The 139,537-nt window shown below is 40.6% G+C and overlaps 11 protein-coding genes across 28 annotated transcripts; 6 read left to right on the plus strand and 5 right to left on the minus strand.

Moving 5' to 3' along the window:
* The first annotated feature begins 387 nt into the window (after positions 1 to 387).
* On the plus strand, positions 388 to 12,601 carry LOC113006902 (sodium/potassium/calcium exchanger 3-like). Of its 2 annotated transcripts, none has more exons than XM_026143152.1 (17): positions 388 to 925; positions 1,146 to 1,244; positions 2,778 to 2,854; positions 2,966 to 3,040; positions 3,452 to 3,536; positions 5,066 to 5,169; positions 5,245 to 5,319; positions 6,884 to 6,909; positions 7,005 to 7,058; positions 7,154 to 7,290; positions 7,567 to 7,655; positions 8,773 to 9,040; positions 9,976 to 10,142; positions 10,230 to 10,344; positions 10,422 to 10,534; positions 11,555 to 11,620; positions 11,801 to 12,601. In XM_026143152.1, exons 1-17 carry the CDS (start codon positions 817 to 819, stop codon positions 11,909 to 11,911), a joined length of 1,770 nt encoding a protein of 589 aa, XP_025998937.1. In that variant the 5' UTR covers positions 388 to 816; the 3' UTR covers positions 11,912 to 12,601. The 2 variants fall into 2 exon arrangements, with proteins under 2 accessions (XP_025998937.1, XP_025998944.1); XM_026143159.1 differs by having other exon boundaries at positions 5,165 to 5,169.
* A 1,489-nt stretch (positions 12,602 to 14,090) lies between these two features.
* Positions 14,091 to 23,732, minus strand: LOC113006944 (zinc finger protein ubi-d4-like). 5 transcript variants are annotated; one of them, XM_026143239.1, is made up of 11 exons: positions 23,629 to 23,732; positions 21,888 to 22,048; positions 21,470 to 21,577; positions 21,129 to 21,319; positions 20,925 to 21,017; positions 20,025 to 20,109; positions 19,398 to 19,532; positions 18,637 to 18,768; positions 18,296 to 18,408; positions 15,507 to 15,588; positions 14,091 to 15,333 (listed from the first exon to the last, which is right to left on the minus strand). In XM_026143239.1, exons 1-11 carry the CDS (start codon positions 23,658 to 23,660, stop codon positions 15,248 to 15,250), a joined length of 1,218 nt encoding a protein of 405 aa, XP_025999024.1. In that variant the 5' UTR covers positions 23,661 to 23,732; the 3' UTR covers positions 14,091 to 15,247. The 5 variants fall into 5 exon arrangements, with proteins under 5 accessions (XP_025999024.1, XP_025999015.1, XP_025999006.1 ...); XM_026143230.1 differs by having other exon boundaries at positions 21,129 to 21,322; XM_026143221.1 differs by lacking the exon at positions 23,629 to 23,732 and adding an exon at positions 23,150 to 23,622.
* A 5-nt stretch (positions 23,733 to 23,737) lies between these two features.
* On the plus strand, positions 23,738 to 44,323 carry LOC113006914 (high-affinity choline transporter 1-like). 5 transcript variants are annotated; one of them, XM_026143172.1, is made up of 11 exons: positions 23,739 to 23,807; positions 36,145 to 36,288; positions 37,002 to 37,032; positions 38,621 to 38,841; positions 39,512 to 39,625; positions 40,228 to 40,383; positions 40,665 to 40,813; positions 41,889 to 42,032; positions 42,983 to 43,136; positions 43,218 to 43,435; positions 43,529 to 44,323. In XM_026143172.1, the coding sequence occupies exons 4-11, from the start codon at positions 38,658 to 38,660 to the stop codon at positions 44,084 to 44,086; spliced, it is 1,677 nt and encodes a 558-aa protein (XP_025998957.1). In that variant the 5' UTR covers positions 23,739 to 23,807; positions 36,145 to 36,288; positions 37,002 to 37,032; positions 38,621 to 38,657; the 3' UTR covers positions 44,087 to 44,323. The 5 variants fall into 5 exon arrangements, with proteins under 5 accessions (XP_025998967.1, XP_025998957.1, XP_025998981.1 ...); XM_026143196.1 differs by having other exon boundaries at positions 36,145 to 36,253; XM_026143203.1 differs by lacking the exon at positions 40,228 to 40,383.
* Positions 44,324 to 51,430: 7,107 nt separating this feature from the next.
* On the plus strand, positions 51,431 to 53,742 carry LOC113006967 (high-affinity choline transporter 1-like). 2 transcript variants are annotated; one of them, XM_026143249.1, is made up of 4 exons: positions 51,431 to 51,602; positions 52,476 to 52,613; positions 52,698 to 52,915; positions 53,008 to 53,742. In XM_026143249.1, exons 3-4 carry the CDS (start codon positions 52,706 to 52,708, stop codon positions 53,347 to 53,349), a joined length of 552 nt encoding a protein of 183 aa, XP_025999034.1. In that variant the 5' UTR covers positions 51,431 to 51,602; positions 52,476 to 52,613; positions 52,698 to 52,705; the 3' UTR covers positions 53,350 to 53,742. The 2 variants fall into 2 exon arrangements, with proteins under 2 accessions (XP_025999034.1, XP_025999039.1); XM_026143254.1 differs by lacking the exon at positions 51,431 to 51,602 and having other exon boundaries at positions 52,325 to 52,613.
* A 552-nt stretch (positions 53,743 to 54,294) lies between these two features.
* Positions 54,295 to 57,963, plus strand: ttc9c (tetratricopeptide repeat domain 9C). 2 transcript variants are annotated; one of them, XM_026143283.1, is made up of 4 exons: positions 54,295 to 54,432; positions 55,519 to 55,876; positions 56,012 to 56,194; positions 57,416 to 57,963. In XM_026143283.1, the coding sequence occupies exons 2-4, from the start codon at positions 55,540 to 55,542 to the stop codon at positions 57,571 to 57,573; spliced, it is 678 nt and encodes a 225-aa protein (XP_025999068.1). In that variant the 5' UTR covers positions 54,295 to 54,432; positions 55,519 to 55,539; the 3' UTR covers positions 57,574 to 57,963. The 2 variants fall into 2 exon arrangements, with proteins under 2 accessions (XP_025999068.1, XP_025999059.1); XM_026143274.1 differs by having other exon boundaries at positions 54,295 to 54,427.
* A 73-nt stretch (positions 57,964 to 58,036) lies between these two features.
* On the minus strand, positions 58,037 to 75,918 carry LOC113006981 (uncharacterized). Its single transcript, XM_026143261.1, has 4 exons — positions 73,610 to 75,918; positions 63,901 to 64,111; positions 61,925 to 62,158; positions 58,037 to 61,793 (listed from the first exon to the last, which is right to left on the minus strand). The coding sequence occupies exons 1-4, from the start codon at positions 73,886 to 73,888 to the stop codon at positions 59,263 to 59,265; spliced, it is 3,255 nt and encodes a 1,084-aa protein (XP_025999046.1). The 5' UTR covers positions 73,889 to 75,918; the 3' UTR covers positions 58,037 to 59,262.
* Positions 75,919 to 78,358: 2,440 nt separating this feature from the next.
* On the plus strand, positions 78,359 to 79,836 carry map1lc3cl (microtubule-associated protein 1 light chain 3 gamma, like). Its single transcript, XM_026143307.1, has 4 exons — positions 78,359 to 78,505; positions 78,603 to 78,658; positions 78,748 to 78,854; positions 79,026 to 79,836. The coding sequence occupies exons 1-4, from the start codon at positions 78,448 to 78,450 to the stop codon at positions 79,213 to 79,215; spliced, it is 411 nt and encodes a 136-aa protein (XP_025999092.1). The 5' UTR covers positions 78,359 to 78,447; the 3' UTR covers positions 79,216 to 79,836.
* Positions 79,837 to 83,777: 3,941 nt separating this feature from the next.
* On the minus strand, positions 83,778 to 97,802 carry ehd1a (EH-domain containing 1a). Its single transcript, XM_026143294.1, has 6 exons — positions 97,013 to 97,802; positions 92,478 to 92,575; positions 87,687 to 87,928; positions 86,799 to 86,969; positions 85,304 to 85,468; positions 83,778 to 84,949 (listed from the first exon to the last, which is right to left on the minus strand). Exons 1-6 carry the CDS (start codon positions 97,399 to 97,401, stop codon positions 84,419 to 84,421), a joined length of 1,596 nt encoding a protein of 531 aa, XP_025999079.1. The 5' UTR covers positions 97,402 to 97,802; the 3' UTR covers positions 83,778 to 84,418.
* A 4,225-nt stretch (positions 97,803 to 102,027) lies between these two features.
* ubxn1 (UBX domain protein 1) lies at positions 102,028 to 108,523 on the plus strand. 4 transcript variants are annotated; one of them, XM_026143320.1, is made up of 10 exons: positions 102,028 to 102,145; positions 102,814 to 102,878; positions 103,000 to 103,053; positions 103,865 to 104,004; positions 104,688 to 104,778; positions 104,872 to 105,063; positions 107,078 to 107,129; positions 107,214 to 107,336; positions 107,611 to 107,794; positions 107,931 to 108,523. In XM_026143320.1, exons 2-10 carry the CDS (start codon positions 102,820 to 102,822, stop codon positions 107,969 to 107,971), a joined length of 936 nt encoding a protein of 311 aa, XP_025999105.1. In that variant the 5' UTR covers positions 102,028 to 102,145; positions 102,814 to 102,819; the 3' UTR covers positions 107,972 to 108,523. The 4 variants fall into 4 exon arrangements, with proteins under 4 accessions (XP_025999105.1, XP_025999098.1, XP_025999113.1 ...); XM_026143313.1 differs by lacking the exon at positions 102,028 to 102,145 and adding an exon at positions 102,217 to 102,288; XM_026143328.1 differs by lacking the exon at positions 102,028 to 102,145 and adding an exon at positions 102,263 to 102,319.
* A 1,472-nt stretch (positions 108,524 to 109,995) lies between these two features.
* LOC113007029 (pre-mRNA-processing factor 39) lies at positions 109,996 to 121,213 on the minus strand. Of its 2 annotated transcripts, none has more exons than XM_026143357.1 (15): positions 121,114 to 121,213; positions 119,667 to 119,908; positions 119,422 to 119,547; positions 119,183 to 119,301; positions 118,725 to 118,892; positions 118,298 to 118,478; positions 117,936 to 118,040; positions 115,108 to 115,225; positions 114,121 to 114,275; positions 113,185 to 113,311; positions 112,800 to 113,071; positions 112,189 to 112,373; positions 112,024 to 112,098; positions 111,594 to 111,759; positions 109,996 to 110,514 (listed from the first exon to the last, which is right to left on the minus strand). In XM_026143357.1, exons 1-15 carry the CDS (start codon positions 121,172 to 121,174, stop codon positions 110,443 to 110,445), a joined length of 2,172 nt encoding a protein of 723 aa, XP_025999142.1. In that variant the 5' UTR covers positions 121,175 to 121,213; the 3' UTR covers positions 109,996 to 110,442. The 2 variants fall into 2 exon arrangements, with proteins under 2 accessions (XP_025999142.1, XP_025999135.1); XM_026143350.1 differs by having other exon boundaries at positions 115,096 to 115,225.
* Positions 121,214 to 124,381: 3,168 nt separating this feature from the next.
* On the minus strand, positions 124,382 to 139,444 carry ganabb (glucosidase II alpha subunit b). 3 transcript variants are annotated; one of them, XM_026143370.1, is made up of 25 exons: positions 139,176 to 139,444; positions 138,314 to 138,415; positions 138,109 to 138,217; positions 137,643 to 137,770; positions 136,866 to 137,045; positions 136,635 to 136,700; positions 134,190 to 134,247; positions 133,988 to 134,069; positions 133,742 to 133,838; positions 133,471 to 133,651; positions 133,163 to 133,316; positions 132,216 to 132,451; positions 131,978 to 132,104; positions 131,794 to 131,873; positions 131,358 to 131,498; positions 131,024 to 131,120; positions 130,643 to 130,744; positions 129,566 to 129,809; positions 128,939 to 129,003; positions 127,226 to 127,302; positions 127,057 to 127,131; positions 126,843 to 126,956; positions 126,632 to 126,741; positions 126,303 to 126,403; positions 124,382 to 125,583 (listed from the first exon to the last, which is right to left on the minus strand). In XM_026143370.1, the coding sequence occupies exons 1-25, from the start codon at positions 139,193 to 139,195 to the stop codon at positions 125,474 to 125,476; spliced, it is 2,856 nt and encodes a 951-aa protein (XP_025999155.1). In that variant the 5' UTR covers positions 139,196 to 139,444; the 3' UTR covers positions 124,382 to 125,473. The 3 variants fall into 3 exon arrangements, with proteins under 3 accessions (XP_025999155.1, XP_025999165.1, XP_025999173.1); XM_026143380.1 differs by lacking the exon at positions 139,176 to 139,444 and adding an exon at positions 138,649 to 139,169; XM_026143388.1 differs by lacking the exon at positions 136,635 to 136,700 and having other exon boundaries at positions 139,176 to 139,440.
* Positions 139,445 to 139,537: the final 93 nt, after the last annotated feature.

Raw genomic sequence — 139,537 nt, forward strand, 5'->3', positions numbered from 1 at the left:
TCTCCATTCTGACGTTTTTCTGAGAATTCTGAGATTAAAGTCAGAATTCTTTAATCTCAGAATTCTGATTCCCAAAAACGAATAAACTATGGATGTTATGGCTCTCTTTGCAGTTTGCATCTTTTTTACTTTCACTTTTTTTGTTTTTATCTCATTTCATTGTCTTATCATCTATGTTAAGTTGCATTGCGCATATGTCTTTATTCAACATCTTTCTGATCTTATCTTATTTTTGGACCTTACTTCACACAGAGGCTTTACTCCCTTTAACCTTTTGAATTTTCTTTTTTAATCGATGAAAAAAATATATATACTTTTGGAAAATATTCTCATGCACCCCACAGAATCCCGGTGCCGCGCGCTTCACGTGACACTTGAATCATTGCTTCGTGTTATCAGTATTTCACTCGCGTCGCCCCACCCAGCTGAAGGCGCTCTAGTCTGTAGGTCCAGGAAAAAAACCCTCCTCCCCGACGGGAAAATCATAAACAGCAGATCAGATTTAGATCAGGAGGAAAGACGGGATATTATCAAATAGGCGCTGGCTGATGATTCATTGTGTGCAAGTATCCGCTGGATGTATGTGAAGCGTGTGGATGCTGCACGGTTAGTCCTGACTGACTCCCGGAGATGCTGTGGACAGGCCGAACCTGTTTAACATCCGCTTGCTTATTGGATGGAGCAAAGAAAGATAGACAATAAATCAGAATAAGAGATCAACAGGCCAGTTGTATTCGGTCTGAGAGCAGGAGTCCGAGGAAGAGGGGCAGCGGCATGTTCTGAGCGGAGAGCCGACGAGCGGCGGCAGCAGGCGGGATGAAGGCTCCGAGAAGACCGAGGCAGACGCGCCTCCTCCGGCGTTTCTGCGTCTGTGGAGTCGGTCTGTTCGCAGCCGCCTGGATCTTTCACTTCTGTGATGTTACAGGTGCGTATAAAGACTCTGATTTAAAGTTGTCTTAACCACTCCTATACTTTCATTATTTGCTATAACAAATCAAATTGCAGTATTAAGGCAAATGTCACGTTGTACAGATTATTTTAGCGGGATACTAGTAAAGAAACACATTAAAGTTACATAAAAGGTTATGTTGAATTTATATCCTCAAATAGCTTAACTGTATTCATATGTGAATTACTCTTTTTAGACTACCATAGACCAACTGTGGATCACAGCAGCTCCTTATTCAAGAGGGAGCTCATCCAGCAAAAAGAAGACAACCAGACTGGGGGTGCTTCTAGATCTGGTGAGGTGCTTTACCACGTGTTTGTGTCTTTCACATACACTCTATTTATAGACGTGCATGATGCGCCAACAGGAACATTATCTTTACAAAACTTTAAAAGTCTAATTGCATCAGTGTGTTGAGCTAGAATGAGCTCAGGTTTGGATAACCTGTGTACAGTCACCGTGACCTTCTGAGCCCTTGTGTGTTTATGGCAGTCAAAGTGTGCAATCTTCGTTTATCTCCTTAAATCAAGAACTATTTCCTCTTGTGCATTCCTTTACTCCTCTGGTCCACCTTTCATTTCTTTAAATTTAGTACATATATATGTTTTAAAAACAGTTAGGTCTTTGATGGTTGCTAGGAAACTGAGTTTGTGGTTTGATATAGTGTGCATCTGGAGCTGTTCAAAGTGCCCGCTTGTGGTATTGACCCGCTGATTAGTAACCTCTCATCAGCCGCTCTACCATTGCTTATGCATGCTTGAATCTGTGTGGCTGCTTGAGATTTTTACAGAACACACTGAGCTGTATTCAGTCAGAATGAAGTTCCTGCCTCACGGAAATATAGTGCAGATCAACTTAAAAGCTTTGTTCAAACTATCATATTTCTATTTTTAAGAGCATCATGTGGTTTCTGATGCTAAAAATATACAGTTTGATCATGATCTGAATTAAACCAACATCACGCCATTTCTGCCTCTTAGGTGTGATTTGTGTTTGCCTCTAACTGCACATTGATATCTCTTTCACTTTTAAAAGCGGTTTAAAAAATCTGACGTACAGTTAAATCAGAAAACCTTGAGGGGAAGTCACTTGGGAGGCTGCTTTTCAGATTATTGTTGCGTCTGTATCATGAAAAAAAGCTTTTTAAATGTTGCAGTGAGCTGTGGTATTTATGAGCTTATGTGCAAGACAGTGCAGCCAAGCAAAGCAATCGCTTTCTGCTGGGAGGAGAAAGGCTGTGACGCATGGTGACGCTCAGCCAAATTAGATGCCTCTGAACTTCAATATAATTGGAATTGCTTTTAGAAGAACTGACAAAGAAAGTCAATAAAACACTTGTTTTTGGATGGCGTGAGGGATAGTGTGAAGTCATAAGAGGAGCATGGAAAATACAGCTGTAATGCAATTGGACTCCTGGTTGTGTGACTTTAAACTCAAGCTGTGTCTAGACAAGATACAGGATACATTCAATAAACTGAGATACACCAATTCTAGATCTGACGCATGCAAGGATAAATGCCCGCAGGTTCAGGGTGGAGCTGAGTTATAATTCTAATCACAGCCTTCATTTAACCACCTACCTGCGGCTCTTCTCTGAACTCCAAGGGAACAAATCCTCCTTTAAAGAAAGTGTGTTAAAGTCACTGTGAGTTAATTTTGAGACATGACAGAAAATAATCTTCAGATATCAGAAGATAAAAGTGCAGGTTTTAGGGAGTCGTGTTTAAAATGTAATGTATTAGAATACTTGGTAACTGGTTTTTGTTGTCCAACACTGTTTCCTAATTCCACATGTCATTAGATTACACTCTATCCATCTTTTCCCAAGCTATCAGTGAGTTTCCTGAAGACGTCTTTACTGTGGATCAAAGGAGACAGGGTGCAGTCCTCCTTCATGTTCTCTGTGTGAGTATCACATCTGTCTGAAAGCCTGCGTTTGACATAATAAAATGCTGTATTTTCTCTTATTTTCATCTTAAACCAAATCTTCAGTAATGCGTTTGCTGTATTTCTCAGGCTATCTACATGTTTCACGCACTGGCCATTGTCTGTGATGTTTACTTTGTGCCATCACTGGAAAAAGTGTCAGAGGTACGATGCAGAAATCTATAATGGCTGAAAGTAAAGTAATACTTGATAGTTTCCCATTCTACTCTAAATATTAAGTAAAAAAAAAACCTTTAAAGGGTAAGAAGCGAGTGTATTTTCTTTACTGGCTGTAATTCATCTCTAAAGACATGAAACAATAGTGTGTTAGTCTATCAGAACTCTCTGTTTAAGCCTTGTGGTATTAAATTATAAACTAGTGTTCATGTTCATTGGACAAATGTAACCTTAGTTGATGTTTTTCTAGTAGTTTTTGGACAGCAGTAGAGGTCTTTGGCTACGGCAGGCTCTGGATAAACACACCGTATTTATTAGGATCAATCCTGTGACAGAAGAATACCAAATATGACCATCCTCATCCTTAAGCCTGTTTAATCTCCCCTCTCCATCCACTAGAACCTTCAGCTCAGTCAGGATGTTGCCGGGGCAACCTTCATGGCAGCTGGGAGCTCCGCCCCTGAGCTCTTCACTTCTTTGATTGGTCAGTATCCCAGTCAGTCATTCCCTCCAGCTGGTTAGATCAATATTTCTGCCATCAGTGCTCCAATTAGAGGCAATCGGAGAGACAATGTCTAATCAGGACAGAGAAAAGTGCACATAGGGAGCTAGCAGTGATTAATTTTAGGCATTTATCATTAATCATAGATGTCAAGAAGACAACATTTATTTTTGCTTGATGGTTTATCATGTCACTGTGGGGCAGGTTTTTTTTTTAATCATTAACAGTGTTTCAGTAAATAAACTTTCACTTTTTTTAAATAAGATAAAAAAAAATTAAATAAAATTAAATAAAACCTTTATTTTATATTTTGGAGTTTATGTTCTGATTTTTCCTGCTATTCCAGAGTCTATAGTTCTATGTTTACTTAACTGTTTTCCTAGTGGAGGGTTGTGTTTGTCCGTGTATTTTGTTTTCAGCTCATTATTCCAGCCTCCCCCTGTGTTGTGTTTTTATTTTTTAGTGTGAGCTTTCATATCTCTGTGTTTAGTTGGGTGCTGTTGTTATTTTTACTTTGTTAGTTAGTTGTCTCTTGTGTCTTGTTTTGAGTTTCACTCACTCCCTCTTTGAGTAAACAGTCCTGTCTCCATTGTAGCCTCTGTCAGATACTCTGTGTGTTCACTGAGTTAGTCTCTGTGTTTTTAAGCTGTGCTTGTCATCCCCAGCTCTGTTTCTTTGTTGCCTTTTTCTGGGACTTTCACTCTAAGCTTATTGATAAGTACGTTAATCTGAGGCCAGGTCGGTGCATTAAGCTCAGACATGTCAAAAATTCAACCAGTTCAAAGGAATAAACGTTTCCAAGGTGAATATATTATAAGATAAGATGTACGTTATTTATCCCAGATATGGGAAATTCTTTTGTTACAGTTAAAAAATTACGTTAAACACAAACAAGCATATACAGCAGGTCAGTAAGTGTAACTGCTTATATAATAATGTTGCCCATACACTGTGACACTACAGTACAATAATTAAATACATCACTTCTACATTTTGCCTTTTAGCATTATTTTCTTCTTCTTTTGCACAGATAAAACATATCAGATATAACTGTCTTGTATCAGGTATTGCAGCATCACTGTAGCACGAGCCATTGTTATTGTTAGCAGTATATTGTGATATTATTGTATTGTGACTCTGATCCTTTATTGAGACTAACTACTAACTACTTTTTTCTGCTTTTTCTGAAACAAATGTTGACCTACAGTTTATAAAAATGAAAGCCTTACTTCTAAATCAATGTTGCCTTTGGAAATGTCCTCAAAAACGGCCTCTGATACAATATATTTTAATCTTGAAAGAAAAAAGTCTTGCTTTGACTTTAGTTGACTTTAGGCAATAAGTCGGTAAATATTACAAAACATGAAAGACATCAGGCCAGCCCCTCTGGGTGTCAACTGACAGATGAATTACTGTGTTTATCTTCTGTTGAGAAACTCTTAATTTGTACACTGTTGCAGATAAAACACGTGTGCATGATTTCAGTTTGATCTTTCTTCTTCTGGACTTAGCCGTGTTTATCACAAAGGGTGACGTGGGCGTGGGAACTATTGTGGGATCAGCTGTCTTTAACATCCTGGTTATCATCGGCATCTGTGGCATCTTTGCAGGACAGGTACGCACACTACAGAGCACCCCTTGCTGCCTGACGGAGTCTTCACAGTGTTTCATGTTTCCTTTCTCTCTGCAGCCCATTGCTCTGAGCTGGTGGCCTCTGTTCCGTGATGCTGTTTTCTACATCCTCTCCATAGTGGTGCTTATTCTGGTGAGAAATCTCTACAGTACAAAACTCAGTACTGATGTAAAGTCCTGAAATCCTTTTGAACTGCCTTGAAGATATCAAAGCTTGGATGGCTTTGAACTTTTTGAGTTTCAATGAGAGTAAAACGGAGGTGATTGTATTTAGACCTAATAATATTTCATGCAGCCCGCTTGTAAATTTTGGTTTTCTAGGGTCTTATATCAAGCAGCGTGTGACAAACCTGGGAGTCATTATGGACTCAGATTTTAAATTGGACAAACATATTAGTTTGGTGTTGCGAAAAAGCTTTTTCCAGCTGAGGCAAATAGCTAAGCTGAAGCCAGTTTTGTCAAGACGTGACATGGAGAAGGTAATACGTGCCTTTATTTCAACACGGCTTGACTACTGTGATGAACTGTTTTTTGGAGTCAGCCAACGATCTCTTGCTCGTCTTCAGCTCATTCAAAATGCTGCTGCCCGCCTCTTAACTGGTACCCACAGCTATGAACATGTAACACCTATCCTGTCTTCTCTTCATTGGCTTCCTGTTCATCACAGAATTAATTTCAAAGTCCTAACACTGGTTTTTAAATGCCTTAATGGTCTTGCTCCCCCATACCTTTCCGAGTTACTTCAGCCTTATATTCCTTCACGGACCCTCAGATCAGCTGACCAGCTGCTGTTGGTTGTCCCAAAATCAAGGCTTAAACGTAGAGGAGAACGAGCCTTTTCAGTTATGGCCCCAAAACTTTGGAATACGCTGCCTTTAAATATTAGACAGGCATCTTCGTTTCCTATTTTTAAAATGCTTTTGAAAACACACCTTTTTTCGATAGCGTTCAGACTGGCTTGAGTTGATATGGTTTTTATGTGTTTTATTATGTTTTATGTGAGTGTCAGTGGTTGTACCTTGTGTTTTACCCTGTGTTTCTGTGCAGCACTTTGGGCAAACGTTTTGTTTTTAAACGTGCTATATAAATAAACTGGATTTGGATTTTGAAATACTCACCGTTATATGTAACATTATTCCTACAATTGAAAGGAAGCACCTTTTAGTGCAAGAATAAAAGCAAATGAAAGATGACTTTAATGTTAAACTGGTGCATCTAAAGTATATATTTTAATTGATAAATCAAGTAGGATACAAAGTCACGGCTCATACTCTGGTACACTGGTAATTCTCCATATAACGTGTGTTTTTATCGGTACTTTAGCAGCCCTACATTTGCTGCACATCTGCAAGCCCTTTTGCAACCCGCCTCTACTCCAGCTCCACCTTTCAAAATCTGTAGATCAGATTTTCATGTGTGCACAGTGAAGGGCGCCAAATAATTTTTTTTTTTAGTTGTCTGATTTAACTACTATATAAAGTATAGGGCTAACAGTATAGGAAAAACTACACACCTCCTGTATTATTACAGGACATTAATATTGGGGTTTTTTGGCCAGTTTTTATTATTTCTCATTCTTTATAAAACAATCTTTTGCATGCCTATACTGCAACTTCTCGCAGTGAGTTATGGTTTAAATATATTTCTAAAAAACTAATTGAAGTTGGCATTAAAGTTTCCTTCTTTTTTTTTTGCAGGTGATCTATGATGAAAAAGTCCTGTGGTAAGACTGTGGTAAACATTTTTTGCAGCCAGTGTGCGTTGGATGATTGTGTGGGTATTTGTGAATCTGTGGTGGTATTTGTGTGCATGTTTCAGGTGGGAGACCATCATCCTGATCTCTATGTATGGACTCTATATAATCATCATGAAGTGAGTCTTTGCTTCTGCTCATATTTCCAACCTAAAGCCACAACATGTTTTATACGTACCACAGGCAGCATCTTCATGTGTTGTGCTTTGTGAAGGTTTAACAGATCTCTGTGCTGCTTGGTGGAGAGACACTGCAGCAGGGCAGGTCAGCCGTGTCTGAGCGGTCTGCGACGGACGACTGCTGTCGGAAACGCCGGAGACGGCGACAATGACATGGTGCCGCTGAAACCAGGTGAAAAGGGTCGTGTTTGTACATGTGCTTGTACATCCAAAACAGGAAAAAGTTTGCCAAGCCTCTGAGCAGCATCCAGCAGACCTAGTGACACAGTTTAAGCTGTCAGTATAAGGTTCTTGTGTTCCCCTGGGGATTTCCAACAGGCTGAAATAGAACTAGACCATTTTGACGAACAAAAGTTATTCTCTACGTAACACTGTGTCCTTTTTGTCCTCCCCTCTTCTTTTATCTCCCACTAAACATTTTTCTGCTTTTCTTCCTTCTGTCTCCAAGACTCATGTGTGGTGGCCGGTCAGGATTCAGGGGTCGTGATGGTGGATGAGCTACTGAACTCGCACCCCCATCAACTCACTCTGTCAGAGGCAAGCCTCCGTCTTCTCATCACCCCGCATTTCCCCCCCTTCACCTGCCTGCGCATGGCAGGACGCATGGTCATCAGCGAGGTACACTGCACATGCTCACACTCATTGCATAACATCAAGCTGCCCTGGCTTTTTCGGCCGGCTTGGTGGTATTTTGGTGGGCGATCGTGGCTCAAGAGTTGGGAGTTCGCCTTGTAATCGGAAGGTTCCCGGTTCGAGCCCCGGCTTGGACAGTCTCGGTCGTTGTGTCCTTGGGCAAGACACTTCACCCGTTGCCTACTGATGGTGGTCAGAGGGCCCGGTGGCGCCAGTGTCCGGCAGCCTCGCCTCTGTCAGTGTGCCCCAGGGTGGCTGTGGCTACAATGTAGCTGCCATCACCAGTGTGTGAATGGGTGGATGACTGGATATGTAAAGCGCTTTGGGGTCCTTAGCGACTAGTGTTATACCATCTATGCAAATACAGACCATTTACCATTTTAATTTAGATTTAAATATAAACACTTCAATTCAGTGGTTTTCTTTTCTTTTTCTTGAAACCTAGAACTAGTTAGGGAGAAGTACACAGCATCAGCAGGAACCCAAAGCTGTGGTACTGGAATAAGAAGACACTAAATTGGTGCATCTATAGCAGACAAACTGGCAAACGGGGAGATGTGTACTAGCATATCAAACAACATCCTGTTTGCCATTGTTACACAGATGCCATCTAATAAGCCCACAAAGAAATCACACCAACACAGAGTGCAGCCTAATGCATAATATTAGCCCAGACACAAAAGCAGACAAGACCCCAATCTCCCAATCTGCTTCCTCACTCTCTCAGCTTTCTCTCTGTGATTGCCATTTCCAGCATCAAATTAAAGCACACCTGCCAATGCTATGCCTGCTCTCTCCATGCCACCCCCCCCCCCACCAAAATAAAGCTTTCTAAATCCCCTCTGGTGAATGTGAAGACTTGTCTAGCTGCATAATCACTCTTCCTGCCAGTTCAAATAATCTTAACTACCTTCATTTCCATAACCCTGCTGCAGTGTTTCTCATGTGTTTCTGTTTTTTCCTGAATAAAGTTCTTTCTTTTTTTAAATTTCTCCTGACTTCCCTCACCAATCACCCACAGAGGCAAAGGCTGATTCGGGCTCGGGTTGGCCCAGAGGAAGGGGCAGCTTCAGGGGAGGAAGGTTCGGGAGCCAGTGGGCCTTGGGGGAGAGAGAATGGGACGGCACCTGAGGGAGAGAGACAGCCACCAGAGGGAGAGTTGGAAAGGGGTAAAGAGACAGTAGGGGAGACATGTGGGGGAGGACAGCCCAAGGAGCAAGAGGAAGAGGAGGAGGAGCAAGAGGACCAAGATGAAGAGAATGTTCCTTTCAAACCGTTTGTCCTGCCAGGTAAGAGCCGGCCTCACAGAAAGGCCGACTGGGATTTTGTTTTAATACTTGGATGTGTTTCACATCATTATGCTATAAAGGAAATCATTTTAGATGTGAGTTTATCCGCCTAACGTTAGATTGAATCTCAGGTATTGCATATGTTCAATACACAGTCAAATATATGCACCACCACCACACACCATCTTCACGGCAATTCACATCCAGCCGCAAAACAAGATTCCTCTTAAAAGTTCAATATATCTAAAAATTTAGGCCAAACTTGGTCCTGACACAGAAGTCAACTTTTTTGCTAAAAAAAAACATGTCTATAGGGTAGGACTGAACTACGACACTTGAGCTAGTCAGTCTTATCAAACATGTCTTTTGGAAAAGCAAGAGACAAAACTTACTCTCAAAGTATCTGAAATGCACATGTAGGCCATACTGCGTCAAAGAAATACTAAAAAACACACACTTTTTGCTTTTCGCAATAACTAGAGTTTTACCCACTATGATGTTAATATTCATTACATATTTAAAACTCAGGAAACACAGAAAAAGATTAATCCTGAAGCTCGATCATGTACCTGGCCACAGGATGCCATTTTTTGCCATCCACAGCCAATTAAATCTTCCTCTCCACAGAAAATGCAGAGATGAGAGACTGTGTCGATCTTCTAAAAGGCTTTTTCTGTCGTTGGAATCAGCCAGAACTTCCTGCTTTGATAAATAATAATATAATTATTCATCAAGGCACTGTAGAGATAATCCTTTACAGTATTTGATAGCTGATGGAGTTAGTTAAAAGGAGAAGTCGCGGACACATCCAGGCTGTGCCAGTGAATAATTTAAGGGTTCAGATTAAACTGTAAGGACGCCTCTGGGCAAACTGGTGGGCGTGTGTGTGTTTCACCTTGTTTGTGCATTTCTGAGTGTTTTCATCATGTTCTCAGATGGGTGGTGTGTGCGTCTGAAGTGGCTGCTCTCCTGGCCTGTGAGCGTCCTGCTTTACTGCACCATCCCTGACTGTAACCTGCCGCGGTGGGAGCGCTGGTACCTGCTCACCTTCCTGTCCTCCACACTCTGGATAGCCTTCTTCTCCTACCTCATGGTCTGGATGGTATGATGCACATTCACACACACACACACATTTGGTTTAAACACACACGTACACACACAGGCGCATGACCATTTTTCCTCTCTTAAGGTGACAATAATCAGCTATACATTTGGAATCCCAGATGTGATCATGGGCATCACTTTCCTGGCTGCTGGCACGAGTGTCCCTGACTGCATGGCCAGTCTCATTGTCGCCCGACAAGGTGTGTATTTGTGTGTTTAATATTTAATGAAGGAAAGGAAAATGAAGATGTGAACATATGATGTTGTTATGCTGCAGGGATGGGCGACATGGCTGTGTCCAACTCCATTGGCAGTAATATCTTTGATGTGCTGCTGGGTCTGGGCTTTCCCTGGGCGCTGAGGACTCTTATAGTCAGCTATGGATCAGTGGTAACACCAGCTGTTCTCTGTACCTCAGTTTCAGTTTTACTTTTGATATGTAAGCTAGCATAGCTTCAATATTACCATGAAATGTGTTTGACGAGACAAAAAAAAAGTCGCTCGGCACCTGAAGAAAACTTTTGTAAGTACCTTACATGATATTCAAGGCACCTTTAAAACTTACATTTGTAATTGGACAATATTTATAGAACTACTGAATTACTCTTTCATTGTTAACTACCATTTCTTTTGATTTGTAACTGATTTGTAATGAAGAAGTAATTCAAAGCTGCTATAACTAGTATTTGGAGGTTACATCAGTGTTAAAATGTGAAGATTATGCTCATCCAGATCACAGTTCAGCTCTGCAGTCTTATTGTTTTGATTCACTGTTACTTCTCTCAAAACACTGTCTTTAGCGGTGAAAGCAGCTGTCGCTACAGCCCTCTGTAAACTGTTTGTTGAGGACCAGTAGCAGACACACACAGCTAATGTGTGTGTAAGGCAATGCACCAGAACCAGATATTTATTCAAGGAGTTGCAAGAGACCAAAAACTTTTTTCTGAGGTCATGGGCTCTCTTCATCCTTTCTTTAAGCTTTGTTCTGATTGGATGCTCCTCACAAACAAAAGGTTTGAACAGCAGGTAGGCGGGGTTCCTGTGCTTGTGCTTGTGCCAGAGTTCTCTGAAACTACCAATTGTAAAGGATCTCTCGTGGCATCATACATTGTGTTTTTGTTTTATTTAATTGCAGTCTGAAGCCTGAGTGTTTAGCTCACAGGGATTACCTGTACAGGTGCTGATCTCTTTATTTGAAATGCTGTCCACTGGAATGGTAAATAAATGACAGGGAGAAAGAAAAATCATACAAAATCCCTTTTAAACAGTGTGAGTTTTTTTCATTTAAAAATGAAAAAAAAAAAAGCCCCAAAATTAAAAATCATTGGCCAAAACCAAAATTTGACTGTGAACATGTTGCAAGTGTTTTAAAACAGCGCGTTACACACTTCACATTGTGTGTCCTGTCAGGTGACGATAAACAGCAAAGGCCTGGTGTACTCAGTGATTCTGCTTCTGGCCTCAGTCACGCTTACTGTGAGTAGCTCCTGATGTTATAAAGCACAGATCAAATAGTGAGATTGTGTACAAAAACAAACAGACCACCCATCACTGTCTGAGACCATTTTCACTAACATATTTCGTGATTACACAACAAAACAAAAAGCACTTATTTAATTTTTCCCCGTGTGCCTCTTTCTGTCCGTAACTCCTCAGGTCCTCTGTGTCCATATGAACCACTGGAGGCTGGACCGCAGGCTGGGAGTCTGCCTCCTGCTGCTGTACGCTGTCTTCCTGCTCTGCTCCGTCGGTTTCGAACAGCTTTAGACGACACTCCCGTTACACGCAAACAAACGGCCCTCCTCCCCTGCTGCCATTATTAATGAAAAACGTACGGAGAGATGATTTATGGTTTCATTTCAAAGTGGCTTTCCACAATAGATAGTCGTTACTATGACACCGGCTGCCTACAAGCGAAATTGTTTACCTTTGATAAATGAGTCTTTTACAGAGTTTTGTACTGTAGCACTTCCAACCCGATGATAATGCACTGTCTCACAAGAAATTTATAAAATATGGAATTTGTATTCTGAAACCTAAAATATTATATAAGAACCCCAAAGTGTGTTAGTTTACTTATTATTACTGCCACAAGTAACCTCAACGAGCAGATGATTTCACATGTAAGTGTATATGGTTGCTTCTCGGTTTGTCCACTTATTTCATGTAAAGTTTTGTGTTTTCATCACGCCTTTGTATCTGTAGCTGTAAAAATAGCATAGCATGGCTAATCACGCTCCAGATATTTGCACTAAGCCACTGTTGTCTTGGCTTTGTATACAATGTAGGCCCCCCCCCCCCCTGCTAAAAGCTTCTCAACACAAAGGTTGTTTTAATTTTTCCTGAAACAACAATGAATATATTCTGCAAGATATTTATAAATGTCTGTCTGGAGAGAGTCCTGAAGTGTATGTCTTTGAGTTACGAGTGCAATAAAAATCTTTGTTCTGTGATGTTTGTCTTCTGAGGCTCGAAATTCTTAATCACACTTTTAATATTTAACGGCACTGTGACATTTGTTGCGAAAAAGATTAAAACATCTCAGAAGAGTTAAACCAAAGAGGACTAAATTTAAACTTGTTTTGAATGGACCCGAAGAAGCGGGAAAACCTACAGTAGTTCTCAGACATTTTCTGGCATTTCTCCACACCTTAATTTTTACAAATCATTCATTTCTATTAATTTACCCAGCTCTTGATCGGTGCAACATCATCAGCAAACTTTGGTTGTTTATTTTTCCTAATACTTTTATTCACCAAGATGGCAAACAGGCCAGATGGGCCACAGCCATGGTCAAAGGTGGAGGCTGAAATTGGTTTTTGGGACATGGAAACTAATTTAACTTTGTCCTGTCAGCAGTTTACCTGCTAAAGCAGATGACAGAAGTGATGTATGTAAACGCTGTTGCTACTTTAACAAAGTGGCGCTCTCGTTTTAGAATGGATACCGAAGCTAGGTTAAAAACAGTCAGGGGTGTTTACCTGCTGCAGTTCAGCACCATGGACAGTTCCACAACCGTCGGCTAATTTTAATGATAGGGAAAATGCTAATTATATGCAATATGATTTCAATAAAGAAAAAGGTAAAGAAGCAGTGTTATGGAGGTTTGTGACAGCATGCATAAGCTCAAATGCACTGAACAGGCAAACATCCAGTCTGACTTTGCTACTTCAGATTTGTCACCTGCAAATCCATGATGTTATTCTCCCGTTTGATAACATCTAAAAGGTGCTCTACTGGATTGCGATTGTAATGAGTGGTTGAGTTATTGCTGGCTTCCTATCACATTGAAGCAGTCTCCTCTGACCTCAGACATCAACAAGGCATTTTCTCCAGAGAATATGCTCAGCCTGGTCTTTTTGCAGTGCTTTTTAAGATTATTCTTTGGAAACCCAAGAGATGGTTGTGTGGGAAAATCCCAGTACATTTGGTGCCACATTCACAATCACTGGAATTGTCTTTTCCAAGTGGCACTGACCTGTCTAAATTCAGTGAGTTGCTGCCATTTGGTTAAGTAAGCAGATCATTTTGTTAACAAGCAGTTGAATAGTCGTCCATAATCATAATTAAGGAAGGAATAATTCAGGAAAAGACAAAAATGAAATAACAATGAACACATTATTAAAGGTGATATTTTTCATTCAGGCTAAATTGGCTTCAATACCAAAGAAATGTAAAAATAAAAATAGTACAACAAAGTACATCATTATACAAATACTCATAATGGAGGTTTGACATATCAGAATAATCAAATAAATCCAAACATGTCACAGTCATAAAAAAAATAGAAAAAGGCAAATACAGTACAGAGAATGCATTAGGAGCTAGATATTGAAGTGTTTGCTATGCTGTAGAGTTTACAAAATTCTACTAGAAAACTCCCAATACCAATGGAATATCAGATAATACAAAATGAAAAAATAAAATAAAATACAAACAATACAATGTCAACAACAACAAAAAAAATAAAGAGTGTGACATGAGAGTGTGTGTGCGTTCATACGGGTGCAATTTGCATGCAAATCTGCCTCAGTGTGACAAATGATGAAAGCAGCTACAGTTTGTGAATGAGTGTGTGCCACTGAATCAACAGAAATGGAGTGTGAAAGGATGATGTCACTGCTAGATGAAGTTTACAAAGCAAGCAAAATAACAGCTGTGAGAACAGGATGCTACTTTATCCTAATTAGTTTCATGTTTCTGACGTCCCGGCAAAATCAGGTTTTCTGTCTGATGGAGAAAGATGAAAAAAAAAGGGGAAAAAGGGCTTTTGTTTGATGAGCTCAGCCTACAGCATATGGTCTTTATGTAGTGTTTGGTTGAAGTAATGGAGTGGAGGTGAAAGGTAGCAAATACAAAAACTTTTGTGCAGACTCAAATGAGCGAGTGATGAGCTGCTGTCGTGTGATGGCGGACCTTGGCACTGACCGGGTCCCTCTCTGGAAACTTCCTCAAAGGATAAATACTCCGATGGATCAGACAAAAGCACACATGCCACTACAAAAGCCAACTAGTAACCAGAACAATAACAATAATGATAATAATAACAATAAGAAGAAGAAGAACAAGAAGAATACTCAACCGTTTACTGTATGTTGTGACATTTTCCTTTTGCTCCTTTCGGGGAATAAAAACAGATCATTCAGCAGAAGAAGAACTGTGGTGGGTCGACACTGCACACTGTGTCTTTGAGTGTGAGGGGTGCAGGTTGTTAGCTGTGGTGCTAATCCGTTTTCTCCTAGGAGCTCCCATGGAGACAGCAGCTACTATGGTTACTGTATGCGCTGTGTCTCTGGTATCTGGTGTGTAACAGTCCAGGAGAAAGTGTGTGTCCATGCTGTTTGACGGCAGCCCTCGGGGACTCTGCAGGCAGGTTGGTAGTGACGGTTTGATCCCCGTGGTTGCTGATCTGAGGTCTGTTTTGGCTCTGTTCCCCCCTCCCCCTTTGGCCGCTGAAGATATGAAAGACTTCTAAAGCTGATCTGCAATCCGGCTCAGCTACATCAGGACCGAGCCTCGAGCTCCGGACTGAGAGGAGGTCTGACGTTTCAATTCGGGGTGGGATCCTGGTGCCTGAAGGGGGTGGAGTCCACCACTGTGTTGTCACTCAGGGGCGGAGCTCTGGTTTTGCTGGTATATGGAGGCTTTGTCCTTCAGCAGAGCCAGGCACAGGTGGCAGCTCCAGCTCCCTGGAAAACAGAAGCAAAGTGAGACAAGGCTCGAAGTGATGGAATCTCGGAGTAACTTGGCAGATACCAGAAGGCCACTAGCTGTTGTATTAGTCACATTTTTACAGCTCTCTCAGTTGTATCTAACAACTTCCTCTGAGTTTGCTACCCTCTGCTGTAAAGTGTCTGCTTACCCTCTGGTGGTTCAGTCATGGGTGGAGTTAGACAGTACATGTGGTAGCCTCGATCACAGTCATCACAGAACAGCAGCTGGTCCTACAAATACACAAAATTTCAATTTACTGATGAAATGCTCACCGCTCACGCTTTTCACTCCCCTAACCCTCGGCATTTAATAATTAGTTATTATTATTCATCTCTGGCTCTTCCACCGTGTGTCTTTTATCCCATGTTCCTCCCCTCACACCCAAATAAGCGATGGCTGCCCCTTCTGAGCCTGGTTCCGCAGGAGATTTCTTTCTATTAACCCTTTACAGCCGATCGGAGCGGGCACGCTCTGTTTTGCGTAACTATTTTTAAATCCCGGTAGCTCTGCAACCACTTAAGCTAGCACAATAATTTTTTTTGCATATGAAACTGGAGGAGTTGTACTTACATCTTATGCCATCAGCTTGTCCTAAGTCACAGTTTCCTTCCACATATAGCTTTGCAAAAACTGCATAAAAATCACTTGCAGCAACAAAAACATGATATTCCAGAAACACGCTTCGCCGATCCATCAGCTGTTTGTAACACTTCCTACGTCCATCAGCGCGAACTATCACATGACCGCATGACCTGCCCGAAACCGGAAGTGACGTCATTTTGCGGAAATGTAGTTTTTTACGATCGGGCCCTTATGAGCTTGTGTTTTACTTGTTATGTGTTTTAAAAAGTTATGTTTGAGTTTATGACTTTCTGTGTCGTTTCTGGGATGCTTAGGACTCATATTGCACTGCTGGAAATAGTTTATTTTGATGCATATGCTGTTATTTTGCAAATTTGCACTATAATATTTATTTTCGTTTTTCCTGCAGTATATAAAAATTGGTGTATTTCAAAAATAAAACTATGAAGACACTCAAAATAAATTTCCTGTGGTGGGAAACTAGTTTGTGTAACTTTTTTGTATTTACAGTTTTGAGGGATAAGCCTCTTAAATTTCTCTAACTAGAAATATATGTTAAAAAAACAAAAACGATTTTCAATTTTTTTGTAGTTTATTGCACTTTTTTGCAATTTATGTAATTACTATGCACCTAATGCAGACATATTATTAAAGTTTGGGCTATAATGGTTGTATTGATGTATAGCAACTTGAAATGCTCCCAAAAATGGCTCCACAGCATGTAAAAATATAATATAAGCTCTGGCGAACTTGGTTCTATGGTAGGTCTTAAAGGGTTAAAAGGAAGTTTCTCCTACCTACTATCACCAAAGTGCTTGCTCATAGGGGGCTGTCTGATTGTTGGGGTATTTCCTATAGTACTGATGGTCTTTACCTTACATTGTAAGGAAGAGACACTGTATGAAAACTGAATTGAAGTAAGGAGGAGCAAAAGGACAGTTACTCTCAGAAACAGTCTCAATTTCTGTTTGTCAAAATAAGCTAAAAATTAATTAATTAATTAATTAATTAATTAACAGACTTAAAAAATACTGGTGACCACCAGTGCTACCACTCAGAGGGTTAGGGTACCCCTTCCTAGTAGATAAACCTATGGTATCAATTTTAAAATCCTGCATTACATTGTTCTTGCTTTCACATTGACAAGATTTTCAGGAAACTTGACCTCACCAGGATTTCAACTGATCCGAGATTTTTAATAGCCAGCCCTAAGGTATCAGTTCGAAGCTCGTACATCACCTTGTTGAGTTATCGCATTCACAAGAAGAATATCCGATATCATTTTTATATGATTTTCTCTTTAATTGAACTATGAAATTCCCCACTCGTAGGACTAATAAAGGTATCTTATCTTATCCAATTTTTTAAAATCTGATATCCAAAGATACTGTTTATTTGGCCCAGTATGTTATGCTGGTGTCAAGACAGCAGTTCATCAATAAAGAAAATAAAGTTAATCACACCTACATGAGCCACTATAACAACTAATATGCCTTTGTTGTCCCTCTCAAACTCATTAAACACACTAAAAACAGAGTCGGGGGGACTGCAAGTCAACAAGCTGAAACTGAGAAGTGATGTTGCACTGTGTCTGTCCCACAGCTGTGACGCACAGAGTGGATGTTTGCTCATTAAAACAAAACGATTTTTAAAAATAGAAAGTTTAAGTCAAATAATATACCTTTACAATTTTCTACCATATTCTTAGTAAATCTTGCAGTGCATAGTAAATAAATATTTTTTTACAATTCTGGTAAAAGCAGCCAAAAAGGCAGTCAAGAGATGCTGGCTCCTTCCCGTGCCTCCCACTATATCAGAGTAGAAAGACATTGTGAATGAGATTTATGTAATGGAAGCTATTATGTTTTCAATAAGTCTTTAAAAAAAAAAAAAAAAAAAAAAAAGAGCATTTTTGTCAAATTATGGAGCAAGTGGGTCAGTTTTATTAAGCCTCTGCACCCAGACTTTGTTGAAATTTCTCCTGTTTAGAAACTTAGAGTGCCTGTGAGTGCCTTATCCCCCTTTAAACCCTGTGACGGATGTTTTTCCTTTGCTCCCCACTTGTTCTTTGTTCTCAAAACGTAAAAAGATAAAAGTGGTTTATATTTGGACATCCTGTTATTGACACACTATGTTGTACTCCACTTCTTGAAAATAAAGAATTTCAAAAAAAATAGACAGTCTTATGTGGATATGGTCAAAAAGAGAAGAAAGGGGTCACAGGCAGTTTTTTTAAACTTGTAACCACTACAGATTAAGGTTTTGGGGAACATTAAAAAAATAAAAAAATAAATAAAAATAAATAAATAAATAAATAAAAAATAAATAAATAATTTTTTTTTTTAAAAAGCTCACATCATTCTCGGAGGTGCCACAAACATTGCAGCATTTGCACTCGATGCACTGCCAGCGATAGGTCTTCACCGCAGCCATCATCACTGGTGTGAACTGCAGGCACGTTGGGTGGCCTACGCAAAGGAGACAAAAAACCCCAAAAACACACACACAAAACAGGTCAACAACAATGAAAACTGTGAGGAAGTAGTGTGGAAAGACCTGCAGGCATCATGATACAGAACATTTTAAGGTTTAAATGGTTGTCTCAAGAAAGACCAATTACACCAAACAGCAGATAAATATCTGCTTTTAACTATATGTGTGATAACCAAGCCTAAAGGGACACAATGCGTTCATACCTGAGCGACCGCAGTCTGAACAGGATACCAACTCTTCTGATTGGCCGGTCTTCTGGTTTAGGGTGGAATCTCCCAGACAGAAGTCACAGTAATCGTTGGGCAGTGCCAGCCCATTGGGACCCTTCTTAGTAGCTGTGCAGGAAATAAGTGAAGAAACTATAAGAATCTGAACGTATGAAGGAAAGAGAACACTGCACTCTTCTCCCAGGAAAGCAGATCAGCATATACAGCTTAAAAATGAAAGTTCCACATTTTCCAAGTACAAACCTGTTTGTAGCAGGCCTTCCAAAAATAACATTCATAATGATGATGCATTGAATTATGATTGAAACTTAAGTATGAGTGACAACTCACAAAACGCACTTCTTTTTATGTATATGATAACACGATTTCGCGTGCACAAAGGAATTTTTTTTTTTTTTTTTTTTTAAAGCAAGACCATGGATATGTTTGGGGGTTTAAAAACAGCAGACAAAGGAAAAAATAAATATGGATGATATGCTTTAAAAAAAAAAAAAAAAAAAAAAACTGCTTGCACAGTCCCAACTGTGCAAGCATGTTTCAATCAGGAATGCCTCCAAATTTGGGATCTGAAATAATGAAAATCAAAAAATGAAAAGAGCAAGAAAAATTAAAAAAAAAAAAGAATGAGAGAGAGACTTCCCTTGAACAAACACACACATGCTACACAGCATGCAACCAAACCTCCCTCCCCTCTTTCTCTCCATCTCTCTCTCTCTCAGCACTAGAGAGTGACTCACTCTTCTGCTCCTCAGGCTGGCGAGGAGTGGGTGGTGCCTCGATCTCCTCGCGGTCCTCGCCCTCCTCCTCTGCCAGGTGAGAGTGTGTATAGTGGTAGCTCAGGCCAGGACGGTTCTTGTAGCGCTTCCCACAAACTGACACACACACACACGTTCATACAAAAGTGTTATAGTTGTGGCAGCGAATTTTAACTACCGTCCAAAAAGGCCCAAGTTGGAAACAAGGTGGGCGTGCACCTTTCACCACCTCAAAACCAAGTAAAAGAAAAAACATTAAAAAAAACTAACTTCATTTCATATGATTAATTGTTGACGGACACGCTAGTAGCAGACTCATACAGCGAAGGAGAGCATTTGCACAGTGAGCTGGGGCCAACAGGAAGTTACAGAGCACACGAAGCAGCATCTCAGGGATAAGAGAGAGAAAAGAAAAAAAAGACAACGCATCCAGGCGAGCAACTTTTTCAACTTCTGCGTCGTCAAACTTTAGTTCCAGGTGGGATCTTTCAGATGACTCCATGCATGGCACAAGGCTCATCTTTGTCTTTTAAGAGGGGAAAAGCAAAAGCCTCTCTTGCTGACATGCATGGCGCACACAAACACGTTACACAGAAAGCTAATACTCACTGTCGCAGGCGTAAGGTTTATCCCTTTCCTCCAGCGCTGCAGCTGCGGCCTCCGTTTTCTTCTTGCCATTCTTGTCACTGCGGCCCTGAACAACAAATTGCACAGTTGAGACCAACAAACAGACCAACTTAAACAACACAACTTACTTTGCATACATCACCTTTAACGGTTTTGAAAAACAATGAGAAGTAAGTGCATTTCTGACAATTGGTACAGATCAAAATGTTTTGGGAAATGAAAATGAATTGAACATTTTGTGAAATTGGTTCACTGGAGAAATCAAAATTACAAAAATAAACTCTGACACAGGAGAACCAGCTGAACAAGAAAAGCCCCTTTCAGATAAATATGCCTTTCGATAAGAGTGTCAGCTTCATGTATCAAAAGCACAATGGCCAACCGTATCTGTGTCTGAATGACAGAACAGTGTCAGTCAATCAGACTAAAGAAGCCAGTGATGTTTCATATTGTATCTCTGAAGAGATCAAACAATATCCATGGAAAAGAAGTGCGTTTAAGAAAAACGTTAGATTGAGAACTATAAGCATTGCAACTTAAGTAGTAACTGTAAGCACTGTTGTTGTAAGTTGTTTTAATTCAGTTATCTATCAACTATCACTGTTTTAATTATGTAAGACAAATGATGAGCTGATTAATCAAATTAACTGTATTATTAAAAATGACAACATTGAAAACACATTACGCTGACTGCAAATAAGACAAAGGATGACTTGAATTATCAGCAGCTCATCTGGTCACGTTTTTCTTTTTGTTATTGTAAAGATTTCTTTATTTCCTGTCAGAAAGATGTAACATCAAATGTCGGCCAAGTTAATATTTTAAACATATCAGTTTAGACTCACAGTTGGCAATCCATCAGTGAAGAAACAGAACACTAACCTTGGACTTGCTCTTCCCTCGCCTCTTGGGGGTCTCATCCTCAAAGTCTTCGTCATCCAGATCATCCAGGTAGTCATCATGGTCCAGCACTCTCTACCATAAAAATAACAGTCTAATTGCTTCTGCTTGTTAAAAAAAAAAAAAAAAATCATTTGTGCCATTTTTGACAAAAAGCATCAGCATCGAGTCAGCTTTGGGTCTGACCTTACGGATGCGCCCAGAGGATGTGGTGGTCGTTGATGTCACAGGAGGCTCCACGGTAGCCGGATCATCCTCAGGGCCTCGAACATCTGCCACACCGCTCCTCCTGTCAAGGGGCTCTCCTTTCAGCAGGGCCTCCAAACTGCTGCCATCCACTGCTCCCAAGGCATCGCGCTTCAGACCCAGCTCCAAGTCTGCTACACAAACAAAGCAGAACAAAAATGCATACAACCACTACAAGTGTAACAGATAAACCAGTGTATAGAAGAAAGAAAAAAAAAGAAAATAATTAAACTTATGGAATGTTTATTTAAATGGAAAAGTTGTTTCATCAGAGGTGGTACCTGGTTTGATTGGGGGAAAGGCCAGACGGGGATCCTCAGGGGGATGAGAACGCCGTTTCTTTCTCCAGCGACGGGCTGGGTAGGTGTAGAGCTGCCCTGGAGCTACGCCTGATGTGACAGAGAAACACCAAAAGCTGAAGTATATTTTAGTGAGATGACATGCTACACCCTGTATATCAGTTACAGAGATCATCTAAGGAGCTTGGAAAGAAAAGTGACTGGACTTCATCAACCTCTAATCCAAGAAGCTTCTTCAGTTCTTTGGTTCTTCAGAAGCTTCTCGGATAAGAGGTGAAATGTCTTCAAGAAACGTAAGGTCGTCCAGTCGCTTTGCTTTCCAAGCTCCTTGGATTACTATGACCTAGATGACTGAGAACCTACAAATACTTAAAGAAATCATCCAACACTACTTCGATACCTGCACTTCGGTGTCTCTTCTCCATCCAGATGTAACAGTTTGACTGGGCTACACCAGTCTGAGAGTCCAGGAAAGGCATAAGGATGCTGCGCTCGGCACACAGACGAGCATTATAATTATGACACTGCTCCATGGCATCTCTGTAATACTGCTCTCCAAGCCTGAAAAGTGGAAGTTGGACACTAACAGGTCAAATAACACAAATCAGAACAGACTATTAATAATCAACACTGAAGAGATAAGTAAAAATGTATCAGCAGCACCAGCAGTCCTTAAAATGTCTATGTTTAACTGTCTCCTTACATTTGTTGTCACAAATGCTTTCGTGGTTTCCCTCCTTGGCTTGCTTTAGCTCAGATATCCCTGCACAGTCAATGGGTGTATCTCTAGCTAAAACTATCCAGAGCTCAGAGCCAGGCACAAGCTAGCAGCCTCAGTATGAGCAAAAGATCAATGCAGTTATGTGAAAAATTATGCAAGCAAGTGAAAAAGATATAAGAGTTATCTGGTTACGTTATTAACATACTGCAAACAACACACAGCAGAGCATTTTATTTTCAGTAATTTAAGTGAGAGAAAATCCTCTAATTAACTTCAACCTGGGGGACATTTTCAAGTTTAATCATCTCTTTATTATGAAAATAATTTGCATTGAAAAAAAAGGTTCAGTTTGATTAATATATCCTGAGTTATAGTTCTTAGAAAAAAAAGGAAATGGTATTGGCAGGTCGCAGTTAAGGGAAAAATCAGCCAAGAAAATTGCAATCAGTGCTTCTCTAGTACTAAACCTTTTTTTCAGCTGCTATTTTTGTTACTTATCTGCCAAGCAAATTTTAGCTGGGTTTAACAGCATGACTATGCTCTGTAAAGAGTCGAGATAAAGTGAATTAAGACACATAAAAGCTTATTTTCACTTTAAAACAGTCTTTTTTGAATGACATGCAGCTGATACATGACTGTGCTATCACACAAACCGGCCTTGCTTGAGCTGCACAACAAAGGAGCTGTGAAATTACTGCAAACGGCACTACCGAACAACCTACTGCGACTTTGCTCGCATATTTCACCACAAACGTCTCTTCTACTGCTTTGCAATTACATCACAATTTAACTATTTTAACAGTAGTCAATGTCGATGTATCTAAAATGAATAATTAAGGGTTACTGCTCTCCTCATAAATCCACTATTAATTATGTTGAATCACAACAGTAAAACGATGATATTTTCTGTCTGGGGTCAATGTATTTAATTATTTACTTACGGGCGACACCAAACCAAGCCTAGTTTCATTTGAGCACTCAGCATTATCAGTAACGGTGGAGGGTGTCAGAACAAAAGGTTGATTGTTAGCGACTCTCGTCACAACAAAGCGCCCGCCAACCTGACAGGTTAAAGGAAAATTAACCCTCTTTCATCTGCGTGCGACTGGCTACAAACAGTTTAAAGCTTTTACACGTAAAACCACTTTAAGTACAATTAAGACTTGCTGAATTAGGCTTAAACTGAGGCTGAAATGCAGCTCCATAGCAGGGTTGATTCCCTTATGTTTCCCCAAAGCTAACAAGCTAACAGTAGCACGGAGGATAACGTTATCCTCTTGGGACAATTATCGTATTCAATACTGAAGATGCGATGTGCAATTTTTCTGCGCCCTGCCTTTGAAACGATGAATAATTAACTAAAAAAGCGCCTCTGTGCGGCTGCTAGTTTAACTCTCACAATAAATAAAGGTAAACTTACACTTTAACAACACTGTCGACGGCCGCCGCCATATTTGCTTATTGCGGTTGTGTGATGTGCCACTGCGCCTGCGCACAGATTCTGGAAACCGTTATTGCCTCCACCTGGTGAAAAACACGAAATGCGCATTTTACAACAAACTTCTCCGCACTTCGGTTCCGCTACACAACCATATTCGGGTAAGAGGAGTCATTTGTACTTAAGGTGACTTATAGACGAAAGAATATGAAACATGAGCAAAAATCTGATGCATAAAATACTAATAAGTTTAGAAAATGTGCCATGTGTTGAAATTGTGTGTCTCTCGACGTTTGTTTGGTTTGGGGGGGGGGTTGGTTTTAGTTTTGTTTTTTTGTTTTTTTTACTACAACCAAAGTTCAAATTTGTCAACAGAACAAGCATTTATATTTACTGTGAGACAGGGTTGTCTACATCATTTATTTTCAAAAGCTTCTATGCCAAAGGGCAAGCCAACATAACAATGCACACCTGAGTTAATGTGTGCTCAAAATAACTCTTGCATCATAAAATCACTGGTCATTTTAATGGCATTTTTCGACATTTGTAGCATCTGATTATAGCCCGCCCCCTGCCCCCCTATATTTTTTTCTTTTTCTAAGAGAGTCCATGGACTGTTTGATAAGGCCCTAGACCGTTTGTTGCAACAAACGGTTGTGGAAAATTTAACAATAACCTGCAACACATCCAGCGAGCTTGATTTGAAGTGGGTTTAATAAACACATCGCAATGTGTAGAGAGCACCCCAGTGAAACACTAGGACCATCTCTGAATTGTGGCCACCGCCCTTACATCTTATATACAGGGACACAGACAAAGAACATTCTACAAACTCTTACACGTTGATAAGCAGAAGGAATCCCACTATCTGTTTAACGTCTCCCATTACAATGGCCTCACTGTGTTAACTGTTACGGATTCAAATATTGGGGATGGATACAAGAGGAAAAACCACAATAACAACACTGGTCCGGCCGGGTTGAGTCAAATGATGATTTTAATGATCACACGCGTGGGAGATGGACACCGTACCCAGACAGCATCAGATCTCAAAATGGTGGAGCATTGATCAAACTCTTATAGCCTCTAATGGCCCCCACCTTATCATAAAAGCCTAAATATTCACATGCTTTCTCTCACACAGCGCCTAAGCTACAACCTTGGCTCCCTGTTTATCTGCTCCTGCTGAGATGGGGCAGAAAACTCCACTATGTTCTATTCTCTTCTAATCAGACAAATAAGGCGATGACTTTCTGCGAACAGTATTTCTTATAACTCAGCAGTATAATGCATCATAAAACAATATCATTCATTCACAATAAATCAGCAGTCTAATGTAATGCAAATCAGTTTAACAAATGCAATAGTTACCACCTTCTTCTAATTCAGGAGAATAATGCAAACTAAAACTACATAATAATTCACAAACTTTAATTAGGGGTCTAACATGGCATAAAATAATATTATAATCCCACACTCCCCCTGATGAGCTCTTTAGAATAAAGAGCTCACCTACACCCTGTAATCCAGTGTGGCCGGGTTCATTTCTTCTCACTCCTGAGGCCCTTTGTCCCCCTGTTGGGCGAATCATATTTGAGATGACCTCTGTGTTTGCGCAGTTCAGATGAAAGGAAAAACTATTATTACAACAATAGCAGGTACAGATGACACTCCCCAGTCCTCCCACAGTATTATTTTGGTGCTACCTTATACCCTTCAGACGTACTCAGACTAGAACCTCTGTCCAAGGAGCTTTTAGCCTTTATTTTATTGCTGCAGCTACCAGTGCCTTCCAGTTGGGTGATCCTCTGCTCTGTCTAACCCTCAGGGGTTAGACAACCCTTCAGTTGTTGCACAGATCAGGGGATTATTCTGCCCCGATTTCAAACAACAATCTGTGTGTCCTCGGGTCCTCTGTGTCCTGTGTATCCCCCAGAAAAAGGAACAGGAACGTGTCCCCCTTTGCCCAAGAGCCTCTCGAACCTCGTTGGTCTGGTGTTCCTGGATTTCCGCCAACCCCTTCATGGTTATTGCTGTGTTTATGGGATCCATCCTTTTGAGGTGACTAATCGGAGCCCAAACGCCATGACACTTGGACCCAGTTGGTGTCTCGGCAGTCACCGTGTCTGTCTCTGCTGCGAAGGATCCCCGTATATCTGTGACCTCGTCTGGTGTCTGTTCCTTTCTCTGTAAGAGACAGAAAACCAAAACACCTCTCTTCCTAGCTCTAATAATCTAATGTTGTTATCTACTGATCTTCTGGTGATTCAGAATTGGTTTAAAATATTCAGAATGTCCCAGGGACTTATTCTAATCATATCCTATGTGTGTGTAAGCGTGTTTGCATTTAGCCCTCTGCACTCAAGGCATTTCCTACACTTTATCAGTCCGGACCATCACGCCGAACGAAGCTTATGACCTTCAAATGACCGAGTGCCAACTCATTATAAGCACATTTGCAAGGTGTGTCTGAAAATTATTAAAACCACTAATTTTAACAAAAGACATCAAAAACAAATTAGCCATTTTTAATCCTAACATTTGCTCCCCAAAAATCATGTGTTTGCTTCCGCCTACTGTCCCACAGTTTCCTCTCCAGTGTGGTAGTCAGCTTCTCATGAACACAGGCCTTTTATCTTCTAAACGCTATTCAGTTCATTTCAATAATTAATGCTTAAACATGGAAATAATGATTTATGCTTCTCACTGATTCTCTAAAAAAGTCCGGAAACCTTTTGGGACATTACTAGCCTATGTTTTACCATACCTAAGTTATTAAAAACACAAATGAAGTCATAAAAATGTTCATATAATCCTTGTTTGATGTTAAAACTCAACTTCCCCCCCCTTTTTTGACACATTCCCATGTGTCAAATCAACGGAGCTAGAAAATTAAAAGAAAAGGTTAGTGACCTCGTATCTTAGAAAGTATGAGACCTTCTCCTATCCAGTGTCGTTGCTCCAGTCCTGTCATCCTGTGCCAGGGAATGAAATCAATTTAATTGTCATGTTAGATCTGTTCAACTCCTGGCTCCGCCCAGAGCCTGCGTCCGCAGAATTGCCATGAAACAAAACCTGTATTAATATGAACTTCACTTGAATATGAACTTGTTGACACAGCAAAGGAACATGCTCTCCTTCTCGAGGACAGGCACTGACTCCCACTTATCTCCTGGAGCCAACTGTCCCTTATGGAGACACAACATTGCAGCTACAAGGTTTTGCAGATTGTTAAGTTGATCTGTGTGTAATGCTCTGAATCAAGTATGAAATATTAAATGAATGTTGTTTAATCAACTGCCACTACTTAAAAGTTAGCAAAAGACATAACTGAATAAAAGATCACAAAGAATAGCATGATATCAGTGTTATGTAAGCGCGTGCGGCCTTCCATGCCCAAAGTCACTCCAGTCCATAGATCAGCCAAACATCGCGTTGACCGTAGCCTTTAACCCTTATTAACTTGAGCACAACTCTATAATGAGCAACAAACTGAAATATGTATAAAAATGATCATGGTTACACCTGCAATGAAAGATCATATGATTATCCAGACACCTGTAAATAGAAGATTAACCTGAGGTTATAACAATCACCGTAATACAAATGTTAATGTAATGTCAAAAGCTTCAATAAATGATCAATGCAATGCTTGTTATATGATTCTGATGTAACAATAATGCTGATGCTAAAATAACAGTAAAACACCCCCTTTTTATCCCGTTTATAACCTTCACACATAAACGTTTATCCATGCCTCTTTTAATTTCACTTCCCCCTGTTTTCCCCTCACTGACCACAGCAGGGGAATCTATGTTTTGATTCAGCCATGAATGCAGCTCACCTGATTCATCACTGAGCCCCACCGTCACTGGTGTCTGACAGGGTGGCGCTGCATATTCTTCCTTTAATGTCACTATTTTCAATCTGTTAATTAGAGTGCTTAAACATGAAGTAGACTACATCCACAACAAGTCAATACAGCTGTAAATGTGGCCAATTATCAATCTATTACCAATCAATAACAAAAAATAGCTTTTATTTTATGCATGCTTTTAGTCAACCACTCACCCAGAGGATCTCCAATCCCAGAAAATTTCTTCTCCTCATTTAATGAGTCTGTCCTCCTTCCATGCCCTGGTAACTGGTCCATCCAGAGCCATATCATCTCGAAATATACATACAACAAGCCAAACCACACGTTGGTCACACCAACCCTTTTCCGCCCTGAAGATGTCCAACATGGCGTCGGACATCTTAGTCTGGACTGTCAAAGGTGCCTTTAACGCTGACTGTTCCGACAATCCATTTTATAACATTTCCTGGTCAGATTTGACAATCTCTGCACCAGGGTTTTAATAGTTTTGCAATTTTCATTAGTTTGTATTTTTATTCAGCTTCGACTTCAGATTTTCAATTTTATATCAGTTGTAATTAGTTTTTACCAATTGTTTGCTAGTTTAGTCTAGTTTTTATTTTCTGAAAATCCTTAGTTTCAGTTATAGTTTTAGTTGTTGACAAATTTAAGTTAACGGGTCCAACCGAAGAAAGTCCAACTTTTTTGTGATCAATTAACCAGTATCAGCCTCTAACTGTATCTGGCCCAATCCCTAAAGTCCCTAACTCAATTTAACAGTGTCCAAAAAAGCGCAGATACCGTTCCAAACGGTAAAGTGGTGAAACCACTAGTTATTCTGGAGTGCCCCAAGCTCCACAGTGACCAACTGACTATCCCTCAAAGAGGACAAGGCCTAGACGTCCCCGACCTTGGCAAGCGTTACCTCTGAGCACTGCGCTTCTTAGCAGCCTCTAACTGCCGTCCTATAATAATTTATAACACTTTGAAACAGCAGTCAACTCCTCGAAACAAGAGTATGACTGAGGCAGGTGCAACTTAGTGTTCAATGGAGCCTCTAACTCACAAAATGACCAATTCCCTACCAAACTACTTGAGCCTCTAACTGCGTTAAACACTTAGCAGCCTCTAACTGCATTAAACTCATGAGATTTTTTCATCAAAATCAAAACAGGCCTTCTCCAGTAACTTCAGTGAGTAGACTTTAATTTAATCATGTCCAATTTGGCACACTTTGGAAATAGATTCAACAGGTAGTGCCTTACCTTTGTATAAGCCGGCTTATGCCCACTCACGTCAGACCACTGGCTCGTGCCTGTCCGTTCGACAACCTCGGACCGTCCAAACCTCCAACTTCCACCCCAATACCACAGGACGTGCCCCCAAACTGTTACGGATTCAAATATTGGGGATGGATACAAGAGGAAAAACCACAATAACAACACTGGTCCGGCCGGGTTGAGTCAAACGATGATTTTAATGATCACACGCGTGGGAGATGGACACCGTACGCAGACAGCATCAGATCTCAAAATGGTGGAGCATTGATCAAACTCTTATAGCCTCTAGTGGCCCCCACCTTATCATAAAAGCCTAAACATTCACATGCTTTCTCTCACACAGCGCCTAAGCTACGACCTTGGCTCCCTGTTTATCTGCTCCTGCTGAGATGGGGCAGAAAACTCCACTATGTTCTATTCTCTTCTAATCAGACAAATAAGGCGATGACTTTCTGCGAACAGTATTTCTTATAACTCAGCAGTATAATGCATCATAAAACAATATCATTCATTCACAATAAATCAGCAATCTAATGTAATGCAAATCAGTTTAACAAATGCAATAGTTACCACCTTCTTCTAATTCAGGAGAATAATGCAAACTAAAACTACATAATAATTCACAAACTTTAATTAGGGGTCTAACATGGCATAAAATAATATTATAATTCCACATAATGTTCCACATGCATGTAAACTAGTGACAGGAGTGCTCTTACTATAGTAAAGTGAGAAAGTGATATTACTATAACTAATGTGATATGATTAAATATGTGATTAATAGATGAGAAAAGAAATCTGCCACCACATTCCACCCTTTGTGATACCACAATTAAGAATTAAAAATAATTAAGTATCGCATAAAAACACATGGAAATTTCTTTTTTGTACATCAACACCATTGTGTACTCAAAGAATTCACAATGTGCATCTTCCCTATAGTCAGAAGGAAACAACAAATTCACATTTTATGGTCATCTTCTCTCCATCTAAGTCTCCACCCTTTGTTCGAAGGATGGAAGTTATATCATAAAAGAAAACACAATATGAGATGATATTGATCATCATTATCTGCAAAGAAAACTTCAACCTTAGTTACATCAAGCTGCTCTCTCATAAAAACCCATTGTTAAGATAAGGAAGTTTTTCAGTGTGTGATATATCTTCCCACTTTATAATTAAATCTCCCAATTTATTAACTGTTTCTGTAAAAGACCCTCATCCCCCATGTTATTAGGGATTGAGGCACACATGCCTCGCCAAACATCACACACAATCCTTTGTGCCATTTGCTTTGCCCTGTCCAGATGTTTGCCATCAAGGACAGTGAATATGTCTGAATCTGTAGGTACCACAAACATATACTAACACTGATGTTAGTGCTTCTCGAGTTTTAAAGTAAAACCCAAAAGTAGCCATGAATTTCCACACAGCCAACATATATCAAACACTTCTGAGCTACATTTTACAACAGAATTATAGCTCTTTCCTCTCTGTCTATGCAGTGTACTGTACTCTTTACTATTGTAGAGCCATCAGCCCATTTAAAAGGTGTAAACCTTCTCAAGGGCATTTACAATTATCTTTACTGTTCCTACACCAGTGATTGGGGAAACCAAAACAACCACATTTAACTCTCTAAACCTCCTCGTTTAGGTGCTTCCAGCATGTTTGAGGTCTATCAAAATCCCTCAATGAAATGTGATGAACCAAAAATCCTATCTTTATGGTGTCAAATGTGTCAAAATTGAGTACACATGTCAAAAGAACTCACAACTGTTGTTACTATGTTTACTCAGACAATGAGGGCCTAATGCACTTACGCATCAGGAACTGACATGTGTTGCGAAATCAGTTTCACCCCGGTTCGTTTTATTCCTCGAAACTTCCAGAGACGGCACCGGAACTCAGTAGTTATTTCACAAAACCTTTATTCATGTTCATTTAAGCATGCACTTCTAGAAGGGAAGACGAGGCCGATGTCCCTCTGCAAAATCTTCACCCCTTTGTTAGTTACAGCCAGCTTTATAGAGGCGACCCTATCATAAAACCCCCATGGTGTGCTCCAAACTCTGTCTGTGTGTATGCACGAGCACATGAGTGCCTGTGTGTGCGCGTACCTGTATGTATGTGTGAGTGCACGTGAGTGACTGTGGGTGCGTAACAGTTAAAGCACTGTGGGTGTGTGTCTCTATGTACGTGACTCCCTGCCGGTCATAAAAGTCCATCTCCCTTCCAGACCACAGTTATCCAGTTACAAATGTTGAGACCCCCACCCAGGTATCCTCTGGGGAATTTCCACTCAGCATTAACTCCTCTTTGTCTTACTTTCACAGTTCAACTGGGGGAGGGTCTCCTAAAATCTACTCCTAAGTTCATGACACAGTCAGGCCTTTATTTATATCCAGGGCAGTGTCACTGTCTCACAATTCTATATCCTATCTAACACATTCCTAAACTCTAAAATAAGCTAAACATTCCTACACATGCTAGATAATCAATCTACCTACCCTACAAAATGCGCACAAGTTGCTGTAAAACTTGCATGCTATAACTACTCCAATCACTTTTACTCATGCTCAGAACTCTAACAGAGTTTGTGATGTTCGGAGAGTCATGTAAATGCATGTCATTTATAAAATGATTATTAACGTCACACCAACGACCACCTTAACTTAAAAACACACTAAGCTTTCCAGGGAAACTGATTGGCTGTTTAAGCAGGTGTTATCTGCATTCATTCGCTGATCCCTCTTAGGTGCCACAGAGTCTCACTCTTCAGTCGCTGAGTTGGAGCTTGGCACTCCCTTGTTGGAGGAGGGCGCTCTTTTCACCCCTCACCCTCTCGTTCCAACGCAGCTTTATGGTTATTGCTGTGGTTCTGGAATCTTCTCATGATGACTAGTAGGGCCCCAAACCGCACGACCTTTGACCTCAACCACTGCCTGGGCTGTCAGCTCTGCTATGAATGGTCCCTGCTTCTTGCTGGGTCTCTGAAGACTTCTGATCAGCACCCAGTCTCAGTCAGGAGATTCCACCCTTGGGATGATTTCTTCCAGCAATACTCTGGCTGCTGCACCTGTATCTCTTTACTAGGAGGAAAAACTTCTAACCATTTGGAAAACATGTCAACCATCATCAAACCACATTTTCCTTTCAGTTCAGTGAAGTTTACTTATAGATCATCAAAGCCTTATCTGAACATGGACTTAACCCCCCTGTAGAGGTTTAATACCTGTACATGAACTGTTAATCCCACAAATCACAGTAAAAAGCCATGGACAACATCAGGGCTTCTCCTCCGGAGTAATTTCACTTCAGCCCTGTAACCCTGTGTTAAAGAATAAAATCAGCATTAATGTCATGTTAAGTGGGCTCTAACTCTTGGCTCTTCCTGGAGCCTGCATCCACACCACAGTTACCTAGAAACCAAAATCGGTGAGTAAATACAAACTTCACACTTACAAACAACTGTAGGGTCATAAGAGTAATAAGGCATCCAACACCACTTACAAAAGTGCGCCATATGCAGTTTATTTCCCCCAAATCATTAAAACACTACTGTTACCATAATTTGCCCAAATCATGGATCATCCCATGTGTTTAATTAAAACTACTGTAACCAGTAACTTTTCTTAAGTAATGTCACTCACTTGTTTTCACACTTTGAGCTCAACACCTTAAAATGAATAAAGATATGATAATGAGCCCCACACTAAGATGTTCTGTAATCACTACACAACCTGCTTCATTTCACTCATGTCTGCCTGTGTGATGCCAGAACCCTTAGAGAGGAAAAAACAAAACAAAAACCATTAGCCAGTGGTGTGTCCTCGCAGGTCGGGCCTGGATCAACAGATTCCAGAGGTGTTGCTGTAAATCATGTGGTCAACCTTCCTAGTCTGTGAAAGGAGTGATACTGATTTTAACACAGTATGTGTTTCACATTGAATACACATTTTCCCCCTGTAACATTTAACATTTGATTGATTGATAATACTTTATTTATCCCGAGGGAAATTGGGTTAAGGCTGCCAGCCGTGCCAGCGCCATCTTACCCTTCCAACCATACATACATTACACAAAACATCACATGGGGAAGACAGGTCAGAGAGGTATAACAATGGAAAATGCACCACATGAGGAAAGATAAGGAGAAAAAAATAACTCTCCCCAGACTGAGCTCCAACATTGAGATCAGTTTGAGAACAGGAAAAAAAACACCTCTGCACATAGGGTGGGTAAAGGGTGCAGCATCGGAAGGGAATAAGCATAGAAGGCGTTTGGAAAGGTGTGTGTGTGTGTGTGTGTGTGTGTGTGTGTGTGTGTGTGTGTGTGTGTGTGTGTGCGCGTGCGCGCGCGCGCTAGTAGGCAGGTTTAATGGCTGTGTGTGCAGTGGAGCTGCAGATTCAGTAGAGCATGTCCTTAAACCTGCCTTTCCTTCACATTTCTCTGTTTATGTGTGACATATTTAATATCATTTTCATCACTACTTATTAACACTTTCCCTCTCTTATTCTTCAATCCACATTTTAACACATCTCTTTCCATCACTCTTGGTTATACACACACACACTTCTCTTTACTGCATTCCTCAGTTTCTACACACTTTATACTGCATGTATTCTTTCCCATATTTCTGAAAGAGAAAAGAAAATCATGCAACCAAAACCTGGATTTGATCCTGCACTTACCACTGCAACAAGAATACCCACTTGAATATCCAAACTGAGTTTCTAGGAACCTGCACCCAATAATTGCAGCTGTAAGGAAGCGAGGATTTCCCCGTCGGTCCGATAGAAAAAGTCCTCCCAAATCAAAACAGCTCACCGTTGCAGATCCTTTGCAGTGCCTCTCTTGGTTCTTTTAAAAATTCCTGCATGTGTGATTCGGTGAAGCATACCCCCCGGTTCTCCCTTTTTGAAAACAACGGTGGGACTGAGGCAATTTTACCTCAGGATGGCCAGTCACCGCGTGCCCGTGATTCAGCAAAACTCACCGGAGGAATCCTGCCCGACAACGCCAAATTGTTGTGGAAAATTGAACAATAACCTCCAACACACCCAGCGAGCTTGATTTGAAGTGGGTTTGATAAACACATTGCAATGTGGAGAGAGCATCCCAGTGAAACACTAGGACCATCTCTGAATTGTGGCCACCGTCCTTACATCTTATATACAGAGACGCAGACAAAGAACATTCCACAAACTCACACGTTGGCCCCTCTCACGGGGGAGCTATACCTTCTCCCTCAGAGAGAATTATGACCTTGTTTTCTGCTTGGCCGTCACCTAAGGATTTACATCCCTGATACGCAGAAGGAGTCCCACTATCTGTTTAATGTCTCCCATTACAATGGCCTCACTGTGTTAACGTTCCACATGCATGTAAACTAGTGACAGGAGTGCTCTTACTATAGTAAAGTGATATTACTATAACTAATGTGATATGATTAAATATGTGATTAATAGATGAGAAAATAAATCTGCCACCACACGGTCTAGGTGCATCTGGTTCAGATATAGCGCTTTCTCAATGAAAGAAGCCAAGTTTTTTCAAAGGTTATTAGGTGTGCCAGTGGCAGTTTAGGGTCTGACCAGTTTTATTTGGTCTGAGGTCTGTTTACACCCTGAGTAAGGCTCAAGTTGTCTTCCTGAAAGGGCTATAACTGAGTTCAAGGATGCAATTCCACGGTTATCTCCTTCGATGTCATGTGCCAGCACAATGCAGAGCACTGTTTACGAACCTGGATACAGTGGCTCCCCTGAAAAAAGCCTGAAATCTTTGCTTGACTCCCTGGTATAACTGTGCCTGGCAAACCTGCGCCTTAAAGCAGATAAAACGTAAGCTTGAGAGGAAATGGCATCTCATTAAGTTAGAGCTTCATTTAGCCTGGAAAAAGAGTTTGCTGCCCTTGCAAAAAGTCCTGGTTGAAGAAAACAAGAACAACCCCAGGTTTCTTTTCAGTACTTTATCCAGGCTGACAAAGAGTCAGAGCTCTGTTGAGCCAAAAATTAATTAAACGTTAGCTTGCTCAGTGCAATGTTCAATACTGTTGATCACAACATTTTATAACAGATTATAGCATGCTGTAAGAATAGTAAAATAATAAATGTACTGTGCTGCAGTGGGTTGAATCATATTTATCTATTAGACTCTAATTTGTTCATGTAAATGGAGAGTGGAATCTTGGAGTCATTTTTTTGACCAGGGTATCTCCTTTATTTTGTATAATTTAAAAAATGTGTTTAATTATTTCTAAAATTAGAAACATCCTGTCTCAAAACTAGTTAATGAATTTATTACTTCTAGGCTGGACTACTGTAATTCATTAGTATGTGAAATTAAAATATTTTATCACAGTAATGCTGACTTAAAAAAAAATAGTGACGGTTTATTTCAGCATGTTGGCATCACAAGTGAATAATCTGATAACAAAAATATCATCACAGCCAAATCAACATACCCAGTGTACTTTACCACTCAGGCTTTGAGCCATCAGGCAAGTTTTTATGTTGAACCCTGCCCAATAAATGCCCCTGACATAGACTTAACTCCAACTCTGACCCTCAAACTGGCTTTTGAAAGAGTATAAAATATTAGGGTCAGCTAAAAAGTTGTAAGTTTGGAAGATTTATTGTACATCATGGGTCTAAATAAATTCTGACACCAAATATGCTGACAAGAGAACTTTTTGTTTATGTGTATTTTATCTTTAGTTTATAGTGCCAGTTGACGTCAGTCACACATGTAGCCTAGACAAGCAGTTCGTGAAAAAGCGGGAACAAGGTCATAACTGTTCTTATTTCAAAACAATATTTTTACATATTTATAATATTTATACATAAACATTAAGTGAATAGGGAGTCTGTAATCTGTAGATATAACAAGGGTTACCGTGTCCACAAACGGGTTATCATAGATACAGTATGTAAAGTAATCATATTTATACTCTTAAATAGACTTCTTCACTGATGAATTAAAAATTCTGAGCGAATTACGTGATTTTGAAATCATGTGACATTCTGAAGAATGAGTGCTGCTCTTTTATGTTTTTTGCTAAAGCATAGGATTTTGATTGCACTGTAACAATGTCTATATTTTAGATTGCATCGCAACTTTTGCAGAAGTCAAGACTCTAAATACTCCTTCAGCCACAAATCCATTAGCTAAAAGTTGAAATTCAGTAAAACCTTTATCTGTCTCATTTATTAAATCTAATTATTTCCTCTGGTATCGCTATTCCTAAACAGGCACTTTTTTCTGCCTGGAAATGATCGTAAATTGCTGGTTCCTTTGAGGTATGTGAGGAATGAGAAAACCTGTCCAGCCGTAGATTTTTTTGTGTCTTATCTACAATAGGCTCAGCCCCCTGTGCCACAAGGAGACTTAGACTGGTTATGAGACAAACAGAAAACAAAACAGTCAGGCAGAGACAATAGGAACGCAGTCCTGGAAAGGATTCAGAAAGGTACCAGAATACCCACACTGCCACCAGCTAAGCAGGTAATTAGTGTTTGACTTTGATTTTCATTGCTTAAACCTATCACAGTTAGCAAAAGCTTCTGTCTATATTTGCTGCAGCTGTTGACTGTAAATCAACTAAGCTGGTCTGATAAAGCAAGCGTGTGTTTTAGTTTGGCACTTACTGGTGACTAAGATTTAAAACAAAGTAAAAGTGTAAAAGTTTACAAATAATTGTCACTGTATCACTTTTTAATCTACACAGAAAGGTCACTCAGATCAGGTTTTACTGCTGCATTATCACATCTATATTATGCCAAAATGCCTTGATATGGATTTTATAAAATTATTTTTAATAGCTTTCATGACAGTTTGTAACAAGTTTTTGTAACAAGGTGAAGGTAATGCTTTACATGTTTACTGTTCCCAATGCTTTTCCTTGAACGCAATGTTGGAGAATAATTAGATATATCCTTATGAAATAACTACTTCCCACCTAACCAGTACTCTAGATCAGTTAGGTGTTTTTCAGTTGCCAAGGCTTTTTGTAAATTATGCGGTGTTCACTCTGTTTTCTTTTTTTGTTGCCTCTATGATGGTGTGATAAAGAGAGGGAAATCAAACAGGCAGACTTTACACTGTTAAAACTTCCTCTGAAATAAAACAAGATTTTAGAGCTGTGAACTTTGTTCAAAGATGTACCTCTTAATGACTCCTTTTATTAATAAATGCAAATTGTGTTATTTTTGTTCTAGCTGTTACTGTGAGCAGGCTCTAATGTGATAGGTGAGTGAATCTTTTAAGGTTAACAGAGTTGAAAGAAAAAATGCACCCAAATTGCTACAGGCAGGCTATGGCTAATGTGTCAAAGTGTCTAACATGTAGCAACAACCGTCAAAATCATTTTTAGCTGGGAGCTCCTCCTATCAGTAAGGTCTAGCAGCAGAGCCAAGCCAGTGGATATTTCTCCGGAGCTTTCTAGAACGTATAGAAAAATCCTCACATAGGAAACCGGTTTCCTATCCTCACATAGGAAACTCTCAGTAAGAGAGCTAAGGGCTGTAAGGTGGCCTTGACATGCAACAGTGTTTGTGGTGGTTGTGTGAGTTTGACTGTGGGAGTATGTTGTGTGGGTAAGCTGCAAACAAATTTCCCTTTTTTTGGGATTGATAAAGTTGGACTGAATCTGAATAATAAACTATGTGACACCGTTTTCAAGTTCACAAGACAAATAATTAGAAGCAAAGCAACGCCCACATGGTTCGTGTGTGTGTGTGTGTGTGTGTGTGTGTGTGTGTGTGTGTGTGTGTGTGTGTGTGTGTGTGTGTGTGTGTGTGTGTGTGAGAGATATACCTCCTGCTGACCAAAGGGTCATAAAAGCAGGAGCAACATCACAAGAAGCAGATCTTCCAGATAGGATGTATCTGCAATAAAACATTACAGCCCCCCCACCCACAACCTCGAGAATCTGGGGGGGGGGGGAAGGACAGTGGAATTCCTTTCATCAGAGTTGGCAAGCGTAAAATGACATGAATGATTTAACAATTCACTCTAACAAGTTCTGATGAAGGTTTTCTTTTACCTGCCATAAACTGTCACCTAAATAGCACTCCCAAAATCACAAATAAACGAATAAATGTCCCTTTCCAATCGTTTCGAGTATCAATCATTGAAAAACTAGTGAAAATATAAGAAGATTTAATGGAACCCCCTGATCTCAATCACACTCCGTCTTTAACCAAGTGAGGCCACTCCTCTGTCTCTCTAACTGATCCTATTTCTTGATTTGAATTAATTCTGCTTTCTTGATGATATTTTAGGATAGAAGATGATTCTGTACTGACTGAATACATTTTTAACCGCTTTCACTAACTTAATAACTAGTAAACAGTAAAAATAAATGTAACTAACATATGGTCTAGTATTTAGAATTCTGCTACATTGGTTGTGACTGTCCTGACAGCTTATTCATCTACAGATATCAGTTTATAGAGCTGTAAGTATAATTACAGTTTCTTTTTTCCATTTCCAGCCTTGGTTTTCTGCACACAGTTTTGGAGACATGCCAATATAAAACTAAACTATAGCTGAGTAATTCAACCAAGAGGGAAAAGTCTTAAAAACAAACCTTACATTGTGAAGGAAAATTCCAACCCCAATCAAGAGCTATTCCGGGAGTTGTGAGAAACTGTCAAACATTTACTAAAATCTAATCAAACAGTAGCACCCCAGACTGCCCTTGACTGCCCCACCCGTATCACATTACAACTGATAGTTCATAGTTGGAAGCACAGTTTGTAGGAAATGTTAGGATTGAACTAAACATTTTGCATTTGAAAAACAACTTATTAATTTATTTATTTATTTTCATCAGTGGATCCACGTTTTGCCAGTCATCAAGGCAGCACACAATGGCTCTGAACATCCCAGGGCTGGTGGTAATGGTGGTCTTCTACCTGATGGTGCTGGGCACTGGTCTGTGGGCCTCGATGAAGTCCAAACGGGTGCAGAAAAGCAGCCAAGCAGCCCGGACAGAGGTCACTTTGCTGGGAAACAGAGGGATCAGTATGGTAGTAGGAGTCTTCACAATGACCGGTGAGAGTGCATGTTTGTAGATATTTGGCTGTTATTGTAGCCACTTTCATTGAGTGAAACTGTGTAAGAACATTGTGAAGCACAAAATGAGTATGTTGTTGCATGAGCTCATCACAGTGCAGCTTTTGTAATAGAACAAGTTAAATTCTCTTCTAACTCCACCAAAGTAAATAGTTAGTAAAGTAGCTGGTGAACAACAACCTGTCTCTCTTTAACAGGGAGTCCCCCGTTTGACATTCTTTCAACAAAAACATGTGCAGCTATTAAGATAAAGGGGCTAGCCTGTTCGTATGTAAAAGACAACAAACCTTTCTTAATACGGTTATTTTAAAAAATGTGTTGTTGTGCCTAATTTATTACATATTACAGTGAAGTGGAACCATTAAGCTTAAGTCGGGCTTTTTTTTTTTTGGTTTTTTTTAAATTAATATTCCTTGCTTAAGTCAATTTTTTTTTTTTTTGTGCAATTGAATTCCTACATTTTGAGTTACACTAAGACACAGTTAAAAGAGAAAACAGATGTTTTTAAAACTTCATCTCATGTGCAAAAGTGTTCACACCATCAATTAACTGCTTATCAGTAGGCAATATTAATTTAGAAGCCTCTTTACCTGAGCCTGAAGGTCACGGTGTAATTCCTCTATGTGTGTTTGTGCTGTGCTCTCTGCAGCTACTTTTGTTGGCGGGGGCTTTATCGTTGGTCTGACAGAAGCAGTGTACACACCAACTATGGGGCTGGCCTGGGCAGTCATGCCATTAACAGCAGCCCTGTCTTTTATTGTTGGTAAGAGTTTTAATAATAACACCATTACCTGTATAATTTCTGCATTTGCACATGATTTCCCATTTTCTGACGAAAGCGGCTCATGTGTGCGTAAGGTACTACACTACAGACTTTAATCATTATGATTTCCTTGTCACATACTTGGTTACGCCTACAAATATCATATTCATCTGAACTATTAAGTAACATCTACAAAAACGACCTTTTTCAAAGCAAGGTTTTTATTTCTAGATATTACTTTTAATGTCTAAATCAGGAATGATGTGTTTTATAAGACAAAGGCGTATATCTGTGTGGAAAAATATGATTTCTATATGATTACTTTAAATGTGTTTTACATAGGAACGCCACAAATTTTCACAAACACTTTTTATGCCTCTAGAGGAAGCTGTGCAAAATCATAAGGAAAAATCTAAAAACCTACCTTTTCTAAATTAGGCTTTGAAAAATACAGGCCAAGCATGTCTTATAAGGAAGTGGGGACACATCTGTGCAAATTAGCGTAAAATGTGATTCGCATAAGACTATGAATGAATCTTAAAGAGGAAGTCCACTGATTTTCAGTAGTGGATGTGAAGAAATGTGTTCTACCTGTCGTTAAGGTGGACTTTTCTTTGCCAAACCAATGAGAGAAAGAAAATATGTGACAATGATGGACCCATTCCAGATCAAGTATGGAAAGTCAATAAGTGGAGCTCTGTCCGTGGCTCTGTTAATTTCTGATCTAATCTGGGTGACAGGAACTCTTATCGGCTTAGGTGAGTGATACCCACATAACTTTTGTTTTCCTTCTCTAGTAATAAGACCTGCAACTGAATAATTTCCAGGATAGAGACAAGTGTTTTAAGTTTGGCTGCTATAATAGTTTTAACTGCATCCAAAACACCTATACAACAAACTAGTATGATAGTATTACTGTAAGTCATACTGACACATGCTGTTGGTGTCATCCTAAAGTGACTGAACTCATTTTCCTAAACTGAATGAAGGTAATTCTGATACATGTGATTCTGTATCATTTACTGTGTTACTTTTATAGGAGCAACAATAAGCGTGGTCCTGGATTTATCCTACGCTGTTTCCATTTGGATCTCTGCTGCTGTAGCCATCATATACACATTAATGGGAGGTCTCTACTCTGTAGCCTACACAGACATAATACAGCTAACACTCATTTTCTTCAGTATGGTGAGTTCACTTGCATGGGAAACCACATCCCTCCTTAATAAAATATAGGGAAACTGTGTTTAATATAAATAAAAGAGCACAATTAATGTAAATACTTTAATAAAGCCTGTATGGATTTGAAAATACATGAAAACTTAGTTGTTGTTGTTTTTATGGTTTTTTTGTTTTTTTTAATTTGATGGCACTTCACTTTAAAAAAAAAAGTAATATATGCATTAATGTCTCCAAACTCATCAGATTGTGTTTATAGCAAGTTGGATGTTCCCTCTGCTCCTTGGCCATGAGAAATACAAGATCTGTGGCTTTGAAAAAAAAATATATCAAACTTTTATTTATGCACCACAGGAGAGGTTTTCTTTCTATCCCCTTAAATTATATTAAACATCAGTTTTGTCTTTGTGAGTTTTGATCTGTGACTGATGGTGCTCACTGGACACAGTTTTCAGACTTGAGGGCCTGAAGGTCTTTAATCGTTTGTTTTCTGGCTCCTCTAGATTCTCCAGATTGTCTGAATCTTCATGCACATTATGTACTAAAGATGATGAAACTGGCAATTATTTGAGCCGTTTCCCTAATTATACATTTCTCCCTTAACTGTAGTTGCCCTCGTCCCACCCCTTTTTTTTTTTTTTTTAAGCGTGTTGTAGCCATTAAATTCTAAATCAGCCTATATTTTTTGAAAAACAGTAGATTTTAATCTGAGGTTGAAAGGTTAATCTTTATGATAAATGGTTCTTTACCTTCTGGAGCATGTGTGCTGTGATTATGCACCTTTTCCTCAGCAGCTTTGATTTATCCCAATGTCAAAAAATACACAGCGTTAACAATGCCCGTCTGGGCCATAAACAGTTCGCAGAAGAGACTCCTAACCACAACAGTTTCAACTTACTGCTTATAATACAGGATTGGAATGGTTTCCAATATATTGCATTGTATTTGTATTACAATTTTACAGTGTTTTTACATTTTGCATCCCAAACTTTTTGGGAACAGGGTTTTAATATAGGCAAATCTAATGTGATTGTGAACATTGTAACTTAGTCTTTATGTCATTGGATCTTCTTCTGTTCTGCAGTGGCTCTGTGTCCCCTTCACCTTAATGAACCCCCACTCTATGGACATTACTAAGACTGCTTTCAACTTTACCTACCAAGCCCCCTGGATTGGTTCTGTAGATAAAGAAAGGCTATGGAGATGGATTGATAATTTCTTATTATTGGTAAGGCCTGCATTTATTTTTATTTAGGACTGAATTTATAAAAGCAACAAACACAGAAAAACATTAGCAGTTGCAGAGACCAAGACAGATTTCTAGCACTAGTCTCTTGATGGGTATTAAAATATCTAAATGTTTTTAAAATAAAGGTCACTAAGTACAAACAATCATCCAAAATAAACTATGTGAATGACATTAACATGCTTTGCAGCATTCTTTATTAGCACACACACGGTTGCTGTTCAATCTGCTTTAAAGTGATTATTTAAGTAATTTACAAAGTTATCAAAACTCAAACCAAGCAGTGACTCGCCTATAAATGGATCCAGGTCAGAGATGGATCAATGAGGTTCATAAACAAAATAAAGAACAGGGTCTCCCTTTAAAACCAGAAAAAACTAAGGATATCAATGTGGACCACGATATTCATCTTAGAAAACATGAGTGGAGAAATTGTGGTTAACAAGTGAACTCGATCAAGTTACATTCAACAATATTCAGTCATTCAGCATTAGGCCTTCATGGGTATGAAATTGTTTGCATGATGTAAGCCTAATGATGTAATGAGGGGGGGGGTAAAGGACATAGTTTTCATTGAATTTAATGATTATTAATACTAAAACTATAATTAATACTAGAAATGTTCATTTACATTCAAGAGACCTCCGAACAAGCACTGAAACTCCAAATAGACATAAACAATTAGTCTGACGAGAAACAAATGAGCAAATGTTTCAACCTATAATGTGTACTCCATGTGAACATTATAAACCTAAAGCACACAAGTTAACTCAAGATGAAATAAACAGTTTGTCATTTGCTGAGTGCTAATAAAATACACATAATTAGAGATACAACTAAAGTTGAGAGATTATAAACTAAAACAACATTACCCTAATAAATGACTAACTAACAAAATGAACGGCTAACTGTCACACTGTCATTTGTTTAAGGCTTTAGGTAACCTTGGATATCAGGACTTCCACCAGAGGACTCTGTCAGCCTCCTCATCAAATACAGCCAGGATCACCTGCTTTATTGCAGCTCCACTTATTTTTGTACTTGGAATCCCATCTGTGTTGATTGGAGCAGTCGCAGCATCAACAGGTACAACAACAGAGAAATATATTTAATAAAATTGTTAAAATATATTTTCATTTATTTGTACTTTTTATGTTTTTATGCCAGATTGGAACATGACCTTATATGGCTCCCCATCCCCCTTCAAGCGAGGAGACGCTGGTCAGGTTCTGCCAATTGCTCTGCAGTACCTCACTCCAAACTACATCTCCATCATTGGTATTGGAGCTGTAGCTGCTGCTGTGATGTCCTCAACAGACTCTGCACTATTATCTGCCGCCTCCATCTTCTCATCCAACATATATAAGAGCATCCTAAGGACCACAGTAAGAGACCTGAAAGAAGAAGATTCGAGTTGTGGTTATGTCTTTTCTGGTTCAGTTTCCAGATTTTATTTTATTTTGGGGTTTTTTTTGCAGGCATCAGACAGGGAGCTCCAGTGGGTGATCCGTGTCACTGTGGTCCTGGTGGGCGTGGCTGGCACATCGCTCACCTTCCTAAACAACAGCATCATGGTTTTTTGGATCCTGGGCTCAGACATAACCTACACCATCATGTTCCCTCAACTAGTCTGCGTCCTCTTTTTTAACATCTCCAATGGTTATGGCTCTATCATGGGCTTGCTAGCTGGAGTGTTGCTGAGATTGCTCAGTGGTGAACCATCCATAGGGTTACCTGTTGTCCTTCACTTCCCAGGTTGCACTCTTGAACATGGCATTTATGTCCAGCGCTCTCCGGTCAAGACTATCTGCATGTTATCCGCTATCTTTGTTACTTTGTTGTTCTCCTACCTGTCATCACTGCTCTTCAACAGAGGATTGATTTCTGAGAGGTGGGACGTATTCAAAGTGAAGGCCAACAAACGATCACAAAAATTAACATTAATGAGCAATGGCATCATCGAAACAGACAAGGAGGAGAAGCCTGATGGTCAGAGTGAAACTGAACTAATACTAACCCCCAGTCAGTTGGAGTGACAAACTAAATGATTTAGTGGGATGCAGATGTGTTTTTAGAATAGAATAGCTTTTTATTGTCACTGTTACAAGAACAATGAAAGGCAGTTTGGCATTTCTCCATGTGTGTGAAGTACACAATAGCGTAAGTATTTACACAATAACAGAAAAAATTTACATTTACGCAAGAAAGATATGTAGAAGTTATACATACACGCACATACATACATATATGCATCCGTACATACATACACACATATATTTCCACATACACGTCTACATTTATATACATACACATACATGCCATCTAACTAGTAGGTGCATTGAGAGGTGCAGTGTGATCAGTGATATTGCACATTGAGAGTGTGTGTGTGGGGGGGGGTGCTGTTGGAACTATATTAGCTAAGGTTATAATAAATATAGTTTAAAGAGGTAGGGGTGTTGGTTGCATTGAAGTATAAATAGAAATACGATTTACAAATAAGGTGTAATGTCCATGAGTGTTGGCAGTGCAGTTATCCTCCAATCAGGGTCAGAAGGCTCTCGATGGTGGAGCAGTAGATGTTTACGAGCAGTCTTTGGGGTAATTGGGCCTGACGTAGTTTCCTGAGGAAGTACAGCCTTTGTTGTGCTTTCCCTACCTGGTGGGAAATGTTTGTGGACCAGGTAAGGTCGGCCGAGATGTGGACTCCGAGGAACTTAAAGCTTTATACCCTTTCTACCTCCTCCCCATCAGTGTAGAGGGTAGAGTGCTCAGATCGCTTTGTTCTTCTGAAGTCGATTACCATCTCCTTGGTCTTGGCTGTGTTTAGATGCAGGTTGTTGTCGTCACACCATTGCTTCAGATGCTGAACCTCCTCTCTGTAGGCTGAATCATCATTGTTGTCTATCAGTCCTATGACGGTGGTGTCATCAGCAAATTTTATAATGGTGTTACTGGTGTGGATTGGTGAACAGTCATGGGTGAAAAGTGAGTATAAGAGGGGACTGAGGACACACCCCTGTGGGACACCCACATTCAGAATGAGGGTGGTGGAGGTGTGCTCTCCCATTCTGACGTTCTGGGGTCTGTTGCTCAGGAAGTCCAATATCCAGCTGCACAGTGAGCTGCTGAGTCCTAAGTTGCTTAGTTTATTAACCAGTTTGTGGGGTTGAACTGTATTGAAGGCAGAGCTGAAGTTATTGTGATTTATTATCACACCTTCTGTTTTTATGCCAGATATTTTGTGAAATGATCATGTTTGCCACAGGGCCTTGGAAGAATTCATGGATTCTTCCAAAGTCATCCATTGTTTATAATCAGTGCATGCTTTCTGCATGCAGTATATACATTTCTTAAAATTACATTGGAGTAATTTCTTTAAATACATTTTACTAGCATTTGTTTAACCGATTGTTACTAATGGTGAATGATACTAATATAGTGTTACTTCAATAAAATTCCTAAAGTTAGTGGGAGGTAATACATGAATCACATAATGAATATGAGTCCATTCATATGTATGAATCTTATGTAGCATTCATGCCACTGGACTTCATTTTGCTAGATGGAAGTATGAAATGGAAGATGGATGCTCGCAGTAAAGTGCTTCCTTACCCAACAAATTATGATTTGGGAAAACAATTAAAAATATTTTTGGACTTGCACTTGTGCTACAATCAGCTGATTTCAGTACGTGTGGAACTGAAGAGGAAGATGGGGGGCAAAAGTGTGGATATGGACATTATTTTTTATTTTTATTGCACAAAGGAGAAGAGCACAGTGGGGAAAGTGCAAACTACACTAACAGTAACTGCATTATCCTGCCAACACAACTTCGGCTCTTTGCCAGCTCCTGCTAGGACAGCATGCTAACACTAAGCTAACCAAGAACCCAGAGTGACTTAAAGCTGAGTGAATCCTGACCCCGCCCAGCAGCCAGACCCTGAACTTCAGCAGGTAACATCTGTGACGAGCAGTCAAGCTGTACCTGTTTCTACCTGTTCATGTTACTAAAGTAGAATCACTGTGGAAATTACTGTGAAGTTTCTTTGCTTTGTTTTGTTGGCTTTGTGTTCACATGTAAATGCTTTGAGAAAGATCATATGTGTGTCCTTATTAGGATTGGGATATGTGTTGGTGTGTGGGGCTGTAGTCAGTAGATTTATATTGATAAATGGTAATTATGAGACTATGCGTTCCATGTAATTTTACGGAAAAATGCTGATATAATGTAAAAAGTAACAAATTACTGTCTTCTGGGCGCAATTACTTTTAGTATCAACACCAAGAGTGGAAATACTATCAATATGCACAAACGTTTCTCATCCACTCGTCTTCCATATGGTGCTTAGTGATGATGGTGACTCTCAAAGTGGAGGCAATGAGAGTTGATAATGGAATCAGAATCGCTAAATTCTTATGAATTCTAGTCGTACTACAGGACAATTTTTCACTGTGCCAGAGTCTATGTTAAAAAGCTCAGGTACAGTATGGCCTGTAGCATTGTATGGTAGATTTTTTTTTATGATTTTTTATTATTTTATTTTTTTTTACCTGCTTTGTGGTGGCAGGGCACTGGGTTTACTGTCAGTGGTTTCATTCACAGTCATGTTGGACCTGTAGTAACAAACACATGGTTTACTGGGATGTAGATTTGTGTTATAATGTTAGAATGAACAGAGAATTGACATTTAAAGTACCTTTAACTGTTAATTCTGAATTTAAAGCCATATGAACGTTATGTAAAATCTATATCTCGGGCATGCATTCTGCAGTATTTAAGTGTTGGTGTTAGCATGCCCACATACCACTTATTTAAATAGGTTTGTTGTGCACTGATATAGGGTACTCATGTCACCACGTTCCTCACATCTCCCAGTGTTAGTATGGGCAAGGGTAAGAATCTGCTTCTTTATATGCCTTGATTTCTTTGTGCCACACTTACACATGTGACCACATGTGTCCTATTCATGACATAAAAATTCACACTAACATTTCTGCTCTTTCTTACACGTCATGAGATGTTTGAACATGCTGATATGGTAGATTATGCAAGATTTCTCTTATGCTTTTATATTATCTAATATATTATCAGAGGACCTCAACATCCTCTGGAGTGGAGGATGTTGAGGTCATTAACTCTGCAACTGAAGTGAGTTTTGTAACACAATCACACTCATTTTCAAATGTGTAAAAATTACACAATGTTAGACATTTTATAGGCAGTCACCACAAGAGATATAATTGGAAAGATACACAAATACAAGATTATAGAACTTCTAGCATTGGTATTTAATGAAAACTGTTTTCTTCTTTTTTTTTTTTCAGTTTAGCTAGTATTTATATAGGTTCTCATTGTAAGGTAAAGATCCTACAATCACACAATTCTTATTCAAGCACTTGGCAACAGTGGGAAGGAAAAACTCCCTATTAAAAAAGAGGAAGCCGCCAGCAGAACCAGGCTCAGGGAGGCAGCCTTCCACCATTGTCTCATACATGAAGCTGTATAGCCAATATTCAGAACACGTGACACAAGTGTAGAAAAATGGCAAGCCTTTAATTCCTGCTCATCGAAAACTAAAAAGTAATCGCAGATCGCAAAACCAATTCAACTCCAATTGCTCCACAAAAGTTGTAATAAAACTCATCCAACAGAAGTCATGAAACAAAGACTGAAGAATAACATGTAAAAAGCAAACTAAGACGTGAAGGAATAATAAGTAGATATAGAAAGTCCACAAATGAAAAACATTGGGTTAGAGAACCCAGGACCATGAAATACCTGAAAATTCAAAGGGAAAAAAAGAACAGAACTCAGACAGGAAGCATACTTAAACCAAAAAGCAACTAAGAAAACTCTAACGTGATCATGACAGGTGAGATAAAAGACAATCTATAGGAGATTATTCCTGTGTTTAAATTTTTTTCTTTTCTTTTTTTAATGCTCTGGTATTTTGTTGTGAAGCACTTTGTGATCTTTCTCTCAAAAGTTGATATAGAAATTACATTTTCTATCAGTCTGAAAAAACTGCTATACATACACGACTAGAATCATCCGTGACGTTACATGCCAATACTGCTGGTTGTATAACATCATTGCATAATGAATAATTGGTTGACTGGCATTCAAGCACTCAGCTGATCCTGATGGTATACATTTATAAATGGTTACAATTTAAAAAATCTTTCAATTTCATGTTGCAATATGTTTGATACACGTCCTAGGTTTAAATTCGCCAGCTGGGATTTCTGTATGTTGCTTGCACACTGTAACATCAGTAATAGCTGAATTTCTTATGTAAACGCTCATTATTTTCATATAGTTATCAAATAATATTGAATATTACTTTTAATTTGTTTGTATATATTAAGTTTAGCAGCAGTAAACGCATGCTGGTTCCGTATCAAAGTAACAAACTTTGAGACCGCACTAGTACTTGGAACTGGATGAAAGATTCCAGGTGCAAGTACAGGCTTGGTTGTTTGCGACATCACTCATGTAGTTTCGTCACTTTGAAATGAATCCTTGCCCAGTGTACAATGAAATCTTTGTTCCGCTCATGCACAAGCCACACCACCACCAGTGTTTTGGCCAATTTATGGCATATCCAGCATTCTTTTTGAATTTTGTATCCTCATGCCTATATTCAGTGTTGGGAAGGTTACTTTTAAAATGTATTCCATTACAGATTACATGTCCCAAAATGTATTTTGTAACATATTCCGTTACGTTACTCAATAAAAGTAACATATTCTGAATACTTTGGATTATGTAATTTATTATCATGCTTTTATACAACTACGTGAATGTACTATTGCTGTGTGATTTATTAGGCTACTATTATTGAAGGCTACTCGGCATACCAATACCAACTAGATTTTTGAATCTTAATATAAAATGAGTAACAGTAGGGTGTATATCAGGTAAGGCTGCACTTCTTTGTGTGCGTGCGTGCGTGCGTGCGTGCGTGCGTGCGTGCGTGCGTGCGTGTGTGTGTACTAGGCCACCTAAATATTTAACCTACAGTGATACATTGAAGCAATGTTTGTGCTGATGTTAAAGCCAAAGGAGATTTGGAGCTCTACAGTTATTAAGTCAGCAGAGTGTTGGTGACTCATCATTCAGTAACCCTGATTTATAACTTTATGTGGTCTGACACTTTGTGGCTGAGTTCATGTGGTTCCGCAACACTTTCACTTTGCAGTAATACAATCTGAAGGTCGTTGAATGCTTAGCTTTGCGAATTTTGTTTCACTCCTAACTTGTTGCAATGGCTGTATCTTCTTACAGAACCATGCTGGAATCCAGTGAGCTCTTTAGAGCTACAGATTTGTTCACAAATGTTTGTAAAGACAGACTGCATGGCTAGGTGCTTGAATTTTTCATTTAGTGCTTCCATGTTAAATAGTCTTACTACCCACATAGCAACTGGAACTTCTTTGGGCAGGCAAACCTGTTTAAACCTGTTTTCCCCCTAAAAAAGTTAGGGCATTGTACAATTTAAATAAAAGAAAAAAATATATGCTTCATTCTATGGGTACTCACCAATAGATTTCATTTTAATAGATTTTTGGATTTATATTTACAGGAAAAAATATATGACAAAGATTATAATGAGAAGTGGAATGTTTTAATGTATCTATAACACACAGTGACAGAGCTTCCTTTATCAGACACTGTGAATGCCGTTTCTTAGTAGTAAGGTAACGCCTAGATTCATACAAGACTTTATAACAAGACTTGTATGGACTTGCTGGCAAGCCCATAAAAACGTTAAAGGATGCTATTTCATTCTCCTTAATGTTAGATGACCTGATTGGCGACAGAGGACAGCTAGCGGTAGCATCCTGGTGTAGCTCCTGTTTTTTCTGTTTTTTAAAATGGGCTCTTTCTTGGCATTGTGGAGTAATTGCCAAATGCAATTGTCTATTAGTTATCAATCTGAGTAGACAGAGGAATAACAAAGTGCATCAGGTAGAGCAATTTATTCAAGCAAGTCCCACATAACCGACTTTTTGTTTCCTCTCTCTCTCTCTCTCTCTCTCACACACACACTCACACACTCACACACACACACACACACACACACACACACACACACACACACACGAGGCATGGCCAAAAAGTGTTGTGAGTCGAAAAAACCCCTATGAAAAACACTTATTTTCCCCGATATCCGATCCAGTAATTTAGGTCAGGATGGGACCGATACTGTATATCGAATCGGGCCATCCCCAATTAATACTCATGAATAATGTAGTTACCATCGTTGTGCCATGTGTGGAAAAACATACTACAAGTCATTTGATAATTAGTAATGCACATTTCTTGCAAACCTGGAATTGTTACCATTTTTTTTTAGTCTGGTCTATTACTAGTGCTCTATCACTCTTGCCAACCTTCAGTCCAGCTCAACAATCCTAAAGTTGTAATTTTCCACTTGTAAGCCAGTTTTCAAAGAGGTGTGGCTTCAGCCTCATGGACGCAGCGGTATTTATTGGTATGAAGGATATGAAGTTTACACACTTTTATGGATGACAAAATTTTGTGAGAAACTTTATATGGATCACGCTGAGCAGAGAAATAAAGTAAGCGAGTACATGTCGCTGCCACTGCTTCTTTGCAGAGGTTTCAGTCTTCATTAACGGGTTTGCAGTTTGATTTGGAAAAAGAAAATGCCTTTAAATTGAGCATTTCAAAAATGACTGCTGACAGTGCTTTGCAGCTACTACGAGCCAGTGTTTTTAATTTTCATTGTACTAAAACTAGCAAACAAATTTAGACAGTTTTTACAACAAAAGATACATAAAACTAATCTTTATGCTGTTTTTTAAAATGAAAGTAACAACAGATGCAGCATCTAAAAAATAAAATGATGTTGCAGGGGGTGACCACAGACACCTTTTGATCCCCTCTTGATTTATTTTTTCTCCAGTTTAAGTGGTGTTAGCAGTACTTTTATTGTGAGTCAGTACCTGCAGCCCATCAAGGTTCCACAGGTAGTGCATCTCCTTCAGGAGCTGTGAAGGTTTGCTGCGTCTCCCAGCACAGTTTTGGGAGTGTGGAGATATCAGGAGAGGGGCTGTTAGATGAAAGGGCTAATATCTGCGCTTACAAATGATCTCCATTAAGCGTGTGTGTGTGTGTGTGTGTGTGTGTGTGTGTGTCTTTAGAGAGCATTAATTTGTGAAGTGAACCTACCTACACTTTTCAGATTATCTGAACAGGGATGTGCTCTGATCTGAACTATTTATTTTTCCTTTGTGTTCTGTTTGTGAGCTTTGTAATTGAGCAACACCACTCCAGCTCTACATCAGGAGGCAGGTCATGTAGGTATTTGAGAGAGCTAGTGGGAACCATTGTCTGTCTGTCTCTGAGGTAGTGAATGGTGACCCTTAACATCCCGGGCATGGTGGTGATGGTACTGGGCACCAGACTGTGGGCCTCAAGGAAGTCCAAGGGGTTAGAGGAAAACAGCAAAGCAGACCGGAGAGAGATCACGCTGTTGGGCAACAGAGGGATCAGTCTGGCGGTTGGAGTCTTCACTATGACAGGTTAGTGTGCAGTGTGTAGGGAAAATGGTGAATATGGGTGAAATTTTAATGACTATTGTTGCAGTGAGATGCATTCAGGCACTTTTATTTCCACTGAGATTTTTAAAATCTATGAATTTATGGTCACTTAATAGTCATGTTGTAACCAACTATGGAAAACTCTACAGTTTTAGTAATTTAAACATACTAATAATTAGTGTCACTGTCACTTTATCAATGCTGGTCATCATTCCCTTTTGCTATTAAAGTATTTATTTATACCTATGTTTATACCTACACTCTATACCCATACTCCATACTGGTACTCAGGTTGTTGCACTCCACTTATTGTATTATTTATTGTAGTGTTTTATTACTTATTATTCTGTTTGTTAAAAAACCAAAAAACAACTATTTATTTATTACTTAAAAAAAAAATTGTTTCTTCATTACTTGGTTTCTTTTTCGCTCCGGGACCGTGTGCACATATTTTCGTTCCACCTCATGTTAACATGCAATGCGAATGACAATAAAGCCCCTTGAATCCTTGTGTGAAAAGCCCTCTGATTTCACACGAATAACCCACTAAAGCCAAATGCATCTTCTTTTTTTATTTGTACTGAAAAACAATTATGAATCAAAGCTTGGTTGGTCTTTCTATGGCACAGGAACCATGTCGATAGATATTTTTTAAAATTGTATTTTGTTCATTTCTGAAGAAATGCTCCTTAAAACAGTTAAAAATGGCTCCTACAAGCTGGCCTGAGGCTGTTGGGTAGGCTGTTGCTTTAGATTTGATCTGTCCCAGCCTGCATCTGAGTTTTGCTATTAAAAATAAATTAATGGCATCAGATTTTAAGTACTGTAGTCCTTAATTGTAATTTCTTTTTAAAGGGTTTAGGTAACCTTGGATATCAGGACTTCCACCAGAGGACTCTGTCAGCCTCCTCATCAAATACAGCCAGGATCACCTGCTAGTCTTCATACTTTGAATCCCATCTGTGCTGACTGGAGCAGTCACAGCATCAACAGGTACCACAACAGAGTCAACAGCAAGTGTAAAAATATGAATGAATTAATATGACTTTATATAACATTTTTATGTTTTTATGCCAGATTGGAACATGACCTTATATGGCTCCCCATCCCCCTTCAAGCGAGGAGACGCTGGTCAGGTTCTGCCAATTGCTCTGCAGTACCTCACTCCAAACTACATCTCCATCATTGGTATTGGAGCTGTAGCTGCTGCTGTGATGTCCTCAACAGACTCTGCTCTATTATCTGCCGCCTCCATCTTCTCATCCAACATATATAAGAGCATCCTAAGGACCACAGTAAGAGACCTGAAAGGAGAAGATTCGAGTTGTGGTTATGTCTTTTCTGGTTCAGTTTCCAGATTTTATTTTATTTTGGGGTTTTTTTGCAGGCATCAGACAGGGAGCTCCAGTGGGTGATCCGTGTCACTGTGGTCCTGGTGGGCGTGGCTGGCACATCGCTCACCTTCCTAAACAACAGCATCATGGTTTTTTGGATCCTGGGCTCAGACATAACCTACACCATCATGTTCCCTCAACTAGTCTGCGTCCTCTTTTTTAACATCTCCAATGGTTATGGCTCTATCATGGGCTTGCTAGTTGGAGTGTTGCTGAGATTGCTCAGTGGTGAACCATCCATAGGGTTACCTGTTGTCCTTCACTTCCCAGGTTGCACTCTTGAACATGGCATTTATGTCCAGCGCTCTCCGGTCAGGACTATCTGCATGTTGTGATTTCTGAGAGGTGGGACGTACCCAAAGTGAAGGCCAACAAAGAATCACAAAAATTAACATTAATGATCAATGGCATCATCAAAACACACAAGGAGGAGAAGGTGGTCAGAATGAAACTGAACTAATACTAACCCCCAGTCAGTTGGAGTGACAAACTAAATGATTTAGTGGGATGCAGATGTGTTTTTATGGTGATTTATTACCACACCTTCTGTTTTTCTGGCAGAAAAACAGAAATGAAGGACTTTGGAGGAATTCATTGTTTATAATCAGTGCATGGTTTGTTCCTGTTTATGTTAAGAATCTGTCACTGACTTACTTTAAAAAAAATACTTGAACCTTCTCTTTTTAGCACTTATATACCATTGCTTAGAAAAGGTTGTAGCTATGCAGCTTACAGCTGTTGCACACAAATACTTCATAAATTACAATCTTTCTTTTGTAGAATTCAGTAAAATTGTAAAATTTTACAGTTGCTTTGTGATAAATGTGTTTTGTTTTGTTTTGTTTTTTTAATCGGAATAATTATATTAGGGCATTTGCAGTTTTATCAATGAGTCATTATACAATTATGAAAGATTTTGAAATTGTAAAAAAAACAAAGATCAGATAATTATATTTATCAATTTCTAGTATCAAATGTAAATTTTTCATGAGCTATTTTACTTGCTGTGTGGTATGCTTGGCATAGCTCTGTTATCAGGACTCTGGAACCTGAAAAGTAGATTTTAAAAACATTGTTTAATAAATTAATTGTTGTAAATAATGTTTTGGAACAACTTTTTCAGTAACTGCGTTTACATTTTGTTCCAGAATAAGTGTAATTTACACCAAAAAAGTTTGTTTTGGTATTTTGTGCATGGATTACTTTCAAAATTATATTTAATAAAAACGAAGAGGGTGTATTTTGTGTTAATTTGCTGGCAATTCCTGCTTCGACCTTATGGTGGCAGTAGCACTCCACACAGTTTGTGGGCGAGTCCATAGAAAGGCAAGCAAGGAAGCGCACGTGTGGCAGCAACAACTAAGATGACTACCAGCTGAAAAGTAGCTATCCGTGGATTGTCGCTTCACTGGCGTAAGGCGAGAGAATGCAGAACAATACAGCTTTCATGTAGCGAACCTCATAAAATGCGCGAACATACGGGAAATAATGAGTTAGCTAGTTTTCGAGGACCCGGGCTAGCTTGGCAGCCTGCTAGCTCGGTTAGCGGTAGCTACAAACCCTGGACGTTTTGCCGCAAAACGTCGGTTTACGTTTGGACCTGAGTGACGTGCTTTCTATTTGATTCGTAAAATAATGTAACGTTGGCATGTACCAATACTTCAAATAAAAAGCTGTAGATTTGCCGTTTGTCATATTAAATATGGTAGGAAAACTACTGCTCTTGCGGTTTGTCTACCTTCTTATTAAAAGCAGTGTGGCTCACTGTGTGACTGCCAGGTCATATGTGAGGTATTACAAGTGAAGGAGTGAAGTAGCAGAGGTGTGACAAACCGTTTTCTTACACATAAGTGCTTTCTACTATTATACGCAGAGCATCTTTTTACACTGGAACAGGTGGTGTCGAGCCTTACTAATGTCGATCAGACTCAGGTGGACTGTTGCGTGTAAACAGTGCTCGGTTGGTAATAAGGGGCACAAACTGTATCCTTCAACACCCCTCAAACTGAAAATGTACCCCCACATTATTAAACCACCACCATCAGCACCCTAACAAGGGTGGGCTCCATGTTTTCATGTTGTTGTCTTGACTCTATTCTTGCCGTGTGATTGGCTGATTACATGTTTGTAGTATACAAGCAGTGGACCCTGTGCACCTAACAAGGTGGCCAGTGAGTGATTATGTGTGTAAGCGCTTTTGAAACGTTTATTTGATCAATACCACTGTAAGAAAAAGTGTTAAACTTTATTTCACATAACTATAAGTTTTTCAATTTGAGTTCAGCCCTACACTTGGAGAAAAGTATTCATTTATATTGATTTTGATTAGCAGATTAGATTTTTGGTTTTAATTAATGAGCAGTTAATGAACAGGTGTACCTAATATAGTGGCCTGAACCTATATGTTTCATAAGTCCTTACATCTTTTTCTCTACATCTCACCACTTTATGTTTTAGGCTTTCTGTTTAAGAATAAACTAAAATGTGCTTTCTCACCCCAACAGCTGATTAGCTTCACTGCAGACATGGAGGGTGCTGGTGGGGAGGCTAGCCTAGATGTACAGGGGGCGGCGGCGGCAGCAGCACCGAGCCTCTTTGGACACAAACCAAATTCTGCTAAGCCGGTTTCAGCTTTGCTAGAGGAAGCAGCCCAGCTGAAAACAGAAGGAAATGCTTTCTACAAGGATAAGAACATTCGCTCAGCCATTGGTCGTTATCACCGCGCTCTTCTGCTCCTGCGAAGCATTGACTCAGATGTGACAACATCAGTGAAAGGGTTTGGGCCTGAGACACCTGTGCTCACACCTGAACAGGAGGCTTTATTGAGAAATACTCAAGTGGACTGCTACAACAACCTTGCTGGTAGGTAAATATCCTTCTGAGATAATGTCATATTCTTTCAAAGCTGTTGAAGTAGTAACTCTTTGAAAAACTGCTCTCTAGTCACTAGTTTGATACAAGTGCCTCAGTATAATCATTTCTTTATATCTCTTCCAGCCTGTTTGCTGCAGAGAAAGACTGTTGATTATACTCGTGTGCAGGAGTACAGTCTGCGAGTGCTAAAGTGGCGACCAGGCAATGCCAAAGCGCTGTACAGGGCCGGGGTAGCCACTCTGGAGATGGGAGATGCAGAGACAGCCAAAGAGTACCTCATCCAGGCCTCTAAAGAGCAGCCTAATGGTAAAGACCCAGACCATCATGATCTTCAAGAGCAAGTTGACGTAATAGTTATTTAGACATATATAGCCAGGTTTTTCTTCCCGCATATTACATTTTTAAGGACCACCAAAGAGGTTATAACCTTCTCCCAAAAGAAAAATCTCTAGGGCTCTGATTGAAAGTATGTTAGGTTTAATGTACTAAAGTTTTAAAAACATTTTGGTCCATCAAATTGCATAAAATAAACAGAAAATGTTGAGAGTTCTGTTAACTCGGATGATGCCAAATTTTGGTCATAACTACATGTGGATCGCAAAAATGGAAGATAAAGTTTAAATAAATGAAGATAAACAATTCCTGATAACAAGTCAGGAATTGATGGGTTCTGTTGAAACTATTTATAACATAGTTATATGGACCTTGTACTCAGAGCTTGTTTCTGTGCTGCCATTATTAGTGCCTCTGTGCTGTCTTTCTGGATGTCAGCCACTTCCTCTATCTGCCAGTTGCACATACTGTTTTAAATGCTACCGAAATATGCAGCACATTCATCATAGTAGTTATCATATTGTGACTAGCACTGCTAGCACCAATAGCTCTCACAGAGGCTGTGTCATAATCTTTGGGCCAAGAGATATTTCTGGTGGCGACTTTCAAGAGCGAAAACATTAAACATTAATTCAGCTAGTTGCACTAGCTGAAAGCAGGAAAAAATAGCAATAAAAAGAATCTGTGTCTTTGATGAATAAGTTGTGATTTGTAGATGATTAACACAGAGCATGTCGAAACAGCAGTTCTTTGGTGGGAGCCGTGGACGCCTGTGCTCTCCAAATGTATTTATTTTTCAGTCTACATTTGCAATTAGTCCACCACCATAACCAAAAATTGTTCTTTTGTTACACTGCTATCCATTCGGAAATGGTAATTAATATTAACACTCATCTTTAAAGTAAACAGTCAGCTCAGCTTGAGAAAAGCTTACTGACCTTGTTTAACTTTGTGATCAATTAAACCCATGAGTTAGAAGCGTCACCATTTCCCATGTTAAAGGTGTTTAATTAAAGCACGCTAGAAGACTCATGTATGAGTCATTTCATTTTATCAAGACCAGGTGGGTAGCTTGTGCAGTTTGTTTTTTTTTTTCTGAAGGATATAGATTTGCTCATAGTAATTTAAGCATAGTTTAAATTACTGATCTTTTCTCTGGAGACCAGCGAGTTAAAGTATACGTTTCTGTCACAGATGCCAATGTGAGGAAGTACCTGCAGAGGGCTGAGGAGAAACTCAGTCGGGACTTACAAAAAGAGAAAGCCATGTATCGAGGCATGTTTTCCTCCAACCAGAATGATCGCTCCGAGGGTGGGATTAACCAAACCAGAAGAGCTGGCGACGGCGTTTAGCCCACAAGCTGAATGTGCCAAATAAAACCTCAGCCTGAGAGACTGCTCCAACCTCAGACCACACCACAAAGGGGTTAAAGAATGTTTACATGTCTTGAACGACTCTTGCTGTGTCTCCATGGGAGAGGATTGACGTAAGCATAACAGACATTATACAGACTTGAGGAAAGCAGTCAGTTGGAAAGCAAAGATGTCACTGCTGAAAATAGAAAAGACAGAAAAGTTGGTTTCCTAGCAACACAGTCTAATATAGTTCACAAAATGCTTCTGAAAGCTAAAGAGGCTCTTCATGCACTACTCAATTGCCTCTGTGATTGCAGTTGTTTGGTCAGTGATATGAATGTTAATTTTGTGACTTTTCAATAAAAATATTTGTTAAAAAAATGCTAATTTTCATTAATTTTTTAGCAAAGCCCTTTGCTGACACGTATCTTTAATGCACTTACAGTAGGAAGAGCACACGTTCAGTTATAAGTTTCCTTTATTAGTCATAAGCCATAAGAGGACACATATGTATCTTGGATAACTCATCAATACTTTAATTCAATGTTCATTTCAAAATCCTGAGCAAAATATCAAGTTAAAGAGTATTTGCTTAATTTTGGTCATAATCTGGCCAATGTGATTGTACTTCAGTGGCAATACTGCCCATGATCAAAGAGGAATATCACACTCTCACAATAGCTATAATCACTGAACAAGTCACAGAGCAGCATGCAGAAGGGGATTGTGCACGTACACATTCATACGCATGATTATGCACTGAAGCTTCTTACAGTTGTTATTACTACAGTATTTTCAAATGGCTACTCTCCTGTCACAATAGGATCCCAGAAGTGTTCCTCTTCAGGATGGCATTCGCACTGATAAAAATTAGGGTTTATAAGGGTTGCAGCCCTTTACAGAGCCTAAAAAGAATCATTCACCCCTAAATAACAGGTCACTCATGTTCCCTTCAATGATGCCTCCTTTCCACTGATGTGGTGCCTAATTTAGAAGGACTGCCACACATAGAGTATTCCTGGTACCAATAGCTAGCAGTGCACAGTAGCATAAAGTTGTTGGAGTCAAAGTTGAAATTATTTAGTGGCTATCAGAGAAATTCACATAAGTTAGGTCAGTCATGGTCTCTTTCCTGTGGAAGTTACTTCAAATGCATAAACCTGTAGACTGCTACTCAAAAGGTACCAAAGCAGAACTAGCTGCAGACCGGTACCACATCAATGGACAAGCAGTATTACAATTCTCTGTGGGCCATGTTGCATCTTACACCTCTTTCTTGCTGCTGCGGTGTGCACAATTTACATTACATGGTTTTCTAATACAAAAACTTCTGAGCTTTAAAGTGCTCCATATATACTAAATATCGTGTTTGGGGAAGGTTCGCATTTATTTTATACTTTTTGAGAAGGTTCTAAAAACGTATATGCCTAGTTTTACAAAAGAAACATTACTAGAATGAATGAAGTGACCCAAGACTAAAACTTCACAGACCTGATGTGCCTGAGAGGAACTTCAACACACTGGAGATGAGTGAAAGGACCAGTGGATATCTCATAGCCAGTGTATCAGATCAGTCATAAAAATCCAAATATTGGCACTTTATTTTAAACATCAAATATTACTAATCGTCACTGGTATTTTTGAATGTACAACGCAAACGATGAAGTTCACTTTTTTGTACAGCAGTCACTTCCTGGATGATTTCTGTTTGAGACTAAGCGACCTCATTGAACCAAACACTTTCCTTCCCAAATCCCTCAGTGATCGGGAGCGCTGAAGGGGCAGCCGTGGAGGTGGAGAAGGAGAAAATGAAGGGGAGGAGAGAGGAGAGAGTGAATGGCAGCTGCCTTCTAGGCTCTGAGAACGAGAGAGGTTAAAGAGGCTGGCGGTGGAAGACAGCCGTTTGTCCTCCTCCTTCGCTCTCAGTAGTCTGACCCCTTCGTCTTTTCTGATTCCCATGCCACCATGCCCCACGTCCAAGGAGGAGACCCAGTGTGGCCGCTTTGTGGGCTCTTCGCTGTGGTTCCGAGGTACCAGCAAGCCCTGGGATTCACTCCTGAACAGAGCCCGCCTGGAAAGCTTGAGGCTTGAGCTGCGTCTCTCCCCATCATCTTTACCTCTCTTCTTTGAGAAGACAGGAGAGTTGTCTACTTTAGGCCTTTTGTCACCGCTGCTAGAAGCTTTAACCCTTCTGTGCTCTCTTCTCCAGCTTCCCACGCTGTTCGTTCTCCAGCCATAGCCATACTCTGCCCTGTCTATCTCCTCTCTTTCACTTTCAGACTCTTTGCTCCAGAGGCGTCCGTCAAAGCCCTTCCAGAGTTTGCTGGAGGACTTGTTGGATGTGTGAGCGGCTGCTCGCAACTTCTCCTCCTCCTCACGCCAAACTGAGCTGTAGTCCTCTCTCTTTGCATAACTGCTAACTGTTGCTGCCCTGATCAGCTTATGGGAGGCATGTTTTCCTCTGTAGAGCCCATCACCCTCCGCCCTCTTCTGCCTGCTGTTGCCCTCGCCTCCTCCACTGCTCTGCCGAAGTGATCCTCCTCTTGGTTGGATCCCGCCATGCTCAAAAGGAGAGGTCCTGGTATTGGTGCGGGGCAGGGAGCACTGGAATGGTGCATCTCGTCTGAAAACAGAGAGGGGAGTCGCACCCAGGGGGGATGGTTGGAGAGGGCGTGGAGGTGAGCGACCTCTTGGGGTAGGACGGGAGGCAGGTGAGGAGGCTGTGGAGGAAGGAAGGTCAGGTGTCTGTTGGTAGTGGGAGTGTGAGGAGTAGTGGGAGGAGGGAATGTGCATGGATTGGTAGGGGTGTATGGGGCTGCTGGAGTGTGAGAGAGGAGGGGTGAGGCTGGACTGAGACTGTGGAGAATGAGTGACACTGAGAGACAGCTGTATTGGTCTCTGGGGATTCAAGTCTGTCAGTCTAGTATAGTCATGTGACTGATCTGTTTGAGCTGTCAGGTGAGTTTTAGTGTGGCTTCTCATCTCACCTGCAGTATCTGTTGGGAAGCAGTCAATATCTAGCTCCACGCCTTGTTCCATGAGTCCAACTACAACAGCTCGAGACAGGCCAGAGAGGCGGGAGATCTCCTCCACCATGGGCGAGTCTTCACTTAACTTTGGACTGGAGTTGGACTCCTGGATCAAGCTGCTGCGCTGAGATCCGGGAGCTGATCCTGCATTTGTGCCAAACACTGGCTGTCCAGCCTCAGGTGGAGCACCACTGCTCCAGTCTAATGAGCGACAGAAAGCTGATGAGCCAAACCCAGAGCTGGCTCCAGACCCCAGTGGGACCTCAAGGGAGCTGCGGTGGCTCAGGCTGCTTGGACAAGTTGAAATGCGAGGACGAGGTCTCATTGCTGGGGTGGGTGTAGCAGAAGAATGTGATGAGGCAGAAGCGGTGGAATTGGCCGCAAAGTCTCTCCTCAGAGCTCCGTTTCTGGGATTGTCCACTAGCCCATGACCAGAATTTAAACCGGGAGTCAGGTTCAAGTTGAGGTTTAGATGCAGATTTATGTTTAAGTCTTCTCCGGTGGCTGAAGGAAGATTTCCCAGGTTGATTGAATTCCTGGTGCCCTTTTTTCCGGTGGTGCTAAGGCTGACTCTGGCTGAGTTCCCTAGCAGTGACTTAGAGGGTGTGATGTTGACGCCTGGCTGGGTGGAGGGTGTGCTGCGGCTCTCGAAGGCAGAAAGAGACTGGGTGGATCCGTGAGTTTTGCCAGGGGTGCAAAGGCCTCTGTGTGTTACTGGCCCAGGGGTGGCAGGTGAGGTGAGATCAGAGGTGGACTTTGCCCGACTGTGGTACTGGCGAGCCAGACGAGAGATGTACTGCTCCAACTGGGTGAAGGAGGGTGGAGTGGGAGGTTGCTGAGGCTGGAGAGGCAGAGCTGTGTCAGCATTTGACTCTGTGGGTTCATCATGCTGGGGTCCCTCAGGGCTCACAGAGGCTGACTGTTCTTGATTCTGGGTGGTGAAGAGGGGGCTTTGGAGGGCAACAGCATGCAGTGGGCTTGGGTATGAGTAAACCTCTTTGGTCCGACGGGACATCAGGTCTGTGCAGTAGCGGGAGTCAAGCTGGAGTTTTGAATTTTGGGAGCAGGAGGTGGAGGAGGAGGATGAAGGGTTGAGGAGCGGGAGGATGAAAGAAATCAGGGAATCGCCAAGTCCTGAACAAAGTTCAGACAGAAAGGTCAGACCAGTTGCTTCAAGGTCATTTGGGACTGTAAGAGACAGAGAGAAAAAAAACTTTAGACTTCAGTGGACATTTCGAGGTATTTTCACTTACAGTTGAAACCTCATATCTACATGGACTGATTTACAAGATAGGGATCTATTGTTTGCACCAACTCACCAGAAACGGGCGTCTCTTCTGTTGGTTCAGCGTCCTCCTGGCTGTCCTGGAGTACAGGTTGCTGCAGCTGCACTGCAACTTCTGGCCACAGGAGGTCAGTGTTGTCAGCACACGCAGGAACCTGCTCCCACAGCTTCAGGGGCCTGGCAGGGGCCACCGGTCCTCCATGGGCTGCGTCGCTGGACACAGAGTAGCAAGAGTCTGACAGGGAGCTGCCGCTCACTGAATAGAAACCTTGAAAAAAAGACACGGACATTTGTAAAAGAGGCATTTCTTTGTGGATTTTGAATGTTCTCCTCTCCTCCTTCTAGGTTCAGCTTCCTTCCACCATGCAAGGATGTACATTCAGGTTAATTATCAATTCTAAACTGGCCTTAGGTGAATTGCACCTCTCGGATAGACTCCATATAGAGAAAATAACTCGACTAAACCGATAACACACAAACTGTAGTTATCTTCCTTTTATTAAACACACAGAGGTATCTAACAGTGACTGACAGGAAAAGTAAACAAACCTGTAGATTTATTAACTAAATCCACCTCTTAATGAACTCTATTAGATATTTTCCTGGGCTGTAACTGCTCAAGAAATCACTTTAATTCAATGTTCCTTCACTGAATGTGTGTCTCAAAGCTGTGAAACTCCTCCATCCTGCTTTACATTTAGGATGAAGTTATAATCATGGTGTGTGGTAACAATTTTCCTCCAAACAACCAGATTTTGCCCCATCTGTCCACAGAGCATAGCCTCAAAAAACGCCGTGGCAAACAATAGCGGCTTTTGCATAGTGGTGGTTTCCCTCATGATTCCCACTACTTCCATGAACACTCATTAACCTGTAGTGATTTCTGCATACTGCCTCTCTTTTGCTCTTCTGTTACTCTTGGATTCTTTTTCACCTCGTTCAGGCTTGTACGTTGTGCTCTTACTGTGACGTTTACAGGACGCCCACTCCTTTGAAAAGTAGCAGCGGCCTTGAATTGTATCCATTTTTAGGTAGTCGTGTTATAGATTAATGAACACCCAGATCTTCAGAACACCTTTTGCAATCTTTTAAAGCTCCCTGCGTTTCTAAAACATTTCTGCTAAAGCCCCATGGAGGTATATGATTGCAGTATGCTTCCCAGCGATCAATCTTTCTTAAGATGAGCAGACTTTGATATTTATGGCCTTCTTTAAAAAGAGAATCACCCCTACAGTCCACATTTCCAATCTCATCACCTTAACTGGAACAGCTGATTCAAAGGTTCGATTGCTTTTGTCAGCCTGCACTGTTAGCAGTCAAATACTCTTTGTCTCTTACTGTGACTTAGATGAAGCTCAGGCCACGGTTTATGAGTCAGAGCAGAGACATCAGTGCTTCCACAAGATTCACAATCCCTTCTGCATTCGGATAAATAGGTGAGTCAGTAAAAACAAGCTACCATCACCTATAGAAACTCAAACCTCGTAAAAATTCCAAAAGAAAAGCGTCACAGTGCAGAAACCACTGTTAGACATGCAGTGTGAGCCATGAACACTTAGACTTATCCTGAAATTACATTTTTACTGACTAAAGAATGGACAAATAAAAATCATTTTGATTTTAAAAGAAAATCTCTCTATATATTATCATGTCTTTAGGTTTGATAGATTTTCCAGAGCATAAATAATAGTGGATTGAAAAGTGGGTGAGAGTCTATACCTGGCCAAGAAAAGCTTTCAGAGGAAGCAGAGAACGGATAAGAGTTTGAGGAGAGGCTAAAAAATGTTGACAGCAAGAGACAAACTGAGTGAGTCAGTGCCGAGTCACACAGAGTGCAAGCAAACAAAAGTAAAAAAGAGACGTGGTTAATGTTTCATGGAAATTCTCTCAAGGTGAGCTGTAGTTCTATCAGGAGGTGAGAAACTGTTGGATCATTGGACAGCTCAGCGCCGTTGTCTCAGCCGTCTGACATTTAAACCGCCCGAAAGAGGTGTTCAGGTGTGTAATTACCTGAACTAGGTCTGGAGTCGCTGTCCAGGGGGATCATACCATTAAGATCCGGGGTTGGAGGAGAAAGCAAGTCAGAGGGGGCATCCCAGGAAAGAGTGGACCAACGTGAGCTACTCCCTCTGCCCGATGAGAGGTGAGCTGTCCCGTCCCCTGAATTACCCCCGCATTCCTCTGGGCTGCTCTGACAGGCGGTGTCAGAGGGAGAAGGATCCTAAAAAGAAAAGAAGAACAGTAGGTGACGATGGATGATTCATTCACACAGATAAAATGGAAGTAAGGGTTAAAACCACAATAAAAAATCAAAATGACACATGATCGTCATCAAAATGTTTGTCAGTGGACAACTGGAAAAAAACATGACTCATATTAAACATACTGGCTGTTGAGATTTTTTTACTAAACTGCTCTTTGCAGGCCTAAAACTTAGCAAGCATAAAATAACGTTACTTTTTATGCATTTGTTCTTCAGTTGCAGGTTAGATACTGAAAATGCATAGCATACAGCAGGAGTGTGCAAATCTGACAAGAGTGATCGAATAACAACACGATTTTACCAGAAGTCGGGTATATTGATTTACTGTCACTTAAGATATGAATGCAGCAAACATGAAGTAAATGGATGGCCTGCTATCTAAATAAATTGCTTTACTGTTATTGGCTTCCCAAAACACAACAAGCTACACTTCACACTCACACACACATTCATACAGAAATGGATGCTTTGGGAGGCAAGTTAAAGTTCTTCCCAAGCATATTCCAGCATCCAACTGGAGGACTCAGGTATTGAACCACCAACCATCAATAAGAAACAGTGGAAGGAAAACTAGAGATTAAAGATCAGCTCTCATGGGTATATATTTGGCTAATATTTAGCCATGGAAACTGCATTAGGTGCATCCATTCAGCTACTTGTTAACACAAATATCTAATCAGCCAACTGCATGGCAGCAGCTCAGTGCATTTAGACATGCAGACGTGGTTAATACAACCTGTTGAACCTCAAACTGAGCATCAGAATAATGGAAGAAAGGTGATTTAGGGAACTCTGAACGTGGCACGGTTTTTGATTCCATACAGGCTGGTCTCATTATTTCAGAAACTGCTGACCTACTGGGATTATCCAGCACTTTCGTCTCCAGGGTTTAGAGAGAAGAGTTTGAAAAAGAGAAAATATGCAGCGAACAGTAGTTCCCTGGGAGAAAATGCTGCGATGATGTAAAAGATCAGAGGAGAATGGTCAGACTGCTTCAAGCTGACAAGAAGGTAACGGTAACTCAAATATCCACTCCTTACAACCAAAGTATGCGGAAGAGCATCTCCGAACACAAAACACATCCAGTGTGTTCTGCAGCTGCAGCAGAAGACCACACTGGGCGCTACTGCTGTCAGCCGAGAACGGGAAACTGTGGCTCTAAGTTGGACCAATTCACGAAATAGAACAGCAATCGATTGGAAAAACACTGTCTGGTCAAAAGATTTCTGCCTCTGCTCTGTTTGGATAGTAGGGTCCAAATTTCGCACAATGAGTGAGAGCACGGATTCACCCTGCCTTGTATCGTTTAGGCTTCTAGTGGTGGTGTGATGGTGTGGAGGATATCTTCTTGGCACTTTTTGTGCATCATTTTAACACCGCAGCCTACCTGACCATGTTCATGGGTGATGGTGCACTGTCTCATCTTTATGAGACAGTGCACCATCACCCATAAATTCACTCAAACGTCCTCCACACTTACCAGATCTCAATCCAATAGAGCACCTTCGGGGAAAGGGGTAGAGTAGAAAAGCACTATATAGGAGCCAGCTCATTTACCATAAAGCTTCATAAAGAATAATTTAATTAGATTAATACTCAAGTTTACCTAGTTGATAGATGCGTGGGGGAGAATAAAAAGCATGCAGAGGTCAAAACTTTCTGAATATGAAAAAAAAGAAAACCCTGAAAAAGGTTGGATAAAAACAGTGTTGTTACAAAAAAACTACAATATATTCCTTGGAAACCTAGTAAGTTAGAAGAAGAAAGTATTCTAGATGTTATTAAGCATTCAAGTATACTTTCCACCAGTGACAATAAGGATACTGCTTTAAAAACACAGCTTAACCCTCTGCATGTTTTGGTCCAGACCCACGTGAAAGGGCTGTGCATTCACAATATCATTTACCAGCCACATGCTCCAGCAACGTCACACCACACTTACTGGAACAGTCAGAAATGAGGCCTTGTGCACAACAAGAACAAGAATAACAATCAGCCCATCAAGTTAGCAAAGTGCCTCCATTTTCCAGATTAGTAAGAGGGCAGAAGAGTAACCCCCCCTTCACCCTCTTCCAAATCCCCAACCCATCCCTTTAGGACTGCAGCCAAAAGCCCCTGCATTAGTGTGATCAGGCCCAAACAACAGAAACACTGTGAGTGGTGCTGCTGATCAATCCTGTGGTTACTGAGGAAACAATACAGGTAGTGACTCACTGGGGTGACAGGAGAGGAGGGGGATTCAGAGGATAATGGGAGAAGACAGATGACGTAACAAAGAGCTGCCAGAGCGGCAGAAGGTAAAAAGGGGGATGGACTGTGGAGGAAAGAGAGAAGGAAGGAAACTGTGTGAGAGTTTCAGACTTTGACCAGTCTTCGGCTTATCTCTCCCTCTCAGGTCAGTGAGATCCTGTCCCCCTCCTCACTATTTTTTATTTTTTTTGTTTCCCTGTGAATCTACAGCGAGTCGTGGCTGAGTGGGTGACCAAAACTAAGTGCGAGGGACAAAAAAAGAGACAGAGAAATAGCGGAGTGAGTCACTGAGTGAGTGAAGGCGGTGAAGGGAGAGTGAGGTGAGGTGAAGGGGGGGGGGGGGCGGTTGCCGGGCGAGAGAGAGGGGCATCTTGAAGGACCCCCACCTCCCCCACAGGCCCCTTAACAAATAACCCTCCTCCTTCTGCTATAATATCCTTCGAGCCAGCCACCCTCTACTCACCATAGCTACAGCTGCTCGCTCTCTAACTCGCGTTCGCTTCTCCTCCCACACAGACCCACAACAGCACAACAGGCCTGGCGAAATATTTAACTCAATCCTCAGCCTGAACACACACACATACAAACATGCAGTCCAATAGTGACGCGACTTCCTCTCACATGTATGATCTGAAAAATTCGACATTTTTAAAAGACCATTAACTTATTCTGCCTGTGCAACGATGTGAAACGCGTTTTTTAAAAGTCTCCTGAAAGGGTAAATATCTGCAACAAATCCGTGCCAGCAACACAAGGCCTTGCACGCTACGGGATATATTGTTACACAGTGACTAGCACATGATCAAATCATTGGAGAGACGGGTGATGGTTCGCTCAGAGCTCTGTAATATGATAGTCCTGCATGTGAGGGAGGGGTGCACATAGAAAATGTATGGGTCGATGGGATAATAATGCTGCAGCGACTGCACAAGCCATACACTTCTTCTTAATAGGTGCATTATGTCATCAGCGAGAACGAATTGCAGCGGTTGGCTTGTCGAGACAGAATAATTTGGTCAAATAGTGTGGGACGGCGCGAGCGATCGGTGTGAAGAACTCGCACGGTGGTCTATTTATTGTTTCATACATTATTAATATGGTATTGAAATGTAAAGACAGCCCACACTGTGAATCTTCATCTTCACTCAGCTTTCAGGATCATCCTGAAAAAATTATCAATGTTACACACTTTTGTTGTTTTACTTGGAGATACCCCGAGGCACAAAAAGGGGGGAGATGAAAGCTGTCACTCCACAAGTGAGGGGGGCTAATGACTCACCATGTAAGATGATGCTTCCCAAACCTAATTTCAAGACAGCCTTCCTTCAATGAGCGCGCACACGGCAATGTAAACACTTCTCATTAGGACCTTATCTGAATATTATTCCCATCAGTTATCGATTTATCGACTCATGATTGAGCAGGTCGTCTACTAATAAGGAGGTCGGTGGTTCAATCCAACATGAGCATTACTGGGCAAGATACTGAACGCTGACTAACCCCTGATGTGTCCATCGGAGTGTGAGTGTGTAAACGTTAGGTTAAAAGTGCTTATCATTGAAAGCAGGGGTCTCGAACTCCAGTCCTGGAGGGCCGGTGTCCTGAAACTTTTCCATGTGTCCCTGTTGCAACACACCTGAATACAATTAGTAGGTCATTAGCAAGAGTATAGAACTGGACTGCATGCTGAAGTGGCAACCTCTAACCCTACTCAAGTAAATGTAAGTAAATGTAAGTGTTTTACTTCTAACAGTACTTTTATTGCACCATGTTCATTCACTCATGAGCTGCTGTAACATGAATCAAATGGCTGAATTGTCACTTCAGCATGCAGTCACGTTCTACAGGGTCTTGCTATTGACCTACTAATTGTATTCAGGTGTGTTGCAACAGGGACACATGGAAAAGTTTCAGGACACCAGCCCTCGAGGACTGGAGTTCGAGACCCCTGATTTAAAGAAACGTGAATATGTGACTGAGGCTTGTAGCAGTGCTGTTCAATACTGCCAAGTAAAGACAGGTCCAGTATGACTGATATCAGTACCCATACCTATAGTTTAAACTTATAAAGGCAGGCTAAATTATTAACTTAAAGTAATTTAGAGGATAGAAACAAAGTATCGATTCTGTCGCGCTAGTATCGATATGATACCGGTATCATTGGTATCGATACTACTGATATTTGGATCAACCTGCTCGTCTCTAGCTTGTAGTAAGAAAGCACTCTGTGTGTTTAATGTGAGTAGAAAAGCGTTATATGAGTATCACCGGCTGTTTGCGCTTAATCATGAAGCTCAAAGATATTCAGCTTTCTGCAAGAAACGACAGCTGATTTCCACATTTGACAAGCTTTAATCAGTCCTAAAAGATTTCCTTATTACAGTAGCTGCTGATTAATTTCCTGTCTATTAATTAATCGTTGCAGTTCTGCTGTGCGTGTGAATTAATTAAAGCTCTGCAGCATATTCCCTCCTTCTCCCACTCCTGTTCTCGATGTGTTATGTTCAGCGAGGAGATTTTTATTTTTAAACTCTGAACGGCAATGAGCCGGAATCCGCCATCGTGGCCTTGATGCTCATTTCGAAAGCAAAAAGTTATGTTTCTTCTAGTTTCCAGATTAGATGTCGTTTCAGTAACTCAAAGCTTGTTCTCTCCATACAACAGATTGCGCAGATCTGAATTATTCATAGTATTAATGCAAATTAAATGTGTTTTCTGTCCATTCTACAGAACGACTGCTCTGTTTTTTTTAAAACATTTGTTCAAAAGCCGACATTCTTTAAAATACTCCCTCATTTTAAACTGCATTTTTCAGCACGGATGACACCACGGCCGTAACAGTCAGCCATAACCCTGATGTGCGCAGTTGTGGCTTCTATCCTCCTCTTTCTGCTGCTAGAGAGAAAAAATGTGAATCATATTTCAAGAGTTTATTAAAAAAGAAAGAAAGAAAGAAAAAAAAATCTAGTGTTGCGGTAGAGCACATTATGCTATGAGTCACCAAATCCTTGGCTTACAAAAAAGGCTGAACAACCAATGATTTCCAAAGTAATGAGTAGTGTATACAGGGAAAATGAATATAATGGGTTTACATATAAAACTGTATGTTGATTCTAGTAAACAAAGCAGTAGGTAACCGTCAACTTTCCCTTCCTCGTTCCCTCTCCATCTGCAGCTACATGTCGCAACAAGACAGAAATTTGTTTCCCTTTTATGCAAATGTTGTTTTGTGTGTGCGTACCATGTTTACATATCTTTGTTTTGACCAAAAATTGGAACGTTACTACACTTGTGGGGACCAAGAACCCTTATGGGGACAAAATGCATGTCCCCACGAGTTTGTAGGCATTTTTGAGGCTCAAAATGTGGTTTTAGTGTCAGGGTTACATTTAGGTTATGCTTGTGGTTATGGTTATGGCTGGGAAAGCATTATGTCAATTAGATGTCCCCATAAGGATATGAAAACACAACTGTGTGTGTGTGTGTGTGTGTGTGTTGGTGAAGGCCAGCCAGGGCAAAGGGCAGCGTGCCAGCCTGCTTGCTCTGCTACATCGGCAGCTCCCTTCAGAGGTGAGAATGAGCAATGCTGCTCGGCCTCTCCACAGGATTTCTCAGCACCACGGGAGGAACTACAGATGAGATGTTGGTGGGTGGGTGGTGAGGAAGGCGGCACGTTATGAGAAGCGCTTCCATGCGGATGCCCTCTCTCAGATGGGACTGCAAAAAAGCTCTCTCCCATCACTTTTTATTTCAAGTGTTTTCCGCTTCTCCTCTGCAGACTATTTGTGGGGATACAATTTCATTTCACTCTGTCAAAAATAAATAAATACAATATTCTGCAGATGTGACCTCAGCTGTAGCCTGGCTTAAACAGAACATGTATTAATATGCTGCAGGCTGCTGACTAATACCGCTCACTGGTATCAGGAACACATATTCACAGTGTAATAACAGGTTGTGTAAAGCCACCATGATGAAGCATTTGTTACTTTCTCAGAACGAGTGTTATTCCTGTAGCTGTCGACGGCATTGTTTCATATCACAGCAGACCATGGAAACAATCCGGAGATAACATACAGTGGAGCAAAAAAGTATTTAGTCAGCCACCGATTGTGCAAGTTCCCCCACTTAAAATGATGACAGAGGTCAGTAATTTGCACCAGAGGTACACTTCAACTGTGAGAGACAGAATGTGAAAAAAAAATCCATGAATCCACATGGTAGGATTTGTAAAGAATTTATTCATGAATCAGGGTGGAAAATAAGTATTTGGTCAATAACAAAAATACAACTCAATACTTTGTAACATAACCTTTGTTGGCAATAACAGAGGTCAAACGTTTACTATAGGTCTTTACCAGGTTTGCACACACAGCAGCTGGTATTTTGGCCCATTCCTCCATGCAGATCTTCTCGAGAGCAGTGATGTTTTGGGGCTGTCGCCGAGCAACACGGACTTTCAACTCCCGCCACAGATTTTCTATGGGGTTGAGGTCTGGAGACTGGCTAGGCCACTCCAGGACTTTCAAATGCTTCTTACGGAGCCACTCCTTTGTTGCCCGGGCGGTGTGTTTTGGATCATTGTCATGTTGGAAGACCCAGCCTCGTTTCATCTTCAAAGTTCTCACTGATGGAAGGAGGTTTTGGCTCAAAATCTCACGATACATGGCCCCATTCATTCTGTCCTTAACACGGATCAGTCGTCCTGTCCCCTTGGCAGAAAAACAGCCCCATAGCATGATGTTTCCACCCCCATGCTTCACAGTAGGTATGGTGTTCTTGGGATGCAACTCAGTATTCTTCTTCCTCCAAACACGACGAGTTGAGTTTATACCAAAAAGTTCTACTTTGGTTTCATCTGACCACATGACATTCTCCCAATCCTCTGCTGTATCATCCATGTGCTCTCTGGCAAACTTCAGACGGGCCTGGACATGCACTGGCTTCAGCAGCGGAACACGTCTGGCACTGCGGGATTTGATTCCCTGCCGTTGTAGTGTGTTACTGATGGTGACCTTTGTTACTTTGGTCCCAGCTCTCTGCAGGTCATTCACCAGGTCCCCCCGTGTGGTTCTGGGATCTTTGCTCACCGTTCTCATGATCATTTTGACCCCACGGGATGAGATCTTGCGTGGAGCCCCAGATCGAGGGAGATTATCAGTGGTCTTGTATGTCTTCCATTTTCTGATGATTGCTCCCACAGTTGATTTTTTCACACCAAGCTGCTTGCCTATTGTAGATTCACTCTTCCCAGTCTGGTGCAGGTCTACAATACTTTTCCTGGTGTCCTTCGAAAGCTCTTTGGTCTTGGCCATGGCGGAGTTTGGAGTCTGACTGTTTGAGGCTGTGGACAGGTGTCTTTTATACAGATGATGAGTTCAAACAGGTGCCATTCATACAGGTAACGAGTGGGGGACAGAAAAGCTTCTTACAGAAGACGTTACAGGTCTGTGAGAGCCAGAGATTTTCCTTGTTTGAGGTGACCAAATACTTATTTTCCACCCTAATTTATGAATAAATTCTTTACAAATCCTACCATGTGGATTCATGGATTTTTTTTTCACATTCTGTCTCTCACAGTTGAAGTGTACCTCTGGTGCAAATTACTGACCTCTGTCATCATTTTAAGTGGGGGAACTTGCACAATCGGTGGCTGACTAAATACTTTTTTGCCCCACTGTATTTGGTGAAAAGTAGCAAGCACTGCTGGGCAGTTTGTTTAGTTCTGAGGAAAACAGGTCTGCACATAGTATCTACAACAAAATCCCTTCTGTAAAGAATCTGTTTTTGTGAAACTGGGCATCTGTGCAGTGGAGGTTACTGTGATGCTTCAGACTTGTGGGTTGTGGTGCTGCCTGGCTCTGAAACTATTTATCATTTTCATTAAAATGTAACGTAAATTTGGCATTTGCTCAAATTCCAGCCTGAACCCATCACCTGTTTGTCAAGTCTGGAAATGTTCCAGGTATAATCCACATTGTACAAAGTAACACACCACTTCATGTGCAATGCAGTGAAGTTTCAGATTACTTTTGCTTATTTTTGGTATTAAAGTTGCTGGAAAAATGTTTGTTTTATTTATTTATTTTTTAGATGGCTGTGAATACCATAAAAAAGGTGTTTAAACTTGAAGCCAGTCATTGCAATCAATGTCCATCCATCAATGTTTTCTAGCATATAATGCCTGATGTTCATGTTGCATGTCTCCTTTAACCAACAATCAAAAACCAGAAAATATTTGTTTAATATCAAAAGACAAATTTAACAAGTTGAAACAGTGGTCATGTCTAATATTTTCAACATTATATTTCTGTTTATAACACTGGTCATCCTCTTCCTGTGCCCTCTTGCCCATTGCCATTTTACATTTATTATGTTTTGTTAAAAACACACACACACACACACTGATGGATGCACCCACAGTCATCTTAATCATCTCATTTTTGGCCGATTTTACATCTTGATGACTCCTCAGCTTTAAATGTAGATCACCAATAACGGAGCAGACCAGCTACGGCCCCGGGGCCCATGCCTCAGGATGAGACCTGTTCTCATCCTGTCCTCCTGTATCAGCCTACATGTCAACCCACATTCTCCACACAAAAGACCTGCATATCCATTTCAGGGCAGGTTTGGGGAAATGGGGTTAAATGGGTGTTTAGAGACAGCCTAACCCTCTTCAGGTTGGTCACACTCCACTGAACATACACACTTTAAAAAAAAAAAAATAGGCAGCGCACTTTTTAGACAAAAAGTGGAGGGGCTGGTATTTAGAATGTGATCAGAGTAATTGTAAATGCAAACGGAGAGCCAAAGTGACCTTTGGAGAGCTTATGGTCCTGAGCCAAAAAATGCAGCGCTGGCTTGTGTATTAATACCTGCACCTGATTTGAGCGCCACATGTTTCTTTCTAACCATGAGGCAGGGCACAGAGCCAGAGCTGGTCCCGGTTTCCTGACCTCAGTGACATTTGCTCCATGTCACACACACACACGCACACACTGCATGCCTGGCTTGATCTCTGGCACCATCACATTCAATTGAGTATTCAGCTCTCGGCACAGCCGTGCGCTCGAGGCAGCGATAAAATCTGTCTAGTGAGTCGCAGAGGGACTGGCTTTTTGGCAGATCACCATCAGCCCTTCATTCATATTTAATCATCTGTCTGTGGATCCGACCTGTGAGCTGACAGACGTACTGACTGACCTGTTGCCGGCGGGATGTCGCAGAGCCATGCTCGGCATCCATTGCGCCGCTTTCCGAGGTCTCTCTCCCCTCCTCCTCCTCCTCCGCCGCCCGTGGATCCTCAGCGTTGGCGGCAACGGGCGGTCGATCCTCCAGAGCGGCGTCCACCATCTCCAGGTGTTTGCACCTGAGCACCTCCAGCTCCATCACTCCGGCCAGCGTCGCTTTGAGGCGCTCTCCGATGCGGACGCGCTCGGTGCCCGACCAGAGCGAGTTCACGCATCCGCGGCGGGCGGCCATCCTCCTCAGGGCGCACCGCTGACCACCGCTCAGTTACCGCACACCGGGATAAGGGAAGGAACGGACTAGGGTCCAGCACCAGGTAGAGCCACACAGGTCCGAATGAGGGATTTCAACATAGCAGCTGCTTGGTTTAACGCAACATCAAGGATAGCGGCTCATTCTAACGTGCAGTGTAGCCTCGCGGCTTCAGGCAGCCCCGCTGACTGACTGACACAGGGCTGGAATTAATGAATCCACCGGCAGACTGAAGACACCTCAACGAGCCATGACTCATACTATCCCAGGTTTTCATTTCCGCTCGACATTGTCCATTTTTCCTTCCCCTGTCACTTTAAAGCTCGCAGGTCCGCCGGAGTTGTCCGCAGCGCTGGACTCCGTGCGCTGCGTCCCCAATGAGACAATGCAACAGAGAGGCAGCGATAGCGTTACATGTGGGAGCAGGCAGAGGGAGAGGGGAAGGAGGAGCCAGTGTGCAGGAGCTGCACACGGATTGGACGACCAAGTTTTTTCGAACGGACGCAAGAAAATTCCCAGAGTGTCCAACTTCAGCGCGCAGGATCGCAGAGGACAGATGCACTGTTTCCTCAAGTGTTCATCCAACTATAGCAGTAGAAAACACCCCAGCACCCACGCTCCGAGCAGCACACTGTGCACATAATCAGCAGGGTCGTTTTTCTGCTCCACTTTTTAGCCCATGTTTTGACCCCTAAACTGATTTTTTTTTTTTTTATGTAGAAAAGTTGAATTTTTAATGCGCTGCAAGTGTTTTTTTCCATCGGCTATAACTTGAAACTTGCACGTATTTCATCTTAAAAGCTGCAGCTATGCAAGATTTTATCATCTCTGCAAGATGGGGAGTAGAGCTGCGATAAGAAGCCACGTGACCCAGTATGAACAGCTTTATTTGCCTGCGTTGACGTTTCTGTAAGAAAAGTAGAATTTTAACTCCATTACATTTAAAACTAAGAGTCTTTGTTCTACTTCAGAAGCTCACTAGATAAACACCTTTTGTGTAAAATGCTGTCTTGTCATGTGACTTCAAACAATATTAGATATTGAGGGAATGTGTGACTAATTTAATAAGAAGATATTGCAGCAGTAATCTGATTACTTTGAGGAGTGCTTTTCTTTGAGATATAATGTGTATAATGTTAATGTGGCTATTTTCTTCACTGATACATTGCATAGAGTTGAATACTATAATCCGATGCCTGCATTAGTGAAATCTATACTCTATAGTCTTATTGAATGCACATATCAAAGGACGATCTTTGTATTCCAAGCGAAGTCTTTAAGCATTTATCCCTTCTATCGCATGTAACTCTATAGCTAAACAGCACACATGAGAGATGCTGCTCACCCACACAGAAGCCTGCATTTGCTCTGTCTGATTACGCCTCCTGTCATTTGGAGTGTTGCTGACATTTACCTACCTATTTCCACTAAACATTATGCTTTAGAATAATTGCAGGGTAAATAAATGAAAGCAGCTGTGTTTGCCATCCATCCAGTTTCTTTCTCCCTGGATTCTTATCCGTCTAATTCAGGGTTTGAGGTGGGTGGAAGGCGGGGATGAGAGTGGAACATATCCTAGTTGTCACATGTGATACGCTAATAGTCAAATAGCTTCAAGTTTTAAAAGCTGCTTATACTTTCTTATATGTATAGTAATAAATCATTATAGTTTACGACCTTCTGCTAACATAAGGAAGAGACTGAGCACAGGAATTGTGCTGAAGCAGCTTCACAAAAATAAAGTTCCTACGTGTGGTGAATGAGGGTTACCAATGGTTACCAGTCAAGGTGAATCAGGCCCCCTCTCTGGGGGCAAAGTTTGACCTTATATGGGGAAAAAATCACAACAAAGTTTTTATCCTCTTCTTTTCTTGGGAAAAAAATGCACAGCTAACACAAAAGTGCTTTAGTTTCAGCATCGTTGACACCGTCGTGATATCTACTAGTAAAAGTATGCACTCTGCAAAAAGGGTCTTTCCCTATTGTTTGTTTGCTTGCCTGTTTTTTGTACTCTAGGGTCTTTATTTTACAATATGAAGTTCCTTGAGGTGACTGTTGTTGCAAATTTGTGTTAAACAGATACAACTGAACTGACTTGTTTGTCACTTTTGTGGTTTTCTTGCAACTAAACAGTTTGGATCTTTTAAAATCTTCATTTATTTTGTGATGACAAATAGCATAATCCTAAATTACCTTGTGCTGAGTGACATTCAGTGACCTCTGAGCACTATTTGCTCTCAGAGTGAGCTACCCTGGCCAGTCTGCTGTGTTTACTGTATGTGACATGTGGGCAGCTTGGAGTTGGCAGGCATGGGAGGAGAGGATGCCAGAACGGAGCAACACTGGATCCACCCACAAGTTTCAGTTGTCTTACTACAGAAGAAGGTTAAAGCCTCAGAAAAAATAATGTTGTGTCATGAATCAATTTTTTTTTAAATCTGAAAGAAATCTGAGATTAAATCAGAATTCACAGGAAACAGTCAGAATTATGACTTTATTCTCATCAATCGGATTTTTTTCTTTCATTTCTGACTTTTTCTCTAAAATCTGACTTTCCTCTGAAGTCTGACTTCTCAGAATCCAGATTTAAACTCAACATTTCAACTTTAATCTCAGAATTATGATTTTCTTTTCTCACTTTATTCTAAAAATATTGAGAATAGCCTAGTGATATAATAAATGAGAGTAAAGTCAGAAATCATCTCTCAAAATGAGAATTTTGACTGTTTCTCAGCATTACATTTATTTATTTATTTTTTTAAATTCTGACTCTGTTAGTTGGATTTATATTCTTTTAAATGTACTTCATAAAAATTTTAAAAAGCATAAAGTCATCAGTTTGGGGGGACAAACTGACAAGAGTTTTTATCACTCCACTAAGAATGAAGCCACTGGGGAAAATGTCATGATAGGCATAGGTGAGCGTCTCCTCTGCAGTGCAGGGGACTTTTGGGCTACCTTCCATCCAGCAGAGGGCAATCTTTATCCAGAGTAGAGCAGCTGTCCATTGCTGCATGAGCTCCTTAAAGAGAAATGCATTGTTCATAACTCAGCTGACAGTTTATTCACAATGGTTTCCACAAAATCTGAACTCACATTTTTGTAAAACTAAATATAGTTAAATTACAGTCTTTGTGGAACCAACATAAATAGCTGTCACTGTGATGATACTTGCTGAACTCTTGTTGCAAAATACTAGTTTTAGCTCCATAACAAACTGACAACTCCAGTAAATTCAGGAGGGAAGCAGCTTTCATGCAGATTTTAGAGCTTCCAAAAGAAAGAGAAGTGTAAAGAGACTGAATAAATCAAAATAATACAGCCCCAGTTAATATAATGATAATAATAACACTAATAATAATATTAAAGTTTATGTGTAAAGCAGAATTGCAAAGTGCTTCTGGCAAACAAAGAATAAAAGAACAAACTAAGAGAAAATTATAAAAACAATTTACAAATCAGTTAAAATGGGCCACACAGCATTCAAAAATGACAATACGAAGAAGATACAGTGTGACCTGCTGTAATAACTTAAAATGAAGACAAAAACTATCTAAATGTTAAAAGAATCAGCAGAGTATGCCAAAAATCTACACAAAAACGGATACCAACAGATATCATATACATGATATAAACAAGTCTTTGGCAGTGATTTAAAAGAAGACGCTGATGAGGCAAATCAGACTTCATCAGGCCGGTCAGTCAACAACTGATGAAGCTCGACAGCCAAAGCACATTCGCCCTTTGACTTTAGATGTGATGTGGAAACAACTACAGATTTCTGCCTGAGGATCTAAATGAATGTCTCTGTGTCCATATGTGTGAAACACACACAGCACTTAAAAAGGTAATAAGATAACATTTGGAGCTTGCAGATGCTGCAGACATGAGTTACACAGTGCTTCCTGTAATTAGAAGCACACAGGATCAAGTCACTGTCATCACTGGTGCTGGCCATTGTTAGTCAAGGGTAAAAGTTTAGCTTAACATGGGTTAAATGTTCTAAAGATGACCATGGTGTCCTACGTCAGACACTAAGTGAAAGGATAGAAGTATGGCTCATCTAGTTTTTGAGTGTGACAGTTTGGGTTGTGCAGCTTTGTTTAGGAACCTCTGCTTCTCTTGGAGGCGGGCCTCCTTCGTTACGCTGTGTTCTTCACATAGTGTCCTCCTCTGTGTACGTGACAGCAGAACCGAAATCACAAGCCGACGTGAGAACACTCAGAGAGATAGCCAGTATGTGTGAATCTGTTCTGAAGAGGACACACACACACACACACACACACACACACACACACACACACACACACACACACACCTCTGCATCCATAAACACTTCTCCCCGGGACGAGGAGCGTGTCCTTGTTTGCTGGTGTCACATTTCGACTCCTCCCAGCCCACGCACCCTATAAAACACGAGTGGTCACCTCAGCTCGTCGGGGTTTGCTTACTTCCACCCGAGGGGACTCTGTCGTTAGCCCGGGCGAGACAGCCTCCATCACCATCGGCCTCTGCGAAACACTCAACAAAACCAAGCACAAATGGCTCCTTTTGAGAAATCTGTGGAAACGGTGCCCTTCAAGCAGAGGAAATGCCTCAGTAGGACAATTTGGTTGACCTTTCACTGAGTGGATGCTGTTTTTAAAGCATGTGTGTAAAATATGGTCTTCAAATTATTATTATTTTTTTTCTCTAGCAACAAGAAAAAATGAAGTGTGCAGCATTCGGTCTAAATTCCCCAACAAGCTGCCTGTAAGTTGATTCAGACTAAGATGTTTTAAAGACATAATAGATGCGTGTTGTTGAACTTCCTGTTAAAGCAGACGTGTTTTTGCTTTTAGGTGATTGTCGAACGTTACATCCGTGAAAGGACCCTTCCCCTGTTGGACAAAACAAAGTTCCTGGTTCCTTATGAGCTCACCTTGGGTCAGTTCCTCTGCCTGCTCAGGTACGTCATCTGTGACTCACAGCAGGTTCTTTTGTTCTGATTTTTAAAGCCCTTTTCTTCTCCTGCAAGTTGTCAGATTTGTCATTCTTCGCCATGCCTCTGCCTCCCTCACATTCTGTCTTTCTTTGTCCTAAAAATCTCAGTCTGCCTCTCCAACTGTCTCCCCTCCAGGAATAAAATCGCTCTGGACTCCACCCAGGCTCTGTTTCTCCTGGTGGCGGAGAAGAGCATGTCTTGCATGTCTTCCAACATGGGGGAGGTGTATACCCGCTACAGAGATGGTGACGGCTTCCTGTATATCACCTATGCCTCTCAGGAAATGTTCGGAGCTCCTCTGCAAGCAGCCAAGCGGCCCTGCTGAGCCTGAAAAGTGATAAAACGAACTGATTTGTGACCAGTGGAGACACCACACAACCAAACCTGGGGAAAAAAGGACAAACTGAGCCAAAGCAAGACTGTTCCTCCCCCCCAAAGAGCACATCTGTCTACCTCATGAAACCTCCCTGGACTTAAAGAGATAACACGAGTCTGTGGTAAAGACTCAGATTTGGTTTGGGGTAACAGGACTAATTATATTTAAGGGTTTCTATTAAAAGATATTCAGTATATAAAGCTTTTTTTTTTTTAAATTAAGAAAAAAAATGTAAGATTTTTCTTTTAATTTGAATGTTTGGTGTGTATTTTGTCTCTTTAAACATAAAAAAAAAAGTCTTTCTGTTGAGTTTCAATGCAGATAAACCAGTGTTTGTGTTTGTGGCAGCACTTTCCACCCCCTCCACCAGACAAAATCAGGTTAAACATTGTAACTTATAAACACTTATATGAAATCTTCCTTCTGCCCATCCCCATCTTCCCTCAAGAATGTGAAACTGTCCAGAAAACATCTTCATTACAGGAAATATTGAAGCACTCCTAGAGGTACATTTGAAGCTGCTCTGATGTGTTCTTAAATCACCAAAAAATAAAATTTTGTCCCAATAAATTATTGACCTTGTGTGATATTTCCTACACAGATTCTAAGAATGCAATTTCTTTTAAATAAGGAGAAATCATCTGGAAGAACATGATTTATTGATAGAGAAATTGATGTATTTGGCAGTTAGACTCCGATGACCCATCATGGCAGAACAGAATCCCAGTGGTGATTGGATATAGAACAGGAGTCTAGGTGCTGGTGAAGATTAAGACTGAGGCTTGGATGAAGCTCTCACTGAATTGTCTGCTAGGTGGAGATGGGGAGGAGGTGGGTTACACGAATGAGTCTGAAAGGGAGAACGACAGAGAGCGTAGATTTAAACAACGCAAAGTGGATACTGATTGGCTCTAAGAAGGCGGGCAAGAAGATAATTGGACTAGAGTAATGATGACAGTATTGAGATTGACTGTATTGAAAAGCAGTAGTGATGAAGAGAACAGCAAAGCAGCCTAAAACCCAGGAAGGCAGGCAAATGAGTGATTGCAGATCTTCCTTTCTGAACTCATGCATAAGACACGCAAGATTTTTGAGGTGCTGAGTAAGACTGTAATTTCAACTGTAATTGAAATTACAGATCTGGTTCATTTTGATGGCAAGAAAGGCAAGTGAAGATTTCAGGCTTTTACCTTTGGAAGTTTTTCGGATATCCTTGTTTAAAGATTGCATTCAGTGTGCAGAAAAAGTAGGCACACATCTTAAAAAGTGTCCAATATATGAGGTTTATTCCACAGGTCATTAAGGATGTTCAAACTACACTAATGCTGACTTGACTTATATAAGATGAGTATTTAATAGCTGCACATCTTACAGTTTGTACTCACACATAGGCTACAGGTGCTTCATTCCAAGTGGGCTTCCACATGACTGTGTTACATAAGCCTGACCCAGTCAGCTCCCTGCTGGGGTCAGCATGTCAGAGGGTTGACGTGGAGTGAAAGAGAGTCAGGGGCATGGCTGGAATACAGATGAAAAACAAAGAAGCAGTAGCAGAAAACAGTGGAAGGCAAGGAAGGAAGAGGCGAAAAGGGTGACGTCCTGACAGAGGAAGGCTGGAAGACGGAAACAATGTAAAGGAGAGATATACAGTGTGGAAGAGCGGCTATCCAAACACAGTGCACAGAGGCACAGGGATGCAGAGCCAAACAGCCTCTCTCTTCACACCAGCCTGGGCATTCCAGCAGCTTTCTGTCAGTAAATTATCATACCTGAACAGGAGGAACTCTGGAGCTGCTGCCAGCTGGAAATGATCTGCTTGAACCGGGGAGGATCCTGACTTTTCAGGGGGAAGTAAATGTTTTTGGCTCTGTTTTATTTACAATTAAAAGAACATCAGAAGCAAAGGAGCTTCAGTAAATTCCAATATTTTCATAGTAAATGGAAAAAAATTCTTTCTAAATTGCATTTCTTTTCCATTTTAAAGGTGGCCACAAATTATGCTTTATGTTAAATTTTAGGAATCTCTTGGTATCTCTGATTGGCAGAATAATCCAGTCACGTTTCTTAACTAATGATTTCTTTCCAATTTTATTAGTTATCCTTTTTCCCTCTTTGCATCAGTTTAATGACAAGGCTTGTATTTTGATCTTTATCCTGTGATAGTGATGCAGTGGCTGAAATTCAGGATCAGTGGTTTTTACAACAGTTGTTATATTCAACAACATTTTTGTGCCAGAGAACAAAAAGAAATCCATCTTAAAAGAGTTTTTACCTCTTTAATGGGACACAACAAACAAGCATCCACTTTTGGTTAAATTCATTTTGTTTGCAGACACAGAGATGCAACCAACAGTACAATCAGGTAATAAAGTTGCGCATCCTTAAAACATGCAGCTTATGTCCGTAAGTATTTGGACCACAAACCCCATGGACATCACCAGATGCGGTCTTCATGGTTAAGATGTTGCGTCAGGCCTTTACTGCTTTCAGTTTTGTTTTGAATAGCTGAAAAGCTATTGACCTGAGAACAGGCGACTCACTGGGCCACTGAAGAACATCTGATCAGTTTTGCAGCGTTTGGCTGAATCTGAGCAGAGCATAGAGCCCTGCATACTTTACAGTTGATCCTTTTACTTCTATCAGCAGTCACATCATTAATAAACACTATGACCTGGTTCCACTAGGCGCCCATGTCATAACACTGCCTCCACCATGTTTGACAGATGGCATGGTATGCCTTAGATCACAAGCCTTTTCTCTTCCTACTGTTCTGGACCAAGTTTATCTCTTATCTGTTCATTTACCTTGTTGTAAACTCCCTTGACAATAATATTCCTACCTCATGAGTGTTTTTGAATCCAATCATGCACTTAAACTGTCTTTTGTGGTGTATTAGTGGTGCTGAGCAGCCCGGTGCTGTCACACTTTTTACACATGTACCAGATTAAAGTTAGTGTTCTCTCCCCGATTGGTTTATTTGGGTGTTTCAGCTTAATGATGGTGTACCTTATTTACATTTTTAGTAGCTGTTCGCTTGTTTAGTTCCAGTGAACAGCTACTAAATCCAAGATCAACACTTGGAATCAAATGCAGGTCTTTAATCTGGTTAATTTGAAAGGACAAAAAAAAAAAAAAAAAAAAAAAACCTGCTCAATCTGAACCTGGGTGATGTGATAAAAATGGTAAATGGCCTGTATTTGTATAGTGCTTTACTAGTCCCTAAGGACCTCAAAGCGCTTTACACAACCAGTCATCCACCCATTCACACACTGGTGATGGCAGCTACATTGTAGCCACAGCCACCCTGGGGCGCACTGACAGAGGCCTTAATGGTTAAAGCACTTTTATGGGCCTAACTGCGTGACTTATGTTAAAGGTGTAACAACACAAAAAGCAATACATTTTTACCATTCAATACATTAAACCATTCACGTCAAGTATCAATAAGTAAATGACATAGAGAAAGGATGGTTATATTAATTTGGGGCAAGAATGCAGATAAAGATAATTAAGACAGAGCAGACCTGTTAGAAATCTATGCAGCTCCTAATAACTACATAATGTTTACTGTCACCATCACGCATGTGCTGGAAGGGCGTGGGAAAGTAGAATTGCTTACAACTGGTTGAAACAGCACTTGTAATAACTCAGGAAGACACAAGAGAGCGCCTCTGGACCAGAGGAGAAATATCATGTATCTTATGCTGGCTGATAACTTACTGAGTCACTGTGCAGCGTTTCAGAGTAATTTTAAGATAAGATGGAAACACATGACCGTGAGTGTAATGGCGTGTTTTAGGAGGTAAACTGATTCTCTCAACTGATATTCAGTTACATAAAATGATCAGATGAGACGATGAATCTGCCATTTGGAAAATATGCAAACAAACATGATGAGACGTGCAGTGTATGAGGATGTGTTTGTGCAACTCTTGGAATTGCATAAGTCATCTTTCTGCATTTCCCTTTACAAACACTGAGAAAACAGCCGATACATACAGGCCTGACGAGTATTATTTATACTTCAGTTGCTTGTTTTGACATCTGACATCTACATTAGGCCTGCTCAGGTTATATAGTCGCACAGATTTATAAGGCGAATAAAAGTGTATATTATTTCCAGGCTCACTGGAGAGTGTTTCCTGTCTTTCTGTTTACAATTTGTGCTCGTCTCTGAGCCCGGACTGAGTTTTTGTAAATTGTCTCCACGTGTCGTGTAAGAGCTCCAGAGAACGCAAGCATGTCTGCCTTCGCCACCATTTTCAATTTGTCCTTGAAAACGTGCAGGCAGAAGCCACTTTCATGGCTAAATTACCTTATATGTCCTCCCAGCCCCCTGCTTTGACTCTGTCTAGCCTACAGAGGGCAGAAAAGCACACTAAACCAATTTAAATTAATACATTAAATAGTCTCTGGATGACCTTTGGATGACCTCTGGGTGACACAGTCCTTGACATAACCTTTGGTAACAGAAAACCACTACAAATTTAAAGCACCAAACTATGAATCAGTTAAGATTTATTTAGCATATTTATTTAAATGTGTTTCCCCCATTTTAATAAGTAGCTTTCTTCTGACAAACCACTGTTAAATGTGATATAGCAATATTAAATACAAATCCACTTAACCTTTTGAATGGTACAAGCATTCCTTTTTATTTATCCGGCAAAATAATAAAAAAGGAAGCTTCTGGAAAGAGTCAAAGTTAACAGTGAGGAAATACAAAAATAGAGATAAAGCACATCTAACCGCTGTTTTGATTAATTTCCTTTCTCTTTCCCATTTGGAAAAAAAAAAACTAGATTTCTTTGGATCAACATATAACAATATGAAGTGTATATTTGTAAGACATCTTTTACACAGGATGCATAAATCCATGTTCCACCTCATCGTGTGACCTCCAGCTACCCATCAGTTTGGTAATTGTCCTTCTATCGGTCTGCAAATAAAACCCCTCTCCCACCGTTTATTTCACACACACTAAACATTATCCCCAGATTCACAAAGATGGACCCACCCTCCCTCCCACCCAACCCCCAGATACCCTCCAGTCTCTCTCTGGTGAAAAATACCCCAGGTGCTGCCGTTCTTTCTTGAAGTTAGACACTGCCTGGAGAGCCCCGTGTTGACATCAATGATCTGCAGGGTGCATCTAGGCCTCCACCGTCCCACGTTTAGACGGGGGCACCAGGTGGTCTGGCAGCGTGGGAGGCAGCTCGTGGCCCTCCAGCTTTACCTTGATCAGGTGGTTGGCCAGGGCAAACTCCTCGTCGTCGAGGAAGCCATCTTTATCCACATCTGCCAGCTTCCAGATCTTTCCCAGGACTGTGTTGGGCAGCTTGGACTTCACCAACTCCTTCTTGGCGGCAGCGCCGGACACTTTGCCGTTGATGGGAGAGAGGGTGTAAAAGATCTCATCGTACGTGGGCTTGTCGCGACCCACCACCCACTCCAGCTCGTCAATGCCTTCGCTGGCACCCTCACCGTAACCGTGGCCAAAGGGACCACTCATGGTTCCCTCAAAAGCTCCACCCTTGACGGTCTGGCTGGGCATGGAGGCCTCTTCCTGGCGGACCATTGCCATGAGACGTGCGATGTCATTGGCGAGCATGTCCTCCACCGCCTCCAGCAGTTTGGGTTTGAGTGAAGCAAACTTGGTGAAGTCCTGACCGTTTAGCAGCTCCTGAGGGAATGAAGGTGGTTGAGAGAAAACAGGAATTGGTGATAGAAATAGATCAGTCTTCAATGGCTACCAATGGGAGCAACATACAAGAAGCAGGATTTCCTGACAAACCAGGAAAAATAAATCTCATCGCCGTCCTGGCCCATCCTGGAGGGCAAGAGCAGGAAAGAAGGGCAAAGATGTGAAGAGTAAAAGGTTGGAAGGTCATTCTACTCTGAACAGCCTGTTTCTAACACTTTATACAACACTCCAAAAATAGAGTTGTGTTTTCATCAGATCTGTAACTCAAGACAGCACTTCAGTTTTGTCAGGGAAGTGCTTCAGTTCTTTCTTTTTTCCCTTTTTAAATCTTACCTGCATTTTATCAAGTTTGGGGAAGTCTCCGGGTGAGATCTGGTGCTCCTTCTCTATCTTGTGGTAGATTTCCCCCAGGTTGGCAATCAACTCCTTCTTTTTGGAGTCCTTTCCAAACACACTCGGCATCTCCTTTTTCAGAGAGCTGATAATGTAAGCTTGCACCTGAATGCATAAGAGAAAAAGCAGAAATTCTTAGCACCCTCTGGACTTCTGCATTAAACATTTCAGAGCTACAACATCTGAATTTTGGACTTTTCAATCAGGCAGAAGGCCAAATGAAGGGAACTAGATTTAAAATGGATGTCTGCAGTGTATTTTTAAATTTCAGATATATACATATTGACTAAAAGCAGAAATAGATAAACCCTGTGCTATAATTTGTATTAGTCGTTTTAAAACTGACATATGTTCAAACATATCACTGGGCTGACATCTGCTTGTGGTGACTTTAAACATGAAACACTAAGTTGCAGGGTGGGGATTGTTTGTTTTTTGGTGTCACCCTATTAATGACATAAGACAGGGGCTTAAAAAGAATAGAGAGTGAAAATATGACCACATAAATTAAACTCAGCAGCCAAGTCTAAGAATGGTAATCTGTGACAGAAATATCCATTTAAAAAAAAATTCAACATTTTTTTTTTTTACTTTTTGGTTTCTTTAAAAATGTACAATTAAATGAAAAATGCCACCAAAATGTAAGAAGATAGGACGGGTCTATGGCTGGAACGTGTAAAAACACAGTAACACATACTACATCGAGACAGAACACAGTGACGCATATTTCCAGGGTAAATAAATGCATATAAAATGTGTTTTCTGACATCGCAGGCTTTCTTCCGAAAGTGGTCAGTGCTGTTTTTCTGTGGTTTTTTTTTTTATTATTTATAATTCATGGTTTTTTGGGGTTGTTTTTTTTGTTTTTTTTTAATATACCATTTATAAAAATATGCCAAAAAAAAAAAAAAAAAAAAAAAAAAAAAAAAAAAAGTATACTGGTACTTTCAACGGGTTGTGTTTATGATGTGAACGCTACAAAGCTTAGTTTATACTATTACAGTGTTATTTGTCACCTGTGCCCCAGATGTAATGTCACCGCTGCTGCTGGTTGACATGTGGTGAGCTTGGTTTCATGCAGACGCACACCTAACGCCGGTAAACTGCCATGTGCACTGAGCTCACTCTATGTGAAAAGAGCAGCAGGCTGAACTCTAAGCTTGTCTATAGACACTCCTATGATCCATCAGTGAGTGACTAGTGGATTATCACACACCACAGAACTAGTGGTGGTGTATAGCACTGAATTTTTTAAAATGCATTTCCTACCAATCCATACCAATTCTAAAGGTGAACCTGTGCCGTTTCTCCAAGTATCCATGCCTATCCTTTAAAGGAAGCATAGGTGCTACTCAAGCACTGGTATAAAAGAATGTGGTGCTTTGTGCAATGATCATTGCATTGGGCCACAGGGTTTAATTTTCTTAATACTGACCTTGGCGAGACGTGCTCGCTTGATGAGGTCATTAAGTTTGCGTAGAGCTGCATTGCGTGGCAGCGACTGAATGTCCACAAAAAGGTCCTGTTCCTCTGCCTCAAACAACTTCCTGTTGTCCGGGACCAACAAGGGCTGTGCCCAGAATGACCCAATGTACACACGCACCACCTAGAATAAAGGTTTTCCAAGTTAATATCCATTCATCTCCATCAGGTTACACTTTACAGCTCAAACCCACGGCAAGAAATTCTCTCACAGGCCACATATGTGACATTGTTCTCATGGATTTATAAACAGAAGTAAAACATTTATATAGTCCAACACAATAAAAACAAGAAAAGAGTGTAAGACTGAGTCAATCAGGAGTACATTTTTTTAAAAATGTGACTGATCTGTAGTGTTAATCCTTCAAACAGGATATGAACTACAGATCAAAGTCAATGAGTAATTATCTGCATGCTCCAAAGGTTTCCCTGGGATCACTTTATGAATATGGCTCTGGATCAAACATTAACTCAGTATTCAGGTGGAAAAAATCACAAGTGCTTATGTCACGTGATATCAGCTAGGACATGGGATTTGACATGGATGGTATTTTATCCGCATTTCACTTTCATTAAGGTGTTTTTTTTTCTTAAGTTCCTTGGTAAAGTGAGAACTTGATAACGTTGGAAAAGCTATCCAACCTTCGCCTGGAGCTTGGCTTTCACTCTGAAACAGTAACATCCTTTGTTTGCTCCACATGTGTCTAACACTTGATTACTACCAGGCTAGAGTGAAATAATTCTCACAGCGTTACAAATTTTCAGTCAAAAACAGAATTGTAAAAAACAACAACAAAAAAAGCAAAAACAACAAAAGGGCTTTTTTTTCCCTCCTTCCCACCTCAGGTGTGTTGATGATTTTACCCAAAGACCACATCAGCGCTCCATAGACCCTCATCAGCTGCTGGGTGCTGATCTGGTCTGCCTTGTTGAGCACCACGCGCATTTTGTCCTCATGGTTCTTGAGTGCGCGGATCACCTCGGAGAACTCATCAGAGATATCCAGCTTGTGGGCATCAAACAGGAGGATGATGCGATCCACGCGTTCAGCGAACCACTCGAGCACAGCGGCAAAGTCGTACCCTGGAGAGAGTAAAGAAAAGCTTTTTGAAACATCTTTAAATATATTAAATGTCGCATTACTGGGTTTCTTAACTGGACTGTTTTCCCAGCTCTAAACCTTTTGTCTACAATAAGGTCTGAACAACATTAAAACTTAGGTAGGTGTGTATGCTGCTTGAAATCAAGTTTCCCCAAACAGATGATGCATTGCCATTAAAACAAAAACAAGACAGTACATGTTAAATTCAGCCATATTACGAATTATTATAGTGTCATGCTGTTAACATATGGGGAGTGATAAAGAACTGTCATGACTAGATAAGCTCACAGTGACACACATAGCAGGCTACATTGTCCTGGGTATCAGTGTGCACTATTATCTTCCAATGTTTGTTCATATTCTACTTGAGCACATCAAGTGCAACGGTGTGGCAGCCATCTGACCTGAAAGAAACTCCAATAACTTGCATCTTTAAAGAAGTTTAGTTTTGGACTCTACACATATTTATATTCCAGGTAATGTTTAGATAAGGGATTTCAAGAGGCAGGTCTTTTTCCTCTGATTACTGATTAACTGGCTTTACTGCTTTACTGAGACAGAGAGAGAGTGGTATAAAGGTAAGTTTAAACCACAGTCCCTCTGGATAATCTGAAGCATGACATGTTTTTTTCTGGCCTGCAGCAGGCCGTGGGAGGTTGACAATGCAGAGCCTGTTACTTTGTCTGACATAACCTAGTACTTCTGACCCTTTAAAAACAAACAATTGAACCATCAATGTAACAAAAAAACATTTTGAAAATTGTGTTGCAACATTGAAGGGTGGGTGACTCCTGTGGAACTGGCTAAAAGCTTTTTTCTTTGGAGGTTTTAGCCTCAGGAATAAAATGACCTCTGGACACAGCAGATTCTGCAACGTGCCTTAGAGAAACCAAGCAACGAAAGATCAACAGAAAGCAGGAAGACACATACTTGATATAAGGTGTTAAACTGAAAATGCTATACACTGCAACATCTTTAAAAAAAAAAATTTAAAAAAAAAAGTGAATAGCTTGACCAGAATGTGCACTACACACACTTCTATAGCCGCCTGAGCACAGAAACTTACTGTACTATTCACTTCCTTTGGTTATTTGAGAAACTCAGGGCAGAGTCAGATTGCATAAATTGGCTTTTTCCCCCCTAAGTTTTCATTTGCCTCAAGGACTTGAGGAGGTAGGAGCGAAGAGAGCAGTGGTTTTCATTAGTGTGTGCATTCTTTTCTGAGCCAATGAGACAGTCGCTCTAAAAGCTCATCGCAGCAGCTGCACAATTGACGGCAGATCTGCAGCTCATGCATTCCAACATGGCTGGCTTTTGTCCCTGTCCAAATACATGTATACAAAAGAGCAACGGAGAGATACGGTCAAAAGAGCAACTCTGTGATGGAGACACGAAGAGGGAGACATGGAGATAAAAAGAGAATAAAGAGGGAACACAGAGAGTAAAAGTGAAAGTAAAATGACAAGGTCTGGATGAATATAGCAGATGGATACTGGAAAATTAGTTCATGCTTGTAACATGTGAAAGTAAAGGGGCATAAAGGGGGACTGCTTGCAGTTAAGGATCCCAGTGGGAGCCAGATGAGGATATTTGTTCATTCCATCTTAAGTCTGTTTTTAAACGCACATGTCAGGGAATCGGAGAGGCAGCTGCTCAAGGCTGACTTAGAACACATAGCATTAACAACTGCTGTGTCTGTACTATTCACACAGACATGAAGGGATAGAGCCATGCACTCATGACTTCATGGCTTCAAAATCATGTGCCTCTTAGACAGAGAGCAGATGATTGGAAAAAACCCTGAGCATATTTTCTTTCAGAATTCTGGGAAAGTCGAAGGACTAGTTTGGAATTCGAGAAACAGAATTCCATATCACAGCACAGCAGCTATAAAACAACAGATAGGACTTAGCATAAAGTTGTGCGATATGCCAAGGTCTGTTAAACAAAAGGCCAACAGAAACAACCAGCTTTAAACATCTGTTTGCTGCACATTTACTTCACAGCAAGGACATATTTCCAGAAAGTGACATCCTCTTCTTCAGAATAATCCTTAAGTGTTATTTTTTATCTCTTAATAGTGGCAGGCTCAGCCTTTTTAAAAAAATGTATTTACAATCTGCTTACGTGGACCTATTATGCTCACTTCCAGCTCCAGATGTTTATTCTTAGACTCTAGTAGAGTTTTGCACGAGTCAGTTTAGTTTATTTATGCAGGTCATTGGTGCAAGCCCCCAGTTCATCCATTGCCTGAAACAAACTGTTTTTACTCTCTCTCTTTAAGACATCCCTCTTCTGACTGGCTGCCTTGCAAAGGTTTGTACAGCAGGTGGGGGGGATTTTATGTTCACAGAAGGAGACTGGTGTCTGAGGTGACCACAGTAGGAACATCCCCTCTCTGTGGCAATATAAAGAGCCAAGAGCAGAAAAAAACAAAAAAAAAAAAAAAAAAAACACTGCCTGAGATTTTGCCATACAGGGATTACTTTTCATTGCACAGTCTTGTATAATCTTACTTGCACTTCTTGCTGACTGTTTCAGTCCTTTGCTATGTTTAACAGGAGCTCCCACCAATGTAGGAGCGCATACATGACAGAAAAAAAGGGCAACAAGTCCCCTCTAATTTTGCTAAATAGCATTAAAATATCATTGTCAATTCATCAGCACTGCTTGTCGGAAAACACACCACCTAGTTCCAGTTTTACTATAGCTTTTGCCACTTCATAGTTTACTAAGGAACAAGCACTGAACCACACATGCTGACCTAATCAAAAATAAACACAGTCCAAGTGTTATGCAATAAAAAAAGCACCATATACTTAAATCAATTTCACGTTTCCTGATTTTTTTCCTGAAAACTTTTGTAATTGTGAAGTTATGTAAACAGCCTGCACATTTGAAATTGTGCAATGCGGATCTACGCTAAAAACTAGAGACGTAGCAATCTGTGGAAACCTGAAATAATATCATAGCTTCCTGTAGGCCTGGTACAAAACAGATCTGCCATTATTCTGGGTGAGGCACACATGACCGTCAAAGTTGAGCAGCACAATCCAATCAGTTGTGTTTATATATGACACAGTTAGTACAGTATGTCTGCAGTACCGTATTGTATTCATGTTTATACAGAAACAGAGGAGAGGATAATGTCTGTAAGACAGTGTGTATGCGGAGGACAGTCTCTTTGACAGCAAGAATGTAGGAGTATGTGCTGTATGTATACAGCTGTTTAAGGTATGAAACATCAGATTTAGCGTCCTCGTGTCTTTAGTCAGGGTCACTTTTCCGTGTGCCAAATCTCTTTATTCATACTCAGATGTGCACATCCGTTTCTACGTCTACAGTCGCTTGTCTGGCCTTGTCAGTTTCTCTGGCCTTTCTCTTTCTACAGGCTAATTACATAATCAGTTTTTCTTTATTTAGCTTAATAGTCTTCTTTTTTCCCCCCATTTCTTCATATAGTGCCTCACAGGAAACAACTGCGATAAAGAGGAGCCTGTAAAGAAGCTGCCAAACACAGGCGGTAGTGGATAAGGGGAGGGCAGTCTTGGGAAACTCTGCTATGTTTGCCATTTTACTCCACTTCCTGTCTCTGGGTTGTACAGAAAACCTGTGCTTATATATGTGCTTCCTCTCAAACACACAGAGCAGGTGGGGGGGAAAAAAAGAAGAGGCTATGTTTTGTTTGTAAGATCATCAAAAGTTACAAGAAAAGTGCGTATGTGGCAATTCTGAAATGACCCTGCAGGTCGAAGCATTGCTGAAGCATGCAGATAAAAATATAAATTGATCTATTTCCACAGAGTACAGGGAAATGATTCAGATCTGTAGTGATAAATAGTACATAGGAAACAGAAAAGGTAAATCAAGTTTAAAAAGTAGTAATAAAGCAAATAAAAATAGGAAGAATGGTAATGCAGGACGCAATTTTTCATACCTTTTTAGGTCTGATTAGAAAACAAGAGGGATTTAAATGCAATCTATTATAATTATTCCCTACTATATCTTTTTATTCCTGGAGCTTTGCTTAAAATAGTCCTTATTTATCTTATACCGGGCCTTGGTCTTGGGCCTCAGCTCTGTTTTAGCTCCTCTCCCTTTCAGACAATTTCTTTAAAGGCGCTGAAGAGCTACAAAGAATGAAAAGTGCTATGTGGCCTCTTGGCACTGTCATGCTGTTGAGGTCTCCATCAGATTTATGTAACCTGTTTGGTTAGGCATTGACCTAGAGGTGTTAAAGGAGCTAAATACAGGTTTGACAACACAGTGAGCCAAACTGCTGCAGTAAATTGGCAGTGCATTTGCTAAACAGAAACAGGCTTGGGGAAAGGAGGGTATGTTTGTTGTTTCAACATTTCTTTTTCAGAAGTGAAGTTGTCACTTCCTGTGGTTTTATTTTGCATACATGCAATGCTTTCTGATTGCGCTTGTTTCTGGGTTCTGAGCAGTGGGTGTGGTGTGGTAGAGTTTTAAGAACATGAAACAAGGCGTATGTGAAAGGTGGGAAAACTGGATGTATGTGAGGCAGACCTCTGCTTATCCTCTGCTTCTCCCCTGACAGGATTCCAGGAGTATCAATGATGCTGATGCTCTCCAGGACGGGGTTAGGCATCTGGGCACACATGAACCTGCCAAGGAGGTAGAGAGGGGGAGGAGGGGGTGAGAGACACAGAGCACAGAGAGAGGGGAGAAAAAGAAAGTGAAAGAGCATTATGAAAGAGAGAGGGAGAGATTGGATCAAGAATAACAGGCAGAGGGGTGTAAAAGGAGAGAGGGATACAAAACTGGTTAGGTGAGAATGCTTACATAGACGTCCTATTAAACAGACATTAATCTTGAACTTTGTAGCAACAATATCTCAAGCATAAAATAATGTTCTTTCTTGTTGGAAGAAACCTGAAACTAATATAAAATAGGAGTCTGTTAACAGGACAAAGCTGGGGTTTAGAGGACAGCTACAATCTCATTTTACAAATCCTTGATGCCTTAAGGTAAACTAAAAATGTACATTTCTGAAGTTAACAGTTATTCTACATCTGCCCTTTAATGTTCAACTAATCATTTGCTTTATAAAGTGTGTGGTTATTGTAAAAGACTGCTACCAACTGCTGCTTTTAACACATTTGATTCAATATTTTTAAGATGAAATGAATGGATGTGTGACATTTTTTGCTTAAAGACTTGCTTATTATCAATAATGGCTTATCAAAGCAGTAATTTCTTTTTGTCGTTCAACAAGCTGATTAATTATTTCAGCTCTAGTTTGGATGTTTTGCCCTCAACAACAGTGAGGCTACATAATTATACAGTCAGATTTTCCAAACGGCGTGACAGCCATGCTTTTAGGTCAGCACTGAGGTAAGAATATTTAATAAGGGAAACATATGAACAATACATGATAAGCCATAAATTATATGCCTTAGTCATTCCCAGTGCGGCATAATTCACTTTACAATACTCTCATCAAGCTGGGACACTGGGGTTTAAATTTTAAAGCCGAGTGTGAGCCCTTAAACAGAAATGAAGCCAAGAAATTCAAACACAGACAGATATAAGAATGAAAGTAGATGACTGCTTTTGCATACACCCCCATTGTCCCACTCAGGACAAAGAAGGGGATTGTTAAGACACCACACAGTCAGGAGTACTACTTCTCACACTCTGTTGCCCTTTCAGTCAAACTGAACTGATACTCACAACATGAGCTCAGAAGCAGCAGGTCATAAGACTGGGGGAGAAAAAAAAGAAAAAAAAAATCGTGCTTTTACATTCCTGCTGTGACCGCGCTGAGAACGCACGCACACACACACACACGATAAAACCCTAACAAAGCAGGGAAAGGAAAAATCCACAAAGAGCAACTTAAAGAAATATAAGAATAGGGCTTCCTGCATAGAGGCCCTGTGTATTAATGTTACAATAATAAACTACAAAAAGATAACAAACGTGCAGGTTTTTCACTCTCTCGCTCTTAAAGCTGATGGCATGTGATTCCCAATAGGAATTTTGGCTGAGCTTTTCCATTTCAGCCATCTATCCAAACATTTTTCCACATAGAGCTAGCAGGAAAAAAAAAAATGTTCCAATGAACTTGAGCTGGAATTCTTTGAAACGGAGGGCCCAAGGGGACGAGGGGGGACGGTGCATTAGCATATCAAAGATCCTTCAGTTTTTCACTATATCTTCAGAAAGTGGGAAATGCACCACAGTGTAAAAGACATCAAGCCTATGCTGTGATAGCAAATCTGGCTCCAGCTAATGACCTCCTGACCTATGACCTTCCCTCACGTCGTAACCTCAACTTCCCTGAGAGAAGAGGAAACGGGGTATCTGTCATTACTGCTGGAGATGCAAACAGCAGGTTACAACTGTGTGACTTTTCCTTCTTCCTGTGAAGTCTTGCCTCGTGTGGGTGAATCAATCATTTCACTACACACATACCTACACAGGTCTTCATGCTAACCTCTGTATAAGAGTGTACGTGTGTCAGCCGCTATCACAACAAAGTGCAGAGTCAGCACCCTGGAGGAGTACAGGACGGAGCAGGATAATGTGGGCCGGGGTGGGCCAGTGCGGAACTTGAGCTCTGCTGACTCCGATTTTACTGACTAAACATTTACAGAAAGCACTGACATACACTGAGGGGCTCTGACTGCAGTTGAATTAAACATAAAAGGGGAAGAAGAGCTAAAACATTTGCATGCTCATCTAGGTGTAAAAGAAACTGGGTAACTTTTGTGGAAACACTCAGAACAGTATCACTGCACAAACAATGAAAGGTCAACCACAATTCAATAAATTCTATTTTTTTTTTTTTAAAACCACCAAAATTGGGAAGCTACCTACTATTTTGGGCTTAGAAAACCCAAGAGAAAGCTCTGCATTTGAGGATCACATGACTGATTTCTGTTTACTCACTTCATAAATAACTGCTTATACCGAGAGCCTGGTATTTAAAGGCTAATCTGAAGTTTGAATGACTATAGTTAAGAGCTATTAAGAGAAGCTGCCCTGACAGTCTCATTCAGTCAATTACCAATGTGACCCTTGATATTACCTACCTAGCTGAAGACCAGGCTAAATTCTTTGACTTCCTGAGAGGAAAATGGAAAACTGGCCTCAGAAGTATGGTTCAGAAGTCAGCCTGGTTCTAAATGTTTATCTACATCCAGTTCTTCGTGGAAAATTTTAATCAATTCATCAACTTGCAGGCCACTTCTTGGCTAAATGCCACGTGAGCTGTTTAAACAGTTCATACACCTGCTATTGTCTTACCCACATATCCTGTTGTGTGTGATCATGTGAGCTCTAAACCAGCATATGCCCGCTCATGTCTGCGTATGCTTCTGAGACAGAGATGCACACTGAAGTGAAAGACTACCACAAGTCCCACAATACCGCAGGACTGTTTCCAGCAGTTTGGCAAATGATGCTACAACGGACAATAGCTTTTGTTCAAATCTTATCTGTCTTCCCTTCAAGTCAGTAATAAAGCCATAGTGACCAATGAAGTCTTCGAGTCCCCTATTCTTACTTCACATTTTCAAGTTTGAGTGATGACACTTGGCAAAGGTTTGACACTCATGCGAGATAAACCAAACACTCTACAATAATAAAGGAAGGGCTGTCATGAGATAATGGGAAATTAGTCCAGCTAGGGAAGTGTCAAGTTGAGTGTTTGCGCTACCCTACCTACACCCACATAATACCCTGAAACTAATAACAGAACAAGTATTATGACTGTCCCAGAGTTTTTCAGTTGTGCATTATTTGTTAATCCCACTCAGGGTGCGACTCAGGCAGAGAAGGGGGGCATACCTACATCCTCTACAGGAAATGACATAATCAGCAATCAGATGTTTGACATATGATGTCAAATTCTGCCCCCCCCCAAAAGCCCCCCAGCACCTAGGAGACTGTTTTAAGAAACGTCACACTGGCTCTGGCTCACTGCACATTGCTTGTGCAGTTTCACTTGCACTCTGAGCTGGGAGGAGCATTTACTCAATGAAACACTCAAAGATTGAGCTGCCCTTGGCACTCTCTGGGTTTGAAAGAATACCCTAGAATCAGTTTTCTATGCCATTTATTTAATTTTATTCTGCTGTTTTTGATTATTTCTGCATTCTTGTCATAATTAAATTGCATTAACTGGTAAAAGACCCACAAGGGGAATACTTCTGAGTCATCTGAGTGTTTGCTGGGGGACATTTTTGTTGGATTAGGACATGAGCTGAGTAACAAATATAAAAGTAATTAATAATGCTTTGGGAGTGGCTGTGTTTCCCCATAATCTCTTCGTTATCTGGATCATGGACTAGAATTGACCAACTTCACATAAGCCAGTCTAGTAGTGCCAAAAAGTATGTTACAATAGTCAAAATCGATAACCACGCCTTTAATCCTTTGTGATAGGACTATAAAAGGTCACAGGTAGCGGATGAGGGAGTTGGTTTACCATGCCATAGGACATGAAAGTTATGGCTTCATGAGCTGAGGACAGGACAAGGTCGGCATGCTCCCTAGCAATATAACCTTCAACTATTTCTAAGTTCAAGAGGCCACACTGGGAGAAAATGGTCAGCCAAGAGTGACTCTGCCAGGTGGCGAAGAAGATCATTTGATTGGTAGCATATGATACAAAGCGAAAGGGAAAGGCTAGTGGGAAAAGGTGTTGGAAAGCACCTTCCAACCCTCTGCTTTATATACAAGCTACATCTGTCATCTATTGACACAAAACACCAGCATTCTTTTAAGATGATGAAAGAGGTAAAACCCTCACAGTCTCGGCTCATTTTAAAAGATTGTGCAACAGCATAATGTGAGAATGTACCTTGAAACGTGTCGTACATGTAAGAACATGTAGGAGTGCATTTAAAATCAGGGCTGCTGTGTTATTATGACAGTTTCTCAACACACAACAGCACTAAAGTGAGAATTCGAGTCAGCCCCATTCATTTCATTCACAGAGTAATGAATAACCCTGGGAGGTGGAGGTAGTGGTGGGAGTCATATAATTTTTCATATCCTCTTTGATAGAGTGGAGTCCTGCTCACTGGCTTTACCTGTTGAGAAATGCGTTGCCAAAGGCGTTGAGCTTGCGGAAGGGCTTCTTGGGATCGACAACCAGGGCATTACCCGGTATCACCCCGTCCTGTTCCCCGTGCATCACCGCGATGAAAGAGTCTGTTGTCGGCTCCGGGCCAATCCGCATACCGGGGAAGTCCTGCTCCATGAGGTGCCGGATAAATGTGGTCTTCCCGGTGGAGTACTGGCCGACCAGGAGAACCATGGGCTTGTTATCAAAGTCGGCATCTTCGAGGGCTGGGGAGTGGAAGTCGTGGAATCGATACGTGTCCTCTAGCGGGAACAGTTTGGTCCGGTAAAGCCGCCGCAGTCCCTCCGACACGTTCTGAAACAGCTCGGGATCCTTCTTCAAGTTTTTCCTGAACATGGTTGCTTCTTTTCGCCTACTTGACACGAGGGTTTCAGTCTCCCCTTTAATAAGTATCGAATTTAGAGGTGTGGATGCTCACACCGCCGAGAGAGTAGCTGCCTGCTGGTATAAAGCTACGGACTGGGCGAGGCTGAAGTTTTTGTCCCCACCCTCCTCTTTGCTAGCTAGCCACGCAACTGCGAAGTCAGTCATTCAAGGAGGACTCCTTTTTCACTGGACGTTATCTAACGTGACGTGACACGACACGCCACCATAAAAACTAAGCTGCGGTCAGATAGATGCAGTCAATTGCTGCTTAAATGTCAGACAGCAAAACTGTTTATTGGCTTGCCAGCCGACTAGCCACCTGCTGACAGTTGGTGAACCGCCGAAGAGGACTTATTCCGGAAACAGTATTTTTTTTTTTTTTTTTTGCGGGGACTACCGCTACAGTCTGTATTTCACAATAAAAGCCTCTGTTCTTCATAACCCATATGAAAACTTTGATGAAAGCATGTATTCATTCATTTGTTCATATATATATGAACCTGTGAAGCCTCTGCATGAAAAGTTCATACACATACAGTTGTGTGAAAACGCGCTTACCACCTGCCTGATTTCCAGGGTTTTTTTGTATATTTGTCTTGGTTAAATGTTTCAGTTATTATTAATGAGGAAAAAATCCAAACAAAAACGTAAACAAATAAACAATGAGAGTGTAGTGGCAGTTATTTCAATATATAGAAAAAGCATATCATATGAATGTGGAGGGAATGTCTACTAATTAATATTAGGGAAATGGATATAAATAGTAGAATGTTCCGATGGATTAAGGATTTCTTAACAGACAGACAAATAAAAGTATCGGAGGGGAGGGTTTAGCAGAAAATTGAACGCCATAAAGGAGCATTGTGAGTAGACTATGTTTTTAATGTTGCTAAATTATTTATTTAAGGATGTAGAGAGTGGAATCGGGTTATCACTTTTTGCAGATAATGGGGGAATGTGGAGAAGAGGAAGAAATTTAAAATTTATTATACTGACGCTACGGGGAGCAGAAGTGGAAAAGAATATGAATTAATATTCACTATATTGTGTTTATGTGCAGTGTTTGTAGTGGAACTAGCGTTACTTTTAATTTGAAATGACTACATCAAATTGCAAACAGTGATTTAGTTTTGGTTTGACTTTTCATTACAAAAACAAAGACAGCTTCTTTGTTAGCACTCATGATGATTGTGTTCTCAGGCTGAGTGGTGAGTATTTTTTTACTCTGTTTTCAGTTTGTTGAGCTGAAAAAGATCTTGTTACGATATCTTCCTGTAAACACTTACAGGGTTTACAGGAAGAACCCCCAAAAGGTAATTTTTTTTGTAAGGGACCTTTGAGTCTATCACCATCGCTGACTGATGTCAGGGAAAGTCCCATATCCTTCTGACCATTTACTACAAATGATGCTCTTGTATTCACTTTTACTTCTGGTTTTCATTTCAGAAAGCTACATAAACCCATGCCATACAAATCTCAATCTTTGTGTTTTATTCGTGAAAAGGGGCTATAAAGAAACAGAAACTTCAACTGAATTCACAAGAATTGTTTAATTTATTGCAGCCTTCACATAAATCACCATGAAAATTAAACTAAACACAGAAACAAGAAACTGAAAGTGTTGCTGTTCATGAGCTACAGAGAGTCCCAGCAGTGTTTGCATGACAAGAGGTGTCCCTCCACAGATAACAGCAGCTCCACTGGAAGCCACAGTTTTTCCATATGGAGATGCTGTTACAGCTGGTGAGACCCAGAGAAAAACACAGCTGAGAGCACCAAGCCAGACCACGGCATTGGATGTACACTCATTCTGCTGGCATCTTCTATTTAAGTGTTTTTCCTGTCATATATTCAGTTGGCAAAACTGAATATAACCAAAACTTACCTTAAACAACTCCTCTGGGCTTTCCTATTTTTGTGGGGCTACCACTACAGTCTGTATTGTTCGTACTCTTGATCAGCCAGACAAGCATTTCAGAGTACTGCAAACTGGAAGGGGGCGGCAGCATCATGGTCCACTTTTAAATCATATGAATTAATGCTGCCCTCTTTTGGTCATCTGTTTCTGACTACATGAACTTGAATCATTTTATTACACATGATACTTCAGCTTTCATGTCACAATACTACCCACACCCAATAAAGACTTAGTATCATCCACTATTTTATCTTCTAATCTTGGCTTTTACTGCCTCTAAGATTACATGTGTCCCTTCTGATGCCAATAAAAATCAGGCTCATTCCCTCCAAGAACACGTGCTCCTAGAAGTTAACAATGGTTCCAGTAACCCTAGTAAAAAATAAATAGATCTATTGTGCTATTTCTTTTTATATTAGGTGTTGAAAGGATCTTTAACACAAGTGGTAAACAGGAACGAGCATCATTTTCTTGTGTGTAGCTCATCTTCTTCCCAGAATCTCACTGAATATCCTTGGTGAAATTTGACCTTTAATCCTCTCCTTCTGTAAAAAGAAGAAAAAAGCCTCAGAGAACCATAAAGCAATATAAGGGCAGCCTGGAGAGAACTTCACCCCATTGTCTCCTTCGACTTTGGCCGCCCTGCTATATATTGTTAACAGATAATTCCATTATGAAGGGTCATTAGCGTCTTCAGATAATGTGCACCATGAGGCCGAGCACGGAAACTAGAATGAACTCGGTCTGGACAGAGAAAGGTGACGTCAGGAAATCAAATACCACATATTAAACCAACATTTTTAATGCTGGGAAAATCCTCACGCTTATCATCTCAGAGTTAGAACCTGCAGAAACTGAAATGTATTCATACTATAATCATTTTTATCTGAATAGGTACAATATCGTCTTTGTTACCGAAATGACACCAAACATCTTTGTAAATTACACACATGTTCGCACAGAACGTGTTTGCTTTTGAAGGCACTTGAATTCATTATAAATGAATCATCTAATTTCCTTAAAAGATCCTCTGTGATCAACTGTTCTCATTTTAACATATATACAAATACATATTACAGGGTTTGTCCTGCAGTGTGCAAGCAGATTAGATGCATGGTGAAATAAACTGGTCTTGTTAATCTCTTGAGTTAGTTTGCTTTCTAGAATGTAAAAGAAAAGTTAATACTTACCCAGTAAAAGCTGCAGGCAAAGCTTCTTCAGTTATTAATTGTAAAAGGAAAACACAAGACAAGTAAAACCCAGATAAAAAAAGAACAAAATATAAGTGTGAGGGGGAAAAAAGACAAACGAATAAATAGTAAATAAGAGCGTTTTTACAAAAAAGACACCCAGCAGTGAGCGGAGTCTCTGAGTAATGGTAGGCTCGTGAATGAGGGCTGCTTAAGACTACGTGGGGGAGAGAAAAATTAATCATTACACTTACTGTAAATATGTAACAAACCCAACCTGCACATAAAAGTCAGCAAATTGCATTGTGTTTGAACACCCACGGAGACACGCAGATGAGATGAAATCATACATGCAGCAGAGCAGCCAATAAGATCATCCGACCTTCTCATCAGGCCTCCCCCACCCCTAATCATCAGTGGACATAATTCCTCTGCTGACACATTTCACTCTCTCTCTCTCTCACTCACTCTTACTGGGGCGCGGTTTAATAAAATCCCCTGATTAAATATCTAAATGGAAAGAACATTATGAGATTACTTTAAAGAAATGATTGATGAATAGTCAAAATCTGGGCCAACTCCATCAAGTTGTACTGTTTATTCTGGTCTTGGATATCTATCAAATCCAAATCTGGACTGGACTTTTGAAGTGACTACAAGATGATATATGATTTTTTTTTTCAAACGATTTGTAAATTATAGACAATAATAAGACCTTATGTATCCCCCAAAACACAAACCGTTTAAAAATGACCCAGATTTGAAGGCGTTTCTATTAACAGTGTTACTTTACGGTGTTGTTTTGAAGATGACTTTTGAAGACAAAGAGTGTTTGCCTGAAACAAATTTGTAAAGTGCATTTGGCTCAAGCTCAAAGTGAGTGATTCCTGCAAACAGTTCATTCCTGCATGTGTCTTTGGTCAAAGTGTGAGAACAATAATTGTAAATGAGTTACAAAGGGAGAGCCTCTTCGTCTTCCTCCAAGCCAGTTAGATGCATTTATAAATAGTTCTTAAATAGCACATCTAAACCAGTAACACACTCAATGTGTTTCCTGATCTCATTGACTTTGACGGGAATTTGGTTTAACACCATATTTCACACCAAATTATATTCTTTAAAACCATAAATAGACGTAGTGAAGTAATGATTTAATATTCACTTAATCTTTATTTCAGAGGTAAACACCTTGATTTATATACTTTATCCTACTCAGGCCACATCAGTAATAATAGTAGAATTAAAATCCTGCTTCGAACAGAGTATTTCTACACTCTGACCTAGGGCACTACTTTCACCAATCTATACTATTTCACCAGTGATTTAAAGAAACTGGTGTAAGAATGTTTTTTTCCTTAAAAAAGATATTTGATTTAGTTCCTGTAGATATTTTGCATTGTTTATCATTTGACATCGTTTTAGTACCCCGGTATTGATATGCTGTCGCAGAGGTGATGAATAGATGGGGTCAGGTGAACCCTGCAGTAGCTTACGTGTTACTGTTCATTATTTGCATGTTAGGGAGGCTTATTCATTCATTTGAAGTATAACTCAGTAGAAGCTCAAGGTGTATAAACGTGAAGATAGCGTCGTCAAAGTGTCCCCAGTAAGTGGAGGATCTGTATGTTGTTTGTTTTTTAAACAAATCTTAAGACTTCAAAAATCGTTCTTTCTAATAAGCGTGAATTTCGCGTTGTTCTTTTTGACTCGCGTGGGCTTCCTTACTGGTGAAGCGGTGTTGTCCGATGTGTGAGTAGCTAACTATCCCTACCTTCACTGGGTATATTAGCTCATATTTCCTCCGTACATAAATAAACTGGCACGTCAGTTTGCATTTAGCTCAGGTATACAAACTAACATTAACGGCACAAGTGATGAAGAGCTTATTGGAGTTCCTAATTGTTTCTAATCGTGCTAGCCAGCGATGCTTCCCAGTTAGCTTTCGCAATTTGAACGTTAGCCACATTAAAGCTAATTTTAGCTCTCATCACGATGGTATTTATTATATCAAATAACTGCATATGTGTAGCGGGAATAAATTTGTGTTTTTGGTAAGCTGCTAGTAAAGGAATCGTTTATTTATATTCACGCAGTGTTATATTCGGACAATAGTGGTCAGTGTAGCTGCTTTAGTCGGCTAAAATAAAGTCATGAGCTCTTGCACTAACTTTAGTTTGGTTAGAAGTCCTTTGGGTTCTTTTCATCATCAAATGAAAGCATTGTACCAGTACGTTAGACGATGAACTCCTCGTTAACGTTCCTGTATTGTTTCAGGTCAAAATGGCAGAGCTAACAACACTCGAGAGTCTGCTGGAGATGGGGTTTGATCGAAACAGAGCGTGAGTGATCCCTGATGCACACATTTTTTATTGGTTTATTTGGATTTCAGGTTTGAAGCTGATTTCAAGGAAATTAAACTGTGTCTACATTATCTATCATATTATCATAATCTGTCTTTAGAGAGAAGGCAGTGGCCAACACAGGGAACCAGGGAATTGAGCAAGCCATGGATTGGTGAGTTTAGCACTCAGAATAACAACACACTACGGTACTTTGAAACCTCCCACATTAACATTTTCCCTCTGTCATCACTTAACTTGGTGCCACAGTCCAGCTGCACACGCCAGTTTCCCTCATAAAACTATCCAGTGGTTTTCATTTCCCAATGTAAACATGATTGTGGTGATCGGATAAGTGACTGTTGTTTTTTCAGTTTAAGAAATATTGATTAACTTTGTAGTGTTGTCTCAAAAAGTGAATTAGAAATGCTTGTGTGTGCCTTCATCTCCTCTCACTTGGATTGGACTGTTTTCTTGTCGGACTGAAACATTTATTAATCGCATCTAATCTGTGCAAGATGCTACTGTGAGGCTTTTAACTCATTATAAACTTTCTCATATCACCATATTTTTAAAGCTTTCACACTGACTTCCTGTCAGGATTAGCTTTCAGTTAAAAATCTTGGTTCTCACTTTTATGGCTTTATGGGGTGCAGCCCCCTCCTAGATAGTCTCCCTGCTACTACTCCAGTCCTATTCTTCAAACCAAGTTCTTAGACCTGTTTGTGGTTCCTCATACCCGCCTGAAAACGAATATTCCAAAACTTTGGAATAGCTTGTCACACACTCTTTGCACCCTTGACTTTGTGGTATTCTTTAAAAGGCAGTTTAAAACTAATCTTTTCAGATTTTGTGGGTGTTTTTTACTTTGTTTGTGTGTGTCCATTTTGACTTGAAATAGGGTGTTTAAAAATGTTATCTAGACCTCTGTAAAGCTCTTTGTGGCTGTTGGAAAGTAATACATTTTGCTTACGCACTCTCCTCAGGCTAATGGAACACGAAAATGACCCAGACATCGATGAGCCCTATGTGCCGCCAGCGGGCAACATCCTGGGAGGAGAAGCACAGAGCCAGCCCAGCACAGCAGACAGCTCTGAAGGTCAGGAGGGGCAGGAAAGTTTTGAAGGTATGTCATTAAAGGGGCAGGAAAGAAAAGTCACCCACAGATTTTCAGTGTGATTGAATATACCACTAGACAACCTAAATGTATCTACTCTTAAGGACTTTACACACTGGACGTGTAAAATCCGTGTGAATATTTAATGTGTTAAAAAAAATTTTTTGACTTGATTTGGATCCAAATAAATAGATCTGACCAATCAGACCGCCACATTTGCAGTAAGTGTGGTCATACTGAATGTGTGCACCTGTGCTGTATATCCAAAAGGAAATGGTAAAATTACACTATTTTGCCTTTGATAGCTATACCAGTTAATCGTGTGTGTGTATATATATGTGTGTGTATATATATATATATATATATATATATATGTATATATATATATATATATATATATATGTGTGTGCGTGTGCGCGTGCATACAGCTAAATTCAGTTACAGGATATGCACCCCCAGTAAATCTATCTTATCTAGCTCTTTATCTCAAAAATGTTGTGTCAAGTGGTTGAGTCACTTCCTTGATGTTTCGTTGGTGGTGTTTCGTTGTGGTTCATTGGCACTGCTGTGTTGTTTTAAGGTTTGTGGTATTTGATTTTAGATGGGCCTCTTGTCTTGTTTTGCGTTTGTTAGTAGTCGGAAGTAAGCTGTCAAAGTTTTCACGTTGTCTTGCCTGTTTGCTTCGGCATCAGGAATAGCAGGTGGAGACATCGGCTACATTGAGACAGAGGACGGCGTCAAACGGCCAATGACAGAAGAGGAGAAAAATGAGCAAGTCAAGAGGTCAGAGGATACTCAAAGTGCATTTTACTGATTAGCAGTGTGCATATTGAATATAGAAGCACGTGTGTAATTTAAGCTGTGTCTGTTTTTCAGGCTCGAGGAGCTGATGCGGGTGAAGCAGGCGGAGAGAAGAGAGCGAGAGCGGGCAGAAGAGGTGGAGAGGGAGAAGCAGCGGAGGAAGCAGGGCCAGGAGCTGCAGCAGATGCGCCAAAAACTGCAGGACGATGAAATGAAAAAAATTGCTGAGCAGCGTCAGAGGGAGAAGATGGAGGACAAAATGGCAAGGTATGTTTTTCAACAACACACATACAGTTAGAGAACGTGATAATTAGGTTTGGAGAAGGATTGCATACCAGAGTACATAGAGTCTAATAACCATTCAGTCAAAAAGACACTTCTTTGGCTTCGCTCCCAAATGTCTGACATTAGAGCAGGGCGATATGACCAAAAATATTTATATGATATACATTTGAAAATTTGCAATAATGATATAACTGATGATATAACTGACACTAGACAAAATACTTTACAACTCCACAACTTTATTAGTGCAAAAAAAAAAAAAATCAATGTATTTTTACTTAAACAAGCAGCTGTTTTTTATGTGCATTAAAGTTATATAAAAATTTAACAGTGCAAATGCAAAATCCTTGCTGACAGTTTAACCAAAAGGCGTTTCCAGTGGAAATTGGCCGACATATCCTCAGCATAACCATGTATAATATCCACAAAAGTTAAAAAGAGGTTATACACACACAATACGGTAATATTATGTTGAAGCACAGTACGTATCACTCCGCGAGGCTCCTGCCTACGATAGCCGTAATGCTCCGACAGTCCATCAAGCGGTGCGGGTTTCTAGCTTAGCAAAGTCGTACTAAAACATTTGACAGATTTTCGAGCGCCATGTACGACACAAAATCGTTTCGAGGTCAGTAAACACAACCAGAATTCATACATAAGACACACGGGATTATAAGGGGCACTGTCGATTTTCAGAAAAATCAAAGGATTGATTTTAAGTGTGCCGTATTTTCCAAAAAACACGGTAATAACGACAGCCCGCTAGCATGCTCTACCAAAAATAGTGCTTTGTTGTGTATCTGACGGACGAAAGCTAAACCAGTTCCACACCACTGAAGCTGCAGCATTTTTACAAACCAATTCTGGTTCATCTGTTTCATTCAATGATCCGCTTTCGACCTTCTCATTCTCCGTAGCTGCCATGCTTTTTCCGCCATGTGCGTATAAAAACAAAGGCACTGCGCATGTGCGTTTGACCCATATTCTATCGCGATATTCCATTTTCTTATCGTTGCCCAACATTATACCGGTATTACCGTGAACAGTATGTTATGGCCCAACCCTATCTGACATGTTTATTCTCATAAAAACAAACTTTCAGTCTTACAGGCCCAAGACTAGCAAATCCCACCATCTCATATACAGGACTAGCTTGGCTAAAAGGCATTCTGTTGCTTTTTAAATAGTATAATGTTACTCTGCCCGATAATTGTCTCCCAGCATAATCTCATGACAGATGGATGGGCTGTAGAAGAGCATCAGCACAGCAACAGGGCTGGTATCTGGTGTCTGCTTGTGTGAGGAGGAGCACAGCCAGAGCCCTACAGAATCAAGTTTAAACGGCTATTCTTGTGCATGTTTCTGACCAGACTGTTGGAAACAGACAACGCAAGGATGACATGAGGGTCCCAGTGATGTTACAGGGATCATAATGTTTGCCACACTCTTTCACGTCTGACACATGTTCTCAATTTGAAGCTTCTTTAATCTGTGGAGAGAATTTGGGTGTTCTCTGGTTAAAAGTCATAAAGCTGCACAGTGCTGGGCTGTGAGCTGATACCACTAACAGATTTCAAGCCCTTGTTTCACCCTCGGTGAAATCATTTTCTGACAGTCTGGTGAGAAACATGCACAAGTAACTTACTGTGGTCACTTCAGCTGAGCACTGACACACAAAAGAGCAGATAGCAGTCATGCTGTTGATTTTTGTGATGTTTTCCAATGTATTGCAAGCCTAAATACTGTGGATTTATTAATAAAAAAGCTAAGCGTTTCACTGTAACTAGTTGTTCCCATGAACCCTTTTTGTTACATTCAATTGTTTTGTTTTTTTATAAAAAGGTAACAAATAACCCAGGAAAATTTTTTATCTCTGCTTTACCTATTGGAAAATGTTCGCATTCATAAAGATTAACTTGTGTTTGATTAAGTAACTTTGTTCCTTTGTTAACTCTGGTTGCTGAGTCATTGTGTTGCTTATCTTTATTACCAACAGGCAAAGGGTTAAAGAGAAGATAGCAAGAGACAGAGAAGAAAGAGCACAAAAGGTACTTTTCAAGTTTATTTTCCATTTCTGTATTCTTCCACTTCTGGTGGAAACAAGAACAACTTGGACTTTTTTTTCTGTGAAGTTTGGAGGTATTGCACCCTCGAGCACCACTGCGTCATCCCACCCTGGCCAGCCCAGTCCATCTTCACCCACCAGTCAGGGCCCTCCACCCACTAAAAAGGAGTATGATGAATCCAGGATACAGGTACCTAATTCATACTTGGTTTTAAAATTTTACTTTACATGTATGTTAATAAAGTTTGAAGTCTGTGCCCTTTGAAACAGAACGTCACAGGTTTCGATAAATGCATATATAATATGTGCACAGAGTCTTCAGGCCTAACAGGGTGTTTAGAATAAAATGGATGATAAGCAGAGTGTGCTTCAGGGCTTAGGCCTTTAGATGAAAATGAATCCACTAAACTGGTGTTGCGTTGAACTTTAAAATATGTACTTTAATTTTTGCTGCTTCTTCACAGGTCCGTCTGCTGGACGGCTCGACCATCACAACAGTCTTCAAGGCCCAGGAGCCGCTGGCGGCAGTGCGCGTCTATGTGCAGATGAACGGCAACACGCCCGAGGGTCAGGACTTCACGCTGCTGTCACCTTACCCCCGTCACGTCTACACTGAACTGGATATGGAGAAGCCCCTCAAAGAGCTGGGTGAGCTGGGAATAGCATTAGGCTGCCACTTAGCTTAAACTGGATTTGGTATCATCACGTTATAATTTTAATATTTAGTGAAGATTTAAAAAAATCACAAATTGAAATCAGACTTGCTTTGGTTCTGTGTGTTCAGGTTTGGTGCCTTCAGCTGTGCTGGTTGTTGCCAAAAAGTAAGAACAGGAGGATCTGCTCTGTGAGCCTACCTCACCACTTCCACTACATCGACACCAGAGATACCAGAACATGGACTGATCCACAAACAGAGCTGCAGTCTTTTTCATTTCACCCAACAAGCCAGATAACTTAATACAAGCACAGATGTGTAATTCCTCTCGAAATGATGATATGGAGGAAATTGGTTCGACTATCAAAAAGAAAAAGGCTTGATTGAATCCATCCTGTTCTGCGCTGGTTTCACCGGCTGTGGGTTGGTGTGTGCAGTGAGCCTGATAGTGAAGATAGCTGGTTTCTGACAGATACTGCTTCAAGGAGCACCACTCATAGTTTCAACACATTAAAGACAAAAATAGAGAACAAACTTGTTGAGTTTTAACCCGATCCATAAAAACACCTGATTCGGAAAGGACCTTAAGTTTAATCCCCACAATCTTCCTGATTTTGTGACAGTTTGCCTTTTCTTTTTTATATATAAGTTTAAATATATCAACAGCTATGTCTACCTGGTCACCAAAAATCTACTTAAAATAAAGCTGACTTGGAAAGTTTGTTACTTGTGAGCTTTGTTCATTTAATTCTGCTCATCATCTCCATCCTACTTTATATGTTCCAGTTATCACCAAACAAAAGGTTCAGCTGAAGCTGTGGACGGTGTCATTAGTTTTGTAGGCGTCTCATTGAACAGATAGAGAAAGACAAATTCCGACCTTGGGATGGGGATAAAGTTTAGAGAAGGGTTGGGCAATTTTCCAGTGAAAGTGTAACATCTCCTGTTATCAGTAGAAGTTTATAAAGAGATAAAAATAACATTTAGCAGAATCAAGTCCAGATTATTGATGCAGCCCTCCACAACGGTCCGACATAAACTTTGGACTTTTAACTGTATTTTCATAAGTTTTATAACTACTGATAAAGCCCTCCCCCATGCTTCAAAGTAATTAAGTAATAAACAAGTGGCTGACAGAAAAGTTTGGTTTTTTTCCTCCACTGTCTACAATTTTTTTTCACAATTTGTAGTTGATGTGTAGTTAAACTTCCTTAGAAAGGGGAGTTTCTTTGGTCCGGCACACTCAAGATTACCGTGTGTTGTATTTAGCCCGCAGTGCAAAATGAGTTTGAAACCCCCGGTTTAGAGGATTATCTGTTAATCAATATTCAAGGTTAATAGTCCAAAATTCAAATGTAAACCCAAAGTGCTTCAGATTGTCTGGGGATCTGGAGCTTTTTTAATACTTTCTTACAGATTTGCAAAAAATTTAATAAAGTAGGTCTTAAGCAGGAAACCATATTTACACAATCTTGTTGACTTAGTGATTTTATCTCTGTGTAAAGTCTAAAGTTGACTCAAGTGATTTTCCTCTGGGTTTTGTAGTTTGCCACAGATCCTTTTCCTGCTGCGACTCACTCCCACATTACATGTTTGGCATTTTGTCCACATTTGAAATCAATACTTAATCCACCAAATAACACAAGTTTTTGGACTTTGTAGTCCTCACTAAACAGCCACTGGTGCTGGCATTATACAAGACAAAAATCACAACCAGACGCTGTCAGTTTAACTCAATTTGATATGTACAAGTCTAACAATGTCCACGTTACAGATGGCCTTCCTTAACTTCAAGGTTGTTTTTTTTTTTTGGCTATTAAAAAAAAAAATCCTCAGCATCTTTTTTTCAGTAAGTTTTAAATCTTGTGTCTGAGTTTCAGCCCAGATCACAGTCGCTAACCAACAGCAGTCCCTCTTCTCACAGAAATTATGCTAGTTTGGCTAAAAATAAAAACCCACGAAGAAGACGAGCGCTTTCCCTGTTTGCATGTGCCCATCCAGCCAACACTTTATTTTAAACAAAGGGCATTCTCTTTCTTGTAAATGCTCTTTCTGACATGTAAACTCCAGATAATGAGCAAGGCACAGCGACCCAAAACAGGCCACCAGTTTTACAGTGTGATATTTGATTTTTTGCCCCACCCACTCTAATTATGAACACACAAGCAGAAACACATGACACAAAGAAACAGTGTTGTGACACACTATAAAACACCTTTATATACATTAGAAAAAAAACATAGCCTAGTCTGTGGAATGGTACAAAATGTCAATCATACATCACCTGTGAAGTTGGATGATTTTAAAACACGAGCAAAGCGGTCAACTTGCAACGAATACAAAAATAGTTCTGATTAAAATTCAAAGACACGCCACTGAAGATGAGCGCCGTGTTTCCTTTCATCTTTCCACCTGCTGTTCAGGGAAAAAAAAAAAAATGAAAAGATGATCTTTTAAATGACCATAACTCCTCGTTTTCATAAATCCAGTGAGACAGTGAGGTGACTGAGAGGAAGGACGGAGAGGGAAGAATAATGACTGGATGAACTTTAGCAGGATGAAACTTCTCCACAGTCTGGAGGACTGTTCAGTTCAGTTTTATTGTTCAGTGGCCTGATGCGGTCTTTTGCTGTTGCTTTCTCTAGCTGGGTGGATAGTAGCCCTGGTTGTAGTTCCAGGTGTTCTGGTAGCCGTAGCTGCCGTATTGTGGTTGCTGGAGAAAAACCACGACAAACAGGAAACAGGATTAAAAACATCTTAAACTGTGCTTTGCTACATTAAACCAAGCTGGAACCTCGGGGGCTGAAAAATCAAGACACCTCTTGAGCGTCCACTTGAAGGAGCATCTAGTCATTCTCAATAGACTGTAGATAAATGATGGCTACAGCCATCATTAACATAGCCCATTAGTTTCTGAACTCCAAGCTTAAATCTTTAGCTGCTAAACTCCATCAATTTATTTTAAGCCCCAGTCACACAATGCTTCCTGGGGCAAATGCTAAAAATGAATTTTGTCAAGTTGGTCTGATTATCCGGGACAACATATGTTTTTTTCAAAGGACTGGTGGTTGTAAGGGGTTTCTGACAGCCCTATTATATGTGCAGCACTGGTAACGGTCATACAGCCACATCTATTTATGTTTGGCCCTGGACGGCAGGTATAATGGGACCCTCACTAGTCTATAGGCCTGTTTGGCTAGCTCGCAGGAGCATATTACGATGGGTTCAACTGGGCAGGAGGCAGGGGTACACCCTTAATAGGTCACATATGATCAATTTAGAATGAACCAATCAACCCAGAAAGCCTGTTTTTGGACTACGGAGGAACCTGGAGCACCCGGACAGAACCAACACAGGCTCTGGGAGAAAATGTTAACTCCACACAGAAAGACCCCAGCTGACCAACAGATTCAAATCCAGACATCTATTAGAGCTAAATAACACACTAATAAAATACGAGAAATTCTCATCAAAACTGAAGACAAAAACTTCTTTGGATGGTCCATTTACAGAACAGGTAACATTATTTGGCAAATAATTGCATTAAAAAACAAAAAAACAACACAATTATCGGGTATCTGTATTTGTGCTATTAAATTAGATCTGAACATTTTCAAACTAATAGGAGACTGTGTTCATCTTCTATATGCAGCCTCAAACCCATCCTAATCTAACAATTACATAATTTACTCTCAGATTAATAAAGTATTCTGATCCTACTCCACTATTAATAAAACACAGGCAGACATGTTAAACCACATAATACAGAGTTTATATAAATCTGAGTGTTACCTGGTACCAGCTGCTGTATCCTCCGTAGCCAGTCTGTGCGCTCATATCGGCGCCCATCACAGGAGGAGGCGGCGTGGTGATGGGGACGTGCGGCATGGTAGGTGGGACTTGTGCAGACACAGCAGAGCCGTCATCAGTTTTGCTCAGCTTCTCTGGATCTTCATCCCTACAGAACGAAAATCCTGAAAGCGTGACTTTCATTCTAATCAGTTCACATCTCGTTTACTCAGCAAAAATATGCATCTAGACCTCAGCTGTTATACATGTTTATTAATGAGGCAGATGACAATAACATGAAGGACTATTCTTTAAGAAAAATAAATCATCTAGAAGTGAAACCCCACCCCTTTAAGGCATTCAGACTACATGTTAAATAATACCAGGGTTTAAGTCCATTTCACATTTAGTTAGTCGTTCCTCCCTCTCTCACCCGTTCTCGGCTTCTCTCTTTGTTCCACCGAGCTCCTTCAGCAGCTTCTGGTGCTCCTCGTAAACAGACAGCACACTGCAGAGGACACACATATAAAAACTGAAGAACCTGAAAGGGTTTAAGGGAGCAGTTTAATTTAAAATAGTTCTCTTTCTGAACTCTGACCTCTGGATAGAGTTGCTGTAGTCCTCTGCGAACTGTAGGCCCCTCTGCGAGAAGAGGATCTTGGTGTGAGGTTCGAGAGGAGCTGCCAGAGCTCGTGTCACACACTCCTGCACCGCTGAGGCTGAGGCCCAGGGGTCACCTGAAACCTCCAGCTCCAACAGGTTCATGTGCAGTTTATCATTATCCTGAGGAGAAGGATAATGAAAGGGAAGAAAGAGGATGGGGGCAATTAGTACCTACTTTAAAAGTCCACTAAAATTTGAATTTTCTTTCTTTCTGTTTTTTAAAGTTTGCTCAAACAATACAGGATGCAAAGCTTGTTTGTAAACACAATTTACAAACTGAACATCATGTGTGTATTCAGTGAGATTTAAAACATCTGATTCAACCTACGAAAGCATCAGGAAAATGTTAACTAAGGTCCCAGATCAAGTGAGCAATACGGAAGACTCTTTTTCAGGGGTCGACTCTGATTGTTTTTGCAATCAGAGTCGACCCCTGCTGGTCATTACAAAGAATGCAAGCATCGTCTTCACTTTTCAGCTTACACAAATTTATGGTCTAACATAATTTCTCTGGCAATATGAATGAATTGTGCTCTGTCATCTCACCGGACTAATTTCCAGCGCTTCCTGTAAAACACTGCGGGCACTGCTGGGGTCCCTGCCCAGTTTTAGCAGCAATCGAGCCAGCTTGATTGAATAGAAAGCGTGTAACGTGGGCTTCTCTTTGGATTCAGCCACCGCCTCCCTCAGCAAGGCTTCCGACTGATCCAGCTGGCCGGCTCGTCTCTCCAAAGCAGCCCTGCGGATACGGACGACCGCCAAACCTGGCAGTTTCTTCTCCAGGGCCTCCAACACTCGCCGAGCTTCAGTTAAGTCACCTGATAGAGAAGATGATAAGCTTTCATGACTGTCCAGTACAGCCCTTAAGTGTCTGTTAACATTCAAGAATAAAGAACAAAGGGATGGGTGGGTGTTTAATGTTTTGTCATACCGTGCCTCTCCTCAAAGGTCGCCCAGTGCATGTGGATGTTGGGTTTGTACGCCAGGTGGATTTCACAGGCTCGTTTATAAACCGCCCGGGCCTCGTCCACGCTCTGCGGCTCCAGGTACTGGATGTACTGAGAAACACACACAGAGATTCATGCAGACTACATATGAACTCAAACTGAAGTTTAAATATCCTCCAGTGTTATGTGAAGTTTTACAGACTTTGAAAAGTCAATTTAAGCACACATGCATACATGTCTTAACTGCTTTTTATTTTTTATATGACTATTCAAACAGCACCGATGTCCCGTTTTTGGGGTTGCAGGAGTTAAAGCTGTTAATGTAGAGTTGGTCATCCTGAGGCTGGAATATTGATGATGTTGCTGACGGACGTGTATGCAGAACAATATTTGGTGATGGCAGGTGTTTACTGACTGGCTTTTTTCTAGATGCAAATCTACCTAATTCCTAATTTGAGCTTTTTCTTTTTCAAGGTGGATCAGAAGCAACTATGCTGTCCTTGAGCCGGATCTCATTGAATTTGCACTTACACTTATTAGATGGAAGAGACATCAAGGGTAACAGGGTCATTTTGATCCTCTGCATTTTTAAAAAGTATGTGTTGTTTTATTGTAATATTTCTTTATTAGTAAATTCTAGTATATATTTTACCTTTACGATCTGTAATGAAATAATAAATAATTTGCAAAACTGATAAAAATAACTAAGACATAATTTTAAATACTAACTTTGATTACAAAAATTTATTTAACTTCAAGAAATGACTTCTCTGGCTTTGCTGTTTATTGTTGCTGAATGGGGCCAAAAGGACCCACCTGGCAGTTTTAGTGTTAAGGCCTAAAATTCTGAGTTTAGGGAGAATTTAAGGAGATTTTAAATCAACCTGCAGAAAAAAAGTGTATCTGCAAATCATTCTTACCCTGGACCAGAATTCCTCATAGAGTGCGCAGGCGATCAGGCAACGTTCAAAGAGGATGCGAACTCTGTGGTCATCTTGAGCAGCTATAGTGTCCTCCAATGGTTCCTGTGGAGGGGCCATGACCTCCGACTCCTCTGTGATGGCCTGGTTTGGATCTAGTATGACCGAGGTGTCACAAAGCAGTCGCACAGCATGGGCAAACAGTTACAAAAACATCTTTATATTTGTTTTGATACTTGACCAGCAGGAAACGATTAATGACAAAGAGAAGCCCTCTTACATGGGAATCAGCTAGTAAACCACACCCTCCTCCTGGTGCCATCAGGACTGTGCAATTATTTCAAATGTAAATTCAGATACAGTGATTGCCTCCAATAATTATTAATACAAAATAATCAAGACCTGCAATGGGGCTCTCATTTCATCTTGCATTATAATTCTAATCCTCTCTCTTATAACACAGTTTTGTGCCTGTGTAAAAGCCCAAACTCATTCCTCACTGGCAGGTCAGCTCAAGGCAAGATTAGGGAAAGAGATTTTTGGTTGGAAACACTTTGGTTTTAATGGGTTTGCAGGATTAAACTGCATACTTATAAAGACCCCCAGCTCAAAAATGCTTATTTATTTATAGGTGAACCTGCTAAGTTAAATGTATTTTGTCTTATAGATTTGTTACATATAAGAGGGTTTCTCTTTGCCTAAATGCACTGTACTGTACAGCGCTTTTTTACTTTGAGAACTTGATACATCCACCCATTCCTACAAATACTTTTTTCCCCCCCATTATGGCAACTGAGGTTTCAGGGATCGACCCACTGACATTGCGATTAATAGAAGGTCAGTGGTTCTCCATAGCCACAAGCAGATGAGGATATATGATTACGCATTGTAGATAAACATGTTATTGCAACTGTGTGGGAGCCTGTTTGGAACACTTCATTTAGATTCATGGAAACCAAAAAGCCTCTTCATCACCTGTGTAGTCACCTTGGCTGGGGTCTTTCGTGTCCTTGTTCAGCTCTGTGATCTCCCAGTCGAGGTATGAGTGCCAAGTGCGGAGCTGGAGGCGATCAAGTGGCTTAACGTGGAAGTACGGTCGCTTGATCTGTAGTCACAGAATGCGGAGGGAGCATCTTTGTTAAAAAGGGATCTTAGTTTAAAACCTATGAAGCCAAGAATTTAAAACTTTCTGATTACTGCCAATAAAACCTTTAGGTTTTTTTCCTCCAACTGTCTTTGTCAAAAATCTTTTTCTTTTCTTTTTTTTTTTTAAACACCTACAGTGGCTTGCAAAAGTATTCGTTCCCGTTGAACTTTTCCACATTTTGTCACCTTACAGCCACAAACATGAATCAATTTTATTGAAATTCAACGTGAAAGACCAATCCAAGGTGGTGCACACGTGAGAAGAGGAACGAAAATCATACATGATTCCAAACACTTTTTACAAATAAATAACTGTAAAGTGGGGTGTGCGTAATTATTCAGCCCCCTGAATCAATACTTTGTAAAACCACCTTTTGCTGCAATTACAGCTGCCAGTCTGTTAGGGTATGTCTCTACCAGCTTTACACATCTACAGACTGAAATCTTTGCCCATTCTTCTTTGCAAAACAGCTCCAGCTCAGTCAGATTAGATGGACAGCGTTTGTGAACAGCAGTTTTCAGATCTTGCCACAGATTCTCGATTGGATTTAGATCTGGACTTTGACTGGGCCATTCTAACACATGGATATGTTTTGTTTTAAACCACTCCATTGTTGCCCTGGCTTTATGTTTAGGGTCGTTGTCCTGCTGGAAGGTGAACCTCCGCCCCAGTCTCAAGTCTTTTGCAGACTCCAAGAGGTTTTCTTCCAAGATTGCCCTGTATTTGGCTCCATCCATCTTCCCATCAACTCTGACCAGCTTCCCTGTCGCTGCTGAAGAGAAGCCCCCCCAGAGCATGATGCTGCCACCACCATATTTGACAGTGGGGATGGTGTGTTCAGAGTGATGTGCAGTGTTAGTTTTCCGCCACACATAGTGTTTTGCATTTTGGCCAAAAAGTTCCATTTTGGTCTCATCTGACCAGAGCACCTTCTTCCACATGTTTGCTGTGTCCCCCACATGGCTTGTGGCAAACTGAAAACGGGATTTCTTATGGTTTTCTGTAACAATGGCTTTCTTCTTGCCACTCTTCCATAAAGGCCAACTTTGTGCAGTGCACGACTAATAGTTGTCCTATGGACAGATTCCCCCACCTGAGCTGTAGATCTCTGCAGCTCGTCCAGAGTCACCATGGGCCTCTTGGCTGCATTTCTGATCAGCGCTCTCCTTGTTCGGCCTGTGAGTTTAGGTGGACGGCCTTGTCTTGGTACAGTTGTGCCATACTCCTTCCATTTCTGAATGATCGCTTGAACAGTGCTCCGTGGGATGTTCAAGGCTTGGGAAATCTTTTTGTAGCCTAAGCCTGCTTTAAATTTCTCAATAACTTTATCCCTGACCTGTCTGGTGTCTAACTCCAATCGAGAATCTGTGGCAAGATCTGATAACTGCTGTTCACAAACGCTGTCCATCTAATCTGACTGAGCTGGAGCTGTTTTGCAAAGAAGAATGGGAAAGGATTTCAGTCTCTAGATGTGCAAAGCTGGTAGAGACATACCCTAAAAGACTGGCAGCTATAATTGCATCAAAAGGTGGTTCTACAAAGTATAAGTCAGGGGTAGGGCTGCACGATTTTGCATAAAATGAGAATCACGATTTTTTTTGCTTAGAATTGAGATCACGATTCTCTCATGATTTTCTTTTCCAATATAAATATTTATTGCACTTATTAACTGCACATCAACTTCATAACAGTTGAGACTGAACATAAAAACAATAAATGTCTCACATTTTGTCGTTGCCGCAAAATGTTGTACTGTTGTAATTCCGTCTCCACTGTTGCTCGACACTGCGTGTATACAGCAGGTAGTGCAACAATAGAAAAATAGTTGCTGGACGGCACTGTGCAGCGTTTGTCTAGGGTGTTGATCATTTTCCTAAATCCCTCGTTTTGCACAGTGTTGATGGGAGCCATGTCTTTAGCCAGGTGATAAGTGATAGCCTCCGTAATTTCTTTGTGCCTGCGAGAGTTCGACGGGTATGGGGAAGCGCTGTATAAGGTTTCCGTTATTGATGTTTGGGTGGTTGACCGGGACGGATTTTCTCCATGCAGATTATGTCCCGGATCAAAATGTGATACTATCTTCATCTGTTTTTTTTCTTTTCTTTTTTTTTTTTTTTAAATCCTTGTCATTTGGAAATGAGATCGCACATAAGTATGAATTGAGATCGCAATTTTCTAACGATTAATTGTGCAGCCCTACTCAGGCGGCTGAATAATTACGCACACCCCACTTTTCAGTTATTTATTTGTAAAAAATGTTTGGAATCATGTATGATTTTTGTTCCACTGCTCACGTGTGCACCACTTTGTGTTGGTTTTTCACGTGGAATTCCAATAAAATTGATTCATGTTTGTGGCTGTAATGTGACAAAATGTGGAAAAGTTCAAGGGGGCCGAATACTTTTGCAAGCCACTGTAGGTGTTTTTTACTTTCCCCAATAAGGGCTCATTAATATATATGTAGTTTTCTACCAGGACCTAATCTGTTAATCATCTCTAATAACTCTTACATTAACCCCTTGATTCAGGACAATGTTCTACATTAGCACAGAAATAGGAAAGCACTTATGAATAAAGGAGAGAAAATAATCCCTCTACTTCTCCTAGATTCTCTTAGATAGAGACACAAAAACTACAGCAGCAGCGAATCACAGAAGGACAAACTCACGGCATCTTCAAAGTGCCATCTCTTCCGGACTTCTCCCTCGTTGTCCTGATACACTTTGTCCCTGCGTAGTAACACCTGCTCCCTAATCTTCTGCATCAATTCCTCCTAAAACACAGAAAAAGCATTTTATTAGTCAATGTGACCTCCGCATTAATCCACATCACACACCTCTAATCAATGTGAGGCAGGTGGATGTTACTCGCCTCTGTCAGTGCGCCCCAGGGTGGCTGTGGCTACAATGTAGCTTGCCATCACCAGTGTGTGAATGTGTGTGTGAATGGGTGGATGACTGGATATGTAAAGCGCTTTGGGGTCCTTAGGGACTAGTAAAGCGCTATATAAATACAGGCCATTTTACTCACTGTGTCTGTGCCCTCGGGTGTGGCGGGCTCTTCCTCACCCGGCGGCCTCTCCTTCTCCTCCTCCTGCGATTGTTCGGCTCGTTCCGCTTTCTGGCTCTGACGGCACAGCTCCCTCAGCTCCTCGTACTCCTCTGGAGAAAGCACCTCTTTAGGTTCATGGTTGTTCAGATGCTCTTTAAACCTGACAAATAAAGTAAGACCTCAAATTAGATTAACAAAAGAGGAAAAGAAGAAATGAAGGAAGGGACAGAACAGTGGAGTTATTTAGTGTTGCCCTTAAAAGATACAAAACCTAGCACATGGGGAAATATTTTAACAACTATTAAAAGTTCAGTAAATTAAGAAGATAACATGTGGTATTCTAAAAGTAAAGCTGGTAGAGAAAAACACATTAACATCAGCATAAATAACTGGGTGGTGGCCGTACTTGTCGTAGTGGGTGTTGTAGAGCTGTGTGGGGACTCTGAGGACTCTGTCCAGGACGGCTGTTGCGTTCTTCATGTTCCCCTGCTCCTTCTCCCACTCAACATACAGATCCCAAAGCCGGTCCGAGTGGAAGTCCAAACCGGCTGCCGTGACAGCATCCTCAAACACACTGATGGTTGTTGTGAAACAAATAAAAGCATGATAATCAGCTTTCAGTTTCTCTTAACCAAATCTGATTAGATTGGTTTTAAGACCAGGAAAAAAAGATGAACGTCTAAAGACTTCTTTTTTGGGAATCCTTACGAAAAAAAACAGAGCTCTTGCTGGAAAAAAGAAATTTTAGTTGTATGGGGAAGGCAAAGGCAGAAAAAAATGAAACTAAACAAAAAAAAAAAAAAAACAGGAAAAAAAGAGGAAGGATTAAAAAGGAAGTAAGATCTGGTCTGTGTGTATGTGTACCTGCGAATCCGCTTGGGTGACTCAGGAAGGTTCATGTCTAGTGTTCCTAGCAGCAGATTGATGTAGTGGATCCACAGATCTACACTGAGAGGGATTGCCTGAAGACCCTGAATGCACACCTAACACAACACAGGACACCCATATATGTTAACTACCTAAATAAAGCGCTTCTAAATAGCCTTGAAAGTATTATTATATAATAACAGTAGGACAGAACAGTAAAAGCTCTCTCGCGTTACCTCCTCTGCTTTGTCGTTAAGCCCAATGCGGCGCTCCAGATCAGCAAATTTCTTCCAGTAACCATAGCAGAGTGGATAGCGAACAAGGAAGGCTTCTAGTGCTCTACGTGAAGATGTGACGTGACCCTGAGGAGACACATTTAATCCAAGTGTCACACGAAGCAACTCTAAATTTCTTCACCAAAAATCTCTTGTGATCTCCGGAAAACAAATGTATCAGAGATCAATCAAAGAAACAAACACACCTCCTGCTCACAGTACTGCAGTAGGTCAGTCCAGGAGGTGAAGTCTTGAGGATTGTCATGAGCGCCCTTCCACAGACGCTCAAAGTCTGCAGGTAGCTCCCCTTCTTCATCCACTGCGGCTGGTTGCATGGAGAAGGAAGCAGGGTCGGGGCCAACAGGAGCCTCAGGAACCACGGCGGCACTGCCGTTCTCTTCCGTCATTTCAGGTAGAGGTGGCGCCGGAACCTCAGGAGCTTCCATGGCTGAAGAGGAAAAGATCAGGGGCATATCTCAATATATTTAAGACCCAAAATATGTACGATACTGAAAAAGATACACTTTTTGGTTGAACCAAAAACCCAAAATGCAAAACATTCTGAGCCAATATTGATGTTTAATACAAGAATTTGACTGACAGCTGGTGCCAGCAAAATCTTATTGTTTACATTGTTTCTGTGATTATTTAATCTGCTTTTAGTGCCAGAGAATAAATCTCTTCTTTATGAAAACTTTTATAAAGTCTGACAACTCGTCATCACATGGTCTCAAAGCATTTTGATGTGACAGACCAAAGAAATGTTGGCCACTGACATAAATGGTCATCTGTCTATGTGTTAACCCTGGGACAGACCAGGGTATACCATGCCTCTTGACCTTTCACAGATGAGATTTGAATTATTATTATTTTAATTATTTTTACAAAAGAAAAAAATCCAACAGCCTACCTTTTACAAATGCCCATAGTTATAAATTATTTATACTCAAAAGACTACAACACAAAGAAACACCCGATAAAACTCCCATTATGACATCGTTTCTGTTTCATCTTTTCTTTGTTGTTCAGCAGGTGTGATGAAAAATAGAAAGAAGACTTAAAGAAATACTCAGCTGCTTAACTGAAGTTACGTAACTCATTCACTTTCTGTTTCTTCTACTTCCTGAATAGTTTTGAATGAAAAATGGTAATAACAGAAACCATGCATGAACATGTAAACTTTAGAATAAAATATGAAAAGAATGGAAAGAATTATCTACTGCCTACAGCTGTGATTTATCTAGTAAAAGGCCAAATAAACTCAACTAAAATGAGTTCGTACAGTATTTTGTTTTGTTTTACCGACTCCTGTCTGCGCCTGCAGAGATGCTTCATTCATATAAAGCTCAGAGTTTTAAAGCGCCTCTGGGCTGTTTTTGACAGACTACAACTAACTTGTCGAAAAAGGGTACACAACAGCAGCCAACAGCTGTATACCCCACCCGATCGTAACTTAGTGAAAGTAAAAGACAGACTGTTCTCCGTGCAGGTGAATTCACGTTAGCTTAGCCTAGCATGTCATGCTTGCACCCACAATGGCTCCAGCTGGAGGCTTTGTTTTTAAAAACGCTGGCTGATTAAACCAAAGCTCCACCACATCTGTAAAACAACTACCGGATACGAACTCTAAATTCACCACCGTTAATCATCTACCTGAAGACTCTACCAGCTCCCCGTTGCCGCTCATCTCCTCACAGCCCTCCGCCGCCGCCATGACGGTAAACGTCTGGCTGACGTCATTCAGGCGCGACAGGACGCCTAAAACAACCTACCACGCTAAAAGTGCAACATTTACATTTTATGGAAGCTTTTCACCGCCACTGAAAAAAAGTGCCATCCACAAGTCATGCCATCCACTATGATCACAAAATTTTAAATTTTTGATATAACAACCTAAATCTCTAAATTTTGATATAATAACCCCAAAATTTGAGACAATAACGTGAAATTTGGATAAAATAAGCCGATAACGACAATTTTTAATCTTACCCAAACGTTCAGTATAACAACCTGAGATTTTGACACCCCAAATATTGATAACCCCACATTTTTATATAATAAGCCGAAATTTTATTATTACTCAAAGCTTCAAATATTGATATAACCAAACATTTTGAAATGATAACCTCAAACTCAAATTTTTTATACATAACTTGAAATTTTCAGACAACCCAAAACGTTTATATAATCACTATAGTAATTAGTGGTGTAGCCCAAGTTGTTAATTTAGTTTCAACTGGAAATGGAGGTCACATAGACAAATGATAGTATATGCTCACAAAAATAAAATACAGAATATGTCTTATCCAGGTTTAGTGTATGGCAACGAGGTTGGCTTGTAAGTGCTCTTTTTTTAAACTTTAAACCTGACTTTTCTTATTTAGACTATTTTTGTTTTAATTTTTTTCTTATTCCTTGTTTTCATATTTATTGCTTGTGTTTGAATTCATATTCTTGTTGGCTTTAACTAATCTAATTTCACTGTACCTGTGTTTGAATAACAAAAGATTATTGAAATCCACTGGTCTATGCGTTTAGAGACTTCACGATCCATTTTTTTACATTCCAGTCATAGCTGGACTGGCCATCGGGCATACCGGGCATTTGCCTGGTGGGCCGATGGTAATTTTTCGTTTTTATATGGGCCGATGTTTTGTTGTTGTTGTCTTTTTTTCCATAACCGTGTAAACAGTGAAAGGTGGCGGATTGGACAGATGCTGGCAGACGTGTAAAAATAACTCAATTGTTTGGTAGTGGCTATGGTGGAGCTTTCACAGATTCAGTAAAATTAGTAAGCGGTGGAGGCCAGCAGGTGGATGGGGGAAAGGACTGGAGGTGGAGAGACCCAAGGCGGCCGCCAGTCCGACTGTCAGGTGAAATGAGCTTCAGGTAAGAAGTTATGACCTGCAGTCTATGTGGGTCAAACCAAGTTTAGGTGTAGTTTATTTTCATTGTGTTAACTTTTTACAGTCAGTTACAATACTCGTACTGTGTAGTAGCTAGCATGATGGAGTTTCTGTACAGTTGGGTGGGTGCTATGATGTTACTGGTGAACTTTATTTTATTCATATGGTTAGTTAGTAGAGTTCCCAACCGTGCCATAAAAAACGGAATCCTCTGGTATTCAGAGTTAATATTATGTGTTTTGTATTGAGCTGAAAATAAACAAAAAGACAAAAAGCTGGAGTTATTCTGTGTCTTTGCTGCACAGCTGCCTCTTCTTCTCTCACTCTCCCCCCTCCCTCTCCTGCTGCTACTTCAATCATGAAACTGATCAATGATCAGTTGATCTGCGTTTCTGCCGCAAGTCCCGTCTCTCTTGCTTGTTTATCTCCCGCTTTGCGCCAGCAAGAGGAAACTAGCGGAGGTCTCGTTAAACAGCAGAAGCGCCTTTAAACTTGATAAGCTGTTGTTAGAATTTATTTAATATTACTTTCTAGTATCAGCTGATGTTTAAGCTGCTGGTCATGATATCGGTTTGGTTATCTGGTGAGAGGGAAACATGAAGATGAAACCAGGAGATGTCCTTACTGAATCATCAGAGCTGAACAGGTGATGGAGAAACAGGTTTACCTTTTAGGTGACATGAATGGGTTGAAGGAAAGCTATGAACTGTTTCTGAGAGACAACTTACACCAGGATCCTTTCTGTGTAGCTGACAGCTGGTAACTGTGCAGGGGCGGGTCTAGCAAAGTTTTGCCAGGGGGCCGATAGGGCATTAACAGGGAAAGGGGGGCACAAAGAAATACTTTTCTTTCTTATTCTCATTTAAAATTTCTAGCTTTTAACAAATAATTATCTGAATCTTACAACCAAAGTTTTCATCTGATGTCAAATTTATAGAAATCCATTATTGTACATAGTAAGTTTTTTTCAGGGTCCCAAGATAATTTCTTCAGAAGAAAGTACTGTACATGATGCCAGTATTTTCCCACATTTTCTAGATACTGTACTAGTACTTTGTGTAAAATGCCATCAAAAAGTCAGTTAAGTTTTATTCTTTCTCACCTGTCTTTCTGTCTCCTTTCACTTTTAAAAGGTTGCCATGTTAGAAAAAATATTTTGCCCTGCCATGTTTATTGATGTGGTAAATAAATAGTTTATGAAAATATCACTAAATCTATCATTTATTTTTTATATTCAGTAATGGTCATGTCTCACCTCTAGTCTTCTCTGTCTTAATTTCAGGTTTCCACCATATGTTGTAGATAGTTCAGGAAGTTAACTCAACCAAGCAGTCTTTGGATTTCGGCTAAGTACTGTTTAGAATACCATAGGGAGGATGATGTATTAGATTGATACACATGTACCAACAAGACAGTGTACATCACTGTCACAACGACATTTGTTTTCATTCAAAGGCTTTATGGTTTTTCCTATAATACCTGGTGGGCCGGTCTCTAGTCAAAATGCCCGGGCTGATTTTTTGTCCCAGTCCAGCCCTGATTCCAGTAACTACCATTTTTCTGAACACAGCCATACATGTTCTTCTGCTTCAAGGTTCAATGTTTTAGGCAGCCAAAAAGAGATGAGAGCCCCCTGACCTCTTTCCACTGTCAAATAGCAAGTAAGATACTTGATAATTAGCGTTAACATGGTTGATTGTAATAAGCAGTTATTAGATTACTGTTTCTTCTCTATCAGCTTTTAGTGCCATTCTGATGCTCTACTCTACAGCCCATCTTTACCATGTCTACATCCCTAAATGTAAGGAGTTCCTGCCATGTGATTAGTAGATTAGACACTTGCATTAACAGTTGAATATGCGCACCTATTAAAGAATCTAGTCGGTGTAGGTTTAATATAATGCATACCACCATATCCAGTTGGCTGCTTTAGAAGTGATACTCCACTCAGAATATGAAACAGGACCAGGCGCATATAAAGAAACATTTATGAATTACTGACTCATAGAAGGCAATAGGTTTACATTTGATCAATTTTATTTTCACTTGGTCTCATCTTTTTAAAGTACATCTGACAACTTTGAGAGCTGAAGTCCGATCCTTCACTTCCATTTCCACCAGTTCATCACCAACAAAAATGCAACTAAGCGTATGGTTGTGATCATAAAAGCAATCAAGCAAAAAAAAACAAAAACACAACCTTCCTAGAACAAAACTACAACAAAAAGGTCAGATCATTTGACTAGGTGGAGCATAACCCACCTCCACAGAATCATTTCAGTTCTCATTCTTCTTTAAGTGCATTTAAGGAAAATCTCTTGAACAATGCAGGAAAACAAAAAAATGAAAACAATGAAAGCACATCAACAGAATGAGCCACAAATTGTCAGTGGTTCAGTCCCCTGAAGTGATTCCCATTGCCAACTTTGTTCTAAACAACAGCTGCAAATCCCCTCACTGAGCAGCAGGTAAGTAACCAGATTGGTGCCGGTTGATTAACCATGTGCACAAATTCTGCAATACAGGGAACAAACAAAGACAGCCTGAATCTAAGTCAATTTAAGTGCTTTTCTTAAAAGAGGAATGAAAAGAGTTTTCAATGAGGATCAGCAGCCGATGGAGGCTTTGAATGTGAACTTTTATTTTAAATGGAAAACAGTGGATTGGTTTGGGGGGTTTTTTCTGAGGCAAACTGGATGGAAAATGAAGTGGACGAAAAAACAAAACAAAAAAAGTTTCTGTCTTACCCCAAAGATTCCTAACAATGACATGAATCAAACAGATCGAGCAATGTGACAAAACATAATTGTTCATCTAGCAATAACCCTGAACTCTCTCTGTTACCTATTAGAGTGTGAACACAAGGGAAATGGCTGAGAAGTAAAGTGGCTCAGATCGACTAACAGGTATACATGAATCTCTGTGTGCGTGTAATCAGTGTCTTGTGTATCCTTTTTTCCCCCCACCATGTTGCCTATCTTACTCTGTTTTAGTTAGTTATGGGTATTAGTGCCTTTTTTCTATTTCCCTCTCTCTCCCTCTGCTCACTTTCGGTTCAAATCAGTCATTTTCCCCCCTCCTGCTTCCTCCTCTTTCATCTTTCACGATTACTGAAATGTCACAGTCCAGTCGGCCCCTGCGTTCATGCCGGGCTTACGGACTGTCAGAACAGACATGGAGGCGTCAAAATCGAACTCCAGCTGCTTCTCTTGGCCATCTGTAAACAAACAAAAAAGTAAGAAAACAAACATCAGGGGATTTTAAGTTTAGAAGCTGCATATTTTTCACATAAATCCATAACAGATTGCCAATTTTCACATCTTAAATCTTTCAGATCCTAAAGCTGCCATCCCATCTGAATAAGAGTTTGAAAACAACTTAAACAGCATGAAACTAAATAAGGGGAAATCAGCAAAGAGTAGAAAATGGTGAATATCCATGATCCTTTCCCTTATTTTTGGTCATCCATTGCCCGTTTCAGTTGTTGATGCTCAGACTAAACACGGTCGTAGCATAAACAAATATCCTCAGGCTTCAGAGTGTTGTCTGTACAGTTTTTCCTGGTCCTGAATCTGCATGTCATTGAGAAGCCCCACCCACCTCATGTTCAAACTTTCTATTTGTGAGGGGCATGAGAAAGGTGGCTTACTTCAAGCACTGGATAAATTGAGGAGCTGCATCCAAGGCCTATCAAAAGCTAAATAGTGACTATTTATAACTGTTTCATGCAAATCTACTTTAGCATAAAGATACAAATCTGGAGCATGAAATTTCACCCAGTACATCCCTTTTTATCTTATATCCCACTTTAATGGCACACATCACAATGTTTTTAATTCCATGAGTGTTTACCAGTAAATGCTTACATTTAAAACATTTGAAAGGAGCTTCAACATGCAGATTCGAACTGAAGATGATTTCATATCAAGCACTTACCAGCAGTCTTAAGGGTAACTTTGCTGGGTTTACTGGCTCCCAGTACAATAATACGTTCAATCCAGGAATCGGTAGTAAACTTGGCATCAGGAGCAAGGTTACTGTGGATCAGGCAGGCACAGAGTTAAATACATAGCAATAACAGATTTAAGATTAAAGAAATTGTCCATGAATAGATTGTCACAGCATGTGGAAACGTTTCTTCAGTTTCACTGTGTTTATATTTTATAATGTAACATTTCTGAGACTATTAAAAGTGTAACTATAGTGACATCATGTTTTTTTTAATATTTTATTCAGAGAATTTTGATAACATATCCGTCACTCACACAGAAGAGAGGACTTTGTTGGCAAAGGTAAGCTTTCTGTAGATGAACTCCTTCTTTTCATAGTTGAAGGTATGGCCATCGTCTATGTAGAGCTCACCATCTGCAGTTCTCTATCAAAATAAATAATGCATTAAATAAATGGTTAAAACCTGTCATTAACATCTCAACATTACTTAGCACTGTAGCAACAGAGGATGTGCAGTTCAGTTACCTGGAGATTAAGAGCCACATAGAGAGTGTAGGGGTCATGCTCCATGCAGGTGGAGGACCTGCGGACTCTAAGCTTCCTGGGAATTATGGAACCGCCGCGCTGGAAAACCGGGATCTAACAACAAAACACCAAGGCTACTAATGAGAAATGTGATAAAAAATACATTGAGCTTAAAAAAAAAAAAAAAAAGTTAAGCTGAGAGTTTGACACTTACAGAGCTCATGGTGACGGGAATGTAAAGGTTTTGGGCTCCGTTGTGTTTCTGGAAGGTGTGGACATCGAACCAGACCTGATAACACATGTTCACACACATTAAGATACGCCCGTCTGAAAAGATCAAAGATACGTGTGTCAAAATAAAAGCCTCCGTTTCTTCCTCTTACCTCATCTTTGCCAGGCAGGTAGGCAGTGACTCCTCTGGCTCCCTCCTCAACAACTGGGTGCACCAGCAAGTCTCGTCCTGAGGCAGAATTAAAATGACGTCAGGGGAAGTGCCAACCATTTCAAAACATGCCTGCCTGACTGGAACAACTGGATTTAGGGTTTTATCCTCATTTGTCATATTGACAAAGTGAAGCACCACCGCACAGACAGGCACAGCTGCACAGATTTTCTAATTCAAGTGTCTGAACATTAGAAGTCAATTTAAACCGAGATAACAGGTATTTTTGGCCACCTGATGGCAGCAGAAGCAAGTTGTAGATAACTCTATAACATAAATAATAGTGTACCCCCACTACACAACCTGTACTTCCAAAACATGATTTATAGAGAAGGGAAAACAGTGACCTAAAGCAGTAAGTTTGTCAGCTGGAAAGAAACAAACTGAGGGAAGCTACATAGGAGGTTATATTTTAGCCAAAATCATGTTCACATGCGTGTCGACTTGTGACTTTTTTCCTCCCCAACTTTGAACTGTAACTTCAGCTGTGACAAGACCGGTCTGAGCATCAGACTGTCCCCGTTAGCTGCTCACCTGACAAACCATTTGTTTGTGTCAGTGCAACCATAGCTCTGTCACCTTGTTACACTTCCTGTCATTTGATGTGGTGTTGAACAGTCTTGTGTTGCATGTAGTCCTAAGTGTGGGTTTAAAGTGCCATTTGGTAAATCACTTACAGAGCACCACACTCAAATCACACATCACGACTAGGGCTGTGCGATATGACCAAAATCTCATATCCCGATATAAGAATTATATCGTCCAGATAACGATATAAATCGCAAAAATGTAACATTTTCTGTAAATTCTGTGAATCTCGGGCAGCTCGACTTGCGGGAAGTGTTTCCAGCTGCGCGTCATGTAGCTGGAGTCGAGTGTTTTAACCGATGCATGAAACTATACATTTTTAGATATGTTGTAACGGCCGCCGTTTTCTTTGTGAGTATTTATTACACGGCGTGCTGCGGGGAAAAGCCTGTTCTAACGTTTGAGTCTAAGGTTTATTTTTTAGCACCTGGCGGCTCTTTTTTTACTTCTCATCTGTAAATAATCTGCTCTTTCACGTGATTCAGTTTATTTTGGATCTTGAGCTTTATGTTCCACATAAACCTTTTACAATAAACAAGCGGACACGCGATGGTTTTACCGTCATTGTTGCTAACCACAACGCATAAAAACAGGCGCTTGTCCGTCCGTAGTGTGGTTATATTAAATATAAGCGAAAGAGAGAACTTTAAGAAATTAATTTAGCAACTACAGTGTCCATCAAAACGATGAAAAAATATTGCCGTAAACAGTTTATTTTGCGACACCACGAAACAAACGATAGACGTTTTTATATCGTCATCCAATACATATCGTTATATCAAACAGCCCTAATCACGACAACACAATCAATTGATGCATCAGGTGAGTCGCATGAGAGGAAAGCGCAATAAGGTGACATAAATAAATTTCCACTAAGGATCATTGCATTTTTGAACATAAGGGAGCCTTAGTTCAGCAAGGTTTCTGTAGAAGAACCTGTTAAAGGATTACTTTGGGTAGCTTTTAATCCCAGATCACTCAGGGGGGTCTTTCAATGACAAACTGCAGTTATCACTGTGGATGCTTGATGAATACTGAAGGCCTCAAATTTGGTTATGTGTCTCACCAATTAAGTACTCGTCTTCCAGAGCAAAAGTAGCCAGATCCTGAGGATACTCCACCCACAGAGGTCTGCAATAGACATGAACACAATATTTGCATCTGCATCACAATATACTACACAAATCAGCCACACTGCACACCCTGGGGCGCACTGTCAGTGCGCCCCAGGGTGGCTGTGGTTACAATGTAGCTTGCCATCACCAGTGTGCGAATGTGTGTGTGAATGGGTGGATGACTGGATATGTAAAGCGCTTTGGGGTCCTTAGGGACTAGTAAAGCGCTATATAAATACAGGCCATTTACCATTTACCATATTTTTATAACCTGATATATAACCCAAATAAAGGATTTTTTTCTTTCCCGATTTGAAATTCCATTTCTCTTGATTGGGAAAGTAATATTCACCTCTGTCTTACAGCACATTGCAGTAACTACTTGAATACACTGTCTTTTCGTGTGGTATTATGCATCACTCTTATTTATAAACTCTAAAAGCAATCAAATAACTGCCTTAAAATTAGTTGACATATTAGATAAATTTTAAACAGCAGTTTGCTCAAATGAGGCCTCTTCAGAGTACAATTATCTGTGGATAGACAGTCAATACATACAGGTTAACCAAAATCATCACCTCATGACGGGCTCTCCCGTCACATGTGCGCGGTAGAACAGCTGGTACCAGTAGGGCAGGAAGGTGTAGCGCTGGCGCACGGCTTCACGGATCAGTGCAGTGTTTTCTGGACCAAACAGCCAGGGCTCGCGGCGGGGCGTGTCCAGATGGGCATGGGCTCTATAGAATGGCTGGTAAGCACCCGCCTGGTACCAACGCACAAGCAGTTCAGTGCTGGGAGACTTGAAGAAGCCACCGATGTCAGCTGTGAGACCGAGAGGGACATTATAGCCTCGGTTGACAACGCAAAACGGCACGACACAAACTTCTTGAAATAATCCGTGTTTAGAGCTCAACTCTTAAAGCGGATTTTGTACCAAATCAATATTTATGTGACTGCAGCTGATTTAACATGGGAATATGGGCTCACCATGGTAATGCCTCATGCCCATTTCCATGACAACCTTACCAAACACCCGAGGGATTTGTATATTAGTCAAAACAATTACGTAAAACTGATCTGAATGAATGCATTTTCCCCTTTCAAAATTCAGTCCTGTTTTACTGCTGTGCTCAAGTTCGATGCTGCACACTCACACCTATTTGAAAGCTGCAGTATAGCTAAATATTAAAAGGTAGCAAATAAAGGGGTTTTTTAAGCATTGTTCTGTTCCACATTTGAGGTTTCATAAACATCAAGACTTTGTAAGTACTATAAATAAAAAGGAAAGGAAAATCTGAGGACTGATAGAACTAGAAATGCTGCCTCCAGGTTTGGAAAGTCCCACGCTCAGAGCTTTGATGACTTCTGATCACTTCTCTGGGCCTGGACTATAAACCTCTAGCTGTAATGATGGTGGTAATTTCAGTCTCCAGTGTGGCAGCAGAGCAGCGTTTCAGCCTTAAGAATTAAGTTAAATCAGGTTCGAACAGTTATCTGACAGAGGGCAAAACATTAAATGAGGCAAAGGGGGGAAAAAACAAAACAAAAAATTTGCAGCAGCATCAAGAGTTGCATTTGGCTCTTGATGCTGAGAATGAAACTGAACACGATGGCCATTGTAAGCTGACCAGAGAACCTAGGAGGGTTGCACTCACCTCCACAGAAAGAGATTCCAACCAGGCCCATACTCAAACACATGGGGATGGATATTTTCAGGTGGTCCCACTCAGCAGCATTATCTCCTGTCCACACAGCACCTAAGAGCCAAAAAACAAACCTTAACACACAAGATAATGCAACACCCAATTCTTTTTGTTATGAAAAGTAAATTGGATTTTATGAGCATTGATAATTTTACTGTCCAAGAGTCGAGGGTCCTTTCACGGCTCAGTCTGAACAAACTTAAAGTGGTGTTTGGTCTAGCCAACGCCAAATGTAAACAAAGAAGACTGCATCCTGTAAACGTCAGCTGTTCGACGTGTGATGCCACGTCTACATTAGAGCAGGCAAGAAAGTAAAGAAAGAAAATGGCTCACCGATGCGCTGAGACCCAGCGAAGAAGGCCCTGGTCAGGACAAATGGTCGTTCAACTCCTCCTGACCGCTGGATCAAACCCTCCGCCGTGGCCATTTGCTGTCGATAATAAAGAGATGGTTAAATAAGAGGAAAACAGACTAACATTTACAGTAAGTTACCAAATACAACTTTAGGATCTCTTATTCCTTTTTAAAGGAGTTTTATTTTCAGTAAGAGGTAATAAAAGGATGCCAACGATTATCTGTCCTCCAACAAAGTAACAAACTCCAAATAATCTATAGGTTCTCTAAAAAAAAATTATTAATGAGAAAGGTCACAGTGAAATACACTCACCACATATAAACCATACAGGTTGTGTATATCACGATGCTCCCAGGATCCATGCATTGCATCCTTGTGCATAGTGACCTCCGGCCCATTGAAGACTGATGGCTCATTCATGTCGTTCCATGTATACAGGTTCTCCATGGTGCCCTGGAGAGTGAACAGATTAGATTTCATTTTGAGATGAGATTAAACAAATTTATGGAAAATCTATTTATTTATTTTTGCTCCTAAAAAGTTCAAGCTTGAATGAATATTCAGTTACAAGCCAACTGTGGAAAGCTCAGGTGGTTCAGTTTCATGTGAGAATATATTAAATAAATTTTGTTTACTAAAACAAAAATGTAACAAAAGCATCATATATCAGTTACACAGGAGTCACGCTGTATCTTCAATAGGTAAACTTTTAGTTGCAGATTAGCAACTTCATGTCTTCAAGGCTCACCTCATACTGATCGTAGGCAAACATGCTGGCCCACCAGGCTCTCATGTCTGCACGAGTGAAGTCTGGATAACTGGCACTTCCTAACAGATGTCATCCAACCCAAGGAAAAACAAAGAGAACAAATATTAGAGAAATATTTCATGTTTGATAAAGAAATACTGATGTGGAGTTCTCACTCTCTTACCAGGCCAGCACCAGCCTTCATAGTCGCCACCATCTTTATTCTTGACATAGAAACCCAGAGTGCGGATTTCATTATGGATCTTGTAGTTGCTGTCTACTTTAATGTGGGGGTCCACAATAGCAACCATCTAGAAGAGTAAAAAAAAAAAAAAAAAAAAAAAGAAGTGAAGTGAAGTTCTGGCCAGACACCCATCAAACTGTGCATCATATCACTGTGATCGTCATATTTCCATCTGTACCTTGCGCTTCTTGTCCATGAGACCCTGCAGCATCTCCTTCGGGGTCGCAAACTTGTGCGGATCCCAGGTGAAGTAGCGCTTCCCATCGGTGTGCTCTATATCAAGCCAGATGAAGTCATAGGGGATGTCGTGCTCGTCAAAGCCGGCATCGACCGACTTCACGTCCTCCTGGTCATTGTAATTCCAGCGGCACTGATGGTATCCCAGGGAAGCCAGGGGAGGGAAAGACTGAGTGCCTGATAACCACAAGGAAGAGGCCAGTCAAGAGCTGTTATTCAAATTTGGTAGTTTTATTACTGGCATTAGGCAGTGGATCAATAATATAAAAGATTAATAAAAATTTGACTTGAAATACAATACGTTTGAGCAGACGCTTTCATGAATCACCACTGATTTTAATCACTTCTGTTTAAATTTACCAGCAATCTCAAATAGAGGGAATTTGTGAACCAAATATAATTATTGGGTTCACTGAAAAACTGTCTCAGTATTAATTAATACTCTGCAGATTACAATCAGCTGCTTACCTAGGCTAAAAAAATGAATCTAATAAACATTATTACAACTAAGGAGACTGGAATATTTCTTATGAATAAGAGATATCAAAACAAATCTGAATAAATTGGACTGCTCATTTTAAGCTAAAAAAATAAATAAAAATAGCAAAATAGATTGTATCCTTGAATAGTCAGAGTTCAACATAAGATTTTTTTATCGTGTATTGGGCCTTCATACAGCCCAGTAGATTACTGCCTAACTGAAACGAGACGTTTTAGCTCGAGGGTACCACTCCTGTGCTCCCGGCCAGAAGCAATTGCTAACGAACAAGGAAATCCCAACAGGCCCTCGATAAGAACCATTAAAACATTAAGACTATTAAATGAATGCTAGTGGTATTTGTGTATACAACTTTACACAAGAGTCTCAGCAGTATTGACACTTCCTACCTGTAAGAGAGGCGTACTGAGAGAAGACGTCTTTAGGAGTTGGTCCCAGCATAATGAAGACGTCAATGATGCCGCTTTCAGAGATCCAACGCACATCTGTCTGTGGTGTCTCACTGGAGCCCTGAACATAATCTAGCATTTTCCCAAAAACAGTCTGGAAAGAGAGCAGCACGACAAAAGACGCTTTTATATTTTTGATATAATTACTGATGGCTAAAACAAAAAAACAACAACGAAAACAAAATTCACTTTAAGTAACAATCCAGATCAAGACTTCTTGGAGGAAATGACAACCCCCCCCCCCATACCTTTCCAGCTGTATTGGAGCTAATATCCACCCAGGTCTCTGCAGCATTAAGCCAGAAGATGCCTGTAGTTCGCTGGGCACTGTGGGCTACCATCACTGGGACAGACCCGTACAAGGCCATAGGGTTATACAGTTCATACTGGAACACATCCAGGTTATAGAGTCGATACGGATCTCCATTACTGGAACACACAAACACAGGCATGCATAAAACATCTGTGCATTTTTCATAATGAAATCTATTCTACATGTAAAATGCTGGTGGCACTCACTCTGTTGTTTTGAGTCTGAGAGTGTCTGCATGTTCTGGAATGCCATAAACATGCTCGACTCCTGGCAGTGAGAAATCTAAACTAACAGCAGATGGACCTGAGGAGCAAACACATCCAACATCAGTCAAAGAGAACACCTTTTCACCACCTGGCATGTCTGCATGTCAGTGTGTGTGTTCGGGTTGAACACACACACTGACATGCAGACATTATGATACCGATACTGAAATCACAAGTAGGATTTACCATTAGGTTTGCTGTCTGTGTGCGATTTAAATGTTTCTTCCCACATCCCGTCTTCTACTTTCTCTTCCTCTTCCTTTGTTGTCTGTTAGCCAAACAGGGGAAATAGTCACGTTACTCAGATCTAGCTGAGATGCAGCAGTGAAATGGTGGTTTTAAATCAAGAGGGGAAGACTGAAAGAGAGTGGATTTTATTGTGCAGTACCTCTGCTTGGTTTGCTGGATCAGCCTCCTCCTTCTTCTCAGCCTCTGGGTCTGCCTGACTGCTCATGGCATAAAGAACAACGCGAGGAGGGGTATGGGGAAAAAGAAAGGCGTGTTACTTTGGCAAAGTCAGGCCATCTTGATGATATTGTGATGGTGGTAATATATGGGATAATTAAACTATGATTCAAGGAAAGGGACATACAAACACAAGTTGGTGATTGCCCCGCTGTCACCACACTGACATCTGACCATATCTACCATTAATTACTGTAATGACAAAAGGGACTGCGCAACTCCCTGCCTTGTGGCTATTTCAAGCTACACATTATAGTACAGGAGCTCCAGAGGCTGTAGCACGTAACACCCAAAGGACTTGTACCCAGTGGATCAGGCATAAACTGAAAGTAACCAAGAGTAAGCCACCAAAAGACCCTTCACACATTTGCGACAAAGTTTTGAAATGAATTGCAGTGATATACATGCCAGGGATAAGTGTAAACAACAGCTTGTCTTAAAACCCTGTTAATGCAGACAGCAAGCACTGTATTGCTGGTTAAAATAGCTCCAATGTCAGTTCTTACACCAAGAACACGCACAACTACAAACTGAAATATAACCACAAAGAGCGATGTTGCTGTTGGGTTTGGGAATTGAGGTAATGCCTGAGAACTAAGAGGCAGGACACAGACTACATGCACTGTCTCCCACTGACTTTGTGGCAGGAGAAGTTAGGGGGTGTTTGTGAGTTCATGCATGATCTTACATTAACGTATACATATTTTATATGCAGATAAACGTAACTCCATTGTCTTGGACTCTATTTGGTGATGTTAGTCATTATTATGCTCTGCAGCCTAGATGGGCTCAGTGTAGCAACTGGTGAACCTGGAACTTGCTAGACCACCATTAAGCGCTGCAACCTGTGGCTGCAGAAACACCTCAAGTTCTGTTGAAGTCTACAGTCAATTTCTTACATTTTGGTCACGCTAAGTGTCAGGAAGGAGGGTTACCCTCAATCCACAATCATCCACCTCTCTCTAACCAAATCTGGTTTCAAAACACCAAGATGGTGACAGCATCTAGGGCTGTGCGATATGACCAAAATCTCATATCCCGATATAAGAATTCTATCGTCCCGATAACGATATATTAAAAAAAAAAAAAAATCACAAAAATGGAACATTTTCTGTAAATTCTGTGAATCTCGGGCAGCTCGACTTGCGTGAAGTGTTTCCAGCTGCGCCTCATGTAGCTGGAGTCGAGTGTTTTAACCGATGCATGAAACTATACATTTTTAGACATAAGTTGTAACGGCCGCCGTTTTCTTTGTGAGTATTTATTACACTGCGTGCTGCGGGGAAAAGCCTGTTCTAACATTTGAGTCTAAGGTTTATTTTTTAGCACCTGACGTCTCTTTTTTCATTCTCACCCGTAAATAATCTGCTCCTTCACGTGATTCAGTTTATTTTGAAAAGTCTCAACAGGATCTTGAGCTTTATTGTGAAAGGTTTATGTGGAACATAAACAAGCGGAAAGGCGATGCTGTTACCGTCGTTGTTGCTAACGACAACGCATAAAAACAGGCGCTTGTCCGTCCGTAGTGTGGTTATATAAAATATAAGAGAAAGAGAGAATTTTAAGAAATTAATATAGCCACTACAGTGACCATCAAAACGATGAAAAAATATTGCCGTAAACAGTTTATTTTGCGACACCACGAAACAAACAATAGCGTAAAATGAAACGATAGACGTTTTTAATATCGTCATCCAATATATATCGTTATATCGAACAGCCCTAACAGCATCTCAGTGATTTATAAAACATCATACTATCCCTCTCTTTTATACTATGTATGGCAGCAACATAATCTCTGGTAGATCTAAAATAAGTTTGTGGGAAACCCTGGTGTGTGTGTAATGCCACATCATAGCTCTTATCTGGACCTTAACATTATTTCTGCACTTAGCTCTGACCATAAATTAAGCAAGAGTGAAAATCTGAATCATTCATTCAAAAGAACAGATTGAGAAATCCAGTCAGTCATGCAGTTGCGGTGTTAGATGAATTTATCAGACGAGCTGCTAGAGCAATACTAAAGGAGTACAGTTAATCAAACGTTGATCTGACAAAACATTGATTTACGCAGACAGTAACTAAAAGGCCTAAAGCAGACACTGCCAGATAATCTCTCTGGGTCTTCTGATGGTCATTGTAAAGACGGTCTATCACAGCTATGCTAAGAGGAAGGGCTGGAATGATCCCTTAATCTAAATAAAAATCAAACAACACCATGCACACACTCACCCACACCCTCTCTCTCCATCACATTTATTTGAGGGTAAATACAGCAGTTGATATGATGTGTGGGCCTAAATTTTATGTCACTACTGGCAGCATTAGCACATGGGACAGAATACACACAAATCTTAAGGGTCTTTACCTAGAGAATACCCTCTTGATATTATCCCACACGCTAGCCACTGTGCTAGTTACTTTATAGGAGAAACTAGGATGATAGGGGAGAAGAGGACAGAACAACGAGTCAGAGACAATACTCAAAAAAACAAACCATATCATGGGAACAAAAACAGAAATCATCCACGGAGTGACGACGTGGATTCAAAGAGAGGGCTGGCATTTGTAAATGTGTGTGCATGCGTGGGTTTCTCACGTGTCCTTGCGCATCCTCAGGTGCTCAAAGGCCAGCAGGCCGCGTGAGTTCAGAGACATCAGCACGTCGCTTCCTTCCATGATGTCCAGTCGGAAGGGCCGGGCGCTAATAATGACTCTCTGAGACTCCACCCCCAGGGACAGCACCACACCATTCTCGTCCTGAGACAAGACAGATAGGCTGAAAGGAAAAAGAGAGAGAGCGAAATGTGAAGTGAGGATTTAGTTTTGATGAAGAAATGCAAGGTCAGGAACTTAAATTGAATAGTTTTTATTATCATCTCATTAATCATAACTTCATACTTATATAAGCTGTAAGACAGAGAAGAAATTATCTGAAACAGTTACAAGTTTTTGTTTTACTGGAAGAATTTCTATTCAAAGTTTCAGTTCTCACTCACCTGACACCTTCACAGTCAGGAGGTGCAGAGAAGCCATGAACCATATGATGGGTTTTCTTTCATTTAACAAGGAAAATCTGAGAGATTCTTCATCTTATAATTCCTAAGTGACATCTGAGTGTGTGTTGCTTTGTGTGTTGCCTTAATAAAAGAGGCATCCCTTTTATTAACGGATCTTTGTCAAAGTAGAAATTTCAGAATTCACACCCTCACTTTACCTAACCTTTAAAAAAGCTGATGTTATCATGAAATATTTTCTGTTGCTCTGCCTATTTAAAGATCCTTTGAAATAAGTATCCCTCCTGTTCTTGTGTTTTCGGCTTGACTCCCAACATCAAAACCTCCACCCACCCATGAAACCCTCACAGGACACTCACGGCTCTGTGGTAGGCTCCCTGATGAGCACGTCTGGGACTTCATAGCGAGGTTTCAGAGGCTTAAGCTCGTTAATCTTCACCCTCGTTATGTTTCCCTGGAGGCGGTAGAGCTCGAGCAACAGACGCACCTGCGACACAAGCACAAAGTGAGAATGAGAACAGTGAGAAGCAAAGGCAGGTGCCTCATTTTCTACAAACACAGCATAGGAAAACACTGGGTTTAGCAATGGGTCACTATGATTTCACATAACAAAGAGGTTACCCTGGAAAATGGGATTTACATTTTTTATTTCAGCTGATAGTTCAAAAACATAAAAACAAGGGAAAAGTGATTTGTTAGCCTAATAATTCAGTTATTAATGCGATAAATAAAGATAAAAGCAATAAAAACAAGTAAAAAAGAAATATAGAGAAATCATATTTTACAGATTGTGCAAATGTTTGTTGTCCCCTTTCTGTAATCTACCTTGTTGTTGTCATTGATGAGCTGCAGGGTGAGTCTGGTGTTGGTCAGCTCCATGGTCTCCAGCAGGGCTCGATAAGGAGACTCTCCAGGCTTCAAAGCTCGCTGACGCCTGTTTAACATTTCAAACCAAGAGCCGACACCAGTTATAAACCTCTGCAATTATGTGCCGCTTTATTCATGAGCAGTTTGTCTTTTGGGAACTCACTTGCAGAAAGCACTCTGCTCACAGGTCTTGAAATTGCCTTTGTCCACAGCCCAAGTCCCGCTGAGGCACAAAGCCAGCCCGACTACCAAGAGAGGCGCCATCCTGTAATGGGAAGCAAAGACAAGAACATTAGCTTCAGCGTGCAATCACATTTGGATGCAACGCCTGGCAGAGCTAACCAAACTACAGTACAGGAGTTGGGTAACAGACAGCACACACAGACGGACTTGGGTCTCTATGGTGCTAAAACGATGTGACAGGCAGCTATACAATTACCCATTTCCTCACCCAGCACACGGTGCGCATATTAACAAGAAGCACCCCATTGTCCTCACCTCAGACGCTGGTCCTGCAATTAAAGACTCATTCCCAGCCCTACTGTAAAAATCCCGATGAGGGGATGTGTTCAGACTGCCGACAAGGAAAAGAGGCAGTAAAAGCTAACGCAATCAGCTAAGCGGGCTAGCTAGAGAGTGCTCAAGACGGAAAAAATACAACAGGAAACCGCTAAGAATTTTTAATTTAACATTAAATAAACGTCTACGTTTTTACACACGCACTAATGCACCCGTTGTCTGACAGCAGTGTTATCTTTAAGCAATCCGGATCAAGATAAGGTGCTAACCTTACTAAGAGCCAGCCTGTCAAGTCGCTAATCCAATTCAATTCAATTGAGGGGGATATCGAATTTTTCCCGCATTAATTTTCCGACTTTGCGGCAGTTAAACCCCGAAACAGTGAGTTTGCTTTCACGCTTATACGATGTGCAACTACGATGATAAACTCTGTCCTCCCGCGCACTGATAATATTTCGAAAAAAAGAATAAATTGGCGATGAAACAACGGAACTGCTTTGTCCTACCTTGCAGTGAAGGTGGCCATCTTGATTATGCGGCCTCTTGACTCCGCCCCCAATCACTCCGCAACAAAGATCGTTAAGAAATAGGATACTCAGCAACTGCGCTAATATTTACGCGTGTTTTTCAAATAGCAGGTCAATATGTGGCGGTTAACACTGTAAAGAGTATGTTTTTTAATCTTTATGTTATTTTTCTGGCTGTAAAGAGAGGATGAACGTATGAATGTATCCTCTCAGGCACGGACACGTCATCGCCAGGCTCCAGTCAGTGAAGTGCACAAATGGGAGTCTTTGTCCCACCGGATTCATTTCCAGCCAATCCGATGCGTGCAACTGTACTACAGCCGTGCTATAAATCATAACGA

This window comes from Astatotilapia calliptera, chromosome 2 (assembly GCF_900246225.1).
Source record: "Astatotilapia calliptera chromosome 2, fAstCal1.2, whole genome shotgun sequence".
NCBI lineage: Eukaryota > Metazoa > Chordata > Actinopteri > Cichliformes > Cichlidae > Astatotilapia > Astatotilapia calliptera.

Coding starts and splice junctions, on each gene's coding strand:
- LOC113006902 (XM_026143152.1), top strand. CDS start 817: ATGAAGGCTCCGAGAAGACCGAGGCAGACGCGCCTCCTCCGGCGTTTC. Junction 926..1,145: donor TCACTTCTGTGATGTTACAG/GTGCGTATAAAG, acceptor TACTCTTTTTAG/ACTACCATAGACCAACTGTG. Junction 3,041..3,451: donor CACTGGAAAAAGTGTCAGAG/GTACGATGCAGA, acceptor TCCATCCACTAG/AACCTTCAGCTCAGTCAGGA.
- LOC113006981 (XM_026143261.1), bottom strand. CDS start 73,888: ATGGCCGCCCGCCGCGGATGCGTGAACTCGCTCTGGTCGGGCACCGAG. Junction 62,159..63,900: donor CGACTCCAGACCTAGTTCAG/GTAATTACACAC, acceptor CTTTTTTTCAAG/GTTTCTATTCAGTGAGCGGC. Junction 61,794..61,924: donor AGAAGAGACGCCCGTTTCTG/GTGAGTTGGTGC, acceptor TGTCTCTTACAG/TCCCAAATGACCTTGAAGCA.
- ehd1a (XM_026143294.1), bottom strand. CDS start 97,401: ATGTTCAGGAAAAACTTGAAGAAGGATCCCGAGCTGTTTCAGAACGTG. Junction 92,576..97,012: donor GGCAACGCATTTCTCAACAG/GTAAAGCCAGTG, acceptor CCTCCTTGGCAG/GTTCATGTGTGCCCAGATGC. Junction 84,950..85,303: donor CCAAACTTGATAAAATGCAG/GTAAGATTTAAA, acceptor TCATTCCCTCAG/GAGCTGCTAAACGGTCAGGA.
- LOC113006914 (XM_026143182.1), top strand. CDS start 38,658: ATGGCTCTGAACATCCCAGGGCTGGTGGTAATGGTGGTCTTCTACCTG. Junction 40,384..40,664: donor AGGAACTCTTATCGGCTTAG/GTGAGTGATACC, acceptor TTACTTTTATAG/GAGCAACAATAAGCGTGGTC. Junction 40,814..41,888: donor CACTCATTTTCTTCAGTATG/GTGAGTTCACTT, acceptor TCTGTTCTGCAG/TGGCTCTGTGTCCCCTTCAC.
- map1lc3cl (XM_026143307.1), top strand. CDS start 78,448: ATGGCTCCTTTTGAGAAATCTGTGGAAACGGTGCCCTTCAAGCAGAGG. Junction 78,506..78,602: donor CAAGCAGAGGAAATGCCTCA/GTAGGACAATTT, acceptor TTTTTTCTCTAG/CAACAAGAAAAAATGAAGTG. Junction 78,855..79,025: donor CAGTTCCTCTGCCTGCTCAG/GTACGTCATCTG, acceptor TCTCCCCTCCAG/GAATAAAATCGCTCTGGACT.
- ttc9c (XM_026143283.1), top strand. CDS start 55,540: ATGGAGGGTGCTGGTGGGGAGGCTAGCCTAGATGTACAGGGGGCGGCG. Junction 55,877..56,011: donor CTGCTACAACAACCTTGCTG/GTAGGTAAATAT, acceptor TATCTCTTCCAG/CCTGTTTGCTGCAGAGAAAG. Junction 56,195..57,415: donor CTCTAAAGAGCAGCCTAATG/GTAAAGACCCAG, acceptor TTTCTGTCACAG/ATGCCAATGTGAGGAAGTAC.
- LOC113006967 (XM_026143249.1), top strand. CDS start 52,706: ATGACCTTATATGGCTCCCCATCCCCCTTCAAGCGAGGAGACGCTGGT. Junction 52,916..53,007: donor AGAGCATCCTAAGGACCACA/GTAAGAGACCTG, acceptor GTTTTTTTGCAG/GCATCAGACAGGGAGCTCCA.
- ganabb (XM_026143370.1), bottom strand. CDS start 139,195: ATGGCCACCTTCACTGCAAG. Junction 127,303..128,938: donor GGAAGACGAGTACTTAATTG/GTGAGACACATA, acceptor ATTCTGCCTCAG/GACGAGACTTGCTGGTGCAC. Junction 126,742..126,842: donor ATGTGGCTCTTAATCTCCAG/GTAACTGAACTG, acceptor TTATTTTGATAG/AGAACTGCAGATGGTGAGCT.
- LOC113007029 (XM_026143350.1), bottom strand. CDS start 121,174: ATGGCGGCGGCGGAGGGCTGTGAGGAGATGAGCGGCAACGGGGAGCTG. Junction 118,479..118,724: donor TACAACACCCACTACGACAA/GTACGGCCACCA, acceptor TTTATTTGTCAG/GTTTAAAGAGCATCTGAACA. Junction 114,276..115,095: donor CAGCCAAGGTGACTACACAG/GTGATGAAGAGG, acceptor CGGTCATACTAG/ATCCAAACCAGGCCATCACA.
- ubxn1 (XM_026143320.1), top strand. CDS start 102,820: ATGGCAGAGCTAACAACACTCGAGAGTCTGCTGGAGATGGGGTTTGAT. Junction 102,879..102,999: donor GGGTTTGATCGAAACAGAGC/GTGAGTGATCCC, acceptor ATCTGTCTTTAG/AGAGAAGGCAGTGGCCAACA. Junction 107,337..107,610: donor ATGATGAATCCAGGATACAG/GTACCTAATTCA, acceptor GCTTCTTCACAG/GTCCGTCTGCTGGACGGCTC.
- LOC113006944 (XM_026143212.1), bottom strand. CDS start 23,193: ATGCTGAGTGCTCAAATGAAACTAGGCTTGGTTTGGTGTCGCCC. Junction 21,018..21,128: donor CCTCTGGGCGCATCCGTAAG/GTCAGACCCAAA, acceptor TTTTTATGGTAG/AGAGTGCTGGACCATGATGA. Junction 20,110..20,924: donor GAGGGAAGAGCAAGTCCAAG/GTTAGTGTTCTG, acceptor TTTGTTGTTCAG/GGCCGCAGTGACAAGAATGG.